We start from the raw sequence: 137,933 nt of genomic DNA, 5'->3' as shown, positions 1-137,933 counted from the left end.
TATATACAAGTTTATCAGAACATTAAAATATTAAATATAGGTCTAAAAGTTTGTTGTTGTTGTTTTACACAGCATCTCAACTTTTTTGGAATTGCCGTTGTATTTAGTCTAGTCTGAAATCAAACTATATGACCAATAGGGAAATTCCTGGGGGTAATTTTTGTTTACTTGACGCAGCCGGTGGTTAAGGTTTGTCAAATCAAGGTAGCACAGATAGGATCTTCTAAATCTGAGCACCTTCTGACACTTATTCCCTCCTACTGTGTGGAAAAACGCAGTAGTCTGGCACCGGTAAAAACAACGCGATAACTTTTGTCTCAACCTCACTCTCCCTGTCTGTATCTTTATCTCCCTTCTTTCTTTGTTTCACACACAATATCTCCAACCAAACATCTGGTTTGTCTCTGCAGAACACTTTCAGACAACCAACCATCATCGCCGGCTGAAGAAAAAGTGCACAGCAGCGTTTCCCCTCTATGATTTACTCACAAGTAAACGAGAGCATAAAAAGGCTCTCTGTCACTGGAAGAATGGGAGAGTTATGGGCCAGTGGCTCACATGCTGCCTCGGCCATCACGACCCTTGGGGGACCAAGGGCTTACCACGATGTCTTTACCCTCAGAACTGTTACACTATTTATGGACTCTCCTGGGTGTGCATGGGCCTGTGATTTATGACTCTCCATCTGGTTGTGTGGGGGTATTGTTGTTGATACTTAGGACGGGGAGACGGAGTCTCTCTGCTGGGACGGTCATGGGAGGAATCATAGGGATCGGCGTGTGGTTTAAAGGGGTAAGCCATACGTGGGTGGTTTGACTGGGGATTGGGTGTTGGGTAATAAAGTGGACACTTATGGATGTGACGTATCTGTAGCTGCCAAAGGTAAAGGCTGAAGATACAGAAAAGCCTGAAAAAAATAGAGTACATACTTAATATTCTTAAATTAATGTAGAAACATTGTTACTGAGATTACCTTTAGTCAAAAAAACTTTAATTATTACACTTGATTTGCTGGTAACTTTGTGTTCTTATAGATTGAATACATACATCAACAGTACTGCATAAATGTGACTTATAGTACTGCATAAATGTGACTTATAGTACTGCATAAATGTGACTTAAAAGCTTTGGATATTGCTTTGAGACATACATTGACTTATACTGTAGTGTACAGTATAAGTCAAATAAGAATACACAGTTTCCAGTTCATAAAATGTAAGACATGAGTCAGCACATAATGTAATGTGTAATGTAATATAAGTTTAACAACCTTAAAACAGCACTTTGAATGAAGTTGAGTACATGAAAAATCTGACTAGTAATGTTAAGCTTGACAGACTTAAGATAGCACTTTGAGTGAACTTATTTGAAGAGTAATTTTACATTTAATAAACTGAAGATAGTACTTTGAGTGAACTTAAGGACATAAATAGATCTGAGTAGTAATGTTAAGTTTGACTTACTTAAGATTGCACTTTGAGTGAGCTTATCTAAACAGTAATATTAAGTTTGATAAGCTTAAGATCGTACTTTTTAAATGGATTTAATGAGTAGATCTGATTAGCAATGTTAAGTTTGATTAACTTAAGACTGCACTTTGAGCAAACTTCTTATCCTTAATAAGCCCTTAGTTGATTTTAGTCAAAAAGGCTTTGCAGCAGTTTGTTTAAATTTTCAAGATTAAATAAGATTATCTTTATTGCTCCCACACTGGTGAAAATCACTTTTAAGTTTTCTCAATTTTGATATGCTATAAACTTCCTTGACTTGTATGAGGAACCTAACCTCATATTCTGGATGAGGAACACGTGACGTGACGTGACATGCTGTTTATGTGTGTAGGTCTTTACACGCTGCCTCATGTCTTGGTTCAAGGAGAGTTGCTGGTATTCTCTATCTATCCACAGAGTGATAACTATACCGTGTGAAGCAATTTGAGAAACATTTTGTGGATGAAAGTGAACGAACAAAAGCAAGTTGCCCTTCAGACGGGGGACATTTTTACCCTGGAGATTTGAGAAGTATTTCTAACTGTCATTTACAGTTTCTTTCAAATGTCAGTCCCTCTGTGTAGGAGTGACAGTTAAATCCCTAAAAAAGAAAAGGTTAATGCCTTTGGAGAAAATGCTGAAAGGCACTGAAAAAAAAGCAAGATTTAGTTTTAAAGAAAAAGTGAAAGAAAAACAGCTAAGCTGCGCTCCACCCCGGGCCCTCAGATCTGGATCAGTTTCCTTGAGACATTGCCTTTTTCTGGTAAATGGGTGGGATTCCTGATCCCGTCCCTCCAGGGGAGTACAAGTGCATGAATAGCTAATGTTCCAATGAAACCTCCCCCACTTTCATTTGATGCCAGAGAATTTCCTCTCCACTGTAAGAGAAGCAACAATGTGAGGTCTACGCTGTGCACTGGTCAGCAACCAAGTTCTTACGAAACCGAGTCAGATGAGGAGTTTCAATATCTCCCTCCAGATTCGGCTGGAAGAACAAACTGAGATTGTGGTAAATGTGTGATTTATGTTCCTATTGGCACCTCCTGAAAGAAACTACAATGACTCATCTTACTGGTATGGTATCAGCTGTAGCGATTGGATGCTTTAAAACAAGTAAAGCCTATAAAACTGTCCACAAATGTGACCTGATCAGTGGACAGGCAGCAAAATAAATCAGTGCAAACAGTGTTGATCCTGATCGAAGACCTCGAAAGATAAGCAGGAGTATCCTTTTCAAATTACAGGTGTGTAATTTAAGGTGGAACGCATCAGGCTGACCTCTTCGTGACTCGTGTCCATTATGAATGTCTAATGTGTTCGGAGTGTCAGTCAAGTGGAGCATTTGGCCCCGTTCATGATAAGCGATACTTCTGACATTGATCTGCTCACCAGCCCATAGCGCTCCATTGTTGGGTCTCCGTTGCACCTGATGTGAGGTGACTGCCAGCGCAGCACTCCCTTAACAAAGCTTTAATTGTTTTCTATCCCTTCCACATTCTTGGGCTTTCAGTTTCATCTCGGCACACACTCACACACACATGTTCATACGTACACAAACAGACTGAAGCAACACTCATCAGACATGTTTTTTTTTCTTTCCAATGAAGTGCTACGCTTGGCAAGCAGTAATAACAAATACAAGCGTGTGGGAATGTGGCTTTGTCAGGAATCGCTGGCCCTAAACTGAAACCATATTGTATCCAAGTGGAGTTGAGCAAAGAGGGAAGTATGAGAGACACTTACTGTAAGTCAAATTAAATACCTGAATCATACTTCTACAATGCAATATACTGTTACAACTCCGGAAGAAACATAGACGGAGCTGCAGAAAAATTCACTGGAAGCAAGGAAGAATTTTGCAAAATACAAAAGGTCACACCCAGGTAGCAATGTCGTCTTGCATCGGTTGTATGAGTAACTGTGTTGTGAGCAGTCCAAACAAAGATTGATCTTTTAATTTGTTTTATTCACCCCTCATATTCGTCCTTTGACCTCTTATGGGAGACCTGATCCCCAGGTTGGGAACCACTGATCTGAAAAATAAAGAAAGTTGTTCTTGTTGTTACTGATTATGCAACGTGAAAAATCCTGATCATACAACACAGAGGAATTAAAATTTTCATTCTCATTTCCCACAACTAAACCACACTTGCCTCAATGGTTTCATAAACCTTTTTGTATCATAGGGGCTGCCATGTTTTTCTTCTTTTTGGATATTTCCTGCTGCTGCTGCCAGGACCTCATTTACTCTTATTCAGGGCTGGGAAACGGGTTTTAGACACTGGGGAAATCTTGTGTGCCTTTGCTCCTCTCACAGCTAATTAGTGTGTGAACTAATTGCATAGCTAACTTTAGCAAAGCGACAGCCTAGTTCCATCTGTCCGCTATCTATATAGTATGGAGGGAGATGGAGTAGAGCCTTCTGGTGACATCTAAGCTCCTTTTAGAACATTCTAGCAAGAACTTTTACCTCGGGAGCCTGAAAGATGGTCCAGCCTGCTTTAAATGATCTTTTGTCAGTTTGGCAATACACTAAAGAAAACTGAGACCTTTTCCAATCGACCGCAGGCGCTCATCTGGTTTACTGAGACTCAACATCAAGTTTCCAAACATGGAAAAACTAAATCCTTTGAAACATTCCTCCAGCTGTTTTGATCATCCATCAGACTGTCAGATATTTATACATTTATTCCCTTTTTGTTGAGAAGATTAAAGGTGCTAAATACAAGATTCAGCCTCATAAGATGTCAGAAACTATGTGCAGTATAAATATATATAATGAAGTTGTGCCTTCCTGAGCAGCGAATAGCAGCACTCTACCTTTGGCTTTGTTGCTGTTTAGTCTTCTTTGTTTAGCTGGGACAGCATGCGTGCTTGTGAGCGTGAATATTAGTGCATTCATTTTCAACATGGCAATTTGGTGAGTAACTCTGACATATTCCTGTACACTAAAATATGTTCCTGAAAACATTTTAGGTGAGAAATAGGTGACGTAGTAACAGAATATTGGTGCCATTTCTGATCAACACAGCTAGTTGCAGGAGTCACGTTTTGAAACGGAGGGAACCCTCAGTTTGTTAAACTCTCGTGAGATTTGCACACGTTATTTGTTCATCGTGCATGTTGTACAAACGTGTACAAATGTTTCTTACTGTGACAACATGTTGTTTAAAATCAGGGTAGGTTTAAAGGATAGAATGACCACTCTGGCGAGATCTTTTGCAGGTCTGAGGTTCCCTTCTAGAACTGCCTTTCTCATTTTACAACTAAAGAATCACAAAAATATGCTTAATAACATAATCTTGATGCATATTTCACCAGCACTTCCTTGTTTGACAGTTTGATCAGTTTCCCTCCAACATCATTTAAAAAAATACAGCATGCATTTTTTTTTGCCTGAGTTGTTGGTTCTCTGCAGTGACCTCTAGGGTAAATCTCCAATACAGCACCTTTAATCTCATGTCTGTATACAAAATATGAATGAAATGGCTATAGCCCCACTTTTGACGGTGACAACAAGGGAAGGAAGTCACTGCACCCCAACATAAAACCACAACTTCTCCTACAGTGGATTTAGTCGACTAAAATGTAATAGGTTTAATTAGGTGTGATGCATTATTTAACTGTTCAGAATTTCCAAACTCATAACTCCAAAAATCCAAGTTACAGAAGGTTTTTATATTTCACAGGGGCCTGAAACCAGTCCTGCCCCCCCTCCCCATGTGTATATTTCACACTCAGTGAAACAGAGAGACAGCAAGTCGCTATCTAATCAGCACAGGAAGAAAGTACCAGTCTGTCATCACTGACATTTGGTTCATACAAAATCCTCTGGAAGGGTACATTTTGTCATTCCTCTCAGTTCACTGATTAACAATGAAACTCTTTTCTTTTTAACTCAACAGATGTGAAAGGATTAAAATAATGAAGCTGGACATACGAGCAGATGGTTGACGGGAGCCAGCATGAACTGCCTCTCATGACAAAGTGGGTGTTACTGTATCTCGCGGGTGATCAGATAACGCCTAGAACATGTTTTATAAATCCATCACGCATCACTTATGCTTCCTTATGGGGCAGTAATTTCCATCACATATAATATCAGACATGTTGCCTGCATGTATGTTATCTATAACCAACAATGGCCCAAGATTGGATGATAAATTTAAAGTCCCAGTGAAGAGATGTGACTCGTGGTGTTACGTAAAAATGACATGAGTGTAAGAGGAGCACAGACACACCTGGAGCCACACAATCCATAAGTGCTTGACCTTCAATAGAGAACATTTCTATGCATCATGTCTGGTGTTCCGGCCCTTTTCTTCTAATTTTAACATCGTTACATCACTACCTGGTGTCAGGTTGTCCAGGGATGATGATGTCATCTGGGTGAAGTGACTGAATGGATCATCCCAGGAACTCGTGAGTTATCTGTAGATGTACGGAAACCGTGGAGAGAATAAATGTAACCCAAAACCGAGACTCATTTTCCCTCAGATTTCGTCACAAGAGGAGTTCTCAATTTCCTTTCCTGACTTGGTTTACTTGCTCTTACATTAGTTTGTGTGTCGTTGGCTTTATTTGCTAATTGTTCGGGGTCCCACAGTCCCAGACTGCGTCATATGTAATAATAATAACAGGAAAACCTTTTCCTTTACTTCTGACCTCATTAACACCCAATATACATAGAAAAGTCATTCATCAGGCCGTGACCTTCAGCACGAACTGGGGTGGTTTGCAGCCGAGAGTGAAGCAGCCGGGATGAGCGTGAGTACCACCAAGTCTGACGTTCTCTGCTGGAAACTGGTGGATTGGATATCTCAGGACCTCGTTCATGAGTGGCGGTAAAATGCAGTGGGAAATGAATTTGTGCAGTGACAGCAGTAGTGCGGCCGTTGTGGTGAAAAGAGAGTTGAACCAGGAAGGCAAAGCTTTCGATTTAGCAGCCGATCTATGTTCCAACCCTCACCTAATAGTCATCAGGTTCAGGTAGTGACCAAATGAAAGAAACTGTGGATATAAGTGGCTGAAATGAGTTTCCTCTGCAGGATTGTTGGGCTCAGCCATAGAGAGGGAGCCTGGACATCCTGAGGGAGCTCGGAGTAGGGCTGTTGCTCCTTCGTGTTGAAAGGAGCCAGCTGAGGTGGTTCGTGAATCTGATTAGGTTGCACGCCTCAGGGGCGCCCTCCTCTGGAGGTTTTCCAGGCATGTCCAACTGGATGGTGACCATGGGGTAGACGTAGAACTAACTGGAGGGATTATATATCTCATCTGACTTGAGGATGCCTTTGGATCCTCCAGGAGGAGCTGGAAAGAGTTGATGGGGAGAGATCCTGCTTCAGTCTCATTTATGCCCCCTTTGCTTTAAAAAATAATGTCCTTTTCAAGCAATGTAACATACTTCAGTCAAATATGCCCCAAAAAAAGAAGCAGAGGGGTCAAAAGTTTCTGACAACAAACATGGCAACACTGGGAGAGGTTGTAATAATGTGCTTCTTGAGAAAGGCAAAAGTGGAGGCAGCATTGTAGATGGCGGTGGTCTGTGTGGCCATTAAATACATCATGATGTTAAGTTATACGTCGTGTCCTGTGGTCGTGTATCACTTGAACTATTTTTTACACTGCTACACTGCCTCCCACAACTACTGGTGGTACTGCTCCGACCCCGACCCTGGATAAGTGGAAGAAAATAAGTGGTATCCCTTTGTTTTTCCACAAACTGGGCCCACAAATTTGGTAAAGGCAACAAATTATGGAAACAAACTGACCATTGGGGTTAACATTTTTCTCTACAGCAGCAGCATCCCACACCCTGACCTCTGATCTCACATTATACCTTTCAAGAGCATTTCACTTTGCAGCTGGTAAAGACATTTCTAAACCTGGTGCCACTTTACCACCATCTCCTGTGACTGATACCTTTGTATGTTCACTTTAAACAAGTAAGTTAGACGTGAAGTCCCACTGTGCTCCATCTCCTTTGCATTCACCTCTGTACGACCCGCAGCTCACTTTCCCAGAAACCTGATCCGCTGCTACCTTACAAACCTTGACTTTAAATCAATCCCTCATAATCTTCCTTCGACTTTCCTTCTCCTGTCATCTGTTGAGTGTTGGTTGTGTTACATATCATATTTGAGTTTGAGGGGAGCACCTCGATCCACCCGCCAAACCTCAACCCCAGGAAGGTGAGTCGCAGGTGGGGGGTCTGTTTAAAATGGGTGTCTGTTTTCCCCATCAGCCACGACTTCAGGAGAGTGATCAGGGGAAGTCTCGGTCATCAAACCCCAAGAGTCTCCGGCTCACCTCAGACAAACTTTGGTTTCGTCTCCCACAAAGGGAGCAGTGTTTAAAGCTTTAAACAAGGGCCATTATTATCAAGCTGCGAAAGTGAGAATGGGTGTGAAATACTTTAATCTGAAGACTTGACTATAGCAGAGTGTAATGTTTTAAGTGGCAACTGCTGTGGGTCTCCATGGTGAGAAGAAAATACCACAGAACATCATCACTGATTTTAGAGCTGAGAACTGCAGAGCAAATGAGCAAAGAAATTATTTTAGTTTCCTCACTTGCAGCCATGCCCAATACACTGTTATATAAATAAAAATAACAGGATATACACGCTTATAAAATGTAATTAATTGGTGAAACTGTAATCAATGTATCTAATTAGTACTTCCTTGAGTTTTGTGATTGCTCTGATTAGAATACTGTCTTACAGCAGCAACAATACAATCACGTTTTCTAAAATTTCTCAGTATATTTACCATCTCAGTTGTGTGATAAATGTACAAAAGCTCCCACTATTTTCCCACCACATCTGCATACATAATGCGGGTACCACTTGGGCAGTGATCAGAGATAGCATTACACACCCTCTTAGGCATTTCCTGTGGCGTTTCCTGCTTTCTTCATGACTTCATGTGCTAATGTGCATTAATCCTGTCAAACTCGCGACAGCTCTTTCTGTCTCAGGGTCTGATATCACAAAGACTCTCTCTCTCTCTCTCTCTCTCTCTCTCTCCCTCTCACAGTTGTCGCTCTGAAATGAAAGCAGCAGACTGGGGGCTCCTAGTTTTTCACAGCCGATGGTGGAGATAAGCTTTCTAATGTGTGTAGGTGTGCACATGCTTGTGTGTGTGTGCATGTATGGGAAGAAAAACAGAGATCTGCAGTGTATGCAGCTCAGCCCTGGGGAAAAACTGTCTGGGAAATTGTAAAACTGATGCCAAGCTACAAAATCTCTGTCAAAAACATCTGTAAGCGAGTGCTAATCCAAACGGACGAACTTAAGTCAAAGACATGGGGTCATGAGTTAACCTGCAGTGTATTTGTTCTGCATTGTTGTGTCTGCAAGGTTTAATGAAAACCAAAATTGTGTGCATGTGTCATCTGATCATAACTCTCATGCTCAGTCCCCGTCAAGTCTAAAATGATTTTTATTATGGCTGCCCTCATCTTTCTTTCAGTTACAGCCCTTGTTTGCGAGGCTATTTTCAGCTTCTCATCCGTCATATTGCCGTTTGACACTTTGAACACAAGACGCCGTTTATCTCAAGCGTGACACCGTTCATCAGCGGTCGTGGCTCCACAGTCTGCCACAGATAAGCTTGCCCAGAACCATCCTGCCTTTCGGTATGATACAAGTCAGCTGAGTCACGCACTAATTTAGTGATCGAATCTCTAGAACCACACACGCACATGTCGCTCTTTCAAGGGAAACTGTTAGTTAGAACTGCAAAGAACAAGATGTTGGTCCTGTGATTTTGTATCTTTATCTTATAAAATACTAAAACATAACAGATATTCATAAGATCACAATAAGATGTGCTCTTGGAGTTCAATAATCTTTACAGTAATTCAGTTGTACTTGTTCATTTCTGTGGTGGTAATGATAAAACCAAAGGTTCCTGTTCCATATTGTCACAACCAGTGTCTAACTACTATTGTGAATTTGAAGAACATTAATATCGCCGTCCTAAAAGGTGCCTTCATCAGTTACTGAGGGCCGCTGTTTAGCGTCATCAATCCAGTTATACATGCTGTCTCTGTCAGCAGACAACAGCAGACACCGTGTCTAGAAGGGAACCTCAGACCCACGAGATCTTGCAAGAGTCAACACTGACTGAAACTATGAAAAATCTTGCAAGAGTCTCGGGTTCTTTCCTAGACACAACCAGCAGACACAGAGAGTGATGGACATGACTGCAGCAATGGCGGCAAGACGGCGGCAACACACAAAGCGGCAGCCGGATTGATCTGTACTTCAACAATTTCACAACAAGCTGCGACTGCCTTGACTTGAACAGTTATCTCTTAAAAGAAGTGTAATTCGTGGCACAATTCAAACAGGATAAAAAAAATATTTGTCTCTCACCACTGACCACAGTTTATTTGTCTCTCGCTCTATTGGAGCACAGACCAAAAAAGGGGTGGGATTTAGGACAGTCAGTTACATGTCTGTCTGCCCTGGGAGGGGGATCCCTCCTCTGTGGCTCTTTCTGAGGTTTCTTCCATTTTTCTCCCCATCAAAGGTTTTCTCTTTTGTTTTGTTTTTTTGGGAGAGGAGTCTCAAGTGTCGAAGGACACGGGATGTTGACCACTGTGCAGATCCTAAAGCACCCTGAGACAAACTGTGATTCACGATTAGACGACTAGATAAATAAAAGTTCACTTGCTTTGACTTGACTGGCATTTGTGGAGTAGATAAGAGACAACTGTTAAACAACTAAAATGTAACGGTGCCATGAGTGGTTACTACTAGCAACAGAATATTAAAAACGTTTTGAGGAGAAATGGCAGCATGTGCTATAAATAATATTCTTCAAATGACAGTGAGTACAGATAGACAATTGTGGCTGAAAATTTTGTGAAAAAAAAACAACAAAAAAACACAACAGGTCATGTACACACATTATCAGACGTGCATAAACATCGTTAAACGCAGGAAATATTTATCTTGAGGCCAGGAAGTCATTTTGTGTGTCCCCCAGCCCAAGTCATCTCAGATAAATGCCTGTTTTGAGCAGCACATCGTTTCCTGATGTTGCAGAGTGTCACATGATACAACACTTTAGACGTGACAACGAAATGAAACCAAATTTATCAGAATTCCCTTTATTTTGTAAAAGCGCAGCTAAGCTTTGGGACAGAAAATACAGGATGCTCCAGAGTGGATTTCACAACAAATGATAAAATCAAACAGGCATCGTCACATTGGCAAAACAGCAGATGGAACAGATTTATATACTCATTTAAACTGATATTGATTTAGTATATATCAATTAAGTTGCTATCAGTATAGTAGAAATACTTTTCAGGCTGCCTCTAAGTTCATGACCGCAGCCTTTTTACTTGAACTCAAAACTATTTGGACTATGGGACTTCCACTTAACTGAAAATGGCCATGCGTGCCTGCACATGTATGGACAAAAACTGTTATTAGCAGACTATAATTTCTTTCACTGGAAGACTAGACACTGACATGTCGAGAGGACGGCGATGTTTGTCTGTTCAGCTGCTACCTGAGGGTGAAATCGTTATCACTTTCAGGATTTCAGCGGTTTCAGTTGACAATGAAGTCATCTGGCAGTGAGAAAGGTGATATTGTACAGAATAAGGCTCCGAGGCCGAGCCTATCCCCTGCAGAACAATCATTTAGGTCGCGACCTCACCACTGCCAAAGGTATTACTCACCAGACAACAGAAAGCATGAGACCTAAAATACACAATAGGAAGGAAGGATTATTTTTGATAACAGTACAGTTTTACGGTTCTCTTCTACAGAAACACAAGCTGCAAACTGTGGCCAACATCCTCTTTATTTCAGAGCTTTTCCAGAAAATTAGATTACAGCGAAGTCAATAGGAAGGAGATGCATGGATATGAGGAATAGGTAGGACTGTGCTGCTCATTCCCCATGGATTCCTCACAAAGACCCAGTTTCCATTCACTGATCACAGACGTGTCCTGCCCCTTACACTGTGATTTTGTGCCCTCGTGATAGGCTATTAATACAGAGGAAATGGCTGAGTTTGGTTTTAGGTTTCCTTTACATTCTGTTTGCATGCAGGGAGGTAACTGGAATCAATTACTGGTACCATAAATATCAGCGTAACAAAAGAAGTATCAACTGCTGGCCTTTTAAAACAACATGATCTATGCAGAGGCACACCTTGAGATTCCTGATGTATTAGTAAAAAGGTGTTTGTTTCAGGTGTTTCAATGATAAAAAAAACAATGGTTCCACAGCTCAGTGAAATGAGAAAAAAATGTTGGTTGCAAAGTGACAGACATAAACATTGATACGTGATGTTTGATTGAATATTTGGATTTCCTAAAGTTAATATGGCTGGATTAAGTAAAATAAATTAGGATAAATATAGTTAGGGTTTGCTTCTATAACACCAAATGGGGTAAAGTCCTCATCCTTCCTATCTTATCTAATGATACAGAGTTGTTATATGGTTCCCTGTAATATCAAAATAGGGGGAAACAAAGGGAAAATAATGCAAGTTCAATCATGAAGAGGTTACATAAAAGGAAAAGAACTGCTTTGGTTAGGCTGTTTTTAGGAGGTCAAACCTGACACCTGGCAAAAACTAAAACAATGTGACCTCTGCTACTGTCCTTAAATCCTACAAGCACCTTTAAGGACTGATCGCCTTCAGCCAAATGGAGAGAAAATGTGAAGTTGAGTGCATAAAACAGCATGTTCTGTTCAGGCTCAGTGTGGACTGGACAGTGCTCAGATCTTTTGGAGATAATTCTGAAAATGTGAAAAAAAAAAAAGTGTTGCTTGTAGGCTACAAAAATGTTTGTGATGTCATATTGTGAGAGTGAATTCCTCTCATACCTTTAGCTTTCAGGCTTTATTATGTCATCTTTTTATTTTTTACTTTAACAGAATATTGATGCATGGTTAAATAAATAAAATAAACCATTGTGAAATATTACACCAATTAAATTTATCAGACAGAAAAAACTACTGTCTACTGGATTGCATTTATGATTTTTTTTATTGCATTTCATGCATAGAATTTAAGGATAGGTGAAATAAATTGCCATGTTTTCTGCCCAATATCACATGTCACCTGGAGAGAGTTTTATGGTGACATATTTTCATCCTGTTCACCTGTTTTCTTCCCTCAACCTGGTGCTGTAAAAATAAAATTCAGTTCATTTGAATAAAGACTGATTTATGATTCCAAAATTTGCTCTGTGAAAACTTTTGACTCTAATATGCCAATAATATGAGACAAGAATTTTGAACTTATAACCATTTTAATTTATCATTAATAAAATTAATGAGTGCAGTCATTAGTATTTAATTAATTATCCTAATTTAAGTTAAGTTTAGTAAAAGTAGTATCTTCAAACATGTGGGCTATTTTTGGCATTCCCTAAATTATAATATTCAAAATTAAAATATTTTTTCAACACAAAAAAATAATGATCTTAACGTAAGTTATCAACAAGGGAAATTTCAAGGGAAATTCCTATTCATGTTTAACAAAAAAATAATACAAATTTCTGCACCTCGGAGGGCAGATTTGCTCTATTGGAAGTCAAACAGCGGAATGTCGTCAGGTGTCGTCAGGTGTCGTGTCGTCAGGTGAGTCTCCTCCGTCAGTGTGATGATGACGCAGCGCTTCATGGACCCGTGCACCGTCACTGAGGTTTTACCACCGGACAAACGAGGACAAACGAGGACAAACAGAGCTTGAGCCCGCAAACCCGCCAAGTGGGTCAACGTGAAAGGAGTTCAGTGAAGTGTACAGGAGAACTTTTAGCCGCTTTCATGAGGAACGACTTGTCTTCAGCAGCAGTGAATCCACGGTTCGTGATCCCTGCAACGACATCATCAAAGAAAAGCCGTGAGTGAAAATGTTGATCCCGCCTCTCTGTGTGTAACTAATGTGAATATGCAGAGTAAAAAAAAACACGCGTCCTGGTGTTTTTAATGCAGTGGCTTCACATCACGAGGAGCGGGTGTGTTTGTTGTGCAGCTCAGCTCCTGTCAGCAGCAGCAGCAGCAGCAGCCTGCAGGCCGGACTGCAGAGCTGGATCACACAGATAAACGCTGACAGATGATAGAAGATAATAGAGAGATTGACGGTGGTGCAGGTTGCATAAGAGGGAGGACTAATGAAGACCATGGGGCAGCGTGAGATTCACTATGAGATGATGGACAGAGAGAACATGAAGTTCTGCTTTCAACGGAGTTATGGTCCTGTGATGAGACATGATGAACTCTGACACTGACCCTTTTAAAAAGTGATCTTACATAACTGGAGAATCTTACAAAAGAAGCTTCCAGACAGAGATTGATGTTGTTTTCTGGACACAGTAGCCTAGTAGCCTGTAAAAAACTGACAGCTTCAAATCAACAACCATTGATGTTTTTTTTTACTTGGACAGACCTCAGGATGTTATGCAACAGCAGCAGATGGAGGATGTGGGTGGAACTGGAGGCTACAGTTTTTTTGGCATTCACAGGTGACTTTCGCACTGAATCTCTTCACTTTTCATAAGTGATGATTAATGCTGAGCCTCAACCCGAACCTCATATTAAAGTTTGTGTCAGTGATTGACAAGGCCCCCTTTCCCACCGGGACATCTGCTCCTGCTGTTTCATACTGAATTAAATAAATTGTTTGACATAACTTGTTTATTCATTTTCTGGCAGAGCGTTAGATGAGAAGGCCAATACCACTGTCATGCTTTTGCAGGATAGGAAGTAGGACTGCACAATTAATCACAATAAAATGACCAAGTGCAATATCCAGAATCGCAGTACCAGAACCAAATTGCAGTTTTTTTGAAATTGCAATTGCAATTTCAGTCAAAATAATCGCTATATCACTTTTTTAACAAATCATGCAGATTTATTATGAAGCTACAGCAAGCAGTCAGTTATATTAGCTGGGACCAAGTGCTGTAAACGAGGAGAAACAGCAAGCCTTGATCCAGTTGTCAGGACCCACATCTTCCCAACTTGCAGATCCTATCTTAACTATTTGGTAACCAAGCAATTATGGTTAGGACTTAAATTTGTGAAAAAAGACATGATCAACAGTTCTTCATTCAGTAATCCTATTCTAATTTAGGAAAAATGTATTATATAAGCATCATAATTTCCCAAAATCTCAAATAAGCTCTCCTAGTTGTAGGATAAATGTCCTAACTTACACTTTTCCACCTGTAGTGGTATCTAACTTACTAATTAGCTCAGGGTAGTGGTCGCTAACGGTGGCTAACAGTAGCATTAGCTAACAGTGGCTAATGGTAGTGTTCACTAACAGTAGTGTTTGCTAACAGTAGTTAACAATAAAGTGTTCTCTAACAGTACATAATAATGTTTGCTAACAGTAGCTAATGGTATAGTGTTCTCGAACAGTATGTAGTAGTTATGTTTGCTAACAGTAGCTAATGATAGGGTTTGCGAACAGTAGCTAACGGTAGTGCCAGCCTTAATCTGTGTGGCTGGTTTTTGGTTGCTTTTGCACAATGGATGCTGGATACAGCAAAGACTGTGTCTTAGTCCACTCTGTTTCTTTTACCTCTCAAGTTTTTACCCTTCAAATAAGCAACATGTTGCATGTTAGTGAGTTTTAAAGGTGCTCTTGGGAGGATTTTATTACTTTGGACAGAGCAAGGCTAACTGTTGACTGCTAACTTTAGCTCCATAGTTAACTACAGAGTGATATCAGTCTTCTCACTTAACTCTCGATCATTTTAACACAAAAAAACTGATTGGGTCATATATTGCCCCTGTCCAAACGTTGTGTTTAATGTTTCATCCCTGATCAGTTAGTTGGATGGTAATTTTCCTTCCTCACAGTTAGAGAAGGATGGCAGGTGTTCGTCCTACTTCTAGATCTCGTGAGACTGTAATCTGAGATCGGACGACCTTAGCACCTTCACCCCCTAGTAACGTTAAACCCAGGACAGACCAGACCCTCTCTTCACATGTCCTGTCAGTAGTTCGGTGGTGGTGATTTACGTTCTTCCGCTTGTCTTCTGATGACATTGTGGCCCTGGGTTTATTTAGCATCGGGCTGTAGGGGCTTTTTAACCCTACTAGTGGCTTGGCTCTTGGGACATTGTTTGTCAGTCTGTCGCTTGGCTGGTTGGTCCAGACTGAAATACAACTATTGGATGGCACGATAATTTGTACAAGCATCTGTGATCTCCAGCGGATGAATTCTAATGACTTTAGAATTTAGAATGACTTTATGGCACAATGATAACACAATATCGTTATGCCATAGGGGGAGATGCTCTGCGTTGGGTTTGAAGAAGCACATTACAGTTGTCTTGAGTGGTGCACTTCAGTGACAGTGCCCCTGCAAAATAGCGTCAGGTATAACTTGTTTTGGGGGAACATTTGCACGTGGAGAGAAGAGCCCTGACATTAAAATGGCTGAATCCCTGCAAATGAAAAGGTAACAGCTGCTAGCTTGTTTTCATTTGTACTGTTAGCACCCAGGTGCTAACTTGCCATTTTCAGCGTGTAGGTTGCTAGCGTGTAGGTTGATGTTGTTTTTGAGCAGAGACAAACTGTGTTTACTGATAGCCTTGATACAATTATGTGGATTTTTAAGACAGTTCATAATGCAGTGCTGCCTGAGGGGTCAAAGGTCAGAGGCATTCAGAGTTTGTTTTCAGCCTTGCACCTCTGTCTGCAGAGATTTCCTGAGTTTTTTAATGATAAAATGGATTGTAGATGATGAAATTACTAGGTTCCTTGCAGTTTTGTGTTGAGAAACTTTGTTTTTAAACTTTACCCAGGCAGTTTTTCACAAAGTGTTGAACCTCACTGCATGCTCGCCAATGACTGAGCCTTTCAAGGACGTCCCTTTAATACCCAATCATGATACTGTCATCTGTTACCAGTTAACCTGTTGGCACTCCACAACTTTCCCAGTCTTTTGTTGCCCCTGTCCTAACGTTTTTCTTTTATTTTTTTGCAAGTCATAGCATTCTGCTTTTATTGACATTTAACACAACATAACATTTTTTTAGAATTGGAGTTGTAATTAGGATATAAATTCTGTGGAAACTCAGAGGGGCAGACACATAGCCTCAAACCGTCATTGTCAGGCCTATGATACTCATCTTTGTCACGTGGAAACAAACTCGTCATAGTGACGGCTGGTCAAGTTTATGATGAGCTGCAGCTGTCAAGTAGCTTTCTCTGTGTGTCTCCTGATTGATGTTTTTACTGGAGGTCTTTCAGACGGATGGCTCCACAGGATGTCTTTGGTCCCGCGCTGTATCACGTTTCTCCCCCTTGAAGATTATCTTAAATCACTCCACAACCTGCCCTATTTATACTGAGGTCCAGGTGGTGTGTGTGCAAGTGTACAGCGCCAGTGTGTTTGATGGCGACGGTTTATAGGGAAAACAGTAAAGTGCGTGAGTGTGTGTGTGTGCCTGTGTTTAATGATTATATACCTGCCATCCTGATGTCCAGTGTGATCCAACACTTTTATCTCTGTCCTGCCTAAAGCACTTCCAGATAGCATGCGGAGTTCAAACGCACGGCAGGCGGACGAGCCCCAACTGTGTTTCCATAGGAGACATGATACATATCTGGGGTATATTGGATGACCAGAGCGGTTACAGTACTTTTTAGGAGACTGGTACAACAATAATAACAGACTGGAAGGAGAGTTCATGAGAAAATAATGAATAGTTAGATTTATTTTTGAAGCAAACCGGATTTTCTCTATTGTTTCCATATCAGCTCCTCTGTTTCCGTTCATGTCTGCCTGAATTATAGTAGCTATATCAAGGCATTTTGATGACTGGATTTTCTGAATCTCCATTTTCTACCTTTTGAGCTACCTTTTGTTAGTGTTTTTAAATCCTCTGATAAACTGTTAGTGTTGACAGAGGTGATATGCCTCTTGTTTTTCTAATCTCTGCTTGAGGCAGGAGCTGAGCTCTCTCTGCCTGCAGGAGGAGGGCAGCGAGTCTTTGTGTGTGGGGTCACGATCTTTCACCTGCTGCTGGCCGTCCTCCCTGCTGGGAGGTCACATGTAGGAGCTGAGGCGTGAAGGAGTTGACAAGAGAGGGGGGAGCAAAGGAGGATGGGAAAAGAGGGAGCGAGAAGAAGATGGCTAAAGAAGAAGTTCATAAACAGACAAATATTTAAATTATTTGTCTGCTGTTTTACCTTCAAGTGAAGCTGTTTTAAACAGGGATTTTTCCAGGTTTTTCAAATGGAAAGGCCTGTTAGCAACAAGCAGTGACGTAGGTTAGAGTGCTGATGCCCTGCCCTCCCTTTACCTAGGGGGTTAGCATGCAGCAACGTCATCATGCAGAAACCTTTGTTAGGTCACATGGGAAAACATTTTTAGAAGGGCCTGGGAAAACAGACTTTTGATGCAGCATATGAAGCTACAGAATGATATAAAAACCTCAAGAAACAGAAAATAATTCACCTGCCCTTTAAGTTTTCATGCATACAACCAGAGGTGAGACTAAGTCATTGATTTGCAGGTCACAAGTAAGCCTCAAGGCTTTGCAGTCAAGTCCCAAGTCAAGACAGGCAAGTCCCAAGTCCTAATCTTTGAATTTCAAGTCCTAAACAAGTCATAATGTGCTCTTCACCAAATGTAGTGCCATTTTAACAACACAGCCTTGACTTTCTGTTCTTTGTGCAACTTTAAATATCTGTCAAAGCTGTTGCGTCTCCATCTGTAATTTTTGACCCGTAAATTTTACATCTTTAACTTGCAAGTTGTGTTTGATTTTGTCGAATCAAGTCATAAACAAAAATTAGGAGGAAACAAAATTGAGAGTATCAACAATGCTGTAGTACTAGGAAAAGAAGCAGAAATGAGATGGTCTTGCAGTCCTGAGAAGCTGCCACGTTGTTGCACATCTGTCATCACCTAGCTTTATTTCAGTCAGACAGCCATGCTTACAGCGGCACAGCTGAATGACCTTTCCTGCTTGTCATACAGGAAAAGGAAGTGAGCTGTGCTAACAAGCAGGCCATCCAGCTTTAAATTTAGCTTCTTCACAGATGCACACGGGGCACACACTCCTTCATAAATCCCTGCATTGTATGAGGTATGAAAATTTGCTCTGTAGAGAATGCTGTTAACCTTTAGTGAATTCTTTAGCATTAGCACCACCCTCCCATTAAAAGCTTTTTGCCTAGCAGCTGTCTGGATAGAAATGTCAGCATCAAAACAGGTACTGCTGCCTCTATCAGAGTCATTTTCTCACTACCTGCCGTGAGTGGAGATGCAAACACACCACCCATCTGGGCCGACATGCAAAGCATGCCCTTTCACATGCAAAGCTGTGTGGAAGCTACAACATGGAGCTGAACATCGTAGACAGAAATGTCTGAGTAAAGACACGGTCATAGTCGGTCAGAGTTGCATGTACTCGCCAGCCATCCAGATTTCCCCAGGAGACTTCCATTTTTCATTGCCCTCGCCCTATTTCCTCCCGAGATCACAATTCTTCCACATTTCTCCCAATATATAGCACAGTTTGACACCTATTTTGCATGATCACAACCTGTTTCTGACACTGTACAGCATTTACAAGCCTGACAACTCTAAAAATCTGCTGTTTCCACCCAGACAACACCAAGCTGTACTTCCTGGAAAGAAGAATTCCCATTTCTTGGGGAAAGTTTTAAAGGAGAGGGTCATGCATTTTGTAAAATCTCCAGCATTCATTTCCTGGGGCTGGGCAAAAAAAAAAAAAATCACATCCTTATCTTTTAGGTCTAAGGTTGGCAAGTTTAGTGTGTCAGCATCATCCTGGTTGAATTAATTAACCTCTGACAAGATTGTTATACATGATTGTTTAGCTAAACACACATTTTCGGTCAGCATTTGTGTAGGTTCTGATAATCCCTTTATATGCTTTAATGATGCCGCCCTTTTGCCTTGATGGATGAGCTTGCGCTGCTGCTTCCTGTTATAATTTTCAAATTTCACGGTTCGTCATCACTCTTGTGTGTCTGTGTCTGTGTGTGGATGTCAGAGGACAAAAGGTTGATGGATATCACCATGTATTTCCTGTTATACTCAGGTGTGTATATGTGTGCTTGCACGTTCGCGGCCGCTCGTGTGTCTGCAGGTCCAGCCCATGTTTCCGTGGCCCAGAGTGGAGCAGCAGACGGACATGCAGAGACCTGCTCCGTGCTGCTGCACCGGGATATTTTTGGACTGTTGTGTTACTGTGAGACAGACTGTTTGAGGAACTTCCTTTTCAAAACCAAATGATTCTTTTCCAGGTCTCGGAGGCTGGATTGTCTATTTTGCACCAGACTGCTGACTGTCTATTCATAGTGAATAACTGAATGTGAAGCATTAAAGCAGTGCAAGCTGACAGTGGTGAAAAAAAAAAAACACAGGTGGCATTAACCCTCACCTGAAAGCAAACACTTCACAGCAGTCTTGAGTCTGAGGATGAAATATTCTCCAGGAGTGAAAAGAAGACTGTCCTCTGTCAACACTTGATTTAGATGTAAAACTGACCCGACCTCCTTACCTTGGGGCTAAATACAGATAACCCACATAGGGAACCTTGACCTGATCTGTACAGAGGACAGACTTACATGTACACACACAGAATCATCAAATGAACTTGTGGAGTACATCCTGAGCCTGTGCGATATGATAATATATTTTGTGGGCTGATATCTATAGAAATTTTCCTCCATCGCTTCTCTTGCCATGAAGGCTATTTCTACTTAACTCTTAATTCTAATTTCCTGTTTAGTCACACACTACTTTTATCTGCTTACCTCTCTTTTCTCTTCTGTCCCCTCCTCCCCACACACACACCAACACCTACACACACACACACACACACACACCGGGGCTCGCCCCACCCTCCTTCTGTTTCTCTCTCCTTGAACAGTTTGTGTCTGATCTGTTGACTTTCACCGTCAGCAGGATGTTTTATTAAGTCACCCAAAAAAATACTGCTTGTGTTTTGTAGTTTTTCACCTGCCACTGAGTTTTCACAGCAGCGTCTGAGCCTCGTGGGGAGGCGTGATGTCAGTGACGTCAACAAATAAAACCTTTGAAACCGCCGTGTCACCGAAAGACATCGGCACCATCCAGAATGTAATTACAAAACAACTGCACAATCAGACGAGGACATTAAGCAGGAGACTGTTTTTCCATGTTTCTCTGCAGAATCTGCAGTGTGTCACTGTCATTGTATTGCATTGTGTTTTGTTGCTGAGTCTTTTGTATGTTAAGGCCCAGCGAGGGACAGGCATTGCAAATTAGCTTAGGGTATAAATGCTATGGTGTGTGGCATTGATCCATACTTGTCCCTTTACAAATAAACCTTAAATAAATAAATATATTTTTGTCGAGATATGAAATTACCCATATTATGACAGAAGATTTTGTCCATATCACACCACCCATCTGAGGTGAACATCTGAGGTTTTTCCTTTACTGCTACATGTGACTGACATTTCTCAGTGAATAACATTTTTTACTTTTTCTAAGTACTAATAAAACAGAAGGGGAGCATCTACTGTTGTACATAATTCTTTTTTACTGGTCAAAGGGAGTGCTAGATTTATGAGTCTGACTTGGCATTTTTTACTTGCCCCGGGCAAGCGGGCAGTCCTTCATGTTGAGCCCTGACTGCACATAATTTCAAAGTCTAAACTGTGTTATTTGTACGCAGATTGAATAGAACGGGCTGATAGAAAAGACTCATAAGTCCCTCTTGAAATAGTGTCAGTTCAGACAGCTCCATGCAGCTGATGGAGCTTAAAGATGGTAGCATTTAAACTTGATGCCATTTTCAGGCTCGGTGCGAAAATGACTCAGGTCATCCCAGGTTTTTAGGTCTGTGCTGGTGTGTGTGTGTGTGTGTGTGTGCGTCTCTGGTTTGAATCACTGAAAATGGCTCTGATGAGCTGAGACACTTGGATTACTGAGGGCACAATGAGCTGTCAAAAGGAGTCCATTTGAAACCTGCTGATGTGACACATGCCTGTTCCTCACTCACTTAATACGCCTACTTCAGATGTGAAGTGAAGCGTGTGTTCGCGTATTAGTGCATATGCACTGTATGTCACAACCCGTCCTGTGCGTCTGATAACACACCGGTGTGTCTGCATTTGTTCAGGAAAAGCATTCCAGCAGACATACCTATAGGCTGTGATTTAAGTCCGCGTGTGTTCTCAAGCCTTTTCTATACTACTAACCACTACTTAAAGTACTTCAGAGATCTGCTGTAAAAACATGTTTCACCTAATTACAAGGTTTGTGACGAGGAGAGGGAAAGTTTGGCCCACTTTAACACGTGAAGTGCTAACCTTAGAAAATATTTTAATGCATGCTTTCAGAATAGTTTTAATACCCACCTGGTTGAACATGAGCTGTTCTTAAGAGAAGCATTACTGGAGACTGGAGAGTTACTTATAATTAGATTACTGTAAGTGCTGCTCTGCAAAGATTTATATTTGTATAAATTACAATGCTCAAAGGGCTGATACTGTTAATCAGTCAAGCATGTAATACACAGTGTCTGAATGCACAATGCTTGTACTGTTAATGTTATCAGACATCTACATCTACCCTTGTACAAATTGCTCTATTTATTAGTGGTTACCAAATAATAACATAGACTGAGATTAATTGTCATGTTTCATCTAGTGCTGCACCATCTATAAAATGTTAGAATATAGAGAAAAATGTCCATCCCAGTCTCTCAAAGTCCAAGGTGATGTTTTGTTTTGTCAGTCCAACACTCAGATATTCATTTTAATGTAATAATAAATGGAGAACAGCAGGAAATCTCAATAAGTCAGGGACGAAAAATAGCATTTTCTGCCATTTTTGCCCAGTTGGACAAATGAGATTTACTAGCCTGAAGTGGCATTGTACTTGTCCTGGGCAAGTGAGCAGTCCTTATTGTTGAGTCCTGTAATAGTTGCATTGTTTTTGTGTGCTTCCCTGCATATTCCTCCATAACACCCCAACACCTCTCAGTACTTTGATGCCCTATTTTGCCAGAGGAACAAATCAAAGTCTGTTTACAGGTGAAAAATGAGAACAGCAGTCCAAATAGTGAGTTGGAGCCATAGACGGTATATTAAATTGATTGAAAGGCTGAGGCGGGCTACAGGAACACGACACGAGTGCAAAATTGTAATTTCTCAATAACAATTGTTGACGAGTCCAACACTATAAGTTCATCAACTGTTTCTAACTGTCACTTGTCTGTCAATATAAAGCTAAGTCTGTTATCCTGAGAGCAAAAACCCACTACTCTGAAAATACACACTCTGAAGTTTGAGTTCAGTGACTGTCTGTCTCACTTTCTGCCAGACTACATTAACATATTGCTTAATTTTGCCATTCTAAACATCTACTCCTTCGAAAAGATTATTAATGCTTTTTTACAACTCATAAACAGACACATAATCATTTGGCAAACATTCTGCATGAATCTGAACTCTAATTAATGTGAAACAGGCAAACAAAAGCTCAAGTTAATAAATGTAAAAACAAAAATTTTAAAGGATCAAGTGAATATTTCAAATTATCATGGTCATTTTATGATCTTTTACAGTAAATATATCACAGATTTCTCCTTTAAATGCAACAGTTTGTTTTGTCTTCGCCGCAGCAGCTTTGAAAAGTGTTTGCCCGTGCACTTGCCTCTCTCAGCTCCCTGCAGGTTGTGGCCATGTAAACTAAAGGCTAAAAGGTCAGAGGTCAGGGGCAGGGTGAGACTGAAATACTCCTGCTCTGAAAGCAGCAGGCTAATTCCAGATAGTATGAAAGGAATCCTAATAGTAGCGGCTATATATGGGAGTGCAGGTCAGTCGACCCACTCACTTATTGTACGGTGGCTGCAGACGCTCTTGCTGCCCACTAAACGGACTGTAAACATTATGAAGGGCTGAATGTGCTGCTGTCGGAGCTCTGGGCTGCACTCACCGTACAATGGAGAGTTAATTCTTTATAATAAGGGCGTGTAAACATACCTGCTTATCAAGTGGCTAAATGTGGCACTTTGTCTTTACCCTTTAGGTCTTTAGATTCTGTTTATTCTTCCACAAAGTCCTGGACCTCACAGTGTTTCAATTCTAATCACCCAACACTGATTAGAGAACAGCTTCACTTTGCTCACTGACTTATTTTATTCCATCACCAACATTTCTGTTTGTCTCTTAAGTGTCATTATCATTAAGTCATTGCTGTTTCTTCTTGTGTGATAGAGCAGCTTTAAACCAAGTTCCCAAGCTTCCCACATTGAGAACTGAACCCCCCCCCCCCCCCCCCCCCGTGGGGCTTTTTTTTCACTCACTCCATCATCTCAATCAGTGCAATAGTCCTGAAATGATCTGTTGGATGTTTCCTGCTCGGGGAAAGGCCAGAAGAAGGAGAAGAAGAAGAAGGAGAATGCCAGGATGGGTCTGGGGTCACCAGCTCGCCGTAGCCAGAGAATGTCCCATGACAACTAGTGACATTTTTATGCCAGTCGGGCGGATTCCTTGCTAAGTTTATCAGGTGGTTGAACTCTGAGGTGGGAAACTATGTGGAGTTTAATGTTGCGGTGGACAAGAAATTCCTCTAGTTTTATTTAAATATCCCCTCGGCCCTGGATTGGCAGTGGGAATCTGCTGGTGAACGATGAAGTGCGAGGGCGAGGGGGATAGGAAGAGCGACCCCCTGGGGCTTGTGGGTAGTCCCTTTGTATTAAATTTAGTTTAATACAAACTTTTACTCCATCTGATAATGCATGAAGAACCCATTTTTTCCCACCCTTTCTTTTAAGTATCTTACTTGCACAATGTCATGCCAGCATTCTATACCGTGATTGTTTTTAAATTCTAAAAAACTTATGAATTCCCCTTGTGTTCCTGTCTTTAGGGCGGGTCGCCTCAAAGATGAGATGTCATCAGGTATAAATAAGACAGATTAAAGTCTGATGACTGAAGATGAGACTATGGGAGCGACAAGGGGGATTTTGTTGTGAGATGATCCTTTCTGTTTCATTGACTCATAAGTAACAAAGTTTGTTGTAACATGCCACAAACAACACAACCACTAACTTCCCAGCAATAAGTGATGCAACACATATTTTTTAAATTGTCTCAGATATTAGAGGAACCATCTGTATTTGTAAAGGAAGAACAAGATAAATGGATGCATTTTGTTTTAACCGATAATTTGTAGATGGAACTAAAGCCCCATTTACACCTGATTTTAAAATGAGATCCGTGTCCAGGCACGTTTTGTAATCTTGCATTTGTGTTTACACCTGGCGTTTTTAATGTGGCCTTGTTACCGTCACTGAGATTGGATTTCTGTCCTTCAGGGTAAAACCCGCATGAGTAATTTGAGGTGGAGGCAAATCAGCTCCAGACTCCATTAAAAAAGAGTTTTCTGAGTTGAGGGAAGCTTTATAAAATTTGTGAAACACCGTCTAAGACATATTCTTAACAGAAGTGGGAAGTAACTAAGTACAAATACTTTAATACTGTAATTAAGAAGATTTTGTAGGTACCTGTACTTTACTTGAATATTTATTTTTCTGCCAACTTTTTACATTTACTCCCTACGTTTGAAGACAAATATCTATACTTTCTACTCCCTACATTTACTTTTTTTTTTTTTTACTTTAGTTTTGCGTTTGAGGGGACATGTTGATTATTTTTGTTTTGCATCATTGCCAACTGCCTTCCCAACAATAAGACTGATTTCAACCTAAATGGATGAGACAAGAGCACTTAGAAACGATGTCTTGGTGTACCCATCAGTGCATATCAAGCACAACAGATGTAACATGATGAAAAACAAGCAACAAGATGAAAAACAATGCAAAAAACATGAGACAAAAAGACATGAGACAAGATTAAAAAAACAACATAAAGATGCAGCATGACGAAAAAGACGTAACAAAACGAAAACAGCATAAAAGACATAACAAGATGAAAAACAACATAAAACATAAGAAATAAAGATCTAATTTGACAAAAAAAAAACAAGGTAAAAGACTTAAGAAGATGAAAAATTACACCGAAGACGCAAAAAGATGTGGAAAAAAGAGATGTCTCACTTTCTTAAATTTGAACAACAACGTACAAACAAATATCTTTATTAATGTTCCATCATGCAGAAAATTGTATAAATTACTTAATCAAAGAGGAAGCTGTCTTTGAGTAACCAAACTGCCATTAATCCAAAAACAATTAGTCCCCCATCTGTTGTTTATCAAGCTGTTCACAGTACACTTCCTTTAATTTCCGCTGCACTTTTTCAATTCAGTTTGATCACCAGAATTGAATTCTTACACCGAATGCTGTTCCACTCAGGTCGACTAAATAATGAGGCCAGCAGAAACTTGTAGGTTGAACCAGAATGTGAATGTGTGCCATTGTTGGCCTCGGCGCCTCCCTCCCTCCTCCCAGTGTACTCCCAGAGGTCCTGTATATGTGGCTGGCCTCTTTCCTCCCTGATTTTTGTTATGTCTACAGTCTCACCCCCCAAATACACTGCACTATTTCTGGCATCCATTCATTTTAATGTAAAGGCGCTGCAGAGTGAAAGAGGCGTAAGCTGAGAGAAGAAGAGTGAAAGAGGGTAACAGCGGATGAGAGCTGGACGGGCTGTTAAATTCTAAAATAAATAAAAAGCTGCGGTGAGGAAGTTGGCGAAATGGGATTAACAAACTTTTTTTTTTAGCCCCCGTGTTAAAATAGAGACTAACCAGCTTGCCTTAAATATGTCCCAAATAAAGTGAGTTGCAAATCTGTTTTCCATTCTTTTTTATTTGCTGACTGGTGTTTTATAGCGGCAGCTGAGTGCAGTGAGCAGCTGTATTTGGATGTCGCCAAGGGGCTGTACCAACTCAAACATCAGGCGAGTGACCTGCGGGTCAGACCAACTGTCCGTGCAGGAGGGGTGTATGAAGTGTGCCTTGCAGTGTACCCCCTAAGCTCGCATACTTGTACTCCACCGGTTTGTTTCTTAGAAACAGTGAGGTAACCAACAACAGGCTGTAAAACTTATTGGATCAGTGGAATGAGGATGTGTTCTTTTATTAACTGTTAATGTAATATCCAAAAAGATTAGTGATTATGTTGTAAATTTATGATGTAAACTCTTCCAGAGAATTGCCAACATGTGTCTGCTGACATGGAGGGTAAAGGACAACAGTTCTGATGCTCTTACGACAGCAGAAGATCTTTTGAGTTAAAGTCTGACCTGTTGAACCTTGTCACGCTGCACACATTAACACACACACCTGGCCAGCCTCCAGCTCTCGACTTAACAGCAGCTTCCAGTTGTCATCTCCATCCCTGTGTTTAGCAGATCCGTCAGCGCTCTTCGAGTTCGGTCGCGGAGTGACAACACGCTGATTCTAATACGGGAGAATTCCTCAGAGACGGAGGGACAGGAGAGTCTGTGAAGCAAAAAATCCAGACTGTGACTGATTATACTGTTTGTGCGTGAGCGTGTTTACATGTTAGGATGCCAACAGGTCCGCGCGGTGAAGCTTTCTGAGACATTTGCGCTGAACTTCCCACACTGAGCCCCAATATTGTGGAGGGAACAGTATAGCCATAAGCTGTGTCATTGTGCACTTGTCAATTTGTGTATGCATAAAGAGACCAGAGGGGGGGGGGGGGGGCTCACCCTAACGAAAGCATAGCCTGAACAGGCCGCAAACATAAAAGTAATTTATTTCACCGACAGAGAAAAGAGAGAACTCGCCCCCTCCTCCTTCCTCGAGCTTTCTTTTTCTCCCGTGGCGCCCCCCCACTCATCCGACTCTCCCACTCAGCAGCTGTTCCTCTCACTTTCCGCCCTCCCTGCACCCCTGCGTGCTCACCCACCTCCCCCCGCCGGCCCCAGTGTGATGGCTTTGTTTTATTGTTGTGCAGCGTTTGGCAGGGAAACCCCCGTCTGGAGGGCAGGGGCAGGGGTCCGACTCCCTCTGAACGCCGGGGTGTAGCAGTGTGGATGCCCGCATAAGCAGAGGATTAAGAGAGACGGTTGGACAGTTGGTTTCTAAATGAACGTCAGGATGTTTTTAAGCCGTTAGTCTTGACCCATTTTAACACCTGTTTCAGATGTAAAACTGAGCTTTAAAACTGAATATCTGCTGATTCAGATATTAAAGGTTTTCGACAACCAACCCTGAAATCTCACCTCTTCACTGCTTCAATAATAGTTGAGCAAGCTTGGTACCCGGTGCAACCTCAACTTTCTCCAGTCCTGTTCCCTGTACTAAGTGCTAGGCTCGTCTATGTCGGAAAGAAAACCAAATTATGAGGATAGTCGAAAGATGTTGCTGTGGGAACTGTAAAAGTGACATATATATATATACATACATTTAAGCTATAATTACATCTTAAGTCAGCTAATGTTCGCAAAATGCTAGCTAACTGGCTAGCTAATGACTTATGTCGATCAGTCGTTTCACATTTTGCTAACTTTCGCCATTAGATGTAACTAGCTAACTAGATTTCTGCCTGTTAAAAGTATATTTTATCTTTCCACAGTTGCCTCAGTGCTCGCTCTTGGTGGGAATAACTGAGTTTATAAAGAACACAGTCTCGACCTGCGCTATTTGAAAAGTCCCCTGAGATAACTAAGTTATGATTTGGTGCTATACAAATAAAATTGAAATGAATTAGCTAGCTAACAGTTGATGTAGATTATCTAAATAATTAGCAAGTGTTCTGCTCTGTAGTATAACGCTAGCAAACCAATTGATATAGATTATCTAGATATAAGGATATCGGGCCAATACTCTACTCATACACTTACATTCGTACTCAGAGAGTTACTCTGATACCACTTCATCATAAGTAGTTCCTTCAACATGAGCAAACTGATCAAATATCTAAAGAACCAACACAACGCAGAGTTCAAGGAGTTTGCTAATGCTAGCAGCGGGAAACAGCAACAACAATTTGTTACATTTAGAAAGTGAGGAACATGTGATGAAAATAAAAATCAAAGTCATTGTAAGATGTCTAACGGCTTTATCAACTCTGTCCCCGCCAGTGTTTTTTAAAAAACAGTTGCCAGCCATCCCAGCATTTTTGACAAAATTCACTGTTCCCTCACATTTTTCAACACCCACAGAATATTCAGCAGCTGAGCACCGATGTTTTCATGCAGCGTCTGCTGCTTTTCAGTTTTGCGGCAGTTTTCTTGGAGAGAGAGAGACAAGTTTTTGTCAGATGATCTGTCACAGCGCCCCCCCACAGCCTGGCAGTGAAATCAGCAATTGACGGAATATCTCATTAATGGCGGGGAAAAGGTTAGGTGCTCATATTGGTACTTGGTATTGGCAAGAACCCAACTGTAAGTACTTGTACTTGGTCTGAAAAAAGTGGTATTAGTGCATCCCTAGCTAGATAGCCAGCACTTTGCTAACATTAGCTAAGTTAAGATGTCATATACATGTCACCTTTACGGGTCCCCAGCAACAAAAATTTAATTTTCTTTTCAACCTAGCCCAGAGCATATAACAAGAAAGAGGAAAAATTAATTTGTTTTACTGTGTCAAAAAGTGTTATGTTCAGTGTAAAGTCTGTTTTTCACACCTCTTTGTTACCCAGACCAGTTTGTTCCCGTGTTAAAGGGAAAACTGTTGCAGCTGACTCACTTAAGTTTGAGGTGTGCTTTACATTTTCTGTAAATATCTGCTGCAACCCTCATTTTTATGGTTTGCATGGCTTGGAAAAACACAGATCTAATTTCAGTTCCACGCTCAGGTCCAAAATCTGTCATGCTGCTTCCAAATGAACCGAAAAATCCCCAGTCAAGGACAGGAAACAAACAGCATTTATTTGTGGTGTTGACAAACGCCTGTTTCCTGCGTGGCGAAGAAAATATGTAGAGGGAGCGAAAAAATCAGCAGCCTCTATTTCTGCAGTACGAGCCAAAAAGCATAGCACCCTCATGAAAACATGAGGGATGTGTGTTTATCCTCTAACCGCCACTCAGCATGAACATAGTCTTAACGGCGGTAGGAAGAGCCTCAGGGTGCATTTGTGTGCAAGTGTTTTTTATTGAGGAACTGTTATGTACACTGAACTATAGATTATTTTCCCTTGAGGTGCTTGTCTTCTTGTTGATCCAATTTCAGCTCATGCAATAGTCATTTGTACGGTATGTCCTACATAAAATGTCCTTCTGAACAGGTCTTTTCCTGAGATGACTGTAGTGCTTTTTTCACCTTTTAAACTAACTTTAATCTGAATAATTTTAGAAAAGCCTGCAATAAAGTCAACTTTGCTCACACTTTAAGCAATAAAACTTGTAGAAGGTGTAAAGTACCTCAATTTGCAGGCTTTAACACCATGTTACTGTGTACCTGGATCTGATTTATGGATATCTGTGGCTGAATGGTTGAGTTTGTGGTTTGTGAATAAAACCATACTGGTTTCCTGCACCCCTCGTCTACCCCACCACTGTACCCCTGTGGCTTGCTGGTGGAGGGTTGAGAAGATAATGATCTGAGCTGTTTACCCCGCAGGGGCCGCTTCGGGCAGCTCCTGTCCTCATAGGAAATAACTCAGAGTAAATTGCTAAAAAGGAGAGCAGTGTTTCTAGAATTATGGGACTTGAATGTCATTGTGTCTGTGAATGCGTGTTTTTGATTAACAGCTGATTTGATCCAACTGGATTTATGCAGCTTACAGATTTGTTACCTCCAGGACACTTTTAAGAATAAATTCATTGCTGCAAGATTTTTTTTTAGGTTTAATCCACAATTTTCATATGAATATGATTATATATGTATTGCCTTTTAATCTTGTCAGCCTTATTATTTCAGATAAATTCACAATTTTTTTGTTCAAAACATTTAAGGAATTTGAAACTTTTGTCATAGTTTAAAGAACATATTGACCCTACAAAAAAAGAACTGGTACCAAAGAAATGTTGCCACCTTGGTATCCAAATGTTGGCCCATGGACTGATACAGACTTTGACTGTGTGCAAGTTGTCTGCTGTGCTTGACTCTTTAGCTTCTGTTGTGAGGCGACAGCCTGCGGGCCGTGAGGGTTATGAGCTGTCCAGTGGCTCTTTAGAGCTCCTCACTGACTTCCTGTTGTATTGAAGCTGACATGAAGCAGACAGGCAGTAATGAGCTGTCATCTCCAGCACTTAGCCAAATGTCCAACTGTGCCAATAGAGCTAACATACGGCATCTGTGCAGGTCTGTGTGCAGGCGAGTGTGAATTAATGTGTGTTTGGATGTGGGTGTGAGCTCCTGTGTGTGTGTATGTGTGTGTGCATGTAAGTGCAAGAATGTCAGCCTGTGTAACAGGTGGCATCAGCTTGAGGAGTTCGTCCCTCGGACCCAGAACAAAAGTTGTGGATATTTCTGAATGCTGGCTTGTGTCTGGCTGCTGCCTTTAGTCTTTGTGCCGCAGGGCCACACTGAGTGTGTGCGTGTAGGCTTGTTCTGTGCATGCTGGGGTGTGTGTGTGTGTGTGTGAGAGAGTGTGTGTGTGTGGTCAGCTATATGGACTGACCATTGTGCCCATGGCCCTCAGCAGATGTGGTCTGAACAATGAGCTGGGTAAATAAAAGGAAGTGGTGTATAAATAGCCTCTTACGTCTGCATGAGTGGAGTTCTTGTGTTGTGTGTGTGTGTGTGTGTGTGTGTGTGTGTGTGTGTGTGTGTGTGTGTGTGTGTGTGTGTGTGTGTGTGTGTGCGTGATCCTGTTTGATGTGAAGGAATTGTGTTTTAGGAAGTTGCCCTGTACTGAGTGCTCTGCAGGTGCAGTTTTCTAAACTATCAAACAGTTGTAAATCCCCAGCACAGCAATATTTCCAGTGGTTGTTTTTCTAACTGGTGTCTCCTTTTCTAAGATTTTTTTTTTTTCTTTCATTGTGAATCGCTTGCTTGTTCTTGGTGCGCTCTTAGAAATAAGGGTTCCAAAAAGGTTCTTCCTGGACAGCTGAGGTTCAATCCAAACCCATTTTCCTCTGAAGAACCATTTTTTAAAGAAAGGGTTTGTCGAGACTTCTGTTAAGAACCTTTTCCATCCAAGGAACCCTTTTTTTTTTTTTTTTTATAAAACCCATGGAATAAAAAAGTTTCTCAGTAGAACCCCCCCAGGTGTGTTCAAGACAAAACCCTTGGGATATAAAAAGGTTCTCAGCAGAACCCCCTGGCTGAGTTCTAAGAGCTTTGGCACCTTTAGAGGATGGAAAAGTTATAGAAAGAACCCCCAGAGAGAGTTCTAGGTGGAACCAATACTACATTAAAGGATTCTCTCTAGGATCTCTCATAGCAATATGACCTTTGATTATCCTTTAATTCCTGTTCTAACAGGAACCAAGTAGGGTTTCCCTATGGGCATAAGCTGAAGAACCCTTTACAGTTCTAGTTAGCACCTTTGTGTGAGAGTTGTTGGGTCTCTGTAAATAACATTATAGAGAGAACAGTGTAGACCTGTTCTAAAAGTGTCCTCAGAGAACTTCTGGTATGATTTGTCACTAAACAAATAAACTTGACATGACTTAGATTATTCTTAGTTGAGAACATCTCTGCTCCAAAGCTCTCCGGTCAGATTTTTCATCTCCGTCCGTCTGTCGCTGTGATGTAAAAACGTAACCGTTCTTCATAAGCAGCCTGGCAGGTCTTTACAAGCACTGAGGCTCAGTTAGAAACTCGTCTCTAAATCACATCCTGGTGATAAGCGCGCAGGGGAACAACGCTAAAAATAAAGGAGCCTCCTCCCCTCTTCCATCCAGCTCTCTCCTCGGCTCTCGTGTATCCAGGCCACATATAGACCACAGCCATTCATCCTCACCAGAGTGCACGGCACCAGTGCATGTGTCATTTAATATCTCTAACATGTTTATACTGTACTACCTTTCTTTTTTTTTGTGCAGTCACTTTTGCTCGCAGTGTATTCTGTGACAGTCGTCTGACGCAGCAGTTCTTCATGGCGGTCCACTGTGTACTTTACGGGGACTTTCATGGCTGACTGACCACAGCATGACAAGATGATCTACAAACCAGTGTCTCCTCAGTTGCCTTCGTTAATAAATTGGTTGAAGGGGGAGGTTCTGATTGTTTTATGTGTTTGACAGATCAGCATCTTGATCCAAAAAGTTGCCCTAGTTGACTGTCAGACTCAAACTCCTAAAAGTTTTAGATATTTAAATCTTGAAAATGTAAAGATCAGCTGATCACCTACCTTGGCTTTCATAGCACACGTCAGTGATGAGATATGATACTGAGCCTCTCTCACCGTCCACATATCATCTCATTATAGGCTTCCAAACCTTTGTAACAGTTAACCTCGTCAGCTGTGTGTGGGCTTAGGGAAAAAAAACAATTATTTCACTAAGTCGGGATAGGAAATAGAAGGCAAAATTGTAGGGTCGTCATTCCAAGACGGAGGGGCCAACTTGTACTCTATTAACCTTAGTTTCTCAAAATATCACAGCCTTTCCTGCGGACCGAGTTCTCAAACCTTTCTGTGGTTTAGACATCATTTAATAGCTTAAACCGAGTATTCACCATTTACCCCATTCCGTTGTTTACATCACAGTACCTCTAACATGGCCTGACCGAACCGGACCTCGCTTATGTTCAGTCAGATGACATATATTGTCTCACTTGTTTTGACATCTAACAAGAACGCCAACATCTTACGACATCCCAGAGGTGATTCTCCACCCCACTTTTTGACAGATGCCACGTCAATCTGCACAGAGCAGATCAGACAGGCAGGAAGTTGGATGCATAAAAAAGAGAATCCAGTCAATTTTCAAAATAATTGCAATCACAAAAACAGACAAAAGAGAGAAACTATTTAACTGTGTAGCCTATTAACCCATTGTAGAAGCCAGAAAAAGAGTAAAGTTTGAAGTACACTTCAGTGCATAAATGCACAATTATCTCCCTCACAATAAAGCGCATAAATATAAAGCAATAACAAAAGACGTAGCTGGTGACGTTGTGAGGCGTGGGATCATGGAAGTTGTTTTCTTCACTGTTAAACAACCACCATAGCTGATGAAACTCTATCTGACATGACTCAGCCAGGAATCTTGTTTATGGATGAGGTAATATTAAATTTTTATTCATGATATGTTTAGTCGCAAGTCTCTGACTTATCCTGTGTTTTCCCAGAAGTTATAGCGACTGGCTAGTAAAGGCTAGCAGGAAACACATCATTATCTTGAATTGAGTACAGATTTCTCTGTGTTTGAACGTTGTTAGGGACATTTAGGATGATATAAGCACACAACTCAACAAAATATAGGCCTATACAGCATGTGTCTAGCATTTGTAGACATTTTAATGTGGAAATGCTACATATTATAGCTTTAAGTCATGTGTTTTTATGTTAACATCAATATTTGATAGGTTTAGAAATGAAATATTGCAGACATTTGTTTTTCTCCTTTTGATTTCATCTTATGGTTTTCATTTCAAGCCATTTTTACTCTCTCTCTCTCTCTCATCCTAGATCCTGAGTTCTGTTACAGCTCCATGGGGACGTGTGTGTGTGTGTGTGCGTGTGCGTGCGTGTGTGTGCGTATGACAGGTTTGGGGTCCGGGCTGGGCTCGGGTGGCTGGGTGTTGTTATTGAAGTCACTGATGGCCTATATTAGCGGCAGCGGCAGCAGCAGCACACTTCAGCTGAAACCGAATCCAGGCGGTGAACACTGCAGTGAACCTAAAGACAAATAACAACAGAAACACAGGGAGGGAAATAAAGACAGATAGAGTTACAGTAGAATTAAAAAGCTGGCAGTGTCTCAGGCTTAATTTATAATCGTGTGACTGTGTGATGCTTTCAAAGATCTTTCGCATGTTGAGTGGTGATGATGCAGCACAAACAGAGGCTATCAGTTTCACCTGTGTCAGCACAGACAGAAGTTGTTATTCAGCTGCTGATTTTGACCTCATGATAACATCTTCATGATCCCACGTACTGTAACACTCCTGTTTACCTCCCGAACACTGTTTGTAGAGTCGCTGCTTATGTACAGATTCAAGAGTCAGTGACATAAAGGCCTGCATTTATTTATGCAAATAGTCAGAACTGAGTCAGCTAATTTGGCAGCTAGCTCTTCAGTTAATTGAGCTAACTAGCTAACACCAGCTACAGCAGCAGATAGTGGTTAGCATAGTTTAGCAACAAGTAAACTAGCTAACCGCTACCTGTCCATCAGCCTACTCTGTGAGCAAAATGTGTCATTGAACTGGCCTTACAACATTTAATGACATTTATTGACAACTCCAATGGTATAATGTTTCTTTAAGCTTTATGATATCATGTTGTCATAAAAAATAACAAAAATTGAATTAAAAATGACATAATTGACCAAATGACTCTTAACGAGAACAGTCATTAACATTGATAAAGACTCCGTCATGTTCATGATAGCTTTCATAACATGCTTATGACAGTGTTATGATAGAGTTATGCACACCCCCTCAAACAAAGTGTTACCAAAAGTTCAGGATACACTCTGACTGTGAAAGAACTAAAAAATCCAGCATGCCGTCACTTCACTTGTATTCATTTTGCTTCAGTCCTCAAACATGGAGTTTTACCATATGAAGGTGTAAAGACTGAAATGTGTTAAATAAAGGTATATAAATAAGGTAATAAGCGGTGGCAACAACCAACATAAGTTCAGTTGTGCAGTCAGTCCACATGAAATGGTCTTTGTGCACCCTACCATTTAAAAAGCAGAAAACCCCAAATGATTCAAGCACTATGTACAGGTTGTTAATTTTGTAGTGCCTACTTTTTATCTGTTTTATTAAAGTTTAAAATTTTCCTATTGTGGCAACTGTATAATACAGTGAATATGCTGTATATGAGTTGCCATGGTAACAATGCTGTATTATCTCAGTGCTGTTTAGCGCGACATTTTCAGTATTTTGGGTCGGAGACTGCAGATGCTTTGCATATTATCTTCTTGGTTTCTGTGGGGTGTAGAAAGTGCTGTGTCAGGCTGTCTGTGGGTGTTAAAGTGTTTATGGGGCCCATCTTCCTCTTGGTCACATCTGGCTCTGGTTAAGACCTGTCACTAACATCTGTATTTACTGTAAACATGAGGGAAGGAACTTTTTCTAGTTCCAGTCAGAGCCTTTTAACAACTTTATTTAGACGGACTGGGAACATATTTCTAGTTTTTGGTGTCTAGCTGTTATTACAGCGACATGTGACAGTGACTTAAAGCCATCAGCCGGACCACAGTCTGGACTGCTGTTCAAACAGTAGCTTGTAACTGAGTGGCGGCAGCAGGACTTGGCCGTCCATCAAACAACAGCTTCTCAACAATACACTGATCATGTTGCTAGGCAACTATTAAAAACCAGTTATGCTAATACCTGGGATGAAATCACTCTGCTGTTTCATCTGTCCTTGTAAAAGCCAGGCTGACACTTTCATCTGTAAAACATTTACTTCAGTGGAAACTGTGCTGATACTCTGATGCCAGTGTGTCAGGGATTAAACGCATGTTAGCAATTATCATCTTTCAGCACAGATATCCTCGTAATTTTGATTCATTAATCAAATGCGTTCATCACAAAGACTTCAAAGAGAGAGTAAGAAGCTGGGCAGAGCAACATTTGCTTTAGTTTATTTTACTGGATAAGTCACTCTAGTGCGTGCAGCACCTGTGTTTTAACTGCATGGAAACTTTCAGAAAGACCAGATTACTTTTGAAGTTTATAATCGACCAATAATCTCCTGCTGGAGTCAGTTCAAAATGGGTAGTTTTTCAGATCTGTGATCACTGTAAAAAAAAAAAAAAAAAGAAAGAAAGTAAAAGTCAATTTAAAAATTATTTTAAAAATATTATGGTCGGCAAAAAAACGTGCTTGTGGTTGCCCATATAATTAACATGAAAATACCATATGACTACTACAAGAAATAACGGTTTGTGCAACAAAACATAACAGTGTTTTACTGTGCAATTAACAGTCCATGATAAGTCTATTACAACCCCATTGTAAAATGTAAATAAAAAACAAAATTTAAAGAATTTTAATACCCAATCATGATACTATTATGTTACGATTAACCCGTCCAGTCTTCTGTTGCTCCTTTCCCAACTACTTTGAAACGTGTTGCAGGCATCAAATTTAGATATGAGTGTATATTTACAAAAAAACAATAAAGTTCATTAGTTTGAACATAAAGTATCTTGTCTTTGTACTGTATTCAATTGAATACACGTCAAAATGTATCATTGCATTCGGTTTTTATTTACCTTTTTACTTTTTAGGAAAGTTTTCCCTGTTTTTCACTGTTACAGAAACTGTATTTAACATAAGTTTGTGGTCTTTTACTGTCACGGTTTGACATTTTTTCACCGTAAAATCTGCAGACATTTTTACAGTGAGCGCCAGCGTATTTTGTGTGTGCAGACTTTTAAGTACATAATTTCATGTGCTCATATTAATTCCCCTGAGGGATAAAATGTGAGGCTGCTGTGTAAAGTTTTTATTTATTTATTTTTTAAGGGTTCACCAAGTTGAGTTTCTCCCCTCAGAGGGACTTATATGATCAGCGTGGATATTTCTGCCTGTTTTGAATGGCTCAATGAAGATTGGTGAAGCCACAGTTTGGGGCTTACTCCTAATTTTGGGCTTACTGGTTACAAAACCCACTATTTACTTTATTATGGTGGGGCTGAGAGGGCTGGGAAGAGGGAGAGACATGATTGGAGGAAAGTGAAGCAGGAGAAAAGAGTTTAAAAAAAATGAAAGGAAGGGATTGGAAAAGGGCGAAATAGGGGGAAGCATTACGAGGAGACAGACGGCTGACGCTCGGAGGGGAGGGGGGAGTTACTGTTCGGGAGAAGAGCGATTTTCTTTTGGTACTGTAAATAATAGCCCCTGCTTGAGTTGGACGGCTTTCACGGCTCCTTTTGTGTGCAGTGACATCTTAGGTTCCCTAAAGAGAGGAGAGGGCCGGAGAGGGCTCGGCTTCCAGGGTTTTCACTGGCATGGGAAAGGCAGAGTATTAGTCCAATATGAATATGAGGGAAAATAAAGCCTCCACAGGTCAAAGGGAACCTGCCAACACGCACTCCTGGCTCTTTATCCCACTCAAACCCACATAAGCAGACATGCACTGAGTGTGGCGCCTACACACACACACACATCACTTCACCCCTGCTTTATCTTAGTCTGAGCAATAATGTGTTTTGGCTCCCACTTCTGTTGAGAGCAGCCCAGCGGTTGAGCCGTGGCCTCTCCTCTGTTTTTAACTATAATGTAAAGCTTTTAATCTTAATGCCAAACACATGCACTCACCGACATGTCCCATTCATATTTATAGCAGCGGGGGTTAGTATCAGTTACAGTTTTTAAACCACACCAAGAAATATTATTTTAATCGAAGTGTGTGTAGTTCAGAGCTGCCAACATGAAAGTGGTGATGACTCATTCAAGAGGTCCCTTTAATGCTGCTGATGATGTCAAGGCTTTTCTGCAGTGAGCGCACTTTGTCAAATGTCAGGTAGCAATAACTGTCGCCAACCTTCGATGTGCTGAATATGCTATAAGTTTTTGAATTGCAGTTTTATTGTAAAAAAGTTTGAAACCCCTTTTTGGTGAAGTTTGGTGTTCTTGAACTGAAAAGCACCTGATTCAGTTGCGTTTTTCTGGAAAATTTATTTCTACCCTGTTAGATTTTTGGCACAAGTACTTCATTACAGTTATTAATCTCCTGTCTTACCAGGAGTTTAATGGAGTTTTTCTTCTCTTTGAATGTGTTTGTTTGGTGCAGGAACATGTTGATAGATGTATTACAATGAACTATCCAATGAGAATTGCTCATCTTGTGCAAACTCCAAAAATTTTTTGCTGCAATACTGCAAGTAGCCACTAGGAAAAAGTGGCAATGCCTTATCTACATTCATCTATTACATCTATATGAACATGGTAGCTTGGTGCAGGGACATGTTAGCTTGGTGCAGAACCTTGTTAACCTGGTACAAGATGTGTTAGCTTGGTGCAGGGACATGTTAGCATGGTGCAGGACCTTGTTAAGCTGGTACAAGATATGTTAGGTTGGTGCAGGGACATGTAAGCTTGGTGCAAGTTGTGTTAGCTTGATGCAGGGATGTGTATGTTTGGTGTAGGAACATGTTAACTTGCTGCAGAGATATGTTAGCTTGGTGTTGGAACATGTTAGCTTGAAGCAGGGACATGTTAGCTTGGTGCAGGGACATGTTAGCTTGATGCAGGGACATGTTAGCTTGGCGTAGAGACATGTTGGCTTGGAGCAGGGATGTCTTACCTTGGTTGAGAAGACGACACCCTTTAGAGTTATTTCCTGTATCTGTGTCACATAATTTTCACCACTGCATTGCCCCTTTAGTGGACAAGCGGCAGCTCCTGAATCTATTCAAACCCATGAGAGAAGTGACCGTGAGTACAAATTTTGTTCTTTTTCTGATTCTTTTGCCAGATAGTCACTGATGTAAATATTGGACCAATTTTTCTCATGCGTGCAAGATCTATGTAACAATATTAAGAATATTAAGCTAGCAGATGACAACAAAATAAGGTGCACACATGAAATTTGTATTGTGTTTAGTGCACTGTATCTGCTTTCACCCATTCATACAATGTTCACAACGCCGACAACACTTCTGACCCACCTACTTAGGAAACAGGAAGAGTAGGCTGTATGATTTCATACCATTGGCACGGCTTGTAATGCGTTATCTTGTTATATAAAGCATCGCTGGGCACACATTAGCAGGAGCAGGAGGTGTGGTGAGGTGGTTGGCATCTTGTATATAGTCAAGCAGTGCCATTGTGTTAATTGTTCAGTTATTTTTCATGACAAATGTACGTCAAACATTTTAGTGTTTTTTGAAAATATTTTTGTTCTCTTAAACTCAAAATGATCCAATCAACTGTGATTTCAAGGGACTCTCTAACCCTGTATCTCCTGCATTTGATCATTCACTTGTAGGTCATAAAAGCTAGCAGAGCCATGTCATGGGTATATGTGTTCAGAAAACTAACTTATTAATTTCTCCCTCTTCCTACTCATCTAACAACAGTAGGTGTTAGTTTGGTGTAGGAACACGTCCGATAAGGGTGGAGCTAAGTATCAGAAACTCACCACCAAGTCACGTTCAACCTCGATGACATCAGAAAAACAAAGAACACTTTGAGAGAATAAAGGAGCAAGAAATGAAGTTTTACTCATTAACATTTCCTGTGCAGTCCATTTGATGCTACCAGGAAATCCCCTGGGTGGAGGAGATAAATGATAAGAGCGTAATGTTTGGTGACGCTGGAATGACACAGCCGGCACATGAGTTATGATTCACCTGCCTGATGATGTCACGTCCTGTTTGATTCCTCCGTCTGTAAACAAGCAACAGAAGACAGGCAGGAAATGGTAGGTGGGGGAGGAGGCGGGTTTCTTCCTGTTGTTAGTTGGGGAGGCCCTGTGCTGCTGTGCAATTCATCTGTCCACTTTGATTCAGTCTGCTCTGTTTTCCTGTTGGACTGGAACATCAGCGTCTGTCAACACTGTAATGATCCCCTGGTAGCCACCAGTGGCTTCAGACAAAAATACAGTGACCTCTTTTCTCTTTCCATTGCATCCAGCTATTTTATTCTGATTTTCAGTGGGATATAGGACAAAGTGGAATGGGATGTGTCAGGCTTCCTCTTAATAATCACACAGCTGAATGTAGCTCATGACATCAGCGCAAGCTGGACTTCACCTACTTGCTTTAAGTGTTTTGTAAGGCCGCACTTACGCAGTCATGATTAATTAATCCTCAGATTATTTTCCTCAATTAGATGATTAATAGTTTGGTCAGAAAATAGTGAGTAAGAAGGCTGTTATAATTTATAGAATTGAAATTACTTGCTTTGTCTGACCAAATATCCAAAATCAAAAGAATGAATGAATTGCTTGTCGACCGACAAATTCAGGGGCCTTCAATTACATTTGAATTTTTCTAAGCAGACACTGCTGGGACCAAACTTTCAAATAAAATAAATCACATTTATGTAGGTCTGATTAGTCTATTATTGTTTAATGTTTTCAGTTACATACAAAATGAGGCAGTTCACTGAGCAGTGATGGTTAAAATCTGTAAAGGAAATGTAAAGTGGCAACAGCAAATGTGGTTTAATACTCCTACTACAGGATTCTGGTGCAGCAAAACAAACTATTGTTCTTTTAATAAAGAAGTTAGGTAATATTTGGCCTTCGTCCATCATTCAATGAGCAACCCTGATCTGATTTTAAGCTGCATACAGCCGGAGTCTATGAACACAGTGAAAAGATGGAGGTGTGCAGCCTGTTGCCTGCAGCTCTTTATCTAACAGCTCGCTGCTCCTTGTTTCATTACTCCCTGCATTATTTCAAACTGACTTGAAACTTGTGTTTCACCAGTTAAATGCTTTAAATGTGAAGCTTCTGCAGAAGGAAATGTTCAGTTTGCATTAGCAGTAACTTTACTTTTTTCCCTGGAAAATTTGCCACTTCATAATTCTGCAATATATGTAAATTTTGCGATACTGTCATCAGTTGCCATTCTGCAGGATTCAGTTTGAAAGAGCAACAGCCAGCTGAGAAACTCCAAAACTCAGCCAGCCACATCAATAGTTTAACTTGATTACTTACCTACTTAGTCACGGACAATCGCATTTGTCAGGCTGGCATCGCTTTTGCAGTCTAGCCAAGAAATGGATAAAAAACATGACCTCAAATTGTCCTGAAACAGCATTCATTATTACCTCTGATAACTCTCTCTATATGCTGTTCATCTGCTGTTTATAGCCTCACTGCATATACGTAGATTATTCATAGACAGAATAAATATTAAGGAATACCTCTGCCATAAAGTGTTGTCATGACCATATGCTATCAGATTCTAGATATCTCAAACAATCACAGGAAATCATTGAAAAGTCAGTTTTGTCTACTTTTCTGTGTTTGACAACCTACCTGACACTTGCGGTAAACTCCGCCCATGTTGCCCTCAAGGCAGAATAAAAGCAATGATAAGAATGACCATTTGGCAGGAGGCTATCAGCTTGTTTTTCCTCACACACGGTGCTATCGTCTGTCATTGTCTCTGCCTGTTTTAAAGTGCAAGGTGTGGTGTTTGGTTACAAAGGCTCAATCCAGGTTAGGATAATAGCAGCAAATCACTGACCCACATCAGAGCTGTTTGTGTGGTCACTGGTCACCGCTACAGTAGGTCACAGACAGCGGTGGCTAAAAAAGCCCCTCATGTTGAGTGACATGCTAAAAGTCTCTGCATGCTCCATTGTATATGTGCACAGATCATATATGTTTTTTAAGATTTAGGTCAATTTTTTTAAGAGTTAAGCGTATCTTAGTCTGTTTCTTATCAAAGGTCAATGTTTGCCTCCGTCTGCGATTGCACAGCACCACGTGCGGGTTTGTTTTCCCTGGAAAAACTTAAGACCGGTGAAAACATGGAAGTGAGAAAGTGTGTGCGCTGACAGGGCCAGGAGCTGCTTTATCAATCCCCGGAAGCCTTGCTACCAGGAGGCAGGAACACAACAGCCACTGGCTCCCAGAAAGGGGACTTTCCTCCATCCTGCTCCGTTAGGATGCAGAACAATGACTAAATTACTCACACACACACAATGACTACTGGCTTGGATATTTTCTGTGTGTGGTCATACCAGGGTTGGGTACCGAACTCTGTACATTTAAGGGTACCAACCAAATTACGTCAGTACTACTGAGTATTGATTCACGTTTTGTCAATCTGTACAATCGGTGACAAATTTCAGAGTAGAGAGTGGCGCTAAGTCATAGCAAATTTTTCAAGTCACAGTGAGTCAGGGAAACAGCGAGCAAAAAGTAGTTGAAAGTGTGTTTTAACTTTCCAAAACTTGACACAGACAACACTTGCTGCAATATTTGTAGTGTGAAAAGCAAAGCTGGTAAGGGCAATATGACTAACGAACACAGAATATGTCTAAAAGCTGAACCTTGTTTAATAGGCTGAAAATAAAGTCCCCCGCATCAGCCGCAGCTAACATTAGCACACTTGCAATTGGACAACATTAGCCTACACTGCGCGCTTGTTTACATCCTGTGCGATACTTTCAGGCTCATCATTAAATAAATGTGTCCAAGATCTGCTCTTGATACTTTAGACATAATTTCTGCCTTTCTTGTCATGTCATGTAACACTATCAAATGGTAGTGTTAGCTAGGAAGTGGCTGAATGCTAAAGTTAGCTGTCTCATTGTAACTAATAGGTCATCGTGTGTGTTGCTTTAGCTTGAAAATGGAAAATTGCCTGTGTGTGAATAACAAACCTTCAAGTGAGCGATGGACATCATCGACATTTTCAAGTGATTGCTATAAGTCGTTGCTGGAGATAACAGGGCCGGTTTTGACTGTCTTGGTTCACATTGGCTTAGCATTTTTAATAATGCTAGCTAACAACCACTGGCTGCGTCCAAAATTCCTCACCAACACTTAGTATGTCCAGAAACTTAGTATGAAACTGATATTTGTGAACACAGTGCTGCAAGAATGAGTCCAGAACATGGAAGTGAGTTAGCATATTAGCAGTTCTGGTTCGCTTGCCTCAAAGTCAGTATGTTTTTCTTTTTTGTTGTTTTCCTGAAATAAGTGGCTAAATGAGACTACAATAATATTGCTGACATTAAACGTCATCTTACCAAACACTAGACATGAATTGGTGGTGAATTTGAGTCAGTATGGTGTAGTTTGTTTATAGCTGTTTGCTAATTTTAGCTTTTTACTTCAGACCTCATAACAGTGGTTTTTGTGAAGATTATCTTGCTGAACAAAATGTGTAAATATCATAAACTTGAAGGAAGCCAGAGTGATGCTAACCTCCGGATTGGCCCGCAAAAATATTTCATCCCTGCAGCACTCTACTGCACACCATTAATGGGGAAATTATACAGCATGAAAGCACTACGGTAGTAACGTCAACAACATAACAGGAAGGATATCGCATTTGCTTCCTCCGAGACACAAACAACAACATTAAATACCCTGGGATCAGACTGACGGGACAGGTTTTCTGTCATGAGGTGTTTGAATCCTTATAAATGAATAACAAAATGTTCTTTAAAAAGTAACGCATTAAAATTGAGAAGTTTGGACTTACAGGAATTACATTTTTGTTATTACTATTAGAGAGAGGAAAGTACAGAAAAAGGTACCGAATTCACGGTTTCGCTTTCGAATCAGTTCAAATGCAAACAATACCCAACCCTAGCTCACAGCAGGTTGAGCTCTGAGCTCTGTGATCTCGGCTCTCTGGCTGTTTTTAGGTAGTCTAACCTTTTACCCTGACCCGACCTCTTACATCCAAGAGAAGCTGTGATACTGAAAGTGACACTGGGGAGTCAAGACTAAGAAAGTGTCAGAAAAAGAGGCTCTAGATTGATGCTGAGTGCGGTGTGACCCACTTGTCGTGTTTTTTGGGGTTAGACGAGACGGCTCGTCCTTGCGCTGCCCTCTTTTTCTCTCCTCCTCTGCATCAGCTGGTCTCCTCCTGCCTCACTCGCCCGCCCGCCCGCTCACCCACACCCCTTCTTCTTCTGTTAATCACTATTAATTCTTGACCAGCCCCTTCGTCACGGTTTCAGTGACAGCTCCTCTCGCTGTTTTTTTCCAGTGTGATTTCTGCCACTCGTGTCGCCTGCAGAGCTGGCCGTTCTCCAGCTCTGGTGGCGATCCCACACCGCAAAGAGAGAGAGAGAGAGAGAGGAAGAGAAAGAGAGAAAGAGCAAGGGCCCAGTTGGAAAGAGAGGGGGAGAGTGACTAGTCTTGCAGCAGTAATTGGTCAGGAAGTGGGCTGCTTGGATGTGCGAGCTCGTCTCTCCCGGTCTCTCCCCCTCCCCTCCCAGTGGGCAGTCAGTTCAGTTGCGTTTTGCTTCCATCTGTTCCCCCCTCTCTCTGTCTCTTTCCTCTCAGTGTCTCTCTGATCTGACCTCATAGAGGGGTGGACCGCAGACCGGGCCGCCTTGACACGAGCCCTACCTCCCTCCCTACCTCTCTAAAGTCAGTCAGCATTTCTGAGACTGCACATGAAACCTTTCTAATGGATCTAACCTGTGACAGGATACTGGGATACCAGCGGCTGAGGACAGGCTAATCGTGGGAATGGTCTCTCTGAGGTGAGTGGCAGGTTGTCGTTGTCTTTGTGTGTGGCCTCAGTTATCGATCTGTGAAATCATTTCATTTTCTGTAAATGGACTCAGACGTCACAGTGCAGAGTTTTTTCCTTCCTAAAAGCTCTTTATTGAATCATAATTGCAGAGGTCGACTCTACCAAACCAAGTCTGACCTCCAATTACTTTGTCCAAAGTTTCAATTAACTCTAATGGCACCTTTGCCCACTGGTCTAATTAGAAACCATAAGTACCAGTTTGGGTTTAAGCTTGGGAGTCGCTGGTGGACGTGGCAATAATAATGATTTCATGTTTGCATGTATGAGAGGATGATCAACATTTGTAGGTGTGTTTGTTATGTCTCGATGTAGGTCTTAGTACAGTTTGAACGTACTTTTTGATCAGAAAAGTCTAAGAGGTATCATCTTCACAGGGAACGTTTGATGATGAATAACTGGACACAAAAGAAATCAAACTGGTCTGTTTTAACCTGAGACACAGTTATTTTATAGTTTAATCTCAATACCATAACCTGAGACTCTTAAGTGTTTGGTTTGTGTGTGGGCGTGTGTGCGTGCGCGCATACACGTGTGTCCTCCTTTGTGGTCTGTCCTCATTCTGGGAGCTCTAACTGGAGCACCCAGCTTCTGAGGGACACAGATTTGCGGACAAAGTGGGATGAACTCATTTGTTGTCGAAATTTATGGCTTGATGGTTTCTGTCACTTGACTATTGGTTATCTGACTTCTTATGTTTTGTAATTGTGGTCATGGTTTCTTGTAAACTGGTTGTTGAGACTTATTATTATTTGCTACTGTTGATGATAACCTGGTGATAAACTGTAGTATTCGTAACGTCAGGGATAACCTTCCTCTGATATACATGTATTTTCCATCATTGCATAGTTTGATTAACACATTTTGAAATATATGCTGCAGATTTTAGAAATATCTGTACATTTATTAGGGCTTATATGAGCAAAGAATCTAACAATATGACACGTATCATGATATCAGAGTTATCAATGTGCGTTTTTGATAATCGATGCAGTATTACAAAATATAGGCTAGTCTGCTCTAAATGCCAGGCTGATATTATTGATGCTAGTTTTTCATGTGTTGCGTCAGTCTTTGCTGTTACTGACATTAAAGCTGCTACAAGGAACGTTCGTATTTTGTTGATTTTGGACGCCCCTGTGTGCAAAAGAGGTAGTTTTTCCACTGTAATAACCACAAAATATAAAATCAAAACTAAATCTGTCTAAAGAAAAATTCCTTCCTGCTTCCTTTTAACTGGGTAACATGCTACTCACTGTGACTTTGCCTGGAAAAATGTAAACACAGGATCGTGTCGTCTGATTTCACAGACAATCCGACCTGGTGCCATTAAGAACAACCGCACAGAAACAACCAATATTTTCACAGATGTTTGCATTTGTCATCATCAGAAGCATCGGTGATTTACTTTTTACTTGAGTATATTTTGGAGCCACTAATCTACTTGAAACTTAATTATGTTTGCAAGTTATACCTTCATTACAACTAGTCTGCTCTAAATGCCGAGCTAACGTTAGCTTTGTTACTTTTTCATATGTAACGTTACTCTCTGATGTCACTGACATGAACTTGTCACTGGAGCTCTGTTGTTCTTTAAAATCGGTGCTTTGGAAAGCAGTTAACCTAATGCCACCTTGAGCATTGACATTACTTTCATAACTGCAGGGATGTTAATGATTTATAATTAATCAATTAATCGCTGTTAAGAATTCAACCAATTCAAATTGTATTGATCGATCCTTAATTGATAGTCTAAAAAAATTTTGTGTGGTGGAGCCACACACTTAAAGCATAAGCTTAAAATTATAGTTTAAAATAACAAAAAAAGAGAAAATTACATCTGAAAAATGCTTTCTATCATGATTTATTAAGGATTAATTGATTGTCAGCGTTTTAAACTATTGGTTAATGAAAATGCACAAACTTTGCCCTAATTGCAGTACACCGTAAAAAAAAATATTAAAATTGAGTATAGATTTTCAATACTCTCCTCCTAAATCACGTTAAATCTGTTCTTCTGGCCTTTAAAAAATCATGACATAAAGTATGCATATTGAACACATTACTATGTATTGAAGATATATTTTTTTATTTAGTAAATAAAGTATCAGTACTGTATATAAATATGTTATTTTCGTTTGCGTTACGTGTTTCCCTAATGGGAGAAAAGTCCCTCTGTGTCCGCTCTGCTGGTCTCCTTTCCTGGAGCGGGACCCTTGTCCTGCATTTTAATCTGGGGCCAAACACAGCTTCCTCCCCATATCCGCCACACATGCTCACATACTCACTCAACACACACTCTGCATACACAAACACACACACTCAGAGTGATACAAGACCATAAAGAAACAAAGCACAATAGTTTCTTTTCAGTCCCACACTCATCTCAGATTTACTCTATAAAACATGTCACATTGCAATCTGTAGTCCTTAAAAATTAAATGTTATTATCTCTCAATAAAAAGACAGAAGGCATTAACAATATGTTGCTTCACGTACTGTTGATGTGTAAAGAAATATCTATCTACAACCCCTACAGCCAGATGATATTCTCTCAGGAAATGGAAATTGTAATTCCTGTAAACCACCTGTTTTTCTGCTCTTTCGCCCCCTCTCTCCTCCTCCTCCTGACGTCTTGTCATTTATCTGGAACTGCTAATGTGAATACCAACTCGCTGCATAGCTGAATACTGACATTATCTGCTATCGTAAATACTTTATCTGGGTTCTGCTGTGGCCGTGGTGCCACCCAGCTCTATCATTAGCTGCGGCTGTTGACCTTGTTGTTGTTGACGTAGCAGCTGCAGTTATTTCTGTGTCGCTGTTGTTTAGTCTGCTCAAATGGCGAAGACGCTCCTTGTTTTCCTGGATGCTCCCTCCGGCTCCTCCGGGCCAATTTTGAGGGAATCCTGCTCTTATATAAGATGAAACCGGTGCTCCAGTAAGATTTCTGGCCGGCAAGAGTCAGAAAATTCCTGGACTTGTCCTGCCTGGCACTGCGAGCTGACTGCTGCAGCCCAAAGGAATACCGTTCGGGAATCTGGAAACCTCATAAATGTGGGAAAAGGAAAATCAATACAGGACTTTACAGAGTTAATCAGGATTGTCGATTTTACACAGATGAAATTAGCCTCGGCACAGAGAATGTTAAAAGCTTCTTACTGGGTGTTTTTGGCCAAAAATCTGATTTATGGACTCTGATGATATAATAAGACAGGAAAATGTGCTGTAACAAGTGTGCTGCACTGGATCACTAACTAGACAACAAAAGACCGCTTTCATACATACAAGCCTGAAGTAAAGTCTGAAGTAGATGGGCTTCGAGTCCTGTGGGTTTATTTGTAACTTGGAAAATCTGCTTTTAGTTTTTGTGCAACTAACACATGGAATTGTGCACAACAAAGTCTGCAGATCGAGTCTTAGACGATGATCTCAAACCACTTCACCTCAGTGTGCAATTATTTTGACTGACTATTCTCCTCTTTAAATTCTTTTAAACTGCGTATTTCTCTTTATTTAGACTTCATTGCAAATGAGGGAAACCTCAGTGATTTTTTATTTTAATGACTGAATAAATTGAAATGAGAGAATTAAACCTGCTGAACCTCACAGACAAACAATTAGATCTTAATAGGCAGGATTAAGGATGGAGACGTTGCCTTCCCACATAGCTAGATAGCTACCTGGTTACATCCATTAAAAATAGCGACAAACATGAATGAGATCAGTGCAGCTGATCAAGTTGCTTTAAGTGTATGTATGGAAATAAAAATTCTAAAAACAGTCATGTTTACACTGCTTCTGTGCACAAGCTACAAGATATAATGTGTTAATTACGGACCTTTACAGTTGCTGATAGGTAGACAGTGCCAGGCTTGGTGTTTCCCTCTGTTTCAAGTCTTTATGCTAAGCTAAGCTAACTGCCTGTGGCTTTACCTTCATGTTTAACAGACAGCCTTCGGGCAAATATGTCATTCACTACTGTTTGGTCAGGTCAAAGCAAAATAACCCCACTACCAACAACTGGCTGTTTATTAGACTGATAAAATGATGCAGCTAGTTGCCAATGCATAAAGTGGTGCTGCATTTAACCGTCTTGAGATGGGTTCACACCTGCCACAATGGCTGTCGAGATGTTGACACTGACCACACCCATCTTCAGACCTGGCCTTCATTCAACTGCACGCTTGTAAAGTTACATAACTGCATTTTGCATGGTTGTGACGCTATCATGTTGACTAAATCTGTCCACAGACAGACATATAAACACCTGGCAAAGTAGTCGAAACCGCGTCTGTGGTCGTTCTTCTGATGGTCTCAGAACCACATTTTGCCGTGATGACACACACACAACACACACAGTACCAGCACAGAAGCTAAACAAACAAAAGGTATTTTAGCCACCATAATCAATATTAGTTTAAGTGTATGCTCTGTTTAGAATATGTTCACCACTTTTGTCTACAGTCAGACAGTTTTCTCAGTTTTCTGAGAGGGAACCATTGTTGTATAAGCCAAACTCCATAGTTGAAATCAATCATTTTACCTTGCAGAACACAAAAGTTGCTGACCTACTGCAGCTTCAATATTAGTTTGTTTGTTACTGTGTGAATTCAAACTATCCTTTTAAACCACCAAGGTCACACAATAACACAAACAAGCCAGCAACTCTCATGTTCTCTGTGCAGTAAAATTACTGATTTTTCCTATGGAGTTTGGCTGGCTGGAGATATCTGGCTGATAAATTTGTGGTTTCCCATTAAGAAAAGGCTGGCCGATGGCAAGGTAAAGTGCTTAAAATATTCTAAATATAGTGTACACTTAAACTGATATTGATTTTTTTAGGTATAGCTTTTTTAAGTTGCTAAAATACCTACTGACCCTGTCCACAGCAGTACATTGCTTAGCTTTCATGCTCGTAACCTTCTCTGCTTCTCCAAACTGGGAGCGTGCTCACCATCATCATCATACTGTAGTTAATACACTGCATATCAATAAGTACCTCATACAAGAAGACACACCTACATTAAGTAATCTCAACTATCCGTTTACAGTTACTTCAGGGGGGAAAAGGGACCAAACTGTCTGTTAAGGGGTTAATGAAGAGCTCAGGCGGCCAGAACAAAAGCTTTAAGAGTTGTGACACTTGAAGAATCTATGTGTGACATAGAGAGAAAGAAAAAAAAGATGGAGAGTGTGTCTGCAGATGATCCATCTCACCAATGACAAAGACAGACAGGGTCACAGAGGGAGGGGGAAACTGTATATGAATGACCCCCTCCACCCACAAACTCCTGTCATTAGTCACAGTCTGAATCTGTTTCCCTCTGCGTTCGTTTTCTCCTCCGTGTGCTGGATACGTTTCCACAGAAACGTCTTCACTTTAAACTGTGGACAGCTGAGAAAATGAAGAAGCTTTCAGGCTGCCGGAGGAAGAGACTGGACCCGATTTTACACACACACACACACACACACACACACACACACACACACACACACACACACACACGCTGCCCGCTGCAATAACAACCATCAAATAAGTTCTCCGCCTCTCTCAGCCTGCAGCCCTCCTCCCTCCAGGACGTGCTTAAGTGCTTTTGGACAGTTTTTATTCCTGATTACACACACTCACTCACATGTTAAAACATTTTCAAGAGGCTGCGGTCTTTTAAGTTTACAATGCTGTCGGAAAACAAGCAATTGTGTGTGTTTGTGTGTGTGTAAAAGTCGAATAGAGTGTGTGTGAACCCTGTGCCCTGCTGCACTGTTTGCACTTCCAGAGTGTTATGAGGAATGGAGTGGTTTATTTGACAATAAGCATTTTCTTCCCTCTCCCTATCTGCCTTTCTACATGCCACTCTGGCCTTGGGAGATGAATGCCTCGCTGTCGTCATAGTGACCACCGCAGCGCTATGGGCCCGATCATCTTGGCAACCCCGCAGTCTCTCAAACCATCAATACTGTTTCTGGGTGCATGAGGGGGAGTTTGAAAGAGATGTTTGAAAGTCCTTGTTGTAGCTTGTTGGCCTTGAAAAGGAGGGAGGTCTGTTGGGAAATCTGCTCCGAGTGCAGAAGGATGACTTACGTAGAGAAATGACACCGGAGCAGAGCCGAGTGAGGGCGGTGGTGCTGAGAAGGAGTTAGGTGTGGAGCACTGGATGCAGTGCATAGTGAAAAAAATCACATTATTGACTTGACTGTATGCAGAGACTATTAATCAATTGCAATTGCAGCAATAAAGGAATATCTTGTTATCTTAATTTAAATTTTGATGTCCCAGCAATTTAGCAGCACAGTTGTAAAGGTTTTAAAAAAGGTTATTATAGTTAACTAAAACTAAACCGAAAACTAAAAGTAGGTGTGAAAAAAACATTTGTTTCTGAAATAAAAATAAAACTTAGACTTTAGGAAAAGAAACTTTAGAAAATGAAAACTGACCAAAATGATATTGTGTACTAACAAAACTACAACTAAACTAAAATAAAAGAATACTACAACACAACAGGTATGAGACTAGGATGTCTACATGACTGTCGGTCAACTGGCTTCACAAAGTCTTGTGTTTGTATTATAATCCCTGTTCTGCCCTCAATGAATATTATAGTAAAAACAAAACTAAAACTAATACTGAAACAAATAAAAACTAAACTAAAAGTGAACATTTTTAAACAATAAAAACTACCTGAAACTGAGCTGAAGTGAAAACAAAAATTAAAAACAAAATAAACAAACAACAACAATGAATGAAAAAATACAAAACTACAATAAGTCTGGTCAGTACATGCCCACATATCCTGAATTTTCATCCCTGGTATGGATAAAGCTCTAAAATCCTACATTTCTCTTAATGCATCTCAGTAGCATCTTTGGTCCGAACCTCTGTGCAGACACAGTTTGGTTAACATCTATGTCTTTCAGTCTCTTCTCTCTCCTGACTGTGAACACGTTGTTTTGTTAAAAGTAACAAATTGTCAGTAATGAAGAAAGATATTTTGTGTAATATACTCATAGCTGGTCTAAGGTCGGAGGACAAAGCCAAGCTAGCTGTTTCCAGTGTGTATGCTAAGCTAGGCTAACTTCCTCATCTCTAGCTCCAGCTTCATATTTAACACGCAAACATAAGAGCGTTATCAATGTTTTCATCTTAACTCTTGACAAGAATAAGAGTGAATAAGTGTATGTCACACCATTTCTTTGAGTTTCCCAGCCAAAACAAAGGAACATGTCACCTTGGGTTTTGAGTAATTATGACATTTTTCAAGATTTTCTGATATTACAGACAATTATAATCAACAGATTGATCAGTAATGTATATAATCACCAAAGGAGCAAGCTGTTGTAATCTTTCATCAAGGAAAACACATTTCAGACCGTCTAGCAAAGGAAGTTTTTTGTTTCACCGGATCAAATCAGCAGCCAAAACATTGAGCTGATCTTTGATTTCATCAGTGTCCTGAGCCTTACCGTCTCCTCCTTCATCCCCCATTTGAAAGCACTGCGTCTACATGTGTCGCAGCTCATGTAGCGATTGTCATGTCCAGTCAAAGAGGAACAATATTGTTTCTGTGGTCGGTATCCCGCGCCGAGTGTTGCGGAGGCCATCGGAGCACGCAGGGGGCATCAGATAAGCCGGACCGCTGCTGCAGGTTTCTGTCATCGACAGGTCGTGCTTGGCTGAACCGAGGAGTTTAGACGCTCCCTCTGTGTGTTTGCCAAGATAGAGGTGCTCGTTAGGGACGGTGTGTGTGTGTTTGTGTGTGTGTGTGTGAGGGGTGGAGATGACAGGGGGTCTGTATTTAGATTCAGAGTGGAGGTTCGGGGGCTTCGTGGGTCAGCGGACCCTCAGACCATTAGAGAGAGGGGTCGTGCTTCTTGGGGTCTGGTCTGTGTGTGTGTGTGTGTGTGTGTGTGTGTGTGTGTGAGGGTAGTCCAGGGGGTCTCTATTATTGTGTTGGTGAGGAGAAGGGGGTGGTGTTAGCAGGGCCCCATGCTGCTGGGACCAGTCCCTGTCTTTAAAGAGGGACGACTAATAGTCGACACATTTGCTTTAGTGCGTGAGACTGAAGGCCCATTGTCTCACGTGTGTCTTCCTTATGGGACACATGGCCTGTCCTGAACTATGACTGCTTTCTGACAATATACACTTTAGAGCTGTGGTGCTCAACATGGGGATTGTGACACCCAAGAGGGGTCACAAGATGAATTGGAGGGAGAACAAAATGACAAAGTTGTGTTTTTCTTAAACTTTTCTTGATTGTTTCTGGATAATTTCAATAAACAGTACTAATTAAAACACTAAACATAAACTATTAGCTTTAACTTAAAAAAAAGTTCAGCTGTGTTCAGCTGCCTTACATTTTGAGATAACTTTCTAAAACAAAACAAAACATTTCGAGTTAAATAAAGTTTATGTTAATTCAGTTGTACTTGAAAAAATGCGCAGTAAGGCAGCAGATTGTCAAAGTATAGCTATGATTCACCAAAGTCAAACAATAACACAAACAACACAAACTGACTGAGGCAGTGATGGACCAGCAACTTTCTTGTTCTGCCAAGTTGACTGAACTCTGTGCAGCAGATTCATTCAACTCATCATCATCCAGTCAAAATACATAGAAGACGTCATGTTTATAAGATCTGAAGTGTTCTGAAAATAATTCCCAGAAAAAAATAAATAAAAGTTGTATATTTGCATTAAGTTAACGTGAAATGATTAGTTGATTCCACTAAATTCCTGTATGTTTTTGCACAGTGAAAAATGAAAACAAACTCTTCAGCTGAACCGGTCGCAACCTGTAGACGTGCAGCTGCTGCCAAAGGCCAGATATCAAATATTGATTCTTGAGTTTTTTTTTTAATGTTCTGAGCATTGGAAACTGTGAAGTACTGAAAGTTGGCATTGACTGCTTGGTCTTTTGTCTTTGCTCAAATATTGACTGTTGTAAATCATCTTCTTTTATACGGGCAAAGTTATCGTTTGACGTCTCCTGCTAAGGCCACTGAAGGGTTACTCCAAAGATTTAGTACCGCACTTCCATGAAGGTGTGGAACTCGGGAGCCGTGTTAAGATTAAAGAATGGTCACGATCAAAGCCTCAGAGGTTGAGATGTCCTGACTTTAAGGGCTCATACGGACAGAATCAGGCATCATAGTGAAAAAGCCAGTGCAACTCTTGACTGACAAGTAAACTCAACTAAATGTGTCTTTTAACACAGATGCACTGAGACGTTTTGTGAAAGACTTAGAAAGATATTTCGACAGTTCAGCGTTAATCAACAATAGCGAACAATCCAAAAAGGTTGTGAACTGTGTGTGTAGTTCCTCTGTGTTCACTGATGTTCATGTACTTCTTGAGTCCCACTTCTGACATTTTCTGCGCTCATTCAGTCCAGCCTCTCTCTGATCTGGGACACAATGAGCGGTGCAGTGTCTCGCAGTGGACGAGGAGCTTTTGTTTGAGCTGGCTCCCGGCCTATTGATCAGCCATAACCCCCTCTCCCACCACTCTCTGTAAAGTGTGTGTGTGTGTGTGTGTGTGTGTGTGTGTGTGTACGCGTGTGATCTCTGGAGCTGTGCGCGAACAGCAGCAGTCCAGCTGCCTGCTGAGTGTGCAGCAGACGAGCGCACACAAAAGGTGTCGCCGGCCCCTGCACGAGCTTCGTGGGACCGAGCAGAAAAGTTTGAGTTTTGGAAGGAGAGGAAAAGAGGAAGAAATGAAAGAGTGGGGGAAAAAAAGATAAAAGAAGGAGAGGAAAAAGGAGAGGAGGCACTTAATGTGGAACTCCCAGCTCCTTGTAATTTGCTGCGGGAGAGAGGGAGGAGGAGTCAGGGGGAGGGGAATACCCAGCAGGGAGGGAGCAGAGGCCATTCACTCTGACACACACACACACACACACACACATGCAAACACACACATGAACACTTTTAGACACACACACACTAATGCAGGCAGTGGATGTGTTGCCACAGGAGAGAGGCATTCAGACAGAGGAGATCCTCAAACTAAAGTGAGAGGTGGAGTGTGTGTTCACAGCCTCAGAGGGAGTGTATGCTCCGCTGTGTGTTTTGGTGGAGCGGACTTGCATGTTTGCTCCCAGGAGAAAGGATTCACAATGACTGGGACAATTTGGGAAATCTAAGGGGATTTTTGTCCAGGCTTTTGCTGGGAATACTCCTGTTTGGAATACTCTGGATATGTGACCTGCTCGGGGAAATCCTGTTTAAACCTGCGCCTCACTTTTGTAAAAAAAAAAAAAAAAGAAAAGAAAAGAAACTGAGCCTCATTTACTCTGATTTCTGTTGAAGGGGAGCCAAGCCACAATGCCTACCGGTAAGATGTTTCTCCTCTCAAATATATTCAGTGATGTCTCCCAGTATGCTCAAATTAAAGACCCTCACACAAGTTTTTCTCCTGTGATGTGGTGGGACTAGAAGGTGTTGCATGCCTACAAACCCCATCAAACAGGTTTAAATCATATTTATGCGGCATAATTTCCTGTTTTTAGAAGTCTGTGTGGTGAAATGAAGCGATCAGGCTAAGAAATCATGTGTGGCATCACAAAAAAAACGCTTCTTTTTCAAGTGGCATCTGGTCAAAACCTCCCTCAGGAACTTTTAAATACATGTTTTTTTACTAGTCACTGATGGTTTTGGGTGTTTGTCTTAGTGGCTCTTTTTGTGCGGTGTGTGTGTGATATTTTCTGCTCAGCTGACAGTGCTGTGTGAAGTGTCTCTGCAGCGTCCGTCTCTCAGCAGTACAGTTGTATGAACAGCGTCCTCTGGTTGTTTTCACACCCTTGGTGTTGAATGGACCGTGTTTGCTTTCTCGGAGAGGTTGCGGGTTAGAGTCCTAATGATGCTGAGATGATGGCGTTCGCAGCTTTGTGCCGCGTTTTAAGGGTTATGGTGGTTATAAAGTTTATTTGTTGGCAGGTAGAGATGTATTTTAAAGCTACTTCAGCTAACTTAAATATTTTGTAGATTTTTGAGGGCCCTGTGGAGAAAAGCAGCAGCGTTTTCATCATAATAACCACAAAATATAGCGTCAAAAATAAAATAATCTAAATAAAAATGTCTTCCTGCTTCATTTTCACTGGCTAACGATGACTCACTTTAACTTTGTCTGTGAAAATATAAACACAGGCTTGTTTCACCAGAGACTCTGACCTGTTGGCAGCTATTAAGAACAACCATGCAGAAATATCTTCTTGCTGATGGTCTCATTAACTTATGTAGGTCATATAGAGGCTAATAAATTGAGAGTTAAAAGCTTTAAATGCGGGAATGTTTTGTTTACTTGCTCAGGAATTGCAAGTGGAAACTTTCTAGGAACTAAATGTACCACAAATAGGGCTACAACTAACGATTATTTTCCTTATTAATTAATCTGTCAATGATTTTCTCAAATCAATTAGTTATTTGGTATATAACATGTTAGAAAATGATGAAAAATGTTCCCAAAACCCAAGTAATGTCTTCAAATGTCTTGTTTTGTCTACAAACCAAAGATATTCAATTTACCATCAGGAGTAAAGGAGGATTAATCGATTTTAAAAATAGGTTGGCAGTTAATTTAATAGTCGTCGACAAATCGATTGATTGACTAATCTTTGCCGTACTAGACGTAAAGTCATTTTTTTGCACGACACCTGACTCTCACTCATGTTTGAGAACTGGTATTTAAAGTTGGTTTTGATTTTTACTCTTCAGTTATGCTGGGAAAATCTATTTTAAAAGATCACACTCTTTGCAATTAAACCTTGAAACGGGTCAACCTCCTAGTGAATAAATTCTTTAATCGATGTCAGTGCCAACTCCGTCAGATTGTCCATCTGATGGAGTTGGCATCGACATTTCATAAAAGAGTCGACAAAATTACACTTTTTCATTTCACTGTTTGAAACCAGAACAATTCATAACTTACATATATTTTAGATACATAAATCCTTAATGAATACATCTACACCAAAAACTGGAATTGTCAGTATTAATAATTTAAAATTTTTCTTTTTTGGGAAGGACATGATTTGTCACAATTCTCGAGAAAGGTTGGTCTATTCTGCTTTTGTTTTCTATCTCATATCTCTTCAGGCGTCCTCATGTCAGTGTCCTCTTGCTGGGTGTACGTTTGACTCGGTGTTGAGATGCCATTCTGCAGCCTGTGACCCAAATTAGAGCCTTGAGGGCAGCAGTTGGGGGGTGGCTGGCTACAAATGGGGATAGGGAAGGAGGGGAGGAGAGGGGGGGAATAATTACTGTTTAGAGAAAACTCTTTGGTTTAGAGGTGGCAGAGACAATGGACCCCTCCGTCCTCCTCCTCCTCCCACCCTGCTAGCCCAGTCCTCTGGGGAGGACATCTGCCCCCCATCCTGAGCAACTCGTGTGCGAGGAACTGCAGCCCTGCGGAGGGGAAGGGAGGGCTGCAGGTCCCTTTGGAGTAATCTGTCTAATATAGAAAACAAATCAATAGTTTTCCAATCTTACGCTTCAGTGTCCACTGACAAGGGAGTGGCTGGTGTGGATGCAGAGAGTCCAGTGGCGAGCGTTTTCTCTGGGCAGAAATCCAGAGAATGAGGCTAGTGTGTCACAGTTGGATACAGGGAGGACAAGGGTGTGTGCAGGACGGGTCACGTCGGTGTCCCAAGGGTGGGAGTGAGGGTGTGTTTGTGTCTGAAAATAGGGGAGGTGTAAGTTTGCGGGTGGACGTCTTTTCCCACAGTGGCTAAACACCGGTGCTGTCAGCTGAAAACTACACTGCACATTCCTCACTGATGTCCGCAGTGTCGATGACAGAGAGTCTTCACCAGAGGATTTAAAGGGATAGTTCGGATTATTTGCAGCCGAGTTTTATGAGGTACTGATCGATAGTCAGGGTAGCTACAGTAGATACTGGTCCCCAGTTTGGAGAAGCAGAGAGGAGCGTCAGTCAAGCAGTTAAATGTATTTTAGCTCCTTAAAACAAAGTCCCACCTAAAAAAGTCTATATCAGTTAAATCTATGCTATATTTAGAATATTTTCACTGCAAATAATAAGCTAAATATGGCTCTCTCCTCACCAACCAAACTCCATGAGTGAAATCAGTAATTTTACCTCACACAACACTGGAGTCGTTGGTCTACTGCTGCCTTGATTTGTTAGTTTGTTTGTGTTACTGTGTGACTTCTGTGTTTTAGGAGGATAGTTCAGATTCACTGAAGTCACACAATAACACAAACAAACTAACAAATCATGGCCGTGGTGGACCAGCAACGCCCTTTTCTGTAAGACAAAATTCTTCATTTTGTCTATGGACTTTGGTTGGTTTGGAGAGAGCATTATTTGGCTTTTATAATTATGGTTTCCCTATTAGAAAAGACTTTCTGATGGCAAAGTAAAATGATTTTTTTTAAGGTGGGCCTCTTTTAAATGGCTAAAATCTATTTTGCTGCAGACTCAGTCCCACTTGAAATAATCCAAACTATCCCTTTAACTCCCTTAAACAAAACCTGCAGATAAGAAGGTGTTAATCTGTGAATTTAACATGTGTGAGTGGATGTTTGTTGTTTCAGAGGTTTTACTTGATCACGAGAAAAAAGCCATTTGTTGCCAATTAGCCTCCCAGCTGTGTCTGTGTTTACTTTAACTGTGTTTTGTGGGGCAGTGAAAACCACAGGAGTCTATTAAAAGTTGCACATCAAGTTTGAACTTCTGTCTTTACCAGTCATGACGTGTGTTTGTTGAGGTGTTTGAAATACTGTCTCCAGCTTGCGCAGCGCCGACACACAACTTTCTCCATCCGTCCTCCGGAACATCTGCATTATAATGTATGTCCCCAGACCGCACAGCTCTTTGTTGGTCCAGTGATAAGTTGCTCAGTGAAAACCCCGCCTCCTGTCTCAAATCCCATCCGTGGCCTCTCTCTGTCTCTCCCACCTCTGCCCTCTCTCTTCTTCTGCCTCTGCTCCTCCGCAGTTGTTCGGCCGCGGTGTGAAATCCTGAGTGACATTTTAAGGTCCTTAGCGTCAGTTGAGATCAAGCCTGCGTCTCTATCAGAAACGGAGACTGACCTTAAGTGGACGCGGTGGAGGATGTGCGGCCTTGACTAAATGGAGAGAGAGAGGGCGTTAGATGGGTTCGCTCCGAAGATTGTTTTTGATGCTTTGAAAGACGAACATCCTGAGAGAATTTTGGTTAAGTGGTTTGAGATAGAGAGGATTTTTTTAAGGGTTAAAGTTCCACAAAAGGCAGAGCGAGTGGGAAATGGAAAAGAGAAAAAGCAAGGGGAGTGGGTGTTGTCTGACCTTTGGCCTTTCCTCTCATCTCTTCTTCCTACTTTCATTCCTCTGGGTGCTCTCCTCTTCATTTCTCACTCTCTGTCTCACAGTCACACACGTTTCCACACTACGTCGTCTCTTACTAAGATGCTGCCACCGAAAGCTTCCAAATGCACAAAAACAATCCATTCTAATTTTTGCCCTTGTCATCAAAACAACCACTGGATTCAGTTACGTTTTTAAATGCTCGCAGTCAGCAACGAGCTGCAAGGCATTGAAGCGTGCACGCCATCTGGTACGCCTGGTGCTGCATAAACAAGAACACACACGGACAAACAAGGTTGATTAAAGGATTCGTGAGCTGTACGAAGTGTGTGGTCAAGTCTGCCTGGTGAACTCACTGCCAAAAGTACACACAGTCTTTACTCAAGTAGAATTACATATACTGGTGCAAAAAAGACTCTAGTAAAAGTAGAAGTACAGGCGCTGAAATGTACTCAAGTAAAAAGTAGTCCTCTGAAGGACTGTTTCTGTGCGAAGCTAAATGAACCTCGTCTTTTTTCTGTAGTTGAGTCTCCTCTGTCTGTTTTGTTGTTACGTCTTTCACCTTACACTACATCTTGTTACATCTTTTATTTCATGCCACTTCTTTTTTTGTCTTGTTACATCTTATTACATACTTTGCATCTTTTTACATCTTTTTTATGCCTCATTACTTCTTCATTTTTTGTCGTCTTTTTTGTCTTGTTACATCTTTATGGCATGTTTCATCTTTTTCACCTTGTTGTTATGTATGTTATTATTTTGTTTGGTCTTGTGACATATTTGACGTCTTTTATGTCTTGTTAACTCTTTTATGTTGTTTTTTCTCTTGTTGCATCTTTTACATCTTGTTACCTTTTTTTCTTTTATGTTATGTTTGTTACTACTTTTATGACATTTTATCACATATTGGTCGTCTTGTTATGTCATTTTCATCTTGTTACTTCTGTCGTACGCGATATGCATTGATGGATACACTAAGGAATCATCTTTTCTGTGCATTATTGTCCCATCCATTTAGGTTGAAATCATCACTATGTCACCATATCTATACCTGTTTAGTGCCTAATTGGGCTTTTGAGAGTACAGTTTCGTCACAGAACATGCTACATGGTACCTGTACGTGCCAAATGTTGATCATTGCACTTCCAGAAACACAGTCCTGCTCATTATTTTCTGAGATGCAAGTCATGTCTTTATATCTTATCATATTTGCTTTACACACAATTGGGATTTAAGATATTTTAACAAATAATTCTCTGGCACCATTTCTTATTCTGCATGTTGCATTTGGATGTGTTCTGCTTTCTTTTTGTCTTAAATTTGTTCCTTTATCAGTGGATCATCCATTTTAATTCAGTACTTAGGTAAAGTCTGAGTTTCCTGCATGCACCCTGACTAACTAAAACATGTCCACAAAATCTTCTTTTCAGCTGATAGTGAAACTAATTTAAAAGGTTTAAAACCCTCCTACATATCATGTATATGATCAACAAGTATTGAGACACAACATCCTTTGTGACGTCCTCTTAAATGTTCCCTTCACATGAGACTCAGTAATTCGAGTGTGAACAGGGAGTGTTATGAACACATGTGCTTCTAATGCAAATATGAGCCCTGGTGGTCTGTAGCCATACACACGGCCGGTCAATGTGTATTTTTACACAGTAAAGTATATGCTTGGAGAGGGATGGTCTGAGCCCAGAGGAATGTCCTGCAGAGCTCATATGCACAGATGACATGCCGAACATATTCATAGTTTGAATGGATAATAGGAAGAGAGGGGGGGGAAACAATGGTAGGAAGCGAGAAAGAAAATGGCAGGAATCAAGACAGTGGCTGGAATGTCGTGAAAACTTGATGTAAATGATGAAAAAGGTGTGAGTGAGCGAGTGGAAGCAAGAAAGAATGAGAGTGGAAAAGAAGGAAGGAAAAAAGACGGGAACAAAGATGGAAGCATAGCCTTTTGTCCTCATTAAAATCATGTTGAAAATGATGTTAATGTGAATTTCATATGTGCAACGTCTCAAAATAAGTGGTTTGGAGGATTGGTAGTGTAGTGACTACCTGTGGATCGTCCAGCGTCAACCTCTGTGGGTTCATTTTTGATATGAAGAGGAAAGCACCACTGCTGCTGGCCGCTTCACTGATACACCACAGAATAATAGAGTAACATTAGGCTTTTTAGCTAGCTGTTAGCTAGCATTTTGCAAACATTAGCTAACTAATGATGTAACTATATATGTTGTTTTTACAGGTGTATCTTTTTAACCACCTTCATAATTTAGTTTTCTTTTTAACATATATGAACCTGGCACATAGCAGATCTAAATACAGGAAAGAAGAAAGAAGGAAGTTGACTGAAATTCTTCTTGTTTCTGTGTTATTGGAGCACAGACCAAAAAGGGGTGGGACTTGGGAAGGTCAAAGGGGCAAAGTTGCATGTTAGACATAACCAGCAACTCTACATGAAGGTACCATACAAATTTACTTTCCCTCCATGAGCAAATCCACTCATGTAGGCAGTTTCCTTGACATAAACTGATTTTGTTCCAAACATTTGTAATGAATACTGATGCAACTGATGCAACGAATCTGCAAGCTCATGTTTTATTTGGTCTGACAGACACATCTGGCCACCCTCCTGTTAAGACAGGTTTCCCCCAGATTTTTGTCTCTTTGAGCCTCGTTATTTCGATTTGAGAAATTGCGGTCAGTGATGTCATACGTTTCGAGAACAACGCACCAGTCTCACAAAACGTTAAAAGTGTCAAACTAAACAGTGCTGATCAAATATCAATCAAGATTCTGTTTCTGTACTGACTATTTCCCACCTCAAATGTTTACAGAAACACATTTCAGTGGGCTTTTTTTCTGACTGAAACAAACCAAGCAGCGCCCTAACTTGCATGTGTCGCTCAGTGCTTCGTCACACGTTTTGTTGCTCTGATTGGTTTTAGGTTTATCCAGTTGGCAGAGGCATTTTGGTCTGCGCCCGTCGATAACACCCCGTGTAAATCGCAGAAGGACTGAGAGATCCAGGCGAGGTGCAACGTACTCTTGGGACAGTTTTTGTTTTGGAAATCACATTCTGTTCTTGGTGATTTTATTAAAGGCTTAAAGGAAGTCCCAAAAAGTTCAAGCCAAATTATACTCTCTGCATCCTCATTGCCACAACATAAATTTAGTAATTTACCCAGAGTTTGTCCGCACAGTCCCCACTGACTGTCCCAATGCAGCCCAAAATTTATGACTGCATGGATTGTGCACACCCAAACACAGACACCCAAGCAGCTGTAGTGTAACTGCATGCAAGTCTGCGGTCTGTACGCTCCGTGTGACCTAATCCACAGCATATCTTCCCTTTTGTTAGTCACTGTAATCATTCGTCCGCTCCAAACTGACCCTGAAGTGTTCTCTGCAGTCCTCACCGTGCAAAAATGTCTTCAAAGTTCAGCCAAATTTAATGTGAGCCTTTAGATCCAGCCAAAATAAGTAGGTATTTTCCAAAGTTTTTGCAGTCCCCTCTTTGATTTTTCTGGGTGTTTTACCGCTGAGGGATACTCCCTGGCAGTCACATGTAGGTTCTGTTGCTGGAACTGGCATACTACGCAGTTTATGACACTTGTTTTAAACCCAATGATTAGGGATGCCATGCAACTTAAAATAAACACGGAGAGGTTTTTTTTTGCAGCTGTTTTGCACCCAAAGTCTGCATATGACATAATACCTTGATATATTTGGTTGAAATGTCCACAAAGGATGTTCACACGGCCATTACAAAACACTCAGAGCGGTTTCCGCCGTTTGAGCTACTTGCGAGGATCATCGGGGCCGTAAAAGAGACGAGGGTGCTCACAGCTGTTTGCTGACCACTCCAGAGTAAAGAGCACTTCAGGTGACCATAAAGTGTGCAGCTGAAGTGGACGGGTTAAGTGTAGCATGAGTCATTAAACCTGGCTGGACAGGTAGAGAGGCTCGAGACTCGCAGCATCGAAGGAGGGGAACTTTCAGGTCTCAGCTGTAGCACATGTGTGAGTGAACGTGAACCTTTAATGCTTTGAATAGAGTGTTTTTATTATGTGTGATATCTATATTTTCATCTTCATTAGCATTACTAATAATGGTAGTTGAGAGGCAGTTCAAGTTTGAACCGGATTTGCTGCTTTTCTTTGTCATTTATGACAGTAAATGAAGAGTCTCTTCCAGATTCTACTGCAGAAAGAAAATAGTTCCTACATGAAACTGCTCACAACAAGGTCTCAGGATTATCTTGAGTACAGGGTCATGATTTCTTTATTTTTGAGCCTGCATCTCGCACCAAAACAATCTAGATGGATAAATAGCACTACAGGCCAAGGGAAAAATACAGATTTTTGATTTTCGTATGAACTGTCCCTTTAATTTGGCGAAACAATCTGTTGGGGGGCTTTTAATTGTATCACAGTAGTGTTTTGTTTATGCATCATGATTCTCTCTTGAAAGAGTACGCAGAAAAATGATCTGATCACCTGTAACAGTTTTGTAATACGGTCTGTTGGTTCCTTATGGCTGACCTGGATGGTGAAATGTAATGAGACGTAAACGTGTGTCCTGTTGTCGTTCTAAACGAGGCTACTTGTTGAGTTTTGGTGAGGACGGCAGAACGTGAGCAACTGCAGATACGTAAGATCTGACTTGCACTAGCTGGCTAAAACTTTTACAAATTTGATGCATTGATAATTGTTTACATTGTAGACCTCTAAATTTGGAATCTGATTGATTCACAGGGACGTCTTCAGCCCTGAAAATCAAAAGTAACGATATAATCCAGATGAGTTGATGAAAGCAATTGAGTATTCAAGTGCTTGTACTATAAATGGTACTTTAAAGATTAAATTTTCTTCCCATATTCTTGTTTTTATCTATTTGTTTTTCATTTTTTTCAGTAATCAAAAGACACACATACATTTACAAACATTTTTAAATGTAAAAATGCATTAGAAGAGTTGTACTTGTGAGAACCACTACACTCTCTTAAGGAGTTAAACCCCAAATGAGGCTCTCAGTGTTTTGCCAGTGTTTTGTACCCTCTTTGTGTACATTGTCTGCTCAGTCTTCAGTCTGGTTCCTCCTGGTTCTTGCTGTTTGCTCTCCAGACAGGCCCGATGTTCAACATATTAAACTTGGCTGAATAACTAAAGCGCTCCGGCTCTTTTGTCTTTTTCAAGTTAAATGAAAGCCAGAGATTGAAGCCAGGTTGTTCAGGCACTCGCTGATTCACCCCCTCTCTCTTGTCTGGCAGGCAGCACAGCCCTCACACACTATCCTAATCCTCACATGCATGGACACACACACAAACACACACACGGAGAGGAGAAACAGTCCCAACCTGCATGCTTAGGACCATAATTAGAGATCATTTACAAGGATCAGGTTGAACATAATCTGGACAGGAGGTAACTAAAGCTTGGCCATCTTTGCTCTCTGTCTGTGTGTGTTAATGTGTGTGTGTGTGAGAGAGAGAGAGAGAGAGAGAGAGAGAGAGAGACAGTTCACCCAGGAAACGGCCGGGGTGTGCCCCAAACATGAAGCTGGAAGGTGGGAAGGAGGGGCTGGGCAAACACAAGATGGAGCAATCTCTCCCTGAGATGTTTGGTTTCACTGCAAACGGAAACACATGGCTGCTCTGTGTTTGCTCTCCTTGCATGTTTGCGTGTGTGTCTGTCCGTGCACGTGCACACTCTGCACGCCCTATATCTAGCTGCAATAGCTGGTGCGAGGACCATTAAGTTATTAGCTCACTTAGTGTTATCTTTGGAGTGATAACCTTAATGCATTTTGTGTGAAACATACACACACGGCATAGATTTACATAAATTACCTGCTGTGATAAGTACGTATATATCAGATTTGTCAAATGGTCAGTTACCCATTAATGTCATGTGATATAATATAACCCTTTGTGTATTGTGTACGGTGCCTTGAAAGCAGCCTGTTCTCATCAAAAAGCCAAGGCTGCTAGTTTATATGTGTGTGTGTGTGTGTGTGTGCGTGTGTTGTTTTCTCCCACCAGATTCCTTCTGCCGTCTGATCTGTAATTGTTAAAAAGTGGGTCAGGCTTCGGGAGCGCAAACATTTGGACGGACACACGCACGCACGATGAATCAGCTCCAAACTTGTCTGAGGAAAATACAGTTTTCATGCCACTTCAGTTTTTGGACGCTCCAGTTCCTTCCTGCTTTTCTTGGCACGGCGGCGAGGTGAAATTAAAACTGGAGAAAGCTGTGATTCAGCGCGTCAGACTCTCTGCTTTCACAGTTGTTTTTGAGATGTGGATTTCAAAACTTTTCATTTTGCTTCTGAGGAACAATGCAACCAGGAATTTTCAGATCATGTTCCTGTGAAAAATGTGTACATGATGGTTCAGTGAACCTGTACAGACATAAGAGCCCGTATCTATCAAACTGCTAGACATGAATTTTTCAAATAAAGCTGCACTAATCAAAATATTTTATATTAACAATTCCTTAAATTACTATTTGTGTGACAAACCACCAAAGCTTCCCTAGCTTTACAGATATTTTAGGACTGCTTTTACCTTGGGTACACAATATTTTTGTTTGGCTTGCATACTTTTTTCTTATCAAACTTTATTCCAGTTGTTTTTGAGACGTGGATTTCAAAACATTTAACTTTGCTTTTAAGGAGCTACACAATCAGGAATTTACTTAAGATCATATTCCTGTGAAAAACATGTATATGATGGTTCAGTGAAGCAGGACAGAGATGACACACTGCATCTGTCAAACTGTGAGAAGAGAATTTTTCAAATAAAGCTGCACCAATCAGTGTCTTTTATATTAACAATGCCTTAAATGACTGTTTGTGTGATAAACCCAACTGTCACCAAAGTTCCCCCACCTTTACAAATATTTTAAAACAACTTAGCTAATTGTTTTGTTTGACTTGCGTGCTCTTGTCTTATCAACCTTGTTTCCAGATGCAACAGGCAGATGTTTTTCAGACAAAAAAACCCAAAACAAAACAAAAAAAAATCAGGCTCTGATAAACCAGCATCAAACAGTAGACAGACGATGTTAGTGACTACCTAGTGAAGACAGTGGAGGATGTAACACCTAAAAGGCTAAAGAAGTAATAGGAAAACGCCTACTTGGACCTCTAAACAAACAAGATGTAAACAAACAAGATGTTAATTATTTAGCCTTAGAGGTGTTAGTCTGCATATTTTGGATCTTTGGACAGAACCAGGCAACATACTAACCCAACCCTCTCGATTTTCCCTGGAGACTCCCATTTTTCATTGCCCTCTCTGTACCTGTAACTAACTTGGCACTTGACACACATACGTGACAGTACTATCAAACAGGGTTGAGTGATGTATTAAAATTAGAGCTGCAATGATTATTTGATCAGTTATAAACTATTAAATCAATTGCCGAGCATTTTGATAATCAATTAATCAGTAATATATAATATTAAACCAGTTATTAGTTGCAGCCCTAGTTAAAGTTTCCCTGTCAGCCATCATCAGCCCAGCAACCGACTCTGTACCTAGTGTCAGCTTGGAGATGTGAAACAGAAAAATACAAACTTCTCAGTCCAAGTTTCTCTCTTTTACCGAACTAAGACAAACTTAACTGTCATGTTTACTCATCATAAAACCAACTTCATACAAACTCAACAGAAAAACAAAAGTCACCAAAAACCATCTTGGTTAGTCTTTTGATCGGTCCAACAATCACAGATCATGGTTTTGTCTAAATAATTCCTTAATTCACCTCATTAGACGTGTAAATATTCTGGTTGTACACGCTGTTTTCCTCCCTCTTGTTCTTCAGCTTGTTGGATTTGTACTGTGCTGCTGAGTTAGAGCAGTCGCTCTCTCATTCTTTGGAGGCAGACCGTTAAATTAGAAAAATAAATTACAAAAATTGCCCCAAAATATTCCCCCAAAACCAAAACCAGCGATGGATTCAGTTTATCACTAATAGCTGATGCATTTGTCCAGTCGCTCAACCCTCGTAACATCTCATCTAACTCAAGAAGTACAGATTAGAACTTTAATCGGGCCTGAAAAGGTCCAAGCTCGACAAAAATTCTGTCCTGACATGACCCGAACCCATCCCTCATTTGCATATTTCAGCTCAAACCCGATTACAGCCTGTCATTTTTCTTAACAAGCTTCCTTTTATGCACCAAACAGTAGGAGTTGGCAGTGACAGCAACAATACATGAGGGGACTTTGAATTGGCAATGACAAAACTGGGGAGAAAAAAATAATTAATACCACTACTTCTGCTGGTAGTGATACAGCCCAAACCTGACGTAAGCCTATGAAATATGTGAGAAATAAAGGCCTGACCCGACCCAAACCCGGGCACAGATCTCAAGCTCTTGAAGAGGCACAACCTCAATTTTATATTAATACATATTAACAAATTCATAGGGTGATAATATGTCAGATGTGGTGTTTTAAATTTGCTCTTCTGCCCCAAGCTGCATAAAAACTCAAGCATTTAGTGATGCAGGTTCAGTTTCTTAACCCGGTATCAGTACAGTGGTGGTTGCCAGAATCAAACCTGTGATCTTCCCATCACAGACCAGTCTAACAAGCATGCCGGCTGTTCAAGTGCTCTCAAAAGAGGTGTCACCATGGCAAAAAGACCTCCAAGGTACCTATTTGAAAGGTGAGAGAGTGGGTATGTACCGGGATTCTTTGTGCATGTTCTCAGGTTCACGTTTCATGTTTTTGAACACGGGTCTGTGATCTTCGATGCTTTGAAGTGAGACGGGTTTAGGCTGAACCGGCGCTGCTGGCAGCGAGAGAGCGACACCGTCGTCCTATAGGGCACTGGATCCCAGTGTTGCCACAACACCAGAGCTGCTAGGGTCACTGGTGTATCAAGCTTTGATGATAGAAACTGGTGTCAAACTCCCACTGAGCTGGAATGAGGCTTGTGTTGTCCTCCCCTTGCTTGTTTCTTTGCTCCTTGTTCTTCCCGTCATTACCGGTCTTTCTGTGAAGCAAGACCTTGGAAAACGTTGAGGGAAGCTTGGAAGGCGTCTGTGTGATATGCTGGCTGCATGTGTGGTTTCGCTTCGGCTGGCCAGACTGTGGGGCCTTGGGAGTCGGTAATCATATCGTAACGGATCTTCCACAGATACAAGGTTGTGAGCCAGTTTGGCACCGGCTTGATGCCAAATAGACTCCTGTAGCTGCACACACACAAACACACAAACCGTTGGAATAGGGCTTTCATTCATCGCCTCAGAGTGGAGTTTTCTCAGCATTACACCGTTAATCTCGTCATTAAACACAATGTCCCCCTCTGTCTTGCTATGAAAATGCTTACACACATACATTTAAATAAATCAAACATTCTGTTTCTTGTCATTGTGTGCGTTTTCTCCAGGCTCGGATTACATGATTACATAATTAGAGTACAAATTAAAGGAAACTGTTCCATTACAGTTACAGAAAAAAGACAGATTACAGATACATTTAGTAAAATAAGGATTATTTTCAGGATTACAATTTTTAAATACATTTTAAATAAACAAATATACACTACCATGCGTGTCTCACAACACCACTCTGATCAGCTTGTCATTTCAAGGCTTCTAGTGAAAAATGCTTCACTGGTTGGAAATTTCTACATGATCTTATCTTTAAATCAGAAAAGGTGAACATCACAGTACAGTGACAGTTCTGCCTTCAGCTGTGAAAATAAAATAAACATTTACAGGTAAGACATTACCCAAACAGACCTACCACTAATGTTAGCTAATGCTACACAGAGAAACTGCTAACTTTAGCTACACAGACCCACCGCTAATGTAAGCAATGCAGATCAACTGCTAACATTAGCAACATGGATCAACTGCTAACGTTAGCTACACAGACCAATTGCTAATGTTAGATAAACCAAATGCTAATTTTAGCTTCACGGATAAATCACTTATGTTAGCGATGCAGACCGATGGCTAATGTTAGCAACGCAGACCAACTGCTAATGTAGGAGACACAGACCAACTTATAATGTTAGCCACATGGAACAAGCGCTAATGTTAGCTACACAGAAATCGGTATCTATCATTACTGCTACTACTACAAGTGAAAAATATCTTGGGACTGGGTGACTGGGATGGTTTGTGGGTAAAAATACAAGTCTCAGAATACCTTTATGTCTATTTACATAAAGTTTGACTGTGAAAATCTTTAATGAACATAGTTACCTTTATAAATCTAAATATGCATGACATATAACAAAGGAAGGAACAGCTGGATAGACAATTAATAAACCTACAACAAATATAAAACATTACATCAGGCTAAACAATTTAACCATATTACTAAAATAATCCAAAATGATGGAAAGTTAACGTGACACTTAGACTACATTTTTAAACAGATACTAGTAAGTGTATCAGAATATATTTCTAAAGGAACCCTCCCAACCTTGATTTCTATCACTCTTCAGCTACATGAAACGTTTCTTTGGGTGGAACTGAGGACAAATCTGAGAGGGCTGGTGGTCCTCATGTGGCGGGTGGTCAGTCAGACTGTGGTCAGCAGAAATGTCAGGAATTGGGATGCTAAACAGATAGAGACTGTAAGACCATATGAAAGTGGTATTGTAAGTGTTCGATGTGACATACAGTGAGTCTTTTTAGCACTTAGTGTGAAAGAGGGAAATACAAGGTCACTGCCTGTTCAATGTTTGAATTTCATTTGAATTTTAACAGCTCTGTGTGTGACTTTCCAGCATCATGAAATCATTAGGACATTAATTTTGAGAGGCATATAATTACAGATTTCACACTTTGCCTGAAATAGGCCTACTTAAGCTAATAACGCTTAATTAATTTGATTGATTATGTACTTGTATTTGTACTGTGTGTTCTCTCTACTCTGTTTTATGGCACCTATTGCTTGTCTGTTTTTCTCATCAAAATCAAGTCAAAAGATAGATTTCTCGTAAGCTTAAAAAGTTAGATCATAGATTTGAGTTGCATGGAAGAAAATGACTTGATTTGACCAGTCAGACACCAACCGTGGTATTGCATTTTACATTTTGTGCCAGATTTCATGCACACAAACACGAGAAAATAAAAATAAGAGTGAGAGCGCTGTTCCTCTGGTCTTACCAAAGTTGAAACTTTTATAGTTTCTTGCAAAGGTAGACGTGGCGCTAAAACCAAGTATCGACATCTGTGCGATGTGTGAGAGCAACAACATGGATTGTATATGCAACCATTTTTTAAACAAAACCGGGACAGTAATTCCAGTGCTGGCGTGTATTAGAGATACTGATTGTCTAGACCGTGGTCTTAATTGTTTTCAGTAATTATACACAGGCACCGTGATTGATATGACAACCATATAGTTAAAAATGCAGTAGACAAAGCCATTGTTCAGTACAACAATAGCACTACAGCACAACAGCGCAAGGAGCTGCATCAGTGTGGGTGTGTTGCTACAGGTTAGTATAGATAGAGCAGGAAACAAACTAAGAAGTCCAGTTTTAAACTTTGAGCTTCACAGATTTGGAGGGTTCTCTTGACAGCAAGCAATGATGGTAACAAGTGACCGTCATGTTAATGTTTGTGAAGTAAGACCAGTGGTACCTCAGCCTTTCAGGGGCGGTTGGTTTGCAAAACTTGGTGAGACCTTGGGGCTATTAATGTAATATCAAAACCATTCGCCTGTCTAAAATATGGTCCTCATTTCCCATCATGCCTAGTGCTGGATTGAGTAGTTTATGTTTTCTAGTTTTTGTTTTACAGAATGCATATGTTACTTTTATTTGTTCAGAGCATGGTGGTTTATTATGGCACTTTTTGTGCTGGTTTATAGTTTTATAGTTAATTAGTGGGTGTAACATTTCTATTTTGTATAATTGAGTGCTTGTCCCTTATGTTGAATATCATCAAGGGGTTGACTTTACTGAGAGCTGCTTCCTGGATCTGATTCCATGCTGCTTCCTACAATGTACCCCGGACATTACAACCCATTTCACAAAAAATTGGGATCTAAATAATGAGACAGGTCTGGACTGCAGGCAGGTCAATCTTGTATCGGACTCTTTATTATTAGGCTTATTACGAAGCCTTGCTGTTGTAACACATGCAGAAGGTGTCTTGACATTGTTTTGCTGAAACGAGCAGGGACGTCTCTGTAAAAGGCGTCATTTGGATGGCAGCATATGTTGCTCCAAAACCTGTACGTACATTTCAGCATTAATGGGTCCTTCACAGATTACACATAGGTCGCACTTATCCATGATGACATGGACAGTGACACAACCCCAGAGAAGTCTGCAGCATTTCTGGATGTTGTTGATATATGGCTTTCACTTTGCATTGCAGAGGACTGGCAGTTGTATCTTGCAAGTCCATGTGGGATCCCAATCCCCAGGTTGAGAACCACTGAATTAAGACCAAGGGTTCAAGATAATTGTGAAAATGCACTGCACCATTTGCTCACCATTACGCGCTCGATACTTGATGCTCAGTATACTCATTATTTTACCAGAGCTGGAGCCTCTGCAACCTCACAAGCCAGAGGTTTCATTGAAATAAACAAGGAAGGTAGTGTGTGTACATGTGTGTTCATGGTGTGTTTATGAACTAAAACTTAAAATCAAAAGAAGCAGAATCGTAATTTAAACATTACCGACATATTTGAAATGAAATTGATTAACGAGAATCTCTTCCTTTCTCTCATTTTCCTCTCCAGACGATTATAACTACCTGCCTGATGCGTTGCCTCCTCTCCCTGAAGTCCCGGACTCCGGCTCTGTCCTGAGCTCCGTTGACATACCGGCCCGCTGCCTCCGCAACCCGGCCTTCCGTCACGCCTCCTCGCGCTACTGCTCCGCCCTCAGCATGGACTCCTCACCCGACAGCACCGAGAGGCCCATCAGCTACAGCTCCACCTCTTCCTCCGCCTCCTCCAGGGACAGTCACTGCTCACTGGGCAGCCGCTCCACCCTCGTCACTGCCCCTCACTGTAACCCGGTCAACTCAGACCAGGACTCCGGGGCGATCCGGTTGGAACTGGTCCCGGCCCGGCAGCTGGGATGCCGGGAGGAAGATGACAGAAATGATGGAGGGATGGACTCAGGGAGGGGACAGGAGAGACAGGGCAGTGGACAGACTCTGACAGAACATTCAGAGCCGGAGCTGAGCCCAGATGGAGGGGAGCGGACGGGTCAGGTGCAGGGACCCAGGACATATGTGGACCGGGTGGTGCAGGAGATACTGGACACAGAGAGAACCTACGTCCAGGACCTGCGGAGCATTGTGGAGGTAAGAAACACTCAACCACAATAATAATGAAACACAATCTGTGTAAGAAATTAGAAGCAGACGGTTCGCACATATTGGCAGGACTTCAAAGGTGTATTAGCACATTTGGCAGGACATCAAATGTAGAAGTGAGGCCTTGAACAAATTTGTGCCTTAGCAGATTAAATCAGCTCCAAATGTGACGTCTCAGCTTTCACCCAAGACGTGTGTGTGATTTTAAAATGTTTAATGAGAAATAATCCTGATAGTTTTCCTTTAGGAATCAGTTTTGTTTATTTTATACAATGGTGGAAGAAATAAACCAATACAACGGTGTAAATATACTTGTTTGTTTGTCATGATTGTTAGTGTATTATCTGCAGTAGATGGCAGTCGACAGGCCCCAGGTTTGAAGGAAGCTAAACTGAAATTACAATCTCTGGTTCCCACTTTGACTTGAGGCACCTTAAAACAAAGCAACCCCTCATCACTGTCCACTGATGTTGAATTTGTCTTTGTTTTAGCAGTTTTATCTGAATGATTTTTGGGTCCCGAAGAGACGAAATTCCCTCAAAGAGAAAAAAAAAGTGAACATTCAAGTAAAGTCTGAAAAATAAACCTTTTGCATAGCAGAAATATCTTGTTCCGATATCCTTTGGTTGGAAAGCACTTTATTAATTCAATAAATAAATGGCAGAAAATTGGAGCACTTTCATCTTTCTCAGGTGTAAAAAGAAAGATTGAACTAAAATATTTCCTGGCTGACCCAGCTGAAGTCCGAGCAGCAGTGCAACGTCATAAATGTGTTTCAGTCCAGCGCCTGCTTGACCTTGATCTTTTCAGGAATACGGGGCTTTAAATCACCAGATAACACACATCCTTTAGGTCTTTGTGGTTTTTCCTCACACACGTGACACACACCGCTCGTTGCCTGCTGGGAACCTCAGATACAATAAGGTCACCTGCACTCGCAGGCGGGGTTTGGCCGAGTTACACGACACCGGTGCCTTTGTGCTGCGGGCACAGGCACACATTCAAAACTTTAGACGTTTTTAAGCGCACACACAATACTGTATGCACACACTCTGATAAATACACTCTTTTTGTGAGGTTGGCTTTGAACTGCGAGGATACACATTGCCTCTAGTCAGTGCTTTAGTGGCTTTGTGAAGGGTTGGGTGTAGTGGTTTGTGTCAAAGGTTGCTCTCTTTTCTCTTTGCTTCCTCTTTGTTTCTCTATTCAGCTGTTTTTGGTTTTCTATGAAACTTAAAGGGATAGTTCGGATTATTTGATGTGGGTTTGCATGAGCTACTTGTTGATAGCCAGTATATTTCTTACAGAAGATGTCCAAGTTTGGAGAAGCAGAGAGGGGCACCAGCATGGAAGCTAAGCATTGAACTGCAGTGGACAGCTTTTTTAAGTGGTTTGTTGCTGACCCTGTCCACTGCAGCTCTTTGCATAGCCTCTGTGCAGGTGCTTCTCTCTGCTTTTCCAAATCAGGGACGTGCCGACTGGCATCTACGGCAGGTAATACACTGACTCACCCACTTCAAATAATTTGAACTTTCAGATTCATATCATGTGTGCTTAAATGTGGTGCGCACATGTGAACTGTGTTTTACATTTGCGTTCTGGAGCTTAATTTGAATTGATTGCTATGTAAAATTATAAAATGTGTGTATGTAAATTTTTGTATTTTGCATGAGCGTGCACGTGTTGGAGTTTTGCCCATCTTTTCCTGCATCCTTCCCTGTTAACAGTGCTTCCTCCCCCACTCATGGACTAGAGTATATGTGTGTGTGTGTGTGTGTGTGTGTGTGTTATTTGGGGTTAAACAGGTTCATTCGGGGAATAGCTGTTGTCAAAAGAGAGCAGGAAACTCATATTCCCAAGAGCCGGGGTAAGTAGGGGGAGTGAGGTTTAGTTTTTGTGGTTTTGGCCTGTCACCCCTGATCGATGTCCCACCCTCTCCTCCTGCTCCTCCTTCCTTTCCTCCCCTCTTCAGGATGAAGGGGTGAGGAAAAAGGGGGAGAAAGAGAGGAAAGAAGGTAGCGGGATTTAGCTCTGAGATAACAATGTCCAAAGTATGTTAGGAAAACACTGAGCAGAGCTTAGGAGCTCTACTTAATAACCCTCTGCAGACCACCTATTGCCAGTAGAGAAACAGCAGACCACCCAGTCCTGGAAGACCACACTTACATCGCAGGACAGCTAATTATTCACATGCATTTAGCCTTTCTTCACCCCTTTAATGACAGTTCCAGTGAGTGCACGGTAGATGGATTGCACTGATTGTATCTGTGTGAATGGAGCTTTTAACACGACAGTTTACTAGCTGCTGGACAACACAAGCTCAGCATCGACCCATCTATTATCAGCACTGTCCGCTGTGAGCCGGTCCTGCAGCCCACGTTTCAGTAATCCCTCTGCCCGTGCTGCTTCCTGCAAGGGAAGAGGGTGTGACGGCCTTAACACAAATATTTACTCAGACTCCCCTGGGCTCACCTGTGTTTCATCTGTCAGCGGCAGTGTTGTGGTCCGCACACACACACGCACACACGCTCATTCTCTGCCTGCATGTGTGTGAGCTGTATTTGTTGATTTAGATTACTTACAGTACATGACAGGGTTTAACGGTTGGTGCAAGATTGAGTGCATTTCTGCAAGCTCCCTGGAAGCATAACGTGCCTTGGTAACCCCACATGACTTTGGCTTGTCTTGTAATCGGGAATCTTGAATTTGTTGTGGTTTGCACACGACATGACAGATCAGCGACAGGGGGGTCACACATTACAAGATCTTTCACCTGATGAGTCTGTCTGGTCTACAAACTATGTTTGTCATGCAAACACGTGCAAGAAGTGACATTAACTAATTAATACTGAAGCATCAGTGTCAAGCATGTTATTCTATAGCTGCTGGAGCTACTACGACAACTGTATAACTACTTTTTGCTAATTTTTTTAAATATATTTTGGCTTTTCTAGCTGCTGCTCTTCCATTTTCCCTTCTTGATTCCTCTCCTCTCCCAGCCTGTGTTTGCTCTCATTGGCTGTAGCCCATTGCATGGCTACATGACCTGATATCAAAAGGATAGCTCAGATGTTTTGATGCAGGGTTGCATGAGGTATTTATCTACAGTAGTGTATTATCTGCACACCCCTGGTTTGGGAAAGCTGAGAGTACCACTAGCACAGAAGCTAAGCAATGCACTGCTGTGGACAGGGTCAGCAACAAAACTATTATAGCCACATAAAAAAGGTAAACTTCCGTTAAACAAGCCAAACATCACTGGTGGTCTACCACTGCCTTGATCTTTTAGTTTGTTTGTGTTATTGTATCACTGCTGTGAATCTGAACTAAATAAAAAAAAAAAACAAGTCACACAATAACAAAAACAAACAAACAGATCGAGGCAGCGGTAGACCAGCAGCTCCTGTGGAGTTTGGTTGGTTTGCAGAGAGCGATATTTGGCTTTAGTCTGCAGCAGTTAATTGCTTAGCTTCCATGCTGGTATTCTTCTCTGCTTCTCCAAACTGGGACCGTGCCCACCACCATACACTAAGTACCTCAGGAAACCCCACTTCAAATAAGTCAAACTTTCCCTTTAAGCCTGCTTGATGTCTTTCGGGCATCTGTGATGCATCTCCGAGCTCTCAGATCTTGTCTTTAGACAGTTCACACATGGTGAGTTTGTTCTGATTCGCCAGCATGAAGCAAATGCTGATTTGCCACTGATCTGGAGGCTTTTGTCGAAGAATTGGGGCTACAGACCTATACTGTGAACATTAAGATAACACATGCAAATAGACCAAAGAAAAGAAAACCCTAACCCTAACCGATTTGACAACACATGCACAATTGGAAAAAAAGAGAAAGCACAGCCAAATAGAGAGAAGCTGCAAAACACACAGCACACAATGGAAATTAGTTACAAAACAACTTTCTGTTCCAGGGAACACTAAAAGTGATTAATACTCTGGCAATATTAAGGTCCCTGGACCCATCTGTTCTTTGTAGATAAATTCCATTGTTTTCTGTGTGATTTGCAGACTTTCTGTTAGTGTTTTGTCACTTTGCATCATGTTGCTATGTTGAAGATATTCTCTTTGCCTATTTGCATGTTTTTTTCTTAAGCTGCAGTGTGTTGAGCTCTCAGCGCCAGAGAACATTTCTGTGTGTGACCACTGTTTGGTGTTTGTTAGTTTTGTGTGATCACCGCTCCTTGGCTCGATCAGTGTGTTTAATGAGGCCAATCCGGTGTCCACAAACAACCTCAAAGACAAAGATCTCCTCTTTCTTTTCCCTCCTCTTCTTCTTTTCCCCCCATTTTTCCGCTCTGAGACCTGGCACGCATCAGCAGGCCATTTGAAGTTGACCAGGAGTTTGGAAGTAAACTGGGAAAATCATTCAGCCTGCAGAAAACATTCAAAGCAAAGAGATTTGGATGTTTGCACTCTGCATTGTGCGGAGAAATGACTTCCTACTGAGTGAAGGATGTGTTTGTGTGGAGGAAAAGAGTGTGTACTTGAGGAGGTTAATGGTTAACACGAGAAAGCATCAAGTTTGTACATGTTATGTCTGATGCTTAGCAGGGAGTGTACCTTAAGGCGTGTGTGCTCGTTTGTTTGCGTATGTGTGCGTTTGGATCTGAACACTGCCCATTGTTGAGCTCATTGAGGCTTTGGCTCAGCGTGATGAGTGAACGGGTCAGGCCGGGTCAGATCCGTGACCCCGTGGCTAATAAAGCATCACGTTACACATCACCTCCGATAGTCAACAAAATCTAAATATGACCCTTTGACGTGACCCCTGATGTAACCACCAACATGCCCGTTAGTCTGATTGTGTAATTCAAATCCTCATAACCAAAATCTTGGCTTGAAGCGATCTTTCAACCTTTGAAAAATAGCTCACTAAAGCATGGCCCGTGGGCCAAAGGCGGTCCTCAGAAACATGTTGTGTTTCTCCTGAACATGACCTGAAATGCATTTGTTATATTTTAATCATCCAAGGTCCATTTCAACACTTTTACTTTCAATGACCTACATTCAATTCACTACTCAGCTACTGCGTCAAACTGCACCTCTAACAAACGTCTGTCAGGTTAGGAATGACAGTTAGTGGCACCTTGTCACAATAATTATGTTTTGTCACGAATGATAGTGCTGCAAGCTACAGTTAGTGATATCTGTGGATAACTCTACAGTTTAAAGGAGGAATCAGTGATATATTTACTGTAATAAATCATAAAATGAGCCGGATATGTCATCAGAGATTAAGGAATATATGTTAGGTTGAAATACTCACTATTCTGACAGCAGTGCTGCAGTGTTCCTGCAGCCTGCCTGAACTATATTAACTGGATTTCAACCTATTTAATACGACATCTGTGGCTCCAACTCACTATTTGGACTGCAGTACTCATTTTTTGAAGCACAGTCTTAAATGTTGGGCTGCACCACATGTTGGCTTCTTGGTTTTGAAGCTTTTGTTTAGGTTTTCGACAAAGCTTTGAATGTCTGAAGTTGAATAAAGTGATTTGTAAGATTAAATGAGTCAGACTTTCTTTTTAATTAAATCCATTTTCTTTAATGAATATGACTTGGATGTTTTGTTAACTTGAAGTTTTTCTTGCCTCCCTTTGTGTGCAGCAAATGGGAGAGCAAACAGCAAGGTAAATGTTGTTTTGTAAAGACTAAATGTTGGCAAATATGGATTCAATCAGAATATTTCATTAGATTAAAACTTTTTTCAACAACTTTTGACTCATTGGAAATGTTTGGATCACATGAGTTGGCAACAATCCTGCAGCCACTACTGGCATCTGCTTCTACTAATAGTATAATACTAATAATATTAGTTTAGCCTTATCTTTATCTGCAGCTGTGCAGAAATAGTGGGTTCAAACAGAATGAATCAGCATGCAGAAAAAAACAAAACAAAATTTCAGTGGTATGAACAAAGCTTGAAAGCCTCAAAGTGTTTGGTACCCAGCCCTCGTTTAATGTGGAAGTGATATGGAAAAGCCACCACGGGAAAAAAAGCTGTATAGTCAGACCTCGGGGGACATATAAAGTGATGTGCCTTATCTACAAACAGGTGAAATCAGTGCTCAAGCAAATAAGACCAATCACAAATCCTGTGGCAAGTTTATGGGTTTTCTTGCGCGGCCCTCAATCTTTTGCTGGCTCCCTAAATTAGCACTCAGTCAACAAAACTTTGTGACCCCCTGCTTTAAACCCTAATAATCCACGATGGCTGTCATCCACTGCATAGAGGACTCCAGTCTTTGTTTAAGCTGAGATCATTCGGTCTCTTTTTTATATCCCTCCCTGCGCCTAACCAAATACAATTAAACGAACTGTTCAGGCTCAGCTATTATAATAATAATGGCTAAATACATAAAACATTACCAGGAACAGAAACCACACAGCAGACTGGAAATTAGGCAAACAGAGTCTCTCTCTCTCTCTCTCTCTCTCTCTCTCTCTCTCCTCTCTTAAAAACACACCCGTGTTGTGTGCAGAAATGATCAGTGGGAGTGTTTGTGCACGTTCAGGGCAGCCCGGTACTTTTCTCAGTCTTGTAATGTCTATCCTGCCCAGCTACAGGTTGTGGTCGCGTCTTAAAACTGTCACCGGGATGCTTCCGCCTCCTTAACCCCTATTGAGACCCGATCCTGGTTTCAAGTTTAAATACAGCTGCATTGATGACTGAGTTTTGTGTGTGTGTGTGTGTGTGTGTGTGTGTGTGTGTGTGTGTGTGTGTGTGTGCAGGTGTTTCATGTGCTCTTCCTGTGTAGCTGTGTTTTTGGAGTCAGGCTGGCAGCTATCAGAGTTTAAGACGCTATCAGAGGCACAGACACAGAGACGTTCCTGTTAAATTACTACCAGCCTGCAGCAGTAGATGTAATAGTAGTTTAGTTTGACTACTTCACTGATCCCACAAAGACGATTAGGGGTGCTGCAGAGTACTGAACAGGCATCATCAGCATGCAAAGTTGGAAAAACACTTGCAACAAAAAAAAAAACATGCAGTTAATACCTGTGTAACGCAGCTATCTGTCTGTCTGTCTCCACCTCTCACTTTCTTGCTGCAGGGCAGACTGAGACCTGGGGCTGCTGTTTAATCACCCAGCAGCTCCTCGCTAACGACAGTGATGGAGGCAGAGATAAGCGAGTGAAATCCTCCTGAATACACTTACACCTGTTTTTCAACATGTTAAAAGCATTCGTCTGACTGAGGGATTAATTTACTCGGGAACCTGCTGACCTGTTTTATTTTCTTATCGAGCTGTTTACACAAAACGACAATACAGGGATTTGGCAGTGTGTTACACAAATTCGCTGTTATCTGCTTTACACCTGGCTTTGACAGTTAGCTTGTGTTCACACCAAATCCGGTTTTATGACCATTAGTGCAGGGATGCGGGCTTGTTTATTTCTGCTTTAAAACGTAACCGCTGCAAAATTGTCACGTGGACGTACATCTCTTTTCAAGTTAGCGGGGGATAGCGTAAAAAGAAGTAAAAACTTAATCATCACTAAGACCCTTTTCTGATTAAATTTGATATACTGACATCCATGTAATTTATTCAGTAACATCATTAAAGGGAAGCTACACAGGATTTTTCCAGAAACTATTTATAGACTCATACGAAAATAAATCATCACCTACGACGTACCACCAAGTTTGTGGCGGCATCTGCATCCACAGAGACCCCAACCTCCGTCTCTACCTTCTTATTTGCTATTATTTGTAGGTTTAGGGCACCTGTGGAGTTACCGTGCATTTGTGCAGTAATTTTGTGACTTTTGTGCAATTACTTCAGATAGGGCATTTGTACACCACTAAGGCTTAGGGCATCAAGCAATATTGTATGTTTTTCAGGGGTATGGATCTGGTGATGATGCTGTATGTTAACTGTAGTTTGAAAACTGATTATCTTTCTAGTTTATTTAAAACAGCGTCTGACAAATCCGATTCTAACTTTAACTAATCTTTAACTAATCTTTGATGAACATACACTACACATATTGCCTGGCCCAGCACTACACCTATTTTAATCTCTTTGCAGTGGCTTCCTGTTAATTTTAAATCCATTTTAAAATCTTGGTGCTCGCTCATAGAGCCCTAAATGGCCAGGCTTCACAGTACATTATTGACCTCCCACATTTATTTTTTATTATTTCTAATAGTTTTAATTTAATTGTATTTCTTCGACTGTGAAGTACTTTGCGACTGTTGTCTGTGAATGGTGTTATATAAAAGAACTTTTCTTGCTTGTTTACAGCGCTTGACTTCACTGCATGACAGGTGCATGACAGTGACGTATGCGGCTCAGACCACTGAGCAGGATAGATGAGGGGACATAAATAAAACCTTCAAACTTCAGTTAAAAAATTGAACTGGGACTCTTTATACTTCTCTTTAAACCAGCATTGAAAAAAACATTTGCGTCTGAAACAGAAACACCATTTTAAAAGCCTTAAATTATACTGCTAATGCTTTATTTCTCTGAGTCTTAAACAAAAGAAATGTTACTTAAGCTGCTCTAAAAATGTGACTATTCATACAGTAACTTAGAGATTTTCAAGTTGCCCAAGAGAGCCGTGGGCTTTGAAAGTCTCTGGGAGTCACAGTGTGAGCGGTCTGTCTGGCGGCGTGAGGGATCCGTGGGTGTGCCAAGGCTGGTGCCACTCAAAATGGCAACCGTGTGACTCTTAACATGACTGCTTTCTCTCTCTCTTTCTCTCTGCAGGACTACTTGGAGTGCATCAGTAACCAGTCTCGTCTGGCCCTGAGCTCTGAGGATAAAGGCTCTCTGTTTGGTAACATCCAGGACATCTACCACTTCAACAGGTACAACACACACAGACTCAGTGTCATATCAGATGGTAGACGAGGGAACAGTTCCCTCATTTATGACTTGTGAGTGTTCTTGAACAATAAAAAATAAACAAGACAGCATCAGACAGACCTTACAGCTTCAATATTTCAATATTAGCCCTCCTCACTTAAAGAGACAGTTAAGATTATTTGATGTGTTGTTGTGTGAGGCATTTATCGATAGTCGGCGTGTTACATACAGTAGTTGGCTGTTGATACGCCCCCAGTTTGGAGAACCAAATAGGAGTCGCAGCACAGAAGCTAACCAACGTACTGGCTTGGACAGGATCAGCAACAAAATGCATTTTAACCTCTTAAAAAAAACTTTTCTTACATTGTATGAGCCATTACTGCTCTCTCCGAGCCTCCACGGATGAAATCAGAAATTTTACCTCGCAGAAAACCAAAGTTAGTGGTCTACTGTGGCCTTGACCTGTTAACCTGTGTGACTTTGGTGATTCTGAACTGTCTTTTGAAACAGCAGAGCAGCTCCCGTGTTCTGTGAGGTAAAATTTCACCTGTGGAGTTTGGTTAGTTTGGCGACAGCGATGTTTGGCTTATATAACAGCAGTTTCCCGTTGGAAAAGGCTGTCTGATGGTAAAGTAAGGCAGTGAAAACATTAAAAAATATAGCGTACAGTTTTGTGGACCCTTTTTTAAGTCACTGGAATATGTTTTGTTGCCAACCCTGTCCACAGCAGTAGATTGGCTCTCTCTGCCTCTCTGTACTGGGGGCATGTTGACTGCCATCTACTGTGGGTAATACACTGATAAAACATTTACAGAATGGCTCATCAGGAAATGATTAAAACACCCACTGACTCTCTCAGGCTCAACAAACAAAAATGTCTTACAAACAGTGAAACTGGGCTGAGCCACCTGTTGATTTCTGGGAAGGGCGTTGTCGTGGCAGTCAGGTGTGCGCAATAAGTCCCCGTCTGCATATTTGTCTCCTCCGGCACCGCTCTGTGTGTGTGTCTGTGTGTGTGTGTGTGTTCAGACGAGGTGGCCAGTCAAGCATCAGCCATGGTGGTCTGCAGACACAAACACGCACGCTCTTTTCTCCCACCTATTCATTTCTCAGCTGTCACGCGCAGACAAACTGGCCTGTAAAAGGAAGCATAAAAGCAGTTTAAAGCGATCACAGTGACCTCATGCTTCAGCCATGAAACAATAACTCCCAACAGTGGCCTTTTTTTTGTGTGTATGTGTGTACTGACACACACATACGTGGCTACACACGGGAGATGCCTGTTTGAATTCATGGAAGTTTCTCATTTGTTCACAGCCGAGTGCCCTAAGACCTAATTTCTGTAGCCAGGCTGACTCTTGCTCCTGAAATTCACTGTTTGGAACAATGAATCGTGGGAGAGTCATTTTTTATGTTCATGTGCACGTTTTTCACATCGAACACTGATTCCTTTGAGCGCTCTGTTTTTGTTCCAGGGACCTTCTTCATGATCTGGAGAAGTGCAACGCTGACCCCGTGGCCATCGCGGAGTGTTTCGTATCCAAGGTAACGACGGCCGCCTCCCTGCCCCCCTTTTTTCTCAACCTTCATCCATCCATCCATTAAGCAATGAACTGCTGTGGACAGGGTCAACAATGTCCTGTCAGAAAAAGCCGTCTGACAACAAGATAAAGTGGTCAAAATACTCAAAATATAGTGCACACTTCCACATGAAAGGAAAAATACGATAAAAATGGTTTTATTTTTTTTGGTTTGTGACAGAAAGGCAGTATCTGGTTTGGACCGCTTGTCGCATTTCCTATTTATGACTTGTTAATGAGACATTTCCCCTCCAAACTTCTCAGCTGGTGGCATTTAAATAACAGTTCAAAGCCCAATGGAGAAAACTTATCCCATAAAAGCAAGGGTTTTATTAATATTGTACGAGTTTGTGAAACAGGACTTAGTTTTTTCTTTTTTCTCTGAACATTGTTGCATCAGAATTGGCAATCTAATGATGAATCATAATAATATATGAGTCACAGCAGCCTTTTTCTGCTTTTAGTGAGTATTTTTACTGTAATTACTACTTGTAAATGAGTATTTTAGTTACAACTATCACAAGGAAGTTTTCTATTTTGCTTATTTTGGAGGCCCTGTGAACAAAACCAGGAGTATTTCCACTGCCAAAACCATCAAATATAATCTCCTCCTGCTTCTTTTTAACTGCCTAAGGCGCGACACACTGTAACTTTGACTGGGAAAGTGTAAACACACCCTCATTTCATCTGGAATAAGGAGAGTCCGACCCAGTGACATTAAGAATAAATATATAGAAATACCCAATCTTCTCACTAATAGTCTCTTATGTAGGTCATATGGAGGCATCAGTAATAAACTGGTACTTTCATAACCAGTTAAAAACTCCTTGTAGTAGCTTTAAGTAAAGGTTCTGAATACTTCTTCCAACACTGTCTGTCTCTCTGCCCACATGCACACTCCTCCTCTTCTTGTTGGAACTCGTCCAAACAGCTGGTTTGAACACACGCTCACGCACACACAGGCAAACACAAGACAGAAAATGGGAAACAGGCTTTTTATAAGAGATAAGTTCACAAAAATCAGGTGAAGGCGCAGCATGGGGTCAGTTAAGTTTATTGAGGCTGGTAGCATTATTTTGGTGGTTGGAATGTCAGTTTTAAGTGCATCAGGAGGGAGGGAGGGAGGGAGGACAACTCCAGAGGAATTTTAAGGACCGTCCAAATGTATAATCACCTTTTACAGGAGGGGATAATAGCAGGGCTTCATCAAGAAAAACTGGACTCAGCAACACTGGCATCACCGCTCCTTCTCTCTGTGTGTTCTGTTTGCGCTCCTCGCCCGTCCGTGCCTTAAAAAACAAAATTATTGCATGATTATGTCCCATGATAATGTGCCGCATTCCAGCACTTCCTCTAAAACACTTTACATTCCCTCCCTGCCCGACTGCAATTACACCCAAGACCGCAGAGCAACTGTCTGACCATCAAGTCACAGTCACCGTCACAGACTCCCTAAATACAGCAGCTGTTGTTGAGACAAACCCGTTTTATAGCAGCCCACAGCACCGCTCTGCATAATTAACTGAGATCCATAAACAAACCAGCATGATGACATCTCGTAACCAACTGATTCATGTTACAGTGTCACAAAAAACTCTCAACGGGGAAAGAGGCTGGTCTTATATAATCCTCTATCCTGAAAATCAGACAAGCTATTGTTCGTTTCTATCCTGTAGCCACTGCAGTTTTATCATAAAACCAGTATAACATCCTTATGGTATTTATTCTGTGATTTATTCGGGGATTAAACTGGGTTAAAGCCAGCTGAAAGCAAAGCTCCACCTTTGTAAGTCCAAATCACATCCTGCCAGGAGCCTCAGATAACTTCTCTGCAGATGTCCATTAAAACTATTAAAAGTTTTCCTCACTTTTTACTCGAAGAGCTGCAGGACCTATCATATGCGTGCATATACACACCTGTGTGGCGTTTCACAGCCACCCACACAGAATCACTGCCTCCGCTGGGAAGTTGAAACGCTAAGTTGAACCCAAGACGACCTTGAAAGTCCGAGGAACCTCACCAACCCCAACCTCAAAATAATAGATGACTGCTCTGCATGTCAACAACAGTGAAAGGTGTCAAGTTATGGACGTTGCTACAGTCACCAAAAAAAAGTTTTTGTACTGGAGTGTGGTCAACTTGGGTGTGAGATCAGTGAAACAGGAAAGGAGAAACTTGATGGGAAGTTCTACCAGGTTCCAGGCTTGCTCATCTGTTATTGGAGCACAGGGCAAAAAGGGGCGGGACTTAGGAAGGGTTAGTTAGTTAAAGTGTATAAATACTTAACTGCAGTACACAGGTTTAACCTGGTGAAGTTTGACTCTTTAGTCGCTGTGTTTGTCAAATCTGGGCTCGATCAGACATTTATTAACTTGAAGTTTACTGTATGAAAACATAATGTTTCAGATTAGATTAAAAGTTCATTCTTGACTTTGGAAATAGAAGTTTGCGGAAAAATAATCTCACCTCAGGTTCCATTAGTAGCTGTTCTGAAGGTTTCTATCATATCAGCAGATGACTTTGGCCCATTTCCTGTGGGACTGTAGTTGTTCTGAACACTTTAAACCCTCCTCATCCAGGCTGCCTTAAAAGTTGAGATTGAAAGTGTACTTTTGACCTTGGAAATAACACAAGAAGTCCTTTAAATGGTCAGACAAAATTGAATCACAAGCACACTGCAGCGGGTCAAACTTCATCTGCTGAAGAAGATATGATTTAAAGCTCAAGAGCAGATGTTTTCAATAAAAAATAGTTTTAATATCCAAAATAATTAATTACATCCCCTATATAGTCATATTCATATTGGAAGCAGTTGAGATGAAAATACAGTAGCTGTGTTTATAGAGATAGCATCTTTTAGCTTCTATAGATTTTATTAGTGAGGAGGAGGAGAGCTTCGTCTGCAGCCAGACTGTCGCCTGGAAAGATTTAGTCACCACTGACCATCACAACCTCCCCCTTCCTTTACATTGAGACATCCAAGGACTAACATAACAAGTGTGTGTGTGTGAGAGTGTGTGTGTGTGCCTTCATCATTTTACAGTCTGACTTCTGGTAAAAGGGTTCTAACCAGAATAGTAACTAGAGTTCTTTTGTTCTGCTGGTGGTTAGTCATGGTTGCTAAGACCCAGAAAACCCACAAAACCTCTCTTTCACTATCTGCTGTGAAATGCAAACACACGCGCACACACACGCACATACAGTGGCCCAGCGTAGTGTTTGAAGAAGACACAGATCTAGTTGTAAATCTCTTCCCCTCTCTCAGATAATTGGCCATCTATCCTCATGTTCCTCACTGTGCTATGTGTTGAGTAAGCCTTTAAAGCGTTTTATGGGTTGCTACATGCTGACTGAAGCACAGAGGGCACAATTACAACAAGATCAGAAGCTCCTTTTGTTTTTTTTTTTGCTCCACAGTGATCTGTCATGACAGTGCTCACCTGATGACTCACTGCGAGCAGTCCAGTCTCGACAAATCACTACAGAAACTGCTGATTTATGACTTTGACTTTGCTGTTTTTTGTTTCACTGTCATCATCATTAGCCACGGCTCAAAAAACTTAAAGAGATAGATTGGATTATTCGATGTGGGGTGGGAGAGGTACTTATCGACAGTCGACGTGCCCCGAGTTTGGAAAAACAGAGAGGAGCACCGGCACCAAAGCTAAGTAATGTAGTGCTGTCATCAACAAAAGGTGTTTTAGCCAACTTAAAAAAGGTCCACCTAAAAAAATCAGCCACGCTCCATGAGCAAAATTACTCATTTTACCTCACAAAACACAGGAGCGGCTGGTCTACCGCTGCCTTGTCCTGTTAGTTTGTTGTGGTTGTTGTGTAAGGTACGGTGAATCCGAACTAACCTTTTAAAACACTGAGGTCACACAAAGACATTAACAGATTGAGGCAGCGGTAGACCAGAAACTCCTGTGTCCTGCAAGGTTAAATTACCGATTTCGTCTATGGAGTTCAGTCGGTTTGGAAAGAGCCATATTTGGCTTATGTAACAGCGGCTTCCCATCAGAAAACGGCAAAATAAAGTGGTGAAAATATTTTCAGTATCACATACACTTAAACTTATAGTGTTTCTTAGGTAATACACTGACTGTCAATAAAATTATCCAAAGTATACCTTTTAAATCTTTCTATATAATTTGTATCCTGATACTCCGGAGAGGGATATGTGTGACTTTCAGCCAGCTCAGAGTTCAAAACACTCACATGCAGCATTTGGACATGCTGATTATATGATCAGACAGAGTTTGTATATTTCTTAAAGGGAAGTATATCATAGATCTGAGCTATTTCAGGGTCTGCCGGTTCCGTGGTCGGGTTCAAAGAGCGTTTGCAGACATGCATGATCGGCACAAATTTTGTATTCCATAGAAGCGTTTGTATATCTTGCGGTCTTGCACTCACGGTCCAGAAGGATATTAAAGAGTGTGTATTAGGAGTGTGTGTGGGTGTGTGTGTCATCAGAAATCGATGGTGGCACATCTGGTTGTGTTTAGCCCTGGTCTGTGGCGGCAGACTGCTGGAGACGAGGAGGAGAGCTCTGCTCTTCAATTTAGGACGGTTCCCACGGAGCACCTCAGGCTAACAAATCACCACAAACTGTCTGTGTGCATTTGTGTGTGTGTGTGTGTCCAGTATATTTTGGATGGGATGCACTGTGTGTATTTTGTATAGATTGAATTGTTTGCTGTGGCTTGAATAGGAATCTATATTTACCTGCAGAAAGAAACAAAACATTCACATACATCCTGATATATTCATACAGAAAGTCCACTATGCATCACATGTTGGAAAATGTGAGTGAATGTCCACATTTCTCTGTACATGTGTGTGTTTGTACATTATGAACCAGGACAGACCGCTGTCATCTGCGCTGTGTGTTTATGATGTTGCTTCCTGATAGTTGTCCACATCCTGCAACCCCCAAGTGTTTATGGACACAAATAGAGTTCAATTAGATTCTCACGTTATGCAACCGTGAGGGGTTCATCTCCCGGCCTCCGGCACAGCACGACGAACGGACAAACTAACACCGAGGCTAGAGCAGAAGGCTCGACAACGTCTCTACTTTTGAAGGAAATTCAGGAGGACGTAACCATCCTGACATAGTTTACAAGACCTTTATCCAAGGTATATTTTGTATTCAGTGTCAAAGAGAAGCATTATCTCTACGAGGGATGTCAAGATGTCAGTACCAGAGAAATTATACCCATTATTGATACCCAGTTCGACACAATGGTAAAAATAGACAATAAGGGCAAAAGACTGAGGGGGATATTTACTAAGCCTGATGCAAACCACTGTTGCCCATGTCAGGAAAGTAAAGGCTGCTGTCTTCAAGGTGCCTCACTAAGTCAGAAACGGTTTCCTGCTTTCATCTGAGAGGGTCGATGGCACCATTTGTGTACTGGTTATTGCAGATTCATTATTAATACCTGATGATCTGCCTCAAACTCAAAGTACATCCATACACAACTCTTTTTTTGTTTGTTTGATTTAGTCGAGGCAGAGCTGTCACCGCAGCTGCACTTGTTGTTGTTTTTCTTCTTCCAAGCTGGTAGGCAATTTTCTTCTTCCTTTGGCATTTAAACACAGACTAAAACACTTGTAGGCATACATGCTGTCCTTGTCGGGTCTGGTACCTTCAGTAACTGTAGAAAAATAAGTACGGTCACGTTTTCAGAGTTTCAGAAATCGACTACTGAAGCATCGGTTGTCATGATGTCCCTACAAAACTAGAACAAACTGGACAGAGTTGTTCAACTAGGTGGCAAGATAACAGGGGTGTGCAGTAGTACTTACATGACAGACCAGTACACCATGAATTTAGCTCACAAGATCATAGCAAACCCACTGCACCTTCTGTGACCTGATATTGTACTTTTATCTTCAGGGCGAAGGTGTGGCTCGCACAGGATGCACACTAAAAGAGGCATCACATCCTTTGTCTGAATTTGCACTTGACATCCTTTAAGATATTTTTATGATGTTTTATATTATATTATATGTTGTATGGGTGTCCGTTTATGTTCACAAATTCCCTAAGTCGCAAGAAAGGCTTCATTCATTCTTTAAGAGGAGTGGATGAACACAAGATTATGAATGCGAGGAAAATTAGAGGAGTATGCATAAAAGATCGATGAAGAGATGAGATGGAAAATGTGTTACAGAAATAGAAATCGGGACGATATGGATATGGAGAGCAAAGGAAGTCTCTGTGAGAGGAAGAGGTTCATTCTGGCTTTGACGAGTCACGCCGTTTCTGATGTCTTTGATGTTCAGAGAGGCATGCAAGGTGGGAAAAGTCTCAATTAAAGGGGCGGCTATGAAGTATGAGGAGATATTTAATCCGAGTGCTCAGGGCTGCTGGGATCAACAGAGACTTAAAGGCCAGGACGAAAGGCTAATCACAAGCTACAGGGTTGACTTTCAATTAGTAGCGGTGAGCGGAGGAGAGAGGATGCCTTGTCTGTGTGCTCGGAGTGTGCAGAGCTGTAAACATGAAATAACCATCCGGTCATCAAAACTGCACCGGACCACTGCAGAAACAGTACAACCAGTGATTAAGAGACGAAAATAGTCGAGACGATAAATCTCGACCATAAAAAGATCGTACAGTAACAGCTGTTTTGTATGTTTTAGTCCTTTATTGCAAGGCACATATACTTAATATTACAACTAACCATTCTGCAAACTGCGCCGCTGTGTTTTAGAAAGTTAAACTTATTTCTTGTTCCAGGCATCCATTGTGTTCAAATCACTTTTGTATGATATGAAGATTTATTAGCAGACTTATGAAACTTGCCGTGGTTGTGTAATCCAGCTTTGTGAACACCATGTCTGCAAAACTTTATTGTTACAAGGAAACTCAGTCAATCAATCAAAGGATTAAACTGCAGTACAAGGAAACAATTGTGTAACATTCACAAAAGCTAATATGGAACTGATGTTCAATGTGATCAGTCATCTGCTAATAGATTTTCTCACCGCTGAGAAGCAAATCACAGCTGTCTGTGATGGTGACACGAAAAACAGAAAATCTTCATAGCTGCATGACCAGCAAACATTTGTATTGAATTAAACATTTAGTTATATTTTACAGAAGTGGGAACAGGTCATTGTTTTGCAAGTCATAAGCAATTTCCCACGTCACGTCCCAAGACCTAATCCCCGAGTTTCGAATTTTAAACAAGTCGTAATGCGCTCTTTACCAAATGAAATGCCATTTTTGCACCAGAGCCATGATTTATTGTGGAAGTTGTTGCGTCTCCGTCTGTGATTTTTAACCCGCATGTTGTGCATGCTGCAGTTTGTTGGCCACCGTGTAGTTTTTTGGGTTTTTTTGCAAACAAAACGATCATTTTTTCCAGCTGGAGCTCAGTAATGTAACGTTGGTTCTTCATGGTTCTGTCCTGCAACTTGATCGGATGCTGCCGGTTTGGGTCAGACAAAGGGGTATCTGGGGAATTCAGTGTCGACGTGTGTTTTTTTTTTATGAAAGCATTGCATATTATGCCTTTAAACGCATCATCTAATTTGTCCTTGTCGTGTTTTACAGAGTGAAGAATTCCACATTTACACACAGTACTGCACCAACTACCCACGGTAAGACGGCATCCAGAATGTGTGTGTGTTTGTGTTACAGTATCTGCTGTTCATCTTCTCGTTGCCATTGTCATCTTATCTTGATCTCACCTCCTCCACATACCGTCTTCCCAGCGTCTCACATGGCTCCATTGTGTACGTCGATCAATGCATTACCTTTTTTTTCCCCCCCTCCCTGACAAACTGACACACTCCATAGAAGCAGGAGTCAAAGTGTCTACCTTCAGTTGTGCCTCAGGGTCTCTTCACCTCCCTCCCTCCTCCCTCCTCCCTCCGCCGTGCTCCATTTTTTTTCTCCTCCACTCTTTTCTTCGCTGCCTATTGACAGAGTTACAGCTCGCACACTGACAGACGGGTTATTACGGTTGTCACCTTATCATACCTGACACTGTTAATGTTTTATTAAGCTTTGTGTGAGTGTGGTCCTGTGGGAGAACGTGAGGAGGAACCATGTGAAGTTTTTGTGTGTCAGTGTGTTTAAACTGTGTGTGTGATTAAATGAGCTGAAACATGAGGCCGCATTCTTAGAAATAAGGGTGCTAACCGGAACCATAAAGGGTTCTTCGGCTTGTTCCCATAGGAAAATCCTTTTTTGGTTCCTGGTAGAACCTTTCGTAAAGCTTCCACTTGGAACCCTGTCAGAGAGTTCTATGTAGAACCCAACATAAACGGTTACACCTACAACCATCTGTGATAAGTTTCACCCAGAACCCCCTATGAGAGGTTCTAAACAGAACCTGTCTGTGATGTACTGGTTCCACCCAAAATCTGTCTAGTTCTACCGAGAATCTTTTCATATTGCAAGGGTTTTCTTCAGAACCCACCCAGGTCGTTCTATGGAGAACCTTTTTATAATCCTAGGGTTTTATCTAGAACATGATTAGTAGAACCTTTTTAATATTCAAACAGTTTTATATAGAACCCTTTTATATTCAAAGGGTTTATCAAGAACAGAGTCAGAGAGTTCTAACGAGAACCTTTTTATATTTTTGAGTGTTTTATCTAGAACATGCTCAATGGGTTCTACAGAGAACCTTGTTATATTCCAAGTGTTTTATCTAGAACCCATTGAGGCGGATCTAACAAGAATCTTTTTATGTTCCAAGAACACACTAAGAAGGGTTCTACCATGAACTTTTTTAGATTCTAAGGATTTTATCTTAGAAGCCTTTTATATTATGGTACAAAGAACCCTTGATGAAAGAGTCCTTTTAAGGATCTCAACAATCCTTGAAGAACTCTTTCTTCCAAAAAGGGTTTCTTTGGACAAAAAGGGTTCTTAATGGAACCCTTAGTCTTACAAAGAACCCTTGACAAACCCTTTTCTTCAAAAAAGGTTCTTCGGAAGCAAATGGTCCTGAGTAGAACCTCGGTCCTTCATGAAGAACCCTTTTGGAACCCTTATTTCTAAGAGTGTATCCCTCATACTGACACACTGCACCCACTGAACACACCTCCACCTGCGGCTACCATCTTTCTCTGTTTCTCACCGTGTGATGAAAAAGACGCGTGGGGAAGAATATTTACAAGCTAATCATGACTAATTGAATGAGGTGTGTGTGTGTGTGTGTGTGTGTGTGTGTGTGTGTGTGTGTGTGTGTGTGTGTGTGTGTGTGTGTGCGCATGTGTGTGAAGGGACTATTGTCAGCTGTTTGAGATAGACCCTCTCCCACTTCCACACCACAGCTGGTGACCCCAACCAAGGTCACACACAACAGACACACACACACAAACATACATACACACACACACGGGAGATACTCACACACACACACACAAACACACATACACACTGGGGCTGCAGATGTATCACTAAGGTCGGGTTTCCTCCAGAACAATGTGAGGCCTGTGTGCAGCTTCAGTGGAATTTAGGCATGCAGACATGCACATGCGTGCACGCGCACACGCACACACACAAAGACACAGAAGAAAGATAAGTTTGGGGCAATTCACAACTGTCTTTTTCTCTGTCTTTTTCCACTGTGCGTGTGTCCGCACACACACGTGCAGCCTACATTGGTTAGTGAAAAAGGCTCTTTCTTCCCCAGTCGGTCCCACAGTAAAGCAGCTCCAGTGACCAGTAGATTCAGGTCTCAAACGTTGTACGGTTCAGCTGGTTTAGTGTGGACCCAAAAAATCAATTAATTTCTTTCTTGGAAAAGAATAAAAGCATCAAATGTAGTTTGAGATTGAGATCTGAGGCTGAAACTGGACCAAACGATAATCATTTATCAACCTTCAGTGGAAATCAAAAGCAAATTAGAATTAAAAATGAATTTAAAAAGTTTATTTTTACATGTGGGAACAGTTTTCATACTAATGTGCTTCTAATGGCATTAATGTGGGACAAAATCTACAGTCCTTGTTCTGTTAAAAGTTATATTCCAAAGCCTATTTGAAGTTAATGTCCAGTGCATAAGGTTTACAAGCATCTGTTGGAAAATGTGGAAGAAACTGAGCTTAGTATTTGTTTTCTATTGTTACAATATATGTTTTTGATGAGTGTATAATCATCTGAGAATCATGCTTTTGCAACCTTAGTATGAGTCATTCAATGAGCCACAGAGGACGCTTGTAGTTAATGTGAGTTTTTAGCAGTATCTACATTTGGAATAAACCCACTTTGTTTGTTTAACTCACACTGCTTCAGTCTCATATTAACTTAAAAAAAACTTGAACTGAATGATTTTGTCTCCCATCACTTACATTGGAGGCATGTTTAGAAAAGGATTGTTTCATGGTCAGTATGAACAAGAGGAACAATTATAGCAGCAGTTGGGTCAAATTACTTTAAAATATAGTCACTTAGTGGACACAAATTACATGGTAATTCTTGTAATTAGTACCATAATCCACTGGATTGCAAAAAAAAAAAAATCGCTTCTGAATACTTGCAAAGTTTCAAAAATCTTGCACCCTATACACTTGCAAAACTGTAATTTAAGTTAAATTCTTAATGTGATTTGGCACATTTGAACTATAGGCAGGGTGTACAGGCATGCATTAGGTAGTACATGGGTTATAGAGCGTCACAGCTAGCACTTATAATTAACTGGAAAGTCGACACACCATGGTTCATATAGAGAATATTATTAAATGTGTTATTTTGTGTATATTAGTCATATAGATCATACAAATACTCGAATATGTTCCCACACAGTTTTTTTTTAGTGTTGTCTGTCAGGATACAAATCTCACTTGTCATCACACTTCTTCTCGCTTGTCAAATTATGTTTTACTACACATCCCTGACATCTTATTCTCCGTGTTTTGTCTCCGCAGGTCGGTGGCTGTGCTAACTGAGTGCATGAGGAACAAGGCGTTGGCCAAGTTTTTCCGCGAGCGCCAGGAATCTCTGCGGCACTCCTTGCCCCTGGGCTCCTATCTGCTCAAGCCAGTGCAGAGGATCCTCAAGTACCATCTACTGCTGCATGTACGTCTGTCAAACGCACACACTTACACGCAAACAGTTGCTTTCTATCCCACGTACATGCAAGCACAGGCACAGGACACTATTGCTTTTATCTATACCAGTACAAATGGATCTGTGCGGTTAAATAACAGCATTTTTGACTCAGCTCCCAGTGAAAATCTCCACTGGAGAAGCCAAATGTTTTGCCATATGGTGCTCAGTATGTACGTTCCTGTGTATGTACATGTGCTTGCATTAGAGTGCATGCACAAGTGTGTGTTTATGTGCAGAAACACACACAGGGGTGCCTGTATTATGAGCGCACTCCTATGCATGTGTCTTTGTGCATACAGTTTGTGCAAGTGTCGACTCCCAGCGTTGTGTGTGTGTGCAGGAGATAGCCAACCACATGGAGAAGGACACAGAGACCTACGAGGTTGTGCAGGAAGCCATAGACACCATGCAGAGAGTGGCCTGGCACATCAATGACATGAAGAGGAAACACGAGCACGCCGTTAGGTTGCAGGTAGGAATCATTAAATGCTGAGCGTGTGATCTCATCCTCCACTTGTTCCACGTCTCTCATTATTCCTGTAAATAAAACAGACACGATGGGTTCAAGTCTTTCAAGAAGCAGAAGTCTTTTATTGTTGTGCAGAACTTTTATGTGAACTCTCGGCTCGATTCAGCCAAGCCTCTGATCCTCCCCGCGTCTTATACAAGTCGCTGTGTTTTCCACTGAGCTAATGATGGCCTTGCATAAGGAGGACACATAAAAGGGAAGCTTGTTTCTTTTATCAGCTGGGAGCCAGAAGGGTCAGATGGATGCAGGAATGTGTGTAGAAGCGTTTACTCTCAGTGTCTGGAGAATCTGGAGAAAGAACTGGCTTGACTAAAATTTTCAGTTTTTATTGTTTTGTCCTCTTCATTATCATCTATTTTTGCTTAGAACTTTTCCTTTCTCTTTGTACTTTGCCTCAACTTTTTCATTTTCATTGTCTTTAGAGTGGGATGCAGTAACAAAGAATAATTAAATCTAAGATGAGTTCTGATGAGAGTTTGGCAAAACTAGGTTTAAAATGAGTAAATCCAGATGTAAAATTAAGCAGAGCCTATTGCACAATTAAAAATTATCTTAGTTTAATGAATCCAAGTTTATGGAATATAAATCGAACTTAAACCGAAAGTTGTGTTTATGTGTTTATGTGTATGTTTGCTTTGACAAAACAAAACATTACACTGTTTGCTAAAAAAGTTAAAGTTATTAACAAAAAAACAAAATCAAGACATTGCATGTTTTGCTAGTAAGTTTATATTGTTTGCTAGCTAAAAATCATGATGGCTCTGCAGAAATGCTCTAAATTCTCATTTCCTTTCTCCATTTAAAGCTACAGTGAACCACAGTATAAATATGTTATTTTTACCTAATGCCTTCCCACATACTGGAGTGCCTAAACAGTACTGGAATTGCATAAATTGGGAATGACTGGAAAGCTGAGACTCTCGAGGATTCAGTGATCCCGGTCATATTCATGTGTGAGTCTCCATAGTAGCAATTTCATTGTAGTGAGGCATTTTTTTTTAAAACTTGACCTCACTCTATAAAATGTGGATAATCACAGCCTGATGAAAATCCACAACCACAAACTTGAGACCTGAGGCCTTCAGACGATGCCTGGCTTTCCTACCTATACTGACAATAACAGGGTTTGTAAGCAATGTCCAGAACAGAAGCGCTTGCCAGTAAAAAATGCAATTCTTCCAGAAAATATCCAAATATCAAAAGGTTTTGATACCAAATCACACCATGATTTTTTCTATGGTGATCCTCAAGGTCTCGGTGTCTTAATGTGATGTTTTGGAGAGATTTTTAACAATTTTTATAAATTTTTGAATGGTAAAAAATGGTCACATTTTGTGCCGAATCTGTAATAAATAGTATAAACCCAAAAACTGCTAAACTGCTGAGTATGGAGATGATTATTTTATACTTAAATTCAGCTTTATTCTTTATGTGTGGTAGGTCAAATGTTAATTTTTCTGCAATGTTGTTTTTTATTATTATTTTCTGTTTTATTTGAAATTGTTTCCTGCTCTCTGTTAAAATAAACAACATTATTTGACTCCTCTCACTGTATTTCTCTGTGCTTTCTGCAGGAAATCCAGAGCCTGCTGACGAACTGGAAGGGCCCCGATCTGATCGGCTACGGAGAGCTGGTTCTTGAAGGAACGTTTCGTCTGCAGCGAGCCAAAAACGAGAGAACTCTCTTCCTGTTTGACAAGCTCTTGCTCATTACCAAGAAACGAGAAGAAACCTACACCTACAAGGCTCACATACTGGTCAGTCATTACAGGTCCCAAAGAGACACTAAAAACACACACGTTTCTGCTCAGTAAAAGTATTTTTAACTCCGGTTCCTACGTGTCTCTTGCAGTGCTGCAACCTGATGCTGGTGGAAGTTATTCCGAAAGAACCGCTGAGTTTCAGCGTGTTTCACTACAAGAACCCTAAACTTCAGCACACGGTTCAGGTATGGCGACATTGCATAAGAGATAACACATCATAACACAAGTCCAAGTCTTTGTGAGTGTAATTACATGTTTTGGTAGAAGTGTGCAGCTACCTGCAGCATTGAGCAAGAATGCAATCAGAAAGTGTGGCGATTATTTGCAGGTGTCTGATTGTTTTGTTGAGAGCCTTGGCTCACCTCAGCGAGCTGCACAGACATGTTGAGCGCTCAGAGGCTAATTCAGCCATTGTTGTTACCTAACCACTGTGTCCTGGACAAAAATATAAGATAATCTGTGTGACGTAAGAAAGCCATGTTCCAAATGTTAAAGCGTTTATCCCACCCTCTCAGCCACCTTTTAAAGAGCATGTCTGATGTTATCTTCTCTGTGATGTTTCCCACTCCACCCTCAGGCCAAATCGCAGCAAGACAAGCGCATGTGGATCCTACACCTCAAGAGACTCATACTTGAAAATCATCCGGCCAAAATCCCCGCCAAGGTAAGAGCAGTTTGTCTCCTGACAGCTCACTGATGGCGTAAACACAGGCTTTGAGTGGGATGTTTTGGAAATGTCACTCCCTCTAGCCCACTTCCTATCTCCGTCATCTCCATCTTTCTTTCCCCTCCTCGCTCTCCTTTAATGTCTTCGGAGTTCTTCCACTCATTTATTTTCATTCAAACACAATCCCTGTTCTGTGTCTTCATCTGCCTTTGGCCGTGCGCGACTGGAAACTGAGGGTTTGTCTCCAGGGCTGAAGGTCACTGAGAAAGTTCAGTGTGATTACATAAAGGGGCTGCTTGTTAACTGTCAGACTTATCCTCGGCCTGTCGTGTGGCGCCACCTAGTGGCAAAGCTCATGTACATCCATTATCTAACCTGTTGAACTCACCCTTTTTTGTTGCTTGAATTCTAGGCTAAGCAAGCCATTCTGGAGATGGATGCGATGCGTAAGTGCCAATTTGCTTTATATAGGAAAATAAATTAATGAAAATCATATCCTGCTACATATTTTGGTAAAACTTTCTATGAAGGCCATATCTGCAATACATTTTAAGCACATTCATAAGACTTTCTAATCATGTATGACAACTTGCAACAAGATTTCTGAAGTATTATAAGCAGTGCACATAATGTATCATAAGTTCAAAATTCATAGTGCTTTATACTTAATCAATAATACACTAAAGCCTTATAAATGCATTCTTAAGTCTTATGAATGTGCTCGTATTGCACAGTGAGGATGACCTCCATGTATTTTATGTTCTTTTGCCACATGTTTAACCATATTTAATGCACTGCATTCTTCATGTATTTTTTGTGTGACATCTTTTCTTGTTATTTCTTCAGATCATCCCGGGTTTCATTACAGCCCTGATGGAGACAAGAAGGATTCCCCTCAGACCAAGGAGGGTCCCACCCCTCGTAGAGGACGCAGGAAAGGTAAGATATAACAAAAAACAAAATACTGTGTTTAAAAGATTACACAACTTTTTAAGGATGCACTTTAAAAGCTCACCATTAATTAATTTGTTTGACTTCCCAGAACCTCTGTCTAAATTATTGAAGAACGCCAAGCAAAATGCTGCCAACACAGACGGCGAAAAGGTGAGTGATGGTCCAGTGAGATGGTGGGCATGTTTTAAGTTGACATGAGTACAAACACTCACACTCACACATGTGTCATTTAACTAAATATCTTGACTTGCTCCTTTTCAGCGAACAAGTCTGGGTGCCACCCTGCTCTCCCCAGTGTCCCAGCTGGCTTTGGGCACTATCGGTCGCAGCCGCAGCCTCATCAACCAATCACAGGAGTCCCTGGATCCCGGCGATCACTATGACCACAGTGACAGAGAAGAGGAGCCACATCAGCAAGATGCTGATGACGAAGACGACAGCGGTCTGGTGAGTTCAAATCTGCCCAGCGAATGATGTTCATTATATAATCACTTCCAAGAAGAATCCACCTTCATCTCTTGTCCTTCAAACATGTTAATGCTGACATTTCTGAATTCAGGGAGGTGGAAAGAGGCTGCGAGTCCCTGGGAAAAGCAGCAGAAAGAGGCTGAACCCTCAGGCATCTGTCGACAGTATAGAACAGTGGAAAGCCTTCAACATGAGCTCCTCAGACCTACAGGTATTGATCACAAATACACCCCTTTAATCTACCTCTGTCTTGGTGTTTTTAGTAGGGCTGTGGTCAAAGAAAATCTTGGTCGACTGCAATTCAACCTACTCTTCAACCCATTGATTGGTCTGTTCAAGGAAAATTACATTTCTTTTTCACATGTAGGTGTATTTTACCTCCAGGTGTCCAGCAAATAATTTTACATAAAGTAGCAACACACACACTGGCTTCTGTAACAGCAACGCTAACGTTAGTTGAGCCAGCACTGAATCACATTATAAACTTTGTAACATTAAACAGTTGTGGACATCCGTTTTACTACTCTTATTATTTAGTTGCTTCAAATGAGGCTTAACATTAACACAGTTTCTCGAGACTGTCCCTCGATATTACAACATTAATCATCGCCCCAGCCTGTGGGAGTAGCCATGTTAGCAACATGCTCATGCCAAATGCAACAGGCTAATCTACAAAATAAACACTAAAACATCATAAAACATGGAAAAAGTTTTCGGGTTTGAAGTCAGGTAACAGACAGATGTATTGAGCTTGAACTGGTACCGCCCGACCTTTGTTGAGAAAGAAGTCCACTGATGTAAAATTCACACACACGCTGTCATCAAAAATAAATTCAGCTCTTCTGTCCTCTGAGGCTGGTTGCCGATGTAGCGATCTGTGCCATTTCTCTGACATGGCATCAATTAGTTCTGAGCAGAGTAAATGTTCAGTAAATACTTGTCAGTCAAAAATAAAATACATCAGGTCTGCATATGTCCCCCCAACAACCAAAAGTAAAGGAAGAGGTGCATCTCTTCTTATAAAAGTAGCATCAGGGACAATGAAACCAATGAGAAATTGGTCTGACCAGCCCTAGTTTTTAGACTGTCCTAACAACTTCTTCTTTCCTTTTCCACAGAGAGCCAGAGAATCCCTAGTGAGGGAAGGAAGTCACCACCCACCGCTTCTCAGGACACCTCACGTGATGGAGGAACCTCCAGAGACACCCATTCCCTCTGTAATAGTCACTGACAGTGACCCTGCTGTGAGGAATATTTGGGCAGACCACCGTGCTCGCAGGGCCATGTTCCCTACCCGCCAGAGAACCATGCAGCCTGATGATGAGGACGAGGACATCTACCAGATGTTTGTCCCCACAGAGCCAAGCGGACCAGAACCAGAAGCACCCTCGGAGAGGTCAGAAGCCACCTCGTCGCCCAAGACAGCTCGGCCCTGCAGCTGGCATGTCGAACAGGTTCCCACTGTGCAGATTGACCCGCCGCCCAATGGTAGTAGAGTCCTGCGGAGGGCGAGCAGCGCAGGGGAAAAGGCTACAGAGGCTCGACAGAGTCCTGATGATGACCAGTCCGGTCATAGTAACTTGGAAGTGATCCACACTGAATCATCCAGCAATGACATATCTGGATCATCATCAGCCGAGCAGCTGACGATAGACGATATTGAAAATGTGTATGACAACATCAGCTATGAGGACCTGAAGAGCATGGGCCTCGTCAGAAGAGACCCAGAGGAAAGCCAGTCACGGAAAGAAACACCTACAGATGCACAGGGTTCCCAGGGCCAAGCAGCAAGAGCACCAAATGCTCCAGACGTTCCAGGTGCCACAGAGCCGAGGATTGAACCAGACAGTTCCTCGGAGAGCAACAGGTCTTCCACACAGGAGGGGAGGCCGTTTGGGACATGTGACGTCAAGCTGGAAGAGGAGAACATCTATGACACCATCTGTTTTAGGGAGCCCCCGTCAACAGAACTCAAAGGAACGAATGAGGGCAACAAACTACAACAAGAGAGGGACAGTCTGCTGGCCTCTGAACAAGACCTGGCTGAAAGCCTTAGAGGGTTTGTATCTGAGGAGAGCCTCCACTTTGGAGAGGATGAAGGGCCAGACAACTCCCATCCTGCCCCATGTTCCTCTGAGCCAGATTATTCCTCCTCATCTGCCTCCGAGACGTTTTCTCAACAGAAAGGGGATAAGATGTCCGAGCAGGTTGACGAGATCTGGAACGACCTGGAGAACTACATCAAGAGCAACGAGAAGAAAGCTGATCGACTCCCTGCTGCCTTCCCTGTTACTGCCAGTGAGTCTCCTAAGAAGGTGCCCTCAGTCAAAAACAGCCCTAAGAAGACCCCTGTTGTAAGTAGTCCTCAAGCAGCCAGCCCTCCAACCAAGAGTCCCCCAGCACATCAGCCTAAACCCCCACCTGTCACCTCCACACCATCATTCACCATCCCAGTCATCAACCTCCCTGACATTCAGAGTGAAGGCACCACCGCTGAGGAAAACCACAGCCCTCCTCCTGCATCACGCCCCCTTCCTGACACCCCAGAGCCCCTCCCAGGCACTGTTAAGAACATTCGTAAAAGACTGGCTCGCCTAAGCAGCGGCAGCTTCCGCCTAGAGGACGACGACCTGGTGGAGCTTCCTCAACGAAACACATCCCAGAGGGATAGTGCCCTCAAGGATCTTCATAGCTTGTTTCCAGGGGAGCTGGCAGGTCTGGACTCACCCCTGGCCTCGTCCTCTCTCCTGCTGGGTGAATCTGTGGACTTCCCCCTGGAACTGATGGATAAATCAAAGAGCCGGGTGTTCCTGATGGCACGACAGTACAGCCAGAAGATCAAGAAAGCCAACCAGCTGCTGCGCATGAGGAGCATGGATCCTGGAGACTCTTGTAGTCGGGCTAGAGCTGAGAAGAAGCAGAAAGATCTGGCAGCCATCTTAGAAGAGAAGAAACAAGGGGGTGCTGCCATAGGTAACTCAAAACATTTAACTCCAAGAACAGTAATTTCTAGTATTGTTGATATTGCAGTATTACGAATAATACTTATTCAAACACACCCTGCTGACACCTTCTTTACCTCCTCTGTGTTCCATCTTTAGGTGCAAGGATAGCAGAATACTCCCAACTCTACGACCAGGTCATGTTTAAGGATCCTGCTGGTCAGACCTCTGCTACCCCACATCACTCCCACCCAGGTCTGCCATCCTCTCCATCCATGCCTGAGACCTCCCTGGCGGAGGACTGGCTCCACTCCACCTACAGTAACGGAGAGCTGGCCAGCTTTGTCTCCTCATCCAGCGTGGTGGAGGACGCTCGAGCGTCTTCTACCCCACATCGCAGACTTACCTCTTCCTGCTCCATCCCTTCTCTCCAGACCGTCCCTCCCACTCCGACCAGCCCGCCGTCCCAGAGATGGAGCATGGTGGCGCCGAGCGAGAAAGAGGAGCACGTGTACAGCTCGATTAATAGACATCCTTCCTTTAACTCTCCCTCCTCAAAGTCCTCCCCTCCCAATCACTGTCAGTCAGTCGGCTCTCTGGGCAGCCAGCAGCAGGAGAAGAACCAGCCAGGGCTCAAATGTAACGGACCCACAGTGGATCGTTCCACAGACAGACTCCATGGCCCCAGTCTGGGTCGCACTGGTCGGCAGAGTAGCCTCCCAGAGCGCTCCACCCAGGGACAGTCAGACCTCACTTTACACGACGGTCAACAGGTGGTGGTCCTGAACAGGGCTTCTGCACTGACCATACTCAACGCCACCCAGAACTACCTGGCTAATTTTAAGGACAATGGGGAAGACGATGATGACTATGTAGAGATCCGCTCGGAGGACGAGACCGAGCAGGAGCAGGACAGGTTGGCGCAGCGAAATGGCAGCTCGACCAGTCAGACCCGGGGTCCTCTTGTCCACTCCCAGAGTCTGCCGTGCACACCGGTGCGCTCCTGCGACCCACTGAAGTCTCTGGACCGTGAACAGCTGGAGAAGTACCTGTGGAGCGAGCCACAGCAGAGCCAACCCAAAATCGTCCAGTCTCTGAGGGAGAAGTTTCAGTGTCTGAGCTCCAGCAGCTTTGCCTGAGTCTGATGACAACTAAAAGCCAAAAATATATAAACATACCGCATTTAGCAACAAAAGGGACACTGCTGCTTCGCCTTGAATGCCCTACATCATTCAACATCATAGTCCACAATCAAGAATTAAACCAACATAACCATCTCTCAACGTAGACCAGAAGCAATTTCTTTGATTGCAGACATGTTTGAACACCTGAACTCTGTTACAGGGCTTCGATGTAAAATGCACAATAGGTTACTATTAATAGTCAAAATGCCACATCAAAGCCTGCATGTGAGCTGCCTTAGCACTTCCAAGTTCAAACTGTCTTCACATGTGTGTTTCAAAAAGATGGGGACAAAAGGGAGAAGTGGTCAAAGTCATTTCTAAAGGCATTCAGTGTGACTGAATGGATTCAAAGGAAGTCAAACTCTTGTATTGCTTTATGTGGGGATAATTGGAGTCGTGGGGAATTGATTCTGCTGGAGGGCTTGTGCCAATAAACTGTTGTACAGATACATTGGTTCAAGATATCTGTTACCCAGTGTACAAAACAGAATCTCCTCTGTGCCCAACATCTCAAACTGAAGTACACATGTCAAAAAAATCTGATGATCTTGACTCCACACATCAGGAGTACTTCTTCAAGCTCGTTCTTTTAATTTGATGTTAAGGTTATTTTAACTGCATTTCAGCACTAGTTAATCTTGAAGTGATAGTTCGGATTTTTGAACTCGGGCTGTATGAGTTATTTAACGATTAGTCAGTGTGTTACCAACAGTAGATGGTGGTCGGCACTCCCCCAGTTTGGAGTAGCAGAGAGGAGTACCAGCAGAGAAGCTCAGCAATGAACTGCTGTGAATTGATATATTTTAGTTACTTAAAAAAAAGGCCCATCTATAAAAATCTACATCATTTTATACATATGCTATATTTAGAATATTTTTACCATTTTATTTTGCCATCAGACCACCTTCGCTTACATGAAATCGCCGTTATATGAGCCAAATATCCAAACCAACCAAACTCCATGAGCAAAATCAGAAATTTTACCAAGCAGACAACAGGAGATGCTCGGCTACCACTGCTTCAAACGATTGCTTTGTTTATGTTATTGTGTGACTTTGGTGAATCCAAACTGACCCTCTAAAATTCCAAAGTCACAAAATAACACAAAGAGATGAATGGATTTAAGCAGCTGTACACCAGGAACTCCAGTGGTCTGCTCAGTAAAATTACTGTTTTTCCTAAAGGAGTCTGGTTGCTTTAGAAAGAATGATATTTGGCAGATATAACAGCATTTTCCTTGCAGAAAAGGCTGTCTGAAGGCAAAGTAAAGCAGGGAAAGTATTCTAAATATTGTGTACACTAAAAGGAATATAAATTTTTGGGGGTGGACCTTTTTGAAGTGGCTAAAACACCTTTTGTAACAGTATATTGCTGAGCTTCCTACACCAGTACTCCTGCTGATTCTCCAAACAGCGGTGTGCCGACCACCATCCACTGAAGGTAAAAAAAACTCATATAACTATACTTCAAATAATCCGAACCATCCCTTTAACCTTTATAGGAGTGGTGAACCACAGCGGTGGCTGGTGTTTTTAATTGTACAAACACTAAAACAGTTCTCACTTCAAAATTGCGATCTTCAGATTTGCTACTCAGGCTAGATGGTCACTTTTAACAGCTTTTTTAGCAGCAATTGTAACAAAAAAAAGGATGCAACTGTAAAGAAAACACGTTGGCTATAACAAGATCCAATAAGTTAAGTTTAACTACACTTAGACCTGTAAGTCTATCTGAAGTTATTGTATCTCACTCTCCAAACCTACATTTGACATCAATAGGGTATCACGCTTTAAACTCAAGAGAAGATGCTGATATTTTTAGATAATCTATAAGGAAACCGTAGGACTTCATATTTATTTTGAACCTGTGAGTAAATCAGATAACGTGTTTGGGGACATCCATCATGTAGAGTGAAATGTGCATCTCAACAAGTGGATGATGTTTGTCTTTTTTTAAAAAAATCCTACTAATTTTAACCTTTGTTTTTAAGAGGGACCACGAAGGAGAAATAGTTAAAAGACTACAGTACTGTATTTGGTGTATATTTTCTTTTCAAATGGATAGTCAACTGTTTGTTTACTTTGTTTACATTATTATGGGACACTGTCACACTACTGATATCGCATCCACAGTCACAGAACAGAAGTCACAGTCAGATAGTTGTCACTTCAATAAAGTTCATACAACACAATAGTTTTCTCTCCCCATGAAGCATAACAGTCACTGAAGGTGTCCTATTTATTTTGACCCCTGTTATTTTGGCCCTTATCACCATTACTTCAAGCCACAGACAAGTTGTAAAATAAAGTAAAATATATTTATTATTAAAAGATGGTTTTATTCAGATTTAAGGGCGCAGACAAAATTTGAATCAAATACTGTGAATATTTTCAGAAGTGGGTTTTCTATCACGCACTGCTTAATACAAGTTCCAAACCACAATAACAAGTGAAACTTTAAAAAGCACAATATCACTACTACCCTACTGCTCATATCAGGAAATGTGCATCAAAAGCAAGTTAGGAATATGAAGTATGTGTTTTGTTTTGTTTTTTTTCATTGTACATTTTTGTTCTCTGTTTCACTGGTGGGGATCGTCAGTCTTCATTGACTCTGTTTTGCACTTTTCTGTCTTTTTTTTACGTTTTATTTGTAAACACTTTGTAAAGATGTACATTTTAGGAAAGTTATTCTTGTATGCCATAGGTATGCTTTATAATGCTTTAATGTTTAAGTTAAGTGTACTGTATTTTTTTAACTGCCTAGTTGTCATTGCTCAACAAAACAATGTATTGGAGGTAATAAATTCAGATTAAACTCATCTCTGTGTTTTTGTGGTTATCATTGAATAAATATGTGAACACATTAAATGTGGTACAGAACAGCAGTTGATTATGTTCGGTATGAAGTATTCTTTGCTTTTACTTTCGAGGTGAATTATGAGACATCCAGTACAAGTGCAAGAGCAGTTCGACAATATGACAAAATAAGAGGTGATAATCTAATAACGTCTAAAGAAAAAAAAAGTGCAATTTCAACAACGTCTCAGTTTTTCCACATTCAGTCAGTATATTGAGGGGAGAAGCTGTTCTGTAGTCTGGTGGTTCAACAGTGGAGAGATCAGCATCGATTGTGAGACGACAGCAGGACGAACAAGCTGTGGATCAGGTTTATTGTTTTAATTTATGTTATTGATGCATTTGCAATCTGGTATTTCACTCTTTACCCCTAAATTTACAGGATTAAAGTCACGAATCTAGTTTAATAAAATGCAAAACAAGACATGCCATATCAACCAAATGAAGGTAAAAAGTCCAAATTAATTAATTAATTAATGTTATTTTGAAGGACACAGACACAAACGTAGCAGACAGATTTCCTAATGTTCTTTGTCTATTCTGGTTATACACAGTATGCAAATCAACTAACCTTCCTAAAATAATAATATGTAATCCAGATTGTATGTTGATAATCTATTTTAAAAATTAGGCCGAGAGTATTTTTGCTTTCTTTTTAGAAATGCACAAAAAGAAAGTTGTGCGAAGTTAATTTTTATCTGTATTAGACTATGGTGATGCAATTTATATAGATGCCACTTCATCCCTACTCAAACAAACTGGATTCTACGTATCACACTGCATTACGTTTTGTTACAAGTGCAGGCTCATGTGTTCATCATTGCATTTTATACAAGTATAAAAGGATAGTTTTCTCTGTACCAGAGGAGAAAAACACACATTGCTGTTTATTGCCATGACACTGTCAGATAAATGACCTAGTTATATCTGCAACATTTTATCCTATCATATACGAGTTCTTGAAGTGTCCCCAGGGTGCACTCTGAGCTGGGTGAAACAGCCATTTCTTTTTATGCACTCTAGGAATGGAATGAGTTGTAAAATACCATGACCTTCCATCTTTGAAGCACTTCTGCCTTTGAACCCCTTTAAAGGTTTACAAATTGGATAAACAAAATAAAATAACATTTAAAATAACTAACTAAATAAATAAATAAAAATCCCTCAATTCTAGGAGAAAAAATAAGGAAGGGGGAAAAATAGATAAAAACGTAAGAAAAGAAAAGAAAAAACATAATTAGTGTGCTCTTCAAGATACTTTTACATGAGATACACTTTAAATTTGGACACCATAAATTTCTATATCGTCAAATCAAAATCAACAGCAGAGGGCGCACTGACAGCCCACCGTACACTAGAAATTATGCAAGAACCACGAAGAAGATGGTGAGGCATGCTGGGAAATGACGTTTAAAACTAAACGTGACAAAAAACGTTATTTTCTAATTTGATAAATGCCCTGGCTAACGTGAAACTTCACTACACTTATAAAGTTGAGAACTTTTACATAATTAAAAGCCCTCTAAGTGTCATGTCGAAGCTGTTTTAATCAATTTTCTTCTCGAACCTTCTGCTAAACGCCGGTTTACCCATAGTGCACCGCGCCGCTTCCTTTCTTCTCGGTTGTGTGGTGGTCCAAAATGTCGCTATTAGAGGGTCCGTTAAACGTGCTCGGCCAGAGGACAACTGGCGAATCTGTCCGCACTCAAAATGGTGAGTTATTATGCTGGTTTCTTCGGTGTTTAATATACTGTTCATGTATTTTCTGTGCGTCACGAATGATCGACGGGAGAAGTTATTTCATTTACTGCATGAAGCACACGTGTGGCTAAGGCTAATGCTAGCTAACTTTAATGTTAACTTCAAGCACCTGCTCAGGCTCTGGTGAAATAATGAAAAGCACGGAAGTAACGTCTGCTACTTCTACACAATGTGCACTTAACTTAACGTCAATATTGTGAATTATGAAGTCGTAACGTTACTCCCATTTTAGTACCTTCCATTCGCATCACTCTGAATGGACGGCTATGCTAATGGGACAGAAAAACACTGTCATGATCTGAGGGTGTGGCTAACATACTGTGTACCTCACTAAATAAACTGACAGAACATGTTGATGATGGAGACATTGTTCTAAACTATGTAAGACGTTTTAAAATGATTGACTCGCTATATTTAGATGATTATAAAAGGGTATTTAGCACTTGTTAGCTAGTAGCACCTTCCTCTCTCTGTGTCTGCAGTCATGGCCGCAGCATCCATCGCTAACATCGTCAAGAGCTCCCTCGGACCCGTCGGCCTGGACAAGATGCTGGTGGACGACATTGGGGTGTGTGTTAGATTCAATATGATCTGTTTATATAGAATCAGTCATTGTGCCTCGAGTTGCTAATCTGAGTCACTGATGTATCGACAGGACGTGACCATCACCAACGATGGAGCTACCATCCTGAAGCTGCTGGAAGTGGAGCACCCAGCTGCCAAGGTCCTGTGTGAACTGGCTGACCTGCAGGACAAGGAGGTCGGAGATGGGACCACTTCTGTGGTGAGTAGGGACAACAGCTGCTCCTGTGTGATGTCATGAGTGCTACTCTCACAGGGAAAATGAATTGTGCCTGCAAGTGGTCATAATTAGCTGTACACAGGGGTTAAAATAGGTTGAAAGTCTTGCCGGTATGGGTTCATATTGTTCAGTCGCCCCCAGCTCCAGGCATCCCTGAACGCTTGCATTCAAGATTTACTGCCAGTATGGTGTAGTACAGTGTTTCCCAATCCTGGTCCTCAGGGCCCACTGTCCTGCATGTTTTAGATGTTTCTCTGCTCCAACACACCTGATTCAAATGATCAGGTTGTTATCAGGCTTCTGCAGAGGCTTGATGACGAGCTGATCATGTGAATCAGGTGTGTTGGAGCAGAGAAACATCTAAAACATGCAGGACAGTGGGCCCCGAGGACCAGGATTGGGAAACACTGGTGTAGTAAGAACATCATGTACATCTAATTATATATTTAAATGGTGTAAGTGCAACAGAATCATTTGTGAATGCTGAGAAAACCGTCAGTCACTTTTATTTTAAAGTAGAAGAAACTGCCTCTCTCTTTGAATTTTAAACCATTTGGCACATAAATGAAAGAGGGTGTGATGAGTAAAATATTTCAAAATGTCTCCATTGTGTGTGTTAAAGTGGAGGACAGCTTCTAAGCATTTTCTCCATCAGAGCCAAATAAGTTTTTTAATGTCCCTGTGGTTTTGTTCGTATTTTAGACCAAACCAACACAAAATGCATTCTTCCAGAAACTGTGTATGTTTGGAAAGTAAAGATGCACACCCACACCGTTGTTATGCCAAAGTTGCAGAGCAAGTCACATTGCGTGTTTGACCTGCTGTCTGTTGTGTTGAAATAAATCTGAACATCATGACACATCACATTTTTTGGTCATTTTACTTTGATGATTTTTGCAAGAAACTTGCCTCCCAAAACATCACAGCCTTGATATCAGTCAGCTGCAGCAGAAGTTGACATCAGCCAGCAGTAACTTAAGAGTTTGGGGAAGGTAGCACAAATTTAAAAACCCACAGGTCAACACACTGCACTGCACCTACTTTCACCCCTGGCTGTACACATAAGTTAAAAGTGAATGTCCTGTTTTAGTACCATTCATCTGCCTTTTACCACGGATGTGTGGCTATGCTAACAGGAGAGAGAAACTGTCCATCAGTGTCTGAAGGGGTTGAGCAGCCTCATTCCTGCTGCCCCTAATGAAATGATGGCACAATGTGAAACTTTTATTAGTGGTATAACAAAGAATCCTCTGGAATATGAAGCCTGAAATATTTTATCTACAATATTAATCATGTGACATCCCCTGTAGGTAATTCTTGCCGCAGAACTGCTAAAGAGTGCAGACGAGCTGGTGAAGCAGAAGATTCACCCCACGTCAGTCATCAGTGGATATCGTCTGGCTTGCAAGTAAGATGCTATGACTACTGTTTCTACATAACTACTGATTACCTGTGGGTGCTTCAGGTCTTCAGATTTTCTGACATGCAAACTTGATTTTACATCTTCCAGGGAGGCGGTTCGCTACATTAATGAGAACCTCACTATTGGGACAGATGACCTGGGCAGAGAGTGCTTAATCAATGCAGCCAAGACCTCCATGTCCTCTAAAATCATTGGAGTGTATCCTTTTTTGCTGTACAGAGCACAGAATGTTTTTCCATTGAACCCACATGCCTGGAGTAATTGTTAAATTGTATTTATTCAATTAAAGCCCTTAACCCCGAGCCCTCAGTGACGCAGACTTCTTTGCTAACATGGTGGTGGATGCTGCCATGGCTGTGAAGTTTGTGGACAGCAAGGGGGTGGCCAAATACCCCATCAACTCTGTCAACGTGCTGAAAGCCCACGGCCGCAGCCAGAAAGAGAGCTTCCTGGTTAATGGATATGCACTGAACTGCACAGTTGGCTCACAAGGTACGTTGGTCAGTTCCTTAACTTAAAATGTAAAACGTGAGAATTTAATTCCAGGATTTCTGCAGGTCCTTTTTAAAAAGTCTAAAATCTCCAATAATCTGAAAATTATGTCTTAAATATGATTTTGACAGGTCTTAAAAAATGGAATTGTTTTATTAAGTTGCATTAACTTCAGTCTCACTTTTTAAATGTGCTTCTCTGAAAGTTTGTATTTAACTTTTGTAAGAATTACAAAATGCAACAAACACTGGCATGCCTGTATGTTGTGTGTTATGTGTAATAGATCTTGCATTGTATTAATAATGGTCTTAAAAAGGTCTTGAAGTCTTAAATTTAAGTTGTTGAAACCTGCAGAAACCCCTCACTTGCCTCATACATTTCCACCGCAGATGATTAAACTCCCATTTAAATTTGCTGCTATGTCTCACCTTGTGACGTAAGCAGTGATACGCGTGGGAGACAGCACACTGGCTTTGAAAGGACTGTAGACGCAGTAATTTGTAACTGTGGCGCTTCTTTTTTAGCCAGACAATTGACTGATTAGCCTCAAGTTAAATGACCTGTGGTAAAGCCATTTCTAATTGATTTTAAGGTATATTTTAAACTATACTTTTTGTGTTTTTCTTTTCAAAGGCATGTTAAAGCGTGTTGTGAATGCCAAGATTGCTTGCCTGGACTTCAGCCTGCAGAAGACAAAGATGAAGATGGGAGTCCAAGTCATCATCAACGACCCAGAGAAGCTTGACCAGATCAGACAGAGGTACAAACTGTTTTTCTTCAGTATTATCCTAAAGACATATCCCATTTAAATTTGCTGTGAAGCTGAACCAGTAGTTTACACAGTGATACGCGTGGGAGAAAATATCAGCAGCCCGAGTCAGGGAAGCAGCTTCTCTCTTAGCTGTTCTACCAGTACTGTGGGCTGGACAATTTTCAATTTTGTATTTGTAATCTTTTTTGTATTTTATCTAAATATTGCTGGTGATATTGAATCAATATTGTTTTTTATTTGCTCCAGAGAATCTGACATCACCAAGGAGAGGATCCAGAAGATTCTGGCGTCAGGCGCCAACGTTATCCTGACCACCGGTGGCATCGATGACATGTGTCTTAAGTACTTCGTGGATGTAGGAGCCATGGCAGTGAGAAGGGTTCTCAAGAGGGATCTCAAACGCATCGCCAAGGCAACAGGAGGTAGGGTGAAAGTGTGCTCAATGTTTTAATGTCTTGGTCAGGCCATTTTATATTCGGTGCTTTAAATTTAAAAATATTTTGTGACCTTCGTTGTGTTTGTTCATTCTCAGCCACCATCTGCCCGTCTCTGACCAATCTGGAGGGAGAGGAGACGTTTGAGGCCACAATGCTCGGTCAGGCTGAGGAGGTTGTGCAGGAACGCATCTGTGACGACGAGCTCATCCTTGTCAAGAAGTAAGAACTGCCACTTTACTGATATTTAAATGCTCAAACACAATATTGATTCATACAATTTGTCATTACAGCTGCAAGTTAAGAACATTTCTTTGCATGTAATTGTATCAAATCTGTAGTTCTAGGAGTTGTGATGAACTGAGACGAGTCTGACGCATGTTAACCGTTTCTGTCCTCACCTGACTTTTTATCCCCTCAGCACCAAAGCACGCACATCAGCGTCCATCATTTTGCGCGGGGCCAACGACTTCATGTGTGACGAGATGGAGCGCTCGCTGCACGATGCCCTCTGTGTGGTCAAGAGGGTGCTGGAGTCAAAGTCTGTAGTTCCAGGAGGAGGTGCTGTGGAGGCAGCTCTGTCAATCTACCTGGAGAATTATGCCACCAGCATGGTGAGACATATCCTATAAAAACTTTCATCAAGCATGCAGCTGTTGGTTGCTTCTTTTTTTTTTTATTTGCTGCAAGTGTAGTGTGTGTTTTGATGTAGTTTCACTGGTGCTGAAATGTTCTCATCAATTTTGTTTTCTCTTTTAGGGTTCTCGGGAGCAGCTGGCTATTGCCGAGTTTGCTCGATCTCTCCTCGTCATCCCCAAGACGCTGGCTGTGAACGCAGCACAGGACTCCACTGATCTGGTGGCCAAGCTTCGGGCCTTCCACAACGAGGCTCAGGTTAATCCTGAACGCAAGAATCTCAAGTGGTGAGTCTTTTTATACAGAGCTCACAGTTTCATGACTGCTGCCATAAGCAACGTAGCACTACAGATATAGTTGTCCGTTCTGAAACTCCTAAGGCTTAGTTGATGCTGAGTTGATGGATAGTTTCATCGAGTCACATTAGTGCTCGCTACCTCTCTGCTGCACTGCAAATCTGCAGAAAAAGACGCCTCACTGCAAAAAGTGTGCTCTGCCTGATCAAGTTGGTCGTCAACTGCTACATTTAGAGTATATATGGTCTATATTACATATTTCCCAGTGACATTATGCAGGGTTTCTAGGTCTAGATAAGTAAGGAAAAAAGAAAGATGTATAAAAATTGAGTCCAGGCCATTGCCCCTGCTCTGGTTTCTAAAATATAAAATCCAGAATTTTAAAAATTAATTGATCATAGAAACAGATTTCTGCAAAAAACAACTAAACAAAAAAAAAAAAAAAAAAATCAGGAAAATAATCAGCATATGAATCAGTAATAAAAATAGTTGTTAGCTGAATCCCTAAAGTGAACCTCCTTTTGCCAAGATCCACTTGAAAAGTAAAAGTAAAGATTAACTCTTGAATTTTCTCAAGTTTTACTTTGTTTCAGGTGTTAGGTTAACTTATTGTGTTACATAGAACACACAGTATTTGAATTCTTTCGTTGTCTTGTAGGATCGGTCTTGACCTGGTGAACGGAAAGCCCAGAGACAACCGTCAGGCTGGCGTGTACGAGCCCACTATGGTCAAAACAAAGAGCCTCAAGTTTGCCACGGAGGCCGCCATCACCATCCTCCGTATCGACGACCTCATCAAACTGTTCCCAGAGCCGAAGGAGGGCGGGCAGTCGTACCAGGATGCCGTGCACTCAGGCGCTCTGGAGGGTTAAAGGGCTGTGATTGGTCCAGATTAGGTTCATCGTCTGTATTTATACATGAGGAGCTCTTCATGGCTGTTGCTTTAGTGTAGGCCGTGCACTTTGCCTGTTTACTGTCTCCCACTCCCTCTCGCTTCCAGAGGAACTGTAAGTCATTTGTTGTTTTTGGACACTTAATAAAGCTCCAATGGTTGTAAATCACCGTTGATTTGTTAATTCAGATCGGCTGGCTGTGGTTATTACGCGGGCTTTGATGAAGAAGTTTCAAAGAGGTTTTTGACTTTATGGCTTATAATTCTTTATTGATCTGTCGAATAGCTGGATTACAGGAAACATTTTCACAAACATCTGGTTATGTACAGGAAGCATGAGGTTAGAGAAGGTTAGCATATTTAACCTTATGGCACTTTGCTGTGTTTCAAGGCTGCTGTCTGCACAATTGACCCTTTCTAAGTCCCTCCATGTTTTGCTTTGTAATCCATAAACAGCTGTGCAAACCTGTTACCTTGGTCAACTTTCTCCTTTTCCCTTTAAGAGCAAAATACAAGGTCACATTTTCAGTTTGCAAATGTTAGCGAAACTCTTTAACAGGTCCCCCAGCAACATCTTTCAACAATTTTCACATAGCATATAGAAGTACAAAAAATGGGAGGAGGAGGAAGTTGACTGAGGGACCGAGCTTGTTCAACTGTCAACTGAGCACAGAGCAAAACTGAGCGGGACTTTGTCAGGGTCATTTGGTTAGAGAAAGTGGAATGTTGATCAGTATCTTTTTAGCACATGGGAGAATTTAGCCTTCAGGACTTTATGCCAGAAAGAGCTCTGTGGCTTGGTTTAGGTGACATTTAGAGCTTTCTTTTTCTCTTCAAAGTGCTTGGTCTCGGGAGGAAATCCAAGCCCTGCTCGCTATTTGGAGCGTCGGCCACACTGCCATCACAGTTCAACTTGTAAGTAATACAAAGTGAGTAGGCAGAAGGCTGATACTGAAACAAAAATATTACAGGAAATAATTTATTTTAAATACATTTCAATTTCATGGTTTAAGATTTTTCATTATTAATTTAATTTTTAAACATTTTAGGAGATTTGTTGGTGGACCACCAGAGAGAGCTCAAGTGCTCCACTCCTAGTTTGAGAATCTAGGGTATGTTTGTGGTGGATGGATCATTTAAACATGGGACTTTCACCCAGGAGACCCGAGTCTCAAGTGTTGACTTATTACTTTTAGTTTTAGGGTTAAAATGAGACTGTTGACCGTGTTAAAAAGGCTTTTTTGGCAGAAAGCTCTGAAGGCTGACCTCTCCCATGGGCCTATTTTTACAGCAGCCAAACTCTACTGAGTGCGTGAAACAATTGGCAAATAAATTACACCTCAAGTTGAAAATTATACTGTACAGAGAAGATAGCAGGTCACCCTCACCTTTGCAGTTTTAGTGTTTCACTTTTTCCACCAGAAAGTTAACTGTAAGCAGCTTGTTTTAAGGAAAAACAATCAATCTAACTCGATTGCCGGCAATTACTAACTGCAATATGGTGCATATTTAATACATCTAACACCTGGTTTTAAGAGCAATTTTTAGTTACTACTGGTTTATGTTAAAGCTGCCAGCAAACACTAGATTTACATCATCTTGACATCTTAAATCCTCTAACATTAAGTACATGCTTCACAGCTAAAACCTGAGGAAGGGTGAAATTAAGTTCACAGTGAGCATGGCAAGCTATGATTGGATAAGTTCCAACAGTAACAAGACTTATTGATCACTTGTACCTCAGTAATTTGGAAGAACCGAAGTAAACCGTTTTATATCACTGCAGTGTAAACACCAGAATTTTAGTATCCCTTATCAGTTTAAAAATATGAGATCGAGTGCAATCTGTAAAGCAGCGTTTGGTTTTCACCTCAAACCCTCTCCACACACATGGCGATGCCCATCCCTCCTCCGATGCAGAGAGATGCCACGCCCTTATTTCCTCCGGTCCTCTGAAGCGCGTGCAACAAGGTCACCAGCACTCTGCAGCCGGACATGCCGATGGGATGTCCCAGAGAGATGGCACCGCCGCTCACATTCACCTGAGGAGAGGAGGGGAAAAAAAAGACAACGCATCAGTGTTACCATGCTGCATGCAGGCGGATTCTGGAGACAAAATTTACACTAAATGGAAAATTGGACAATAAACCTGCGAGATGAGTGCTCACTACAGCTTTTTACTGCAGTTTTATGTATTCCAGGCTGGTAAAGGGACAGTTTGGATTATTTTTTTAAATGGCTAAAATACCTTTTGTTGCTGATCCTGACTACAGCAGTTCATTGCTTAGCTTCCTACACCAGCACCCCTGCTGCTTCTCCAAACTGAGGGCGTGCCGACCACCATCTACTGTAGGTAATACACTGACTATCAATAAGTACCTCATATGAAACCCCACTTAAAATAATCTGATGCAATAACAAGTTTCAGCCAATTCCTGGATGTCTATGCGATCTTTATGTTATTTGATCCCACAGGCACTCAACAACTGAGCCAAGATGTTTTCTATTCCTTACGTAACTTCGGACTATACCAAAATGACACCAAATTACACACATTTAGGTGATTTTTTGATAACAAATATGACAACTAATTAATATTTTTCACTTCCATTCACTCAACTAAACTGTAAAATGCCAAACTGACCAACAATCTCCTGTTACCTTGTCTGCATTCAGTCCGAGCTCTTTAACCACAGCGATAGACTGGGCAGCAAACGCTTCATTGATCTCAAATAAGTCCACCTGGTCCAGCTGCCAGCCCGCTTTCTCGACCTATCAGAGAACAAACAAGACGAGGAATAAACACAAAGCAGCATTTTCTCAGTTACTGTTACATTTAAGGTGCGTCTGTTTTCTTACCGCTTTCCTGATGGCTGGTATTGGTCCAGTTCCCATGATAGACGGGTCAAGACCGGCTTGAGCCCACGATACGATTCTCGCCATGGGTTTTACACCTCGCCTCACAGCCTCCGACTGGCTCATTAGGACAGTTGCTGCTGCTCCATCATTAATTCCTGAAGTAATGTGGACAAAAGTTAGATATCTGTTTGGTAAGTGACATCATCTCTACGTGTCAGAAAATGATGGAGCACCAGGTCTCATACCTGAGGCGTTTCCAGCGGTGACGGTGCCACTGTTCTTTATGAAGCAGGGTCTGAGTTTGGACATGCTGTCCATGTTGCTGCCGTGGCGAGGAAACTCATCCACCTTCACCTCCACCGGACCTGAAGACGACAGACAGATGTTATAGCGCAGCCACACGAGGACGGATGAGACGGATGAATCGGATCATAAATCACTGAAAAGCTCCTCACCTTGTCTGGACGGCACGGAGACTGGGACAATCTCCTGATCAAAGTGTCCTGCTTTCTGTGCGGCCTCCGCTTTGTTCTGGGACTGGACAGCGAACCGGTCCTGCTCCTCTCGACTGACTCCCCACTGCTTCGCCACATTCTCAGCTGATGAAATATGTCGATGTGATTTATCACGACGATAAACGCTAATTGTGAGGTGTGACGATGTGTAATCTCCGCCGTGCACGCACCTGTGATGCCCATGTGGTAGCCATGGAAGGCGTCTGTCAGGCCGTCGGCCACCATGGAGTCCTGCAGGGAGGCATCGCCCATCTTCACTCCGGCTCTCATGTGCACAGTGTGAGGAGCCTTTTGGTGGAAGCAGGAAACAAAAACAAGACGTCTTATTATCAAGGAAATGTAACTCTCTTAATCACAGAGAGCTACAGTGAAAATAATGAAAATCTGTCAATCGTTTCAGTGAATTAGGAAGCTATGATGATGAATGATAAGGTGAACAGAAAAATTAATTTCACATTAACTTTGTTTCATTTCAGAATCATATTTAAACTCTAAACTCCTTCAGATTAAAGCGCAATGATCTTAAGTCAAACAGATGTGTTTTGCTCCGTAAGGAAAGGAAGATAGAGTTCATGACTTGTACGAAACGTCTGAACAACTCATGAGTTTAGAGTTTGTTCTGAAGAGAAAGCTGGTAAATGCAACAAATTATCTTTAATCGCTTGTACGTGCCTCTTAAGAACGAATCTGTTCGTACAAAGTGGTTCTCGCACGACACGCACTGATGTGGTTTCGTTGAGTCCAAATGCACTCGAGAGATGAAAGAATTATTGATTTCATGATTACATGTGGTAAAATTCCTGACAATTACCAATATGAATAAAAAATAAATTGAATTATTATTAAAACTGTGTTTGATTATTGTGCTTTGAAAAACTCTCTAAATACAGTCCAGTCTCAATCAAACAATCTCAGCATGCAGGGACATGATGCCATTTTAAATCACTGACAGGTTTTCAATATAAAACATCGTGATTTCAGTGTGTGTATCAGTACATTTTCAACATTTTCAGCACATTTTAATAAAACAATGATAACAGTGATTAGCGTGACAAATTTGATCACTAATATTGTGTTATAAAATTTTCATGTTTCATATTTAATACACTCAAATAAAAGCAAGAGCATCTTTTCAAATGTTTTAATAGCAGAGCCATTTAGATGAAAATAATTACTGCGACTGAAAATAAAGTTTTTCATACCTACTTTGAGAAACAAAAGCTGCTGTTTCATCACTTCAGCGTTGTTTTTTTTATTAGAAGCTTGTGAAGAAACTCCTTGTGTAATAACTCACCCTGCTCATGCTCTCCATGCCCCCTGCCACCACCACTGTGGTCTCTCCTGATTGGATGGACTGAGCTCCAAGACACACAGCCTTCAGCCCAGAGCCACACACCATCTGACAGCTCCAGGCCGGGACGGGGTACGGGATACCTGCCCCGACACTGGCCTGACGGGCCGGGTTCTGCCCGTGACCTGGAGGACAGAAAGGGGAATGAAAGTACAATAGAAGTGAACAGCGGCGAGACAAAGTCAAATCAAACTCAAACGTGACTCGTGACTCCCTGAGCTTTCACCTGCTGTGAGGACGTGTCCCATGATAACCTCAGAGACCTCCTCTGGCTTCACCGCAGCTCGCTTCAGGACGTCCTTGATCACCGCTGAACCCAGGTCATGCACGGGCACCGTGGACAGAGCACCGTTCAAGGACCCTGAGCAAAAAATGGAAAGAAGATACTGTAACCTGAGAACACCACAGTGTATTTTCACAGTAGATAAGCAGGCCATGTCGTTGCATTAATTTACATAATCAATTGTTTTGATCATTTAGGATTTCCTCCTGTATATCATCAGAAACTGTTGGATTTTGGAGCAACTGGTGGACAAAATAAGTCGATGTCAGGTAATGCTCCGGGAACCTGAGAGGCTTTTTTTAAAATTATTTTTTCTTCATATTTTATAGACACATTTCTGCAGAAAAAAACGAATGAACCGTCATTGGTTTCCTTTATGTGGATCATCAACCACAGAAAAATACTAACCAAAAGAACATTATAATACCACATACTGTATACTGTAAATACGTAACACAAAGTCACAAAAAGGCATATGAAACGATATATGAAATCATAGAGTTTTTTTGACTTTAATTGCTCAACTCGATCAACTGACTATCAAAACAGTTGGAGATTCATTTAATAAGCGACTAATAATTGATTAAGCGGTTAATCATTGCAGCTCTACATGTGACACATTTGATTTAAAAAAAAAAAAATGCCACTCCTGTGATTTGAATATTTCACTTGGCCACGCTGCAGTTTTGATCACATTTTAATTAATTAATTTTAATTAATTAACAAGCTGTTGCCCTGCTAACAAATTAAATGTATCATCTTTGCGAGGAGTCACGCCCAACTCGCTCTGACACGCCGGACATGTTGTGGGTAACCAATGGCAGCAAGCTCGCGCTCCGTGGCACTATGACCAGCCAGCCAATCGCTGACCAGGGAATACTCCGGACACGTACGCGAACCAATCAGAGCGCGGCGAGACTCGGCGACCTGATTGAATGGCCATTAACCACTTTACCAAATTAAAATAAGACAATACGGCTGTAAATATATGACAATTAAAGAAAACAATTAAAAGAAACACACAGCAGTGGTTAATTTCGATTACAGTTGATGTGAGCACGGTGACAGCGAGCAGCACAGTGTAGCTACAATAAAGTAACGTTAGCGATATTAGAGACCGTCTCGAGTTTGGTACCAGCGGGGTATTAAATCTCACCAATCGGCGTCCGAGCAGCAGAGACGATGACAACAGGCTCAGAGTTCATTTTTAACAGACGGCTGGTTGAAGTTTGAGTCCTTGCTTCAGAGTGCTGTTCCTGTTTGTCCACACTGCGGTGAGCTCTGTTGACACTGGCAGGTCTGCACTGAATGAGATCTGTTCGAGTGTAAACTGCCGGGAGGATGAACCACAGCGCCACCGCGTGGGCTGGAGGAGAACAGCACCGTTCATTCATTACACAACTTTACACTGAGCTGGACTTTTTAAGGCCCCACATTCAACCAGGGATCGTGTCGTGTAATTTTTTCATTGTTAATTATTTATCATATCATGTCATCCTGTATCTACTATGCTGTACTGGTTAGGGTAGGGAACTGAAGAATTCCAATATCGATATATTGACCAAAATTGCTTATACAGGATATATTATATAGAATATAGATGTACACTTTTTTTTTTTTGCAATAATCCCCCAAAAGTGGTTAACACATGTGACTAAGATTAGTTTAAAGTTAACTCTGATAAACTCTGAATAAAAATAACACAAACACAGCAAAATACATGTATATATTTAACCCAAATTAAGCAAGGGGATCAACTATACATAAAATGCTGCCTATAAAGCATTTCTAAACAATCTATTATTTTCTGTTACCTTTTCTTCCCATCTGTGTCCTGTTTCTTTTTGGCTCTTTGTATTCTTCGTGTGCCACTCTAATGCTTAATTTCTCTCCTGGGATTAATAAAGTTTTATCTCATTCACTGTTTCTACATGTATCAGCAAGTTAAATCCCTGTTTAATTACATTTGAGGCCAAGTTTGCAATAAAAACAAACACGTGGAAAATACAGGCATACTCCTCTGAGTGAACACATATATTGTTGATTCAAATTTATAAGGTAAAATTACAATAACCGGTTAAGTTTGAGAACATTTGTACAATATTTTATATTCAGTATTGTTGTCCTTAATGATACGTATCACTACAGTTGACTTACATCAGTCTGAAGTGAGGCTGTATCAAGGTAGAATTTCAGTTTCTATGCTGAAAGTCATTTAGAGCCTCATAGTTTAGCTTGAAAATAAATATATAAACATGATCCCGTCTCATTAGCCTACGGACAGTCTGCTGTCTTAATAAAGTTTGCAAACACAAATAGAAAATCCCTAAAAGACTGTAGTCAGATTACAGAGGCATTAAAATTCAACTCTTGATGAATTCATCGAAGATTAAATGTACGTTTTGCATTTGACATGAATTTTAGACTTTGCTTACAGCATTAAAAAAATATAAGACCTTGTTTATAACATAATTTTTAGTAATTGTTATAGCACTTTATTAGAAAATTTAAATTTAAAACATTATAAGACTTTTTAAGGACCCACATATGGCCAGTTATTATGTCATCCAACATATATTCATCTGAGATTTATGTAAAAACATTTAAAATGAACACATGCAGTCGTTACACAATCAAAGCCCCTTATTTTCATACATGCTTGTCCTCACAGTACAGTAACTTCCAAAAGGTGCAAGTTGAACACTTATTTTGTTAAATCACTCAGTGAGTTGTCTTTTATACCCAGTGGAGATTATAGGCCTTTTGTATATTTACACTTTGCCAAAGTCATGACATGTCCACAATGTACTGTCTGTCCCTGTTTATTGTATTATTCATATTTGTACAATGTGTCTGTTTTTGTTGGGGACTAGCATCTTTACTAAAATCTTACATTCACATCAATGTAGTTTTATTGTTTTGTTCCATTAATGTGCGATGTCTATGAAATATATAAAGAAAGCCAATAGGTTATATGGGTTCCTATACTAATGTACTGATGGTAGTAATAATGGGTTTCACTCTGTAGTATTAAAAATCTTTATTGGTATTTGGTCAGTACATGAAAAGGACTGAAGTCAGAATAATATGAACATCGCATATAAACTAGTCACAATTTAACAGAATCTTTTGAACAGAATTTTTGTCAATGAAAAATTAAAATTGCATTTAAAAAAAAAAAAAAACACCAGGCCAACATCTAAAAATGACCTTGAATATTGCGAAGCTACTGTAATTCAGTGATTTTACTGACTTTTTGACGATGAGTTACAACACCAGATGCCTGATTTCAGTGTCAAGAGCTCAAACAAGAACAGCATAGACGTGCTCAAATAAACAGCAGAATGAAACGTACTAGTTTTTAAATCATACATCCACTCAATTCAAATCTAACATTAACCCAGACCTGTTATATCCCTGTTTAGCAACACAAATGTGACAGGCATCACGATAGGCAAGGGGGGGGGGGGGTGAAAACAAAACGTCTTGGACAGCAGTGCTGTGTTACAGACTATGCGTTTGTTGCCTTGTTTGTATATTGTATAAAAAAGAAAAGACAGTACATGTCAGAGTACATTACAAAACCGCACTGTCGCTCGTGCTGGAGTCCAGGCCGTTCTGAGTGTGCCGTGACCCTGCAGTCCTGGTGCCCTTGGTCACCAGGGCAGCCTTGTCCTCGTGGGGGTCGGTGGTGGAGTCCGTGTCATTCGAGTGCTGAGTCAATGATGTCTCGCTGCCCGTCGGAGAGTCCACGCTCTCGTACCCTGCGCTCAGCTGGCTCCCGAAACCCACGGGTCCTCCAACTCTCCCGGCGGCAGTCTGACTCCCCGAAGCCTCCTCCGAGTGGTTGGACAGTTTGGTCTCAGCTTCGCCGGGGCTGGAGACCATCGGGGACATGGGGAAGTCTTCCTCCGTGCTGCTGACCTCCCGGTACAGGCTGGGTGTAGTGGTCTCGCTCCTCTGGGATGAGTTGCCGTTGCTTGGTCCGTTGGAGACCCTCCCGTAGTCTTTTCCCATTGGCTCAGAGGGCGCGCTGGCCTGCTCGGGCTGGGCGGACGGCTCACCGGACGAGCTGGAAGCGGCGGGTGAAGTCCTGCTGGGCCCGGCTCCGGCCAGTGACCCCTGAGTTTGAGACAGCTGCTGACGGGACTCCTTCAGCTGCTGCTGCAGGACGAGGATGGTGCTCTGCATCCCCTCCACCTCCTCGTCCAGCTGGATGATAAAGTCATTCAACTCTGGGAGAGATGGAGATCAGGAACAGAGAAAACAAAGTCAAAAATCTAACCTACAGCAACATGTTAAAGCTGTGGACATTTGATTGTTAACTGATTGATGTTTTATAGTAGCTAATATGTATGTTTCGCCCCCACCATGAAACTATACCCGTAAATGGATATAGGAGAACAGTCCTATTAGGTAACTCTTGCCAGACTGAGAGCTCACAGTGAACACAGCTGAACCAGGACTAAAAACAGCCTCCAAGACCAACAGAGACCAGTTTCACGACAGGGCTACAGTACCTGAGGTGGTTCAGCTCCTGGTACCCCAGGGCTGAGTCAGAGCTAACCAAGCTAATAGCAGTTAGTGGTTAGCTAAGTTACATTAGCAACAAGTAAAGCTATCTTTCCGGAAGGAAACTCCGTAAATGACCTTGGCCTGTATTCCCTGTTGGTCTCAGAGGCCGTCTTCAGCCCCGGTGACCAGCCATGTTCACTGGGAGGCTGCGGAGCTCGGTTCTGCTGCCTGCTGACACCAGCTAACAGCCACAGTTAGCAACAAGTAAGCTGCTAAAGCCATCTGTCCATCAGGTAAGTCTGTAAATAAATCACGGACGTGTAGCTGAGCAGCCAGACATCATCATCATCAGAGAGAAAACCAGAAAATAAGATTCAGTTTCACCCAAATTAGTGGACAAAGTTATAAAGTTGTGCTTTTTTTTTGCAGTGAGGCCCGGTCTGGCGACACCAGAAGTGAGAAAGCGTTTCATTAGACACAAATTTAGCTTATGCCCCCAGTTTCAGGATGAGTCACCAACAGTTAAAGGCAAACTCTGAAATACAAACCCCAATTCCAAAAACTTTAGTAGGATGGCACTGTATTAAAAACCAACATAATAGTATAAAGGATGCTACATGGGCTCAGGAATGCTTTGTATAACCGTTATCTGTAAACACAGTCTCTTGCTGCACCTACAAATGCAAGTTAAGACTCTACCATGCAAAGCAAAAGCCATATATCAACAACATCCAGAAACGCTGCAGACTTCTCTGGGCCTGGACTTATCTGAGATGGACTGACGCAGAATGTGCGCTGTGGCCTAACAAATCCAAATTTCAAATCGTTTCTGGAAATCATGGACATGGTGTCATGTTCTCACCGTCTTGACTGCTCTTGAGCTCCTCGCTGTACTTCTTCTGCAGGGCCAACTCTGCCTCCAGCTGGGCGATGCGTCCCTGGGACAGCTGCCTACCCAGCTCCTGGTTTTCCTGAATCAGCATTCGACACTTGGCCATCAGTTTCTTCCCTGTTTGGCTGTAAGGGAAACAAGTCTCACATCACACAGTGAACCAGGAGACAAACAACGACAGGTAAACAGATGCCTCTGAACTGCCTTATCACAGCCTGTCAATATGAACTCTTCATCCTGGTCTGTCTAGTCGTAACAGGATTTCCATTACATCCATTAAAATTCCCAGTGCATTATAAAATCATCAGGAACTTGCTGACTCAAATCTTTTCTGTACAATAAATGTTAATTATTTTCTTAATCAAACCCACCCCCACCCCCCTCACTGAATCAACAGTAAGCCATGAGAAGGTATTAAAAATCTCAGGTCCTAATTATGGCTTACACCATAAAAAAGGCTAACTAGAACCCACATTTCTACGAACTAATGCACCCGTTCTTACACTGAAACTTAATTCACCATGTTGCATATTGAAGACAAGTGAGCACTTTAAAAAACAACAGTAGCAAATCTGCTTCTCACATTCAAAACACACTCGCTACATCACTAAGTGTGGAGAAAAGGCAGAATGAAAAATGTAACAGAGTAATATCAGAGGAAAATCTACAATTTAAATATCAACCCTTAACTGTGAGTTGCAAAAGAGGAATTGTGCTCTGCAGAACCAGGCACTGGGTTTATGTATTAATCACTTCAAATACAAAAAGGACCAAGTATTTCAACAGTAAAAAAATCAAACAGCTTGAGTTGCTGCATAACAGGTTTTAAGGAACACTCCAACAGTCCAGCACACCTGTTATTTTTACATTAGCAGTTATTGTGATTATGCTTTACAAATGCCCTAATCAAAAAGCCAAATTTGCAAACATTTGACAGGCACACACGTTATTTAAAACCATAATTAACTGCCATCTATTTTAGTCTATAAAATGCCTATGGAAGTCAGCTGGTCAGAGCAAAATTAAACAGTGATGGCAAATAAACTCAAATCAGAAGCAGTTATCAAAGTGGTAACAGCTCAGAAAACCATGTATGTTCTTACTTTTCATAAAAATTAAGCACTGCACATTTAGTTTACTGTATTTACTGCACTTCTTCCCTGTAGTTTAGTAGTTATCATTACCATTAATTTCTGTAGAGGACTGGGAAGGTGTGCTTTTAGCTCTCAAAAGGCTGTGTATACACTGCCAGCTCAAATCTCACTTTAAATGTGAGAGTTTAGTATATATTTCTTTTTTTTTTTTTTTGAAGACAGGAAAAAAGACATAACAGACTCCACGTGTTTCATTCTGGAAACAGTGGCTTAGGTGAGAAAGAAACGTCTAATCAACTATTAGCGTCAATGGCTGAGGGAGAGATTGTGAGGTCAATAACAAAAATACACAGAAATACAATAAATACATTCTCATCAACTCATAACATGACTCGTTAAAGACATTTGCATTCACAACTTGAAAACAGGACTCAGTGCACCTACAGCAGTGTGTTTCAGTGTGTACCGGAAGAATTAATGGTGCAAACGCTTTTACAGAATGTTAACAATCAAAGCCGATTCGTGGTTCGCACACACACATACACACTGCAGTAAGTGTTTGTTTCAGAGAAACAAGAGAAAGATCAAATGAAATGCCAATAAAAAAAGAAACAAGTCACAAAATAAAACATGTAAATACACTCTACCGTGAGTGGGCCCATGTTCAAAGACACGGGCACAGAGTGGACCCTCACGCCTGAACCACAGTCCTCTGTGGACCGGCTCCGCTCACAGTCTTAAACATCATTTCTAGTGGCTCTTCCTCCCCAAAGTCTTACTTTTTAAAATCCTAGAAACTTTCCTCATGTTACTGCTGCAATGTATCTAGACTGTCCAAAAAAAGTCTTTAGGCAGACTAGAGGGGTATGTGTGTGGTGGTATAATCCACAGTTAAATGTCTTTATAAACCAAAGTATGGGTCTGTAAAATGTTCAATTTTTAGGCTAGGGATGCTCCCTGCCTGACTCACCCTCCACCATAACCCCCCTATTTAATGTGTGAGCTGTCTGGTGCGGGGGAGGGCATATATCCGTGTTGGGAAGTGAGTGACCACCTCTTCAGGAACAGTCCGGACTCCTTCAGGCCCATGGACGAGTGTGGGGAGAGAGCTGAAACACAAGTGTCACCTGACCAAACTGTCTTTAGGTTATGTGATATGTAGCTGGCACAGTGCGAGAGTACAAAAACAGTTTTGTTCTGCAGTGACTGGCTTTCTGTAAAAGTCTGAGTCTCGTGGTGAGTACAGCATTTGTCAGCCTTCCCCCCCACCATTGTTCCTGCATGCCTGCAGTGAGCGTGAGGGTGGGGGGCATGAGGAAGTCTTGACTTTTTGTTTGTTTGGGGGGGGAGGGGGGTTATTTTGATTGTCTTTACCTATCAGGTGTAAATTTCCAGGCACTCAGTTCATTTTGGGCCTGCTCCAGTTTGTCTTTAGTCTGTTCTAGTTCAGCCTTCATTTTGAGGAAAAACAAGTTGATGGCCGGGTCCACCATGGATGACCGCAGTTGGGCCGCACTCGGCTGCTGGACTTGCTTGAGGTACTGGATCTGGGTCTGCAGAATAAAAGAAACAGGTGTTACTGACTGGTAAAGTGGACTCTAGCGCTTCTATTTAAAGGACCAGTGTGTAGGATAAAGCCCCAACAAGCAGTGAGCTTGAAAATCAGATTCCATTTCTGCCACATTCTGCCAAAAAAAAGCCCCATAAATCTTACACACTGGACCTTTAAGAACTTTTGATTGTTGAGTAACAGTCTTTTAGATTGTCAAATCTCCAGCGAATGAGCCACATCAGCAACTTTTAACAAGAATCTGGTTCTTATTTAACAGATGGATCCTTCTTTTGGTACATATATATTTTAAGTATTTTGTTTTTATTTTTACTGTCCTTTTTTGCGCTTATTTTGTGTTTTATTCTCTTTAAAGTATGTGTTGTGTGTCCAGTTGGTACATACTATATGCATCCTTTTGGTTCTGTGTTCTTAAAAACAAAATCTTATAGAAAGAAAATAACAAAATCAAACAACATCATTTTCAAGATTATCATCTGGCTTTCTGATCCTGAGCGTCAATGAGAATAAACTGGAATTTACTAGAGCAATTTCTGCATGGTGCCTTTTCAAATAGCACAATCAAGCAGCTTTGAACAGAATCTAGATTTACAATCTAACTGCTGCAAAATAAAAATACTTTGACACATGATTAGTCATAGCTATTAAGATTAAGATCTTGTTAGAATGATTAACTGATTAGTTGTTAACGATCTGAAATCATTGCCGACTATTTTATAACCAATCAATCAGGTTGAGTTATTTTTTAAGAAGAAAAGTCTTAATTCAGGGGAAGACAAAACAAGACATTTGTGGACGTCACTATGGGCTTTGGGAAACAATGGTCCACCTTTTTTAAACCAAACAACTAATCAGGAAAATAACTGACAGATAGACAAACAATAAAAATAACCGTTAGCTGGAACCCTATATTACATCAACGCCTTTTGAATTCTAGAATAAAAAGCTAATTCTCAATATGAGCTGCTTTCCTGAACAAACCAAGCAGGGAATTTTCAATCAAGAAGACTAAAACAAACAGGAACTCACCTGCTGAAGCCACAGTTATTATGACCTCAAACTTCAAAGCACACATTTAAATATATTTCCATGAGAGGCAAAGCTGCAGCAACTAACACACTAAAACACAACGTCCAGCTAAGAATTAAGCCATTTCCGTCGTAAACGGTTTACAGCTCAGAAGGGGTTTAAACATCAAACCTTGTTGTGATTTTCCTTCAAACAGCTAACTTCCACCTGACAGTGTGTGCTGTGTTTACCTCAGCTGCTCTGTAAGAATGGCATGTGACGCCATAAAGCCACTGGGTGATCCACTGAGCTGTCAATCTGATAAGAGCAATGGATGTCCTCCTTGACACCATTTACCTTTGGCCTACATACCATGATAATGAATGAATACCATGTTTAGTAAATTAACAGAGAAGTGGACAGAGAGAAAATAAGAGGATTCCAGATAAATGGTTTCTTGTTTAAGTTTGAGTAAAACTGAAAAAACATAAATGTTAGTTGCTTTTTGCAATTAATATTGATTGGACTAAACAAGGAATTTAGGACATGTCAACTTGATGAGCATCCGTCAATAGAAGCCATTCAACCCATAAATTTATTTTAAATATTCAGGTAATAAGTCAAACAATCAATCAATTACCATAACCATAGTTATGGTTAACTGCAGCAACAGAGTAGCAGGATTTTTGATCGAGATAAGCAATTTTGGCACAACATAATATACTTTTAGTCATACTTTCATCAATTTAAGGAATATATTTGAAAGAAAAAACAAGTTTCCTATAATGATATCACAAGGAGAGCTGCAACAATTAGTCGGTAACTATTAGTTTAACTAACTGTTAACTGAATTGCCAATCATTGTGACAATAAATTCATCGCTTTGAGTCATTTCTTAAAGAAAAAATGTCAATATTCTCTGATTTAAGCTTCTAAAATCTGAATATTTTCTAGTTACTTTAGTCCTCTATGACAGTAAACAGAATATTTTTGAGTTGTGGATGTCATCTTGGACTATGTGAAACAGTGATCAACATTTTTCACCATCGTCTGAACCAAACAACTAATCCATTACCCAGGAAAAGGATTAATCAATAATGAAAATAATAGTTAGTTGAAGCCCTAATCAAATGCATTATAAAGAAAGCTTAGGAATAGATACATACTGTGCACTCTTGCATTTCCTGCTCCTTGGTGGCAAGTCGCATGACCAAGATGTTCTCCCTGCGTGCAGACTCCTGCTGCTGCTGCTTGAGCTTCTCCTCCGACTCCTTCAGCCCTGTTACATCATTGGCTGAGACGGCAACGAGAGGAAGGACAGAGAAAGTGCATCAGAAGAAGAAAACATCCCATTCACAGGCAGCCAAGCACAGTGTGAAACATGCAGCGATTACTGCTGGCAGGAGAATCCATGTCCATCATGTTGTATTGGATTACATTTATGTAACAGCAGATGTACTTACAACATAGATCTGCATATTTTGCCTCCAGGACCTGGACATATGCTTCATGCTGCTTCCACCTGAGAGGAGCAGAACAAACATTAACAGCTAAATAGATCAGATTTCTCCACAAAACATTGAATATTCAATTGCAGAGCTGTTATTTACCTTGCACACAGCTCCTCTCTGGTCAGGGTCTTCATGTCAGATTCACTGAGGCGAACCTGCAGAGAGGAAAAACCAAAGACTGGTTAGATAAAGAAGCCCATCCATTCATTAAGCTCATGTTTAGACATGATGAATCACATGTTTAGACCAGTTAAGACTCTCACCTTCTTGGGCAGAGGCTCCTCGTTGGTCATTGTGAGCTCTGGAAAGAAAAAAAAAATGAAAGAAGATCATCATTAATCACACCTTGGTGTCGTGTGTTGAAGCGGCTGCATTATCTTTAGCTGTCCATACGCAGTAAAATATACTAATCAGCGACAAATACAGCGGTTTTCTACTATTAAATGAAGCTAATTTTGCGTTTGACCACGTTAACTACCCATCAGACCAAATAAAAGTTAACATTACCAGTTAATGAGAGCTGCCGAGCCCTATGTTAGCTGGTGTGGCAGGCAGCAGCAACGATGTGTAGCAGGGAGTAGAAATAAGCTAACCAAGGTTAACTCTCGCCTGCTAATAACATTTAGCACCCGCTAGCGGGATAAACAGAGGCTATGAAAGGACAGCGTTAAGCTACAATATTTTCTTTATGTTCCGCCTGGCAGCATGCGATTCTTGGCTCTGTTTTCGGCTCCTTGTTATCACAAAATGGCGGTGAAGGAAATGACTCCCTCCCTTGCGCTCCTTTTCCTGAAACTAGCGGGCTCTTGGCTGCAGATATCGGGCCTCCTTCGGCCGTCGAAACACTCACCAGACCCGCTTCTTTCGATGTTTCTGGAACCCCTCGGCGTCGGTGGCTCTCTGCGAGGCGCAAAATTGCACCTACGGTGAAAATTTTTTGCCGTGGATTTATATGTAGTCGACTCGCTTCGGCGTGATCACTATCATCTTCACTGAAGGCAGGACAGAATGGCTCTGGACGGGCTGCTGCACTCGCGTTGCTGCAGAGAGGTGCCAGAGATGAGGAAGACAGTGGAGACCTCTCACTCCGCAGCGATTTCTGGAGCCTAAAAACGTGTCCGAAGAGGGAGACGCTCTTTATTTCGGCTCAAATGGCAGGAATTATGGAAGCTAATTTCTGCAAATGGGATGAAAAAAAGATCCAGTACGTTATTAGAATGACAAAAACTAAATATAAAAATAAATAACGAGTTAATATCTCAAAATAATGGAAAACCTTTTCAAAATAATAAGCCATTATTTTTGAAAAAGTACTACGATTAAGTCATTTTGAGAATTTTTCTCATTATTTTGAGATACTAAAAAAATACTTATCTAAAAATAATGAATCAGCATTTCAAAGTAATGAGTTAATATCTCAAAATAATGAGAAACGTTCTCAAAAATAATGACTTTGTATGTCAAAATAATGACTCATTTTGAAATGAGTTCATTATTATTGTCATATACTAACTCATTATTTCGAGACACCTTCTCATTATTTGAGGAACTACCTCAAGGCGTGGACAACCAAAAGAGAAATACAGTGAAATAAAGTTAAATGAATATGATTTATGCAGGCAAAATAAACAAACAGCAGTTTGCTGATACTATCATACTGACCTTCCTCAGTTATTGTTATTAATTGATAATAATTGTGGGATGAGGGGGCTGAACTTTTTTCAGGTTCTGAAGGGAGGTAAAGGGAAGGTTAAAATGCAAATTATTAATTAAGAAAATCATCCATAATGACTATTATTGGTTGGAGCCTTAGTGTAGTTTATTGTGGTGTTGGTTGTAGTTCTATGCTGTGACTGTTTTTGTTCTGTGATCCACTTTTAATTTTTTTGATTCAGTGCTTCAACACATAACTTTAATTGCATAATCTCTTCTTGTTCCCTGGTATCACTTAATTTATGCATGATGGGAGTATGTGCTTATTTTTTGGTGTGTGAAATCCATTGAATGGGAAGTTGGATGGTCTGGGCACCCTGATATTTTAGCTAATGTGTGTGTGTGTGTGTGTGCGTGTGTGTGTGTGTGTGTGTGTGTGTGTGTGTGTGGGCCTTCAAACAGGCCAGTGGAAAATTGCTGAGTGACAACATTCACTTGTTTGTGCATAACATTAAATCAACAATCAATTAATAGTTATAGTTATAATAGTTAGAGAAATTAATTGTTACGTAGTCTTTAAGGCTGAGTTAATTGTGAGCCCACCAACTATTACTATTGTTAACTGAAAATGCGTGTTTTATCATAAATACTGTGGTCTCATTGGCTCAGTTTCTCAGTGATTCTTTTGCCTTAACATAGACGATCTTTGGCATTGCCTCGGATAGAAAGAGATGTTCACGTGACTCTTTACTTTTGTATTAGTTTTAATAATTATGCTAAATTTTGCAGACTACTTGTACAAATTAGTTATAATTGTTTTGTCTATATTGTGTTTTATAATTTACCATTTATTTCATAATCATTATACGTTAATATATTTCAATCTTATGTCATATAATTGTAGAAGATTATAAAGATATATAATAAAATATATTGATACGAGCACATCTTTTCCATTATTTAATAAAATATGATTCAGTTGTGCTCCTGTGACACTTTCATTAAGGCCATGGAAAACCAACCCAAAGGGTGAGCTGAAAAATGTTAAAAAAGGGAGGGGTAAAATGCACAACCTAAATGTTTAAATACATGTCAATATATCGTTGTCATCGCACATATGGTTATATATTCTCTATCAATATTTATAAGAAGAGAAGTGACTTAAATTATCGCTGTTGTGGTTTGTCTAATTATTGTACGCTCCATACAGTCAATAGCACATCCCCACATGACGATAATGGTACGGTCCCCTCTCTGTCAAGTTGAAATTGCACATTTTCAAGGGCAGTTACCAGTGTGAGTCTACTGTCCTGTCTACCATATGAGCACTATCATGAGCATGCTTTGCAGAGCGGGTCAAATTCGCAGGTAAAACTGATATCGACTTCACATTCGGTGCCATCATCCTGCTCAAAGTGCACAATGGGACAGCTGACTCCTGCTCGCGACGATCGCTCATGAACTTGAGACAGTTGTTTATTCAGAGCTAACAGTTAGCTAGCCTGGATGCTAACTTAGTTTAGCAGCTCAGTGAGGCTCGCTTGTGGCGCATTAAATGAAGGATTTTGTTGAATTATTGCATAGTCCTAAAGCCATGACCTTCCTTGTTCATTTTCAGCTTAATGTTTTTATATTCTTGTTCATCCTAGCTAACTCGGTGCCACTAGCGTAACGTTATTCAGCTAATATCTACTTTAGTGTGTCTGTTAATTTAATCAACACTAGAAATTGAGGTCACTTCAGGCCAGTTGTTCAAGGCTTATCAAACTGTACTCATGCCAGGCTATCTTGGGCTAATAATTCGCTCACACAAGTTACTTAAGTTATGTTTGTCTGTCATTTGGAAACCAAACATTGCCATATGTGTGGTCATGCTCAACAAATACTTGGTAAGCCTTTCCTCTGCTTTGTTTTCAGGTGTGCAGCCAGCCTGAGCCAAACTATAAACCAGGTAGCTGCATCAAGGCAGAAGCACACCCTGCCTGACCTGACCTATGACTATGGCGCCCTGGAGCCCCACATCAGTGCAGAGATCATGCAGCTGCACCACAGCAAGCACCATGCGACATATGTCAACAACCTCAACGTTACAGAGGAGAAATATCAGGAGGCAATAGCAAAGGGTACGGACATCAACAAATCGGCAAATTGCTTCTGTATATGGAGACTGTAGTGGCCATTATAACTGCTCCAGTTCTAAAGTTCTGGCAGAAACCCAGTGTGCTCTCTCATGAAGGAAGGAAACTTGAATGAGGTTTAATTCAAGAATATTAATTAAGCATCACAGCAGATGATGATCCAAATTTGTGTCTCAGCCCAGTCCATTGATGCCCTATTCATTCTTATAGTTCTAAATCTGTTCCATCACTTCCTGACTGGAAACAGTGAGAAAAGAGCAAACAAACGTCATATTGTTTAGGTCTTTTTCAGTGAGGATATCCTAATCTGCTCAGTGACTCAGCAAACAGGCTGAGTGAGGTGTTGCTTGTTCGAAAAAACTGCTCCCCTGGGTTCTGTTTTTGCGAAGTTTCACACACTTGCTTCACCTCTGACCTATTTTCATTGGTCAGAACTGGAGCTGACAGTTCTGTTTCCCTTCCAGTTAGCTGTCAACACAGATAATGAGAGACTAATTTAACACTACAAGGTTTAGGTTTACAAGGATGATCCAAGTTACCTTTTTATAGGAATATCCTCATGAAGGAAGGTTAAAAGGAAAACAGAAGCTGTTGGCAGTTACAAGAAAACTGTCCCTTAACTACAGAAACATTGCTTACTTAAGAAAATCACTTAAGTTATAAATAAATAAATCAGACACTTACTCAGGAAGGAGGAAGGAAGAAATCAGCAGCTGTATATTAGCATTAGCATATTACACAATACAAAATTTAGTTGCTGTTTAAATTTAAATAATATTAGAATGTAAATAACATGTCATGTTTTTCCCAAATAAGGAGTTCCTCTCTCAGAGATTTGAAGATGGATTCATTAATATTGAAGGAGCTAACTACATGAAGTTATAATCTACATGTTGACTATCAGGACACTTTTTTTTTTACATTTATGTGGGGAAAATATTTGTATGATCTCTTAATATTCACCTGCATGTATTTGACTTGTATTTTAGGAGATGTGACTGCACAAGTTGCCCTCCAGCCTGCCCTGAAGTTTAATGGAGGAGGTCACATTAACCACACCATCTTCTGGACGAACCTCTCTCCAAATGGTGGAGGAGAGCCTCAGGGTACGGCAACAACTCTGTTTTGCTACACTGTTTTATTTTGTAGTTAAAGCTACCACAAAAAAGTTTTTAACTGGTTATGAAACTGTGTCAGTTTATTACTGTAGCTGCTATATGACCTACATAAATTTGAAAGTCCGTCCATGAGAAGATTAGCTTTTTCTGTTCTTACTGCCTGCCATTCTCGTTGAAATCAGATGAAACAAGCTTGTGTTTACATTTTCCCAGGCAAAGCTACATTGAGTAGTACATTAGCCACTTAAAAAGAGGAAGGGAGAGGTTTTTATTTAGATTATTTTATTTATGATGTTATATTTTGTGGTCACTACACTGCTTATATCCACAGGGGCCTCCAAAATCAACAAATTAAAAACATTTCTTGTGATAGATTTAACTTAAACCTGCATTAAATAATATTTTACTCTAATGTGAAAGGGAAATCAGTAGTGCTGGACCCACTGTGAGTGAACAGTCAACTCTGAAGCTGTGTGCAGCTGTTAGCTCCCTGTTTTGGGGTTATTCATGTTAATATTATAGTATTGACAGAGTGTATATTTTGAGTCTCACCACCAATACAACGAGCCATTCCCAGTGAGAACAACCTTAGACAAGCTGAAATTATATTACCTTCCTAAAAGTAAACAGCAGAGAGTGAATTGTTTTTATCAAGATGTTTCATATCAAACCAGAGTGAAAAATCTGAGTTAATATTGGACTTCCATTCATCAGGTTGGCAGAAACATGACTCCAGTGTTTGTAGAGTCGATGCCTGAAAAGCAGGCGGTATTTCAGCACGTAGACATATATATTTGTGTAGACACCACATTAGCCTTCGGCTCATACGTCAATGTCCCCGCCATACTGGGACAGGTAAGACAGGGCTGTAAACAAATACATGTAAATGGGGGAGCTGCATTTTTTCTGGATAAACGGCACTGTAAGGTTTATATTCAAGGGTTCATGATCTACGAGTTACAGAATGGAAGTTGCAGTTGTTTTCTAAATCCTTGAAAATACAAAAAAACAAAATTGAGAAGTCAATGTTTTTCTTTTTTCTGCCACCATTGTCATGTGATGCTTCAGAGAAAAGGGATATCTTATCTCTCTAAAACACATTTCCTTGTTTCCTCTCTCCGTCATGGTTTCCTAGCGTCTCTCCATGCATTTAAGATTCTATGTTTCTTTAGTCGTTCAACATGCCCTCGTTCACTTCCACTCAGCGTGTGCCCTCACCGCCCTCGCCACCATCATAAGTGTCTTGAACTTGGTATTATCAGCCTTCGGGGGGCTGAGGGAGCAATGGTCATAATGCGTTGCTGTCATGCATTGTGCAGATCAACAAACATTTCAGGCATTTGCAAGATATCATAAACCTGCAGCAATAATAGTTCTGATAATCATGATACAGATCATTAACAGACATTTCTAAATCAGAAACTGATGCAGCTCATGACCAAGTGCAGAAGACACTCTTTCCTCATCAAAATGAGTCTGCAGGTATTTCTGATGATTTGTAAAAAGAAGTATAACGCTAAGCTACAACTGGCAGTTGATCCGTTATAGTTTGGGCTCAAAGTGAACAATGGCGAGTGCGTTTCATTAGAATCACCCGCTTCTCCCCTGCCCTCTGCTCTCCAAGTGGCCTCCATGCGACGTATGCCATTATGCTGCACCAAGGGCTGAGGGGAGGTGGAACTACTAATGAAACGCAGCGAGAGAATTATGATGTACTCAGTGTCTCAGAATGATGTCACACTCAGGTTGTTTTCTTTAGTAATTGTGCCCCCTGGTGGCCCAAGATACTACCTAAACAGGTTATAATGGGATGTCATTTACCATGCAGAGTATTATCTGGCTTGCCTAAAATTTAATTGACTTCATAGAAGGATTTATTTTTAGTTAGTATGAGGCAGACTGGGCAGCTTTCTGATTGAGTTTTTTTCCTTTAACATGTATTAATGCCCTGTAGTAACCTCTGTCTGTGTCGTTTCCTGTAGGGGAGCTGATGGAGGCCATTAAGCGGGACTTTGGCTCCCTCCAAAAGATGAAGGAGAAGATGTCTGCTGCTTCGGTGGCAGTGCAGGGCTCAGGCTGGGGCTGGCTGGGCTACGACAAGGAGAGTGGAAGACTCCGTATCGCTGCTTGTGCTAACCAGGATCCCCTGCAGGGAACTACAGGTCAGTGTAAAACAGCTTTGTCGTAGAGATAAGACTTTTTTTTCTATAGTATGTTAGTTATATTTTCCCCTCATACTGTTTCCTGTCTCTGACCCTCAGGTCTCATCCCCCTCCTTGGTATCGATGTATGGGAGCATGCCTACTACCTTCAGTACAAAAATGTGCGGCCGGACTATGTCAAGGCGATCTGGAATGTCGTCAACTGGGAGAATGTGAGCGAGCGTCTCCAGACTGCCAAGAAGTAGAATCTAATCTTCAAATATCTCCCATAATCCCTTTCATCCTCACCTGGACCTGGATCAAATAGTTGTTGCAAATAATGTTGAGTTTTAACTTGCATGGAGTTTACAGATGATCAGCAGCATTAAAGTTCATTAAATTATCTTTAAAATACTTTCCGTATTGATGCAGATTATGTTACCCCTCCCTGCACACATACAGGTTGGAGCAAACTTGAAATTATTTGCAAGTGCTTTTTTTTGTTCTCAGGTCTGTTCCCAACCCCCAGACTTTTTTCAAGCGCACAAATTGGCCTCCTGTCACATGAAGGCTGGCTTTTATTAATCTCACCCAAATATTGGCTGCTGTACATGTAAACTAGGAGTCAGATAACCAGAGTGCATATTCAGTGAGCTTTGTCTTTCTCAGAATAACTCGCTCCCGAATCAGACAATGTCGTTGCAGTCCATGTTTTTGATGTATTATAATAAAATTATAGAATTTCAATTGTAAAAGGTTGATGGTTGGTGCCTCTTTTCTGTTTCTGTGTGCTGTTATGAATAATCCCCTAAAATGGTTTTTATAGCTGTTGTTAGAGAGTTATTTATGTCAGAGGAAGGCGACAGAGGAAATAAAATATGATCATTGTAGTAATAATGACAACACCAATAATAATAACTTCACAAGACAGATTAATAATGGTATTACCAACAGGAGACAAAAGGAGTCTAATTAAAGAAGTCCTAAAGAGATAAAAAAAAAAAAAAAAAAAAATAGAATGATACTAGTAATACAAACAAGTTAATTTAATTATGGTAAAAACATTTTAAAGGAGAAATCTAATATATTTACTGTAATAAAATGATCATGATGTGTCATCGGTGATTAAAAAAACATGTTAAGTTGAAATACTGGCTTCTCTGACAACAACAGTGTCCCCTTTTGAAATTTCTATTCTGTCCTCTAACTCATGTTTTTGTTTGTTTGTGTCACATAAATCAGTGTTCACATTAATTCTTGTTTGACGAATGAGGGCCTGTTTATGAGCCATAAGAAATCATTATTAATGTTTTAGAGGAAGTAGATTTTTACAACAGTTAAATTGAGCAACATTTTAATGGAGTTTGGCAGGCGGTCACTGAACTCAAACTCCAGAGTGGTGGGCTTTAGTTTTCAGGATAATGAGCTTAGCTTTACATCGACAGACAACTGACAGATATAAACAACTTACAGAGTAGGTTGCTCTCGTCTTGTGTTCCTGCAGCCTGCCTGAGCTTCCTCGAGTCTGAGGAGGAGAGGGCAGGGGGAAACGGCTCGCTTCAACCATAGACTGTATATTAAATATGATTTCAGTCTATTTAATATACTGTCTGTGACTCCCAACTCACTATTTGGACTGCAGTACTCATTTGTGGGTGTGCAGTTGTTACATATTGCTCCTTTAAGATATGAAAAGCATTAAAAAAATTATGTTTAAAAAAGGTGGAATTAACAAAATGTTGTAGATTTGTTTTTCAAAACTAGTTGCTTGTCTTATCTGTAATTGGAGTTTGTTTTGAACCTTCGCGGCACAACAACTGAAAGCAGTTTATTGTTTGTAAATAATTTTGGTGCACTGAGCAGGCCAGCATTAAACAACCTCAGGGAAGAGTCTGGAACACACTCAGATGAGCACTCTGAGAGATATAAAGGTGCATTCAGGGCCCTAAAAACAAGTGAACGAATTATAAAATGAATTCTAAATGTTACAGATTGTAGCCGCAGTGGTGACCGACTCAAAGGCTAAAGTTCAGTTCAGATATTAATACTTCCACCAGAGGACAATACTGTCATTGGGTGTTTTAACATAGACCAGGGAATTTCTAAATCTAAAAGAAAAAAATATATATTTTGGAAGTTTGTTCAAATTAATCAAAGTAAGCAGTTTGACCAAATTTGGTGAAGTATGTAGGATATTTAGAATCCAACTAATTAATCCACTTCAAAGAGCTCTCTGCCTGACTGTCATTCTCTGCTTTCATCTTATAATGATGGTTACCAACATTTGTTTTCCTGCAACTTGTTTAAGATGGTCCTTTCTAAAGTGCGGCCAAGTTGGCTTTAGTCCAATCAAAAGATTTAGTAGAAAAACAGTGCCTGCTGAGAAAACACGGCCCTGCTCATAAAGTCAGCTCTACACTTATGGAGAGTCTGAGACATGTACTGTCTGTCCAGTGCTGTAAACTCCATGGCCTTAACCTCATGAACCTGTCTGAGCTGAACAATCATACTTAAAATAGTTACTGGTCATATAGTGGGCTGTATGCTGTGTTACTTGATCTTACACAGTCTTACCAGAAGAGGACAGTGTTTC

General features: G+C 41.1%; 5 protein-coding genes and 1 non-coding gene across 7 annotated transcripts; 4 read left to right on the top strand and 2 right to left on the bottom strand.

Moving 5' to 3' along the window:
• Positions 1-44,346: 44,346 nt before the first annotated feature.
• Positions 44,347-105,147, top strand: LOC146314490 (pleckstrin homology domain-containing family G member 1). Of its 2 annotated transcripts, none has more exons than XM_084737299.1 (17): positions 44,347-44,654; positions 71,742-72,313; positions 81,057-81,157; positions 82,631-82,700; positions 90,307-90,353; positions 93,636-93,786; positions 94,160-94,291; positions 95,923-96,105; positions 96,201-96,296; positions 96,689-96,775; positions 97,191-97,224; positions 97,625-97,717; positions 97,821-97,882; positions 97,994-98,179; positions 98,292-98,411; positions 99,319-101,173; positions 101,302-105,147. In XM_084737299.1, the coding sequence occupies exons 2-17, from the start codon at positions 71,891-71,893 to the stop codon at positions 102,279-102,281; spliced, it is 4,620 nt and encodes a 1,539-aa protein (XP_084593425.1). In that variant the 5' UTR covers positions 44,347-44,654; positions 71,742-71,890; the 3' UTR covers positions 102,282-105,147. The 2 variants fall into 2 exon arrangements, with proteins under 2 accessions (XP_084593425.1, XP_084593424.1); XM_084737298.1 differs by lacking the exon at positions 44,347-44,654 and adding an exon at positions 54,604-55,034.
• A 1,591-nt stretch (positions 105,148-106,738) lies between these two features.
• On the top strand, positions 106,739-112,880 carry tcp1 (t-complex 1). The gene is made up of 12 exons (XM_084737120.1): positions 106,739-106,897; positions 107,428-107,513; positions 107,601-107,729; positions 109,058-109,155; positions 109,258-109,368; positions 109,481-109,662; positions 110,296-110,422; positions 110,681-110,856; positions 110,967-111,090; positions 111,290-111,482; positions 111,628-111,791; positions 112,459-112,880. The coding sequence occupies exons 1-12, from the start codon at positions 106,825-106,827 to the stop codon at positions 112,670-112,672; spliced, it is 1,677 nt and encodes a 558-aa protein (XP_084593246.1). The 5' UTR covers positions 106,739-106,824; the 3' UTR covers positions 112,673-112,880.
• On the top strand, positions 107,165-107,302 carry LOC146314489 (small nucleolar RNA SNORA29). The gene has a single exon (XR_014771997.1). It is a non-coding gene; the product is annotated as a small nucleolar RNA SNORA29 (small nucleolar RNA).
• Positions 112,881-113,897: 1,017 nt separating the features above from the next.
• acat2 (acetyl-CoA acetyltransferase 2) lies at positions 113,898-119,040 on the bottom strand. Its single transcript, XM_084737121.1, has 9 exons — positions 118,857-119,040; positions 117,644-117,778; positions 117,361-117,542; positions 116,237-116,354; positions 116,007-116,150; positions 115,797-115,916; positions 115,552-115,706; positions 115,354-115,464; positions 113,898-114,734 (listed from the first exon to the last, which is right to left on the bottom strand). Exons 1-9 carry the CDS (start codon positions 118,903-118,905, stop codon positions 114,564-114,566), a joined length of 1,185 nt encoding a protein of 394 aa, XP_084593247.1. The 5' UTR covers positions 118,906-119,040; the 3' UTR covers positions 113,898-114,563.
• Positions 119,041-120,725: 1,685 nt separating this feature from the next.
• wtap (WT1 associated protein) lies at positions 120,726-129,351 on the bottom strand. The gene is made up of 8 exons (XM_084737432.1): positions 129,141-129,351; positions 128,554-128,591; positions 128,390-128,445; positions 128,243-128,301; positions 127,946-128,073; positions 125,576-125,754; positions 123,078-123,232; positions 120,726-121,935 (listed from the first exon to the last, which is right to left on the bottom strand). The coding sequence occupies exons 2-8, from the start codon at positions 128,581-128,583 to the stop codon at positions 121,277-121,279; spliced, it is 1,266 nt and encodes a 421-aa protein (XP_084593558.1). The 5' UTR covers positions 128,584-128,591; positions 129,141-129,351; the 3' UTR covers positions 120,726-121,276.
• Positions 129,352-131,181: 1,830 nt separating this feature from the next.
• Positions 131,182-136,095, top strand: sod2 (superoxide dismutase 2, mitochondrial). The gene is made up of 5 exons (XM_084737156.1): positions 131,182-131,311; positions 131,861-132,066; positions 133,071-133,187; positions 135,182-135,361; positions 135,461-136,095. The coding sequence occupies exons 1-5, from the start codon at positions 131,265-131,267 to the stop codon at positions 135,604-135,606; spliced, it is 696 nt and encodes a 231-aa protein (XP_084593282.1). The 5' UTR covers positions 131,182-131,264; the 3' UTR covers positions 135,607-136,095.
• The last annotated feature ends 1,838 nt before the right edge of the window (positions 136,096-137,933 follow it).

The sequence above is a fragment of the Lutjanus erythropterus genome, chromosome 15, assembly GCF_056507025.1.
Source record: "Lutjanus erythropterus isolate fLutEry1 chromosome 15, fLutEry1.hap2, whole genome shotgun sequence".
Taxonomy (NCBI): domain Eukaryota; kingdom Metazoa; phylum Chordata; class Actinopteri; order Lutjaniformes; family Lutjanidae; genus Lutjanus; species Lutjanus erythropterus.
Note: the sequence above shows the minus strand (reverse complement) of the source record. Positions and strands in the feature narration are given on the sequence as shown.

Bases quoted from the DNA above. Each gene is read 5' to 3' on its own strand.
- LOC146314490 (XM_084737298.1), top strand. The intron at 81,158-82,630 runs GTACAACACACA...TTTTTGTTCCAG, and splicing joins GACATCTACCACTTCAACAG to GGACCTTCTTCATGATCTGG. The intron at 101,174-101,301 runs GTAACTCAAAAC...TTCCATCTTTAG, and splicing joins ACAAGGGGGTGCTGCCATAG to GTGCAAGGATAGCAGAATAC.
- tcp1 (XM_084737120.1), top strand. From the start codon at position 106,825: ATGTCGCTATTAGAGGGTCCGTTAAACGTGCTCGGCCAGAGGACAACT. The intron at 109,369-109,480 runs GTATCCTTTTTT...CCGAGCCCTCAG, and splicing joins TCCTCTAAAATCATTGGAGT to TGACGCAGACTTCTTTGCTA. The intron at 110,857-110,966 runs GTAGGGTGAAAG...GTTCATTCTCAG, and splicing joins CATCGCCAAGGCAACAGGAG to CCACCATCTGCCCGTCTCTG.
- wtap (XM_084737432.1), bottom strand. From the start codon at position 128,583: ATGACCAACGAGGAGCCTCTGCCCAAGAAG. The intron at 125,755-127,945 runs GTATGTATCTAT...TTTATTCTGCAG, and splicing joins AGGAAATGCAAGAGTGCACA to ACCCAGATCCAGTACCTCAA. The intron at 123,233-125,575 runs GTAAAGACAATC...TTTCCCTTACAG, and splicing joins TGGAAATTTACACCTGATAG to CCAAACAGGGAAGAAACTGA.
- sod2 (XM_084737156.1), top strand. From the start codon at position 131,265: ATGAGCACTATCATGAGCATGCTTTGCAGAGCGGGTCAAATTCGCAG. The intron at 132,067-133,070 runs GTACGGACATCA...CTTGTATTTTAG, and splicing joins TCAGGAGGCAATAGCAAAGG to GAGATGTGACTGCACAAGTT. The intron at 133,188-135,181 runs GTACGGCAACAA...CGTTTCCTGTAG, and splicing joins TGGTGGAGGAGAGCCTCAGG to GGGAGCTGATGGAGGCCATT.
- acat2 (XM_084737121.1), bottom strand. From the start codon at position 118,905: ATGAACTCTGAGCCTGTTGTCATCGTCTCTGCTGCTCGGACGCCGATT. The intron at 115,917-116,006 runs GTGAGGAGCTTT...TGTCGTCTTCAG, and splicing joins CTCCGTGCCGTCCAGACAAG to GTCCGGTGGAGGTGAAGGTG. The intron at 115,465-115,551 runs GTAAGAAAACAG...GTTCTCTGATAG, and splicing joins TACCAGCCATCAGGAAAGCG to GTCGAGAAAGCGGGCTGGCA.